The sequence below is a fragment of the Diceros bicornis genome, chromosome 6 (genome assembly GCF_020826845.1).
Source record: "Diceros bicornis minor isolate mBicDic1 chromosome 6, mDicBic1.mat.cur, whole genome shotgun sequence".
Lineage (NCBI taxonomy): Eukaryota > Metazoa > Chordata > Mammalia > Perissodactyla > Rhinocerotidae > Diceros > Diceros bicornis.
The window spans coordinates 41071231-41215409 of record NC_080745.1 but is presented as its reverse complement, the minus strand read 5'-3'; the positions used below and the strand labels follow the sequence as shown (position 1 = coordinate 41215409).

General features: G+C 38.4%; 1 long non-coding RNA gene across 4 annotated transcripts; it reads left to right on the top strand.

Moving 5' to 3' along the window:
* Positions 1-28470: 28470 nt before the first annotated feature.
* Positions 28471-139988, top strand: LOC131407173 (uncharacterized). Of its 4 annotated transcripts, XR_009220457.1 has the most exons (8): positions 28471-28644; positions 69591-69673; positions 91335-91413; positions 127007-127162; positions 128589-128669; positions 130000-130125; positions 135336-135415; positions 138500-139988. It is a non-coding gene; the product is annotated as an uncharacterized LOC131407173 (long non-coding RNA). The 4 variants fall into 4 exon arrangements; XR_009220456.1 differs by lacking the exon at positions 130000-130125; XR_009220459.1 differs by lacking the exons at positions 130000-130125; positions 138500-139988 and adding an exon at positions 135529-135581.
* Positions 139989-144179: the final 4191 nt, after the last annotated feature.

Below are 144179 nucleotides of genomic sequence, written 5' to 3'. Positions count from 1 at the left end.
TGGCAGGCAATAAAATTACCTTCTCAAGAAGGCCCCGTTAATAAGACAGTCCATCTTTTTAGATTGGTTTCAATTGTTTGAGGTCTCTCAATAGTTAAAATAGTCACTGGGTTGCTGGGCAAACCTTTGACAACAGGACACCTATAGAGTGCAAAGTGTGAATGAAAATACACTTTTTTTAGTCTATTTAAGCTGATTAGTTTCATTGGTTTGACCAGTAGTTCCAAACTCAGCTGAAATTAGAAGCTTTTAAAAAATGCAGTTACCATAGCCCCACCTGGGATGCATGGAATCAGATATTCTGAGGTTGGTGAGTTGGAATCTGCATCTAAAATCTTCCTGGGTGGTTTCGACGTAGTCTCTCAGTGGAAAGTTTGGGAACCACTGGATTAGAGTATGTGGCTAATGAAATCTGATCTGCTTACAGACTACTTTATTGATGAATAGAGAAATAGCAAGCAAACCAACATTCAAAAGCCCAGTAAAATGGTTCCCTATGTGTGAACTAACACCCATTACTACTAAAAGGGAAAGCCCTAGAAGAGCAAATATATAAATTTTTATCTGTGATTAATATTGACTATTAGTAGAAAAATGAGTACCTCTGAGCAGGACATTTTGGTTTAGTTCAAAATATTTATTGTTTGCAATTTGCCAGGCACTGTGCTAGTGTCTATAGAATATAAACATAGACTGATTTCTCTTTTTGTAGAGTTTACAATTCAATTGCTACTTTGAAAGAGGTCCAATTACTTTTTTGGAATATTATGGATGTCCTGAGGTTATGGGGTCAAGAACTTTTCTCTTCAGATCTAATAGGTCAGGTTGCGTTATTTGGTTGAGTGGAAGGAAGAAGGATCAAAACCACATTTGCTAACATAATTATGATAGACAATGTTGATCCTCATGGCCATGACCCCCTTTGTCTGCCTCCCACTCTAGAGCCTGGAAAAGCAGATGCCAATATCCCCTGCTGCTGGACATGGCCATGTGACCCACTTCTGGCCAATGAGAGATAAAGAGAGGTTTTCTGAAGGTTTCTGGGAAAGAGATTTCTCTTCTAGATCAAAAAGAAGTACACAAATTGCTCTACACTGCCTCCTGCTTCCTGCCTTTGAGGATATGTTACTTAAAGTTGGTGTGACCTCCTTGTTGCCATGGGGAAATATGAAGAGAGCCTCAAAGTCACCAACCCGGAGACCTGACACTGTTAAGCTTCTGAATCAGGGCCAAAAATCACTCACCTTCTCTGTAAGAAAAATGAATCTTATATTATTTAAGCCATTATTTGTTGTTTTTTTTTGTTACTTGCAGTCAAAAGAATTCCTAACAGATATGCAGGGCATGTTCCAACTGTTGGCTTTATTTTAACCTTCAAGCTTTTAGAAAAGAAGTTCTTAACTCCTTTTTCTGGCTCAGGATATGGAACAAGATAGCATTGTGGTAGAGTTTGTTTTTGCCTGCTCAATTTCCATTTCTCCTTCTTGGTGATATTACCCTGATTTCTCCTGGGGTGCCCTCTCTCACTCTCAGACCTTAGGGTTTAGTGGCACTGACCCTACCCCTGACAACAGAATTGAATATGAGTCTTGGGCTTAGCAAATCAGAGTTTTGCACCCCTGTGATATTGCGACTGGTTCAGGGATAGGACTAAGAAACAGAGAGAGTGAGATCATCCTAATGGCAGTAGTCAAACCCCTTGATTGGGAAATGCCTGAAGACTGGTCTAAATCCAGAAATTAATATATGAGAAAATATATTCTTTTTGGTGTGGGTAGTTTGAGTTACATTTCTGATACCAGCAACCAAAAGAGGACTGACTTCTAAAACCATGTCACCAGAGCCACAGCATTTTCATCATCATCTATGCTGGAATGTCCTAACAGAAGCTAGGTGGCTACAAATCAGGGATGCTATAAAGGGAATTCCAGTTCTGAGTAGGAAGTTAAAGTAAATTACTGCTAAAGTCTCTTTCAACTCTTGAGTTACATGATACTATAAACATCCTGTGTTTGTAGGGAGATTATGGCAGTGGGAGGAGCATGGTGCCTTAAGGGATAGTGAGCAATCTGCTTTTGCATAGTTCATGCTTGATAAATGCTAGATGAATGGAAAGGATTGTGGGGATTTGGGCATCACGGAAATAACACCAGACCGTTAGCCTAGAAACATCGATCCTGATTCCATTTCAGAACTGGGTCCCATTTTAAACTCTGGCTATCTAGATTGACCTGAGCAAGTCCTTAATTCATCAGTGACTCAGTAAACTTGTCTGTAAAATGGGAATATAATTTCATGGTTTGAAGGAAATCTTGGGAGAAGAAAATGTAGTGGCAGGGAAATAATGTTTATTGAGGATCTACTATGGGTCAAACTTTGTGGTAGATGCTTTATCTTTAATTATTTTGTTTAATTGTTAGAACAAAGTAAAGAACATGTTATCATCCCAATTTTTCAGATAAAGTAATGGAAACTTAGGCAGGTTAATTAAATTTACCAGAAGTTACCCAGCCTATGAATGGATGAGCTAGGCTTTAAATGTTTCTGAGGTCAAAGGCTGAGTTCGTATTTACCATGCCAGACTAGTTCACACTCCTTATTTTACAGACATGGTTAAGCCTGAACAACAAATGGATGACAAATCTGGTACTAGCCCTCCTGTTTCTAGGCTTCTATACACTCTGCTAATGATATCTGCACTGCCTGTCTCATTGGGATTATTGTTTGAAATCAGACAAGGGCTAGGAAAGTGATTTGAAGGGTGTAACGTGCTGTATAATTTCCTTTGGAACCCTGAGCTTGAAAGCTCTCAGGTCTCTTTCTCTCTTTTTTCTCTCTATCATTAGTCTTTGCTTCTCTCTGTGGGCTTTTTTCTTTCTTTCAGACTGGTTATCTCAATGAGACCGGCACTATAGCAGCCAGTAAATCCTGGGCTCATCTCTTCCCAACTTTCCACACAGAAGAATGGGCTTCAACAAATTTAGAGACTTATTTGTCTCAGATGACAAGGACTACAGATATAGGCAAGTCCTAGAGTTGACTCAGTAGCTCTCAGATGCCAGGGAAAGCATTTCAGTGATTCATTCCTAAATTTGCTTAAGCCAATGATAGTTTTTCTGTTACTTGAAGCTGAAATGGTGTTGCACCTGACTCAAGCCGATCAACTAAAGGACTATAGTAATTGGTCCAGGCATGGCCACTTGACCCAAGTCAGGTTAGACAGAGTCCTCTGGGATCTTGTGAAAGTGAGCTGGTAAGGAAAAAATTTTCCTCCATGTCACGTGGCTGCACTTAGCTGCAAGGGAGGTTGAGAAATGATTATTTAGCTTTCAGCCTCTAGAGTAGAAGATGTAGTAGACATTACCAGTGTCTGCTACTATCCAGTTCCCCACTACTTCCAGGAATACTTCCCTACTGCATGAAGTTAAGTGTGGTCACGTGGTTAGTTTTTCCCAACGTGGCACATACAGCATGCGTCACTTTCAGGCCAAAGCATTCAAGAGCCGTTGTGTGAGTCTCTGTGCTCCCTTCCACATCACAGCAAGCATGGAAACATATGTTACAATGGGCTTGCTGTAAGACCAAAGCAGCCTGGATCGCTGAGCCCTAGCATGGGGGACAGCTGCCATGGAGAGTTGCCTGGCTCTGAACTGAACTTGCACAGGTGGAAAATAAAGCTTTTTTATTTAAATCACTGTAAATTTGGGTTATTTGCTATCACAGCACAACTTACCTATCCTGACTAATATAGAAAGCAAGAGAAAGGAAAAGAGCATTGGAAATAGGTATTATGTGAACCAACTTACAGAGTCTGCCAAAGGTGGGTCATGAAGTTCTTAGTTAAACCGTGTGTTAGAGTGAAGTGCGGGTGAAGGAATGCATAGCGGAGACAGGACTACTGTGACATTGCTGTGAGCCTGGCTACTATATACTTGAGTGCACTACAATTGTCAAATGAATTTTCCTTTATATTCATCCAGAAACTATTAAACACCATTTCAGGTACTTTCTAAGGTCCTGAGGACATCATGATCAATAAGGTAGATATGGTCCTTGCTCCCACAGATTTTTCTCTCAGGAAGCTCAGCTATTGAATAATTAATTACAAGTGTGTTAAATATCTCAAAAAACAAAAGTGCTGTCGGAACTTATAACAGATGGATTAATGTAGGCTAGGGGAATGCTTTCTGCTTTCTGGAGGAAATGATATTTAAAATGAAATCTAACGAATGAGAGTGTATTAGCTAGTCTCATAGGTAGGACTGGGAGAATTCTGTAGGCAGAGAAAACAGTCAAGTCTCAGCCATGAGCTGAGAAACTTTATGTCGTATTCAGGAACTAAGGAAAGACCAGTAGGAAAAGAACATAGAAAACACAGAAAAAGGATACTTAAAGGCCATTTATAGTGGTTGATTCATTTGGATATTTTCCTCGCCTTCTTACTCATCTTTTGGGCTTCCTACTCCTGCGTCCTGTGTTCATTTTCCCCCTTTCTCTGGTAAATCTGTCAGAATCTATGTGCACACGCTTTTCCTTGTCTTGATTCCCAGAATGTATTCAGCCCTAGGCTGCTTGCCTGTGTCCTCATCGTAGCTCTTCCCTCTCTCGCTCCCTTTCCTCCCTTTATTGCCCTCTTTAGCTAGCACAATATTCTGCCCAGGTCTTTGAATGACACCCCTTTGGTGAATCCATCTAAAGATTCTCGTTTCTTTTAGAGAAATTCCAATCCACTAAAGTTTTACTCAGGGGGCCCTCTGGAGCATGCTGGGAATAGCACTTACTATTGTGCTGGTGAATGGCTGTGGGCTGTCCCTCTGTGTCTTGTTGGCTAGATCCCTTAATCCTTCCAACTTCACTCTGTTGAAATCCAATAGTCCTGTGGCTGTATTCTTTGAACCCTTTCTTACAGTGCCAAATTCAATAACATCACCTGGCAGAGCCAAACTGCCTCTGAGCTTGTTTGGGTTTCTTTCATTTCATAGCACATATTGCTTCTGTTTGATTTCTTGTGGAGAATTTAATATGGGCTGTAATCTGAATTTTGCAAAGAAAATTGACTGAATTCAAATTACTTGTGTGTAACAAATACCACCACTCTGCTAAATTGCTATTTACACCAGTAAATATAAACTCAGATGCCTTTGGTCAGGCTGAGTGCAATAATTTTAGAACCCTCACCTAATGCATAAACTAGAGAACTTAAATTGAAAACTGAAACTGGGAGGTGGATGAAACGAACTTTAAGAAGCAGCTGCTCAGACTCCCTCTAATTTCTAAGGAAGAATATGGTCAATAATATATTACTTGCATCTTCTACATAACGTTTCATGAATTGACTTGGCCAGTTGATTGACACATAATGGGCTTGCTGGAGAAGCTGTGGCACCCAACCCAGTCCATCATAGTCTCTATTTCACCAGGGGGTGGAGAGAATTTGATACCAGTTCAGAAAGAAAAATCCAGAGCCCAAATTTACTCTCCGAATAAAAGTACCATGTGGAAAATAGCATATAGAGGAGCCCCAGTCAAATTCTGTGTCTTGTTGTAAGTGATTTTAAGATGTAAGATCTAGTTTCAGCCAGGCAGTGCCTCAACCATTTGATAATATTCATATTATCAGAGAAGGTAAAGGAGAATTGTTCCTCTACTCACAACACTTCTGACATCAAATGTGTGAGTTTTCCACACTAAGAAATTTTCCAAGTTTCTGCAGACATCAACTGGGTGTCCTACAATTTAACTCAGTTCTGGCACTAACTACCTGGAGTTAGTGTCAGACCCCATAGGTTAAGGGTGCAGTACTAGAAGACCACCCCCTACTTCAGACACCAATCATAAGTAGTGGGTCCCTAGGTTACCTAACTTTTGTCTGACTTGGCTACAAATTGGGGGTTCTCACAACTCCCTCCTTGGGTTCAATAATTTGCTATAGTGGCTCACAGAACTCAGGGAAACACTTACTTATGTTTACCAGTTTAATATAAAGGATATTATAAAGGATATAGATGAACAGCCAGATGAATGGGTACACAGGGCAAGGTCCGGAAGTGTCCTGAGCACAGCAGCTTCTGCCTCTGTGGAGTTGGAATGCCCTACCCTCCTGGCATGTGGATGTATTTGCCAACCTAGAAGCTCTCTGAACCCCATAGTTTAGGGTTTTTTATGGAGGTTTCATCACGTAGGCATGATTGATTATTAACTCAATCTCCAGCCCCTCTCACCTCCCTGAAGGATGAGGGTGTGGTGGGGCTGAAAGTTCCAAGCTTCTAATCATGGCTTAGTCTTTCTGGTGACAGCCCCCATCTTGAAGCTATCCAGGATCTCACCAAGAGTCACCTCATTAGAACAAAAGATGCTCCTATCACCCAGGAAATTCCAAGGGATTTAGGAGCTCTGTGTGAGGAAATAAGGGCAGAGATCAAATACATATTTCTTATTGTGTCTCAGAAGGACATTCTGAGTTTTTCGTCATTTGGTCTAACTACCTAAAAAAGTCTCCCCTCTGTTTAGTCCAAGTTTCTTACTTTTTTTTTCTCTGTATCTTCTTTTTATTCTGACACTATAGTTTTCAAACTCCTTTTTTATTTATCTCCCAATGCTTCTCCACCTACTCTTTTTTTCTAATGAAGCCTCCAGTGTTCCAGTGCAGAATGCTCCGGCTGGAGTGGGGTTGAAGGTCCAGGAGCCCCTCTCATGCAGTACCCTCCCGTTTCTGTTCTTGCACTGGCTCCTAAAGGGCTCCATGGAACCCCTGGTGTCCAGGAAGCACATTTAAAAACCACACTGTTTTTTTGTGCGTGTGTGAGGAAGATTAGCCTTGAGGTAACATCCACTGCCAATCCTCCTCTTTTTGCTGAGGGAGATTGGCCCTGGGCTAACATCCCTGCCCATCTTCCTCTACTTTATACGGGATGCCGCCACAGCATGGCTTGACAAACAGTGCGACGATGCCCACCCGGGATCTGAACCTGCGAACCCGGGGCTGCCTGCTGAAGCGGAGCGCGGGAAATTAACCTGCTACACCACCGGGCTGGCCCCAAAACCACACTGTTTTTGCAGAAGAATATAAATGATTCAAGTATCCGTTGGCCAGGGGGAGCTTCCTTTCCCATAGTTTGGATAGATTGCTTGTTCTTTTGCTCCCATCTCTGGCTAGAGTGACAAAAATGTGTCTGGAACCCCATGGACAACATGTTCCAGTGACATTGGAACATTAGTTGGATCCCAGTTTTGTATCTTGCTCTTCAGGGGCTGGTCAAATACTCCTAAGACATGTTTACCAGGCAGAGCCAATGGCTGAGTAGCAGCTAAAACCTGACATATTCAAAACTAAAGGAAACTCAGGTAGGAAATGTCAAGGTATTGATTGAGTCTTGAAATACGTATGTATGTCTTATGTCTAAATTTTGAAAATAAAGTGAAGGAAATGAAAACAAAAATCTCCAAAAAACTCAATTTTTTCCCCCTGTATCAATCGGGGTCATTTTTACCTATGTGTTAAAGAATTCAAAATACTAGCAAATTTCTGAGTCTTCAAAATATGAACTGGATTCTTGTTGTGTATGATAACCGGACTCCTCCCCACTTAAAAAAATATGAATAAAAACTCTTCATAGTATATTAAATCCTATCCCATATTGGCTGGGGGGTACTGTATTAAAAGTGTGGGGAAATAATGCAGGACCACAGGTTTTATTTCTCTCTTGCTTTTTTCCTCCTCTCAAAACACAGCAGAGAAGATTGGAGGATGATATTAGGTGAGTAAGCTGTTCTTTTGAAACCTAAGATACCCCTGGGTATTTATTATCCAACTGTACCAGAACCTTGACATTGTGGTAACAAAGGTCTTTTGATTTTATAACTTCATTAGCTTAACACCTAATGAAGTGGATTAATATGTTTGGCAACTGTTGTGTTTTGTTAAGCACTAAACACAGAAGCATCAAAATCCTATTTAGCTTTATAAGTAATGGCATAGCCGTTCTTTTTCCCAGGCTGCAAGCCTATGATTATCTTCTAAATGTTCCATCTCAGAAAATATTCCGGTATGCTAACTTCTTGTTTTTATTTTTTTAAGTTTTCTTTTTTCGTGCTGGAGAGATTTTCGGCAGTCTCAGAAGGCTAATCAACTTTCTCTGCGTGAATGAGCTTAATCTTACATTTTAAATTTATTCCATTCTAGGAAAAACTGTGTTTCCTACCTACCTCACATTTGGAACTGTATGAAAGATTCAACCTTGCTTCCATGAAAAGTTTTTCTCAAGGTGAGTGTATTCAGTGAATTAAATAAGTTCATTTGAAGCAATAAAAACAAATTTGTATTTTGGTTCACTCATTCAGTAGTATTTAATGAACACCTATTTATTGAATGCCTGATCATGTGCTAAGTACAATGCAACCTTAAAACAAGGATATTTTATGGCAACAAATAGTTTACCCAAAATTTTCCTTTCCAACTATGCACATTTGTGTTGTGATTCACATAGGAGAGTGTTTAAGTGGAAGACCCAGTTAAATGGCTTAAGTCTTACTATTAATCTCAAATTATTGCAAGACATTGCCTTATTGTTTTGAATGTTTTCCCACTGTTTAAGTAAGAATCAGTTTATGTACCTGACTCCTAATGGTGGAGGATGAAGCAATCTGGCTATACAGGGACGATATTTGGCTGGTTTGCACTTAATTATTGGGATAGTTCACAGTTGTGTCTGTCTTGATGCATGAATTCCCCTGCCATATTGAATGTTACATATTTTGAATATCATCCCTGACTGTGTATCATTTTTTCTTATATCAGGAGAGGTATAAGATTTATTTGAAATGCTGCTGGGTCACTGTTAATATAAGGCAATCCTGTTTTTCAGGAAATTTCCTATTAATGGCAATTTAGAAGAATTTAGGGCAGCCATAATTTTTGAATATCCAGAAGAAGTATAAAATCTCACATTGAGAAAAAATAAATTGGAAAACCTCCCGCAGTACTATTTTCTTAGTCAGACCAGGTTGGTTTATTCTGCTTTGTCAGGAAAACCTCTCTCTTTATTTTCTCAGTCTTCCTTCTGCTCCTTTTCACCAGCTCTCCTCACTACTTTCGAGTGGGAAGGTCCCTGAACTTGAAAACAATAAAATTTGACTCTCTGGCCCTCAGATTCTTCATCTCTAGAACAGGTATGAATGTTACAGATATGAATTTTATAGACTGCATGGGTTTGCATAGACTATAATTTCATTTTCCAATTAAAAAAAGATTACTTTCCATTTCAAGGCCCCATACCGTGTGGTTGAGAAAATTTAGTCCTGTCACTTGGATACTTCAGTCTTTTTCTGTAATTTTTAGCTTATAAATAATGAATTAGGGTTTTAGCTCTCCGTCTCTTCTCCCTTGAATTGGGGTGGGGTGGGCGTGCCTATGTGCATTTAGGCATTATGAAGAGTCGGGGGAGAGTATAACTGCTGGCTTTTGGTGAAGTGTTAGCTCATCCTGTCTGTCCCTCGTCACTGGCCTCCAGACAACGCTCAATCAGACTTCCACAGCTTGGCCTGCCTCCACTCTGGTACTCAGTCCACTCTGGCATCTGTGCCCCCTTCCTTCTCATCTTGACGATGAAGTTTCTTTGGTTCCACTCACTCTCTTGGCCTCTTCTGTGGACACAGAAAGGTCTTGCCAAGCTACTGTGCATGGTTACAACTTAAGCTTTAGCTTTTTCCGCCATTATTGTATTATGGAAAATTTCTAACAAACCAAAAAATTAAAAGGATTTAATTCTGAAATTTTATGTACTTACCACTCAGATTTTATAATTAACATTTTACTATACTTGCTTTGTCAAATATCTATCCATTTCTCTATCCCTCTGTGGTAAGCAGAATATTAGCCCACCCAAAGATGTCCATGTCCTAATCCCTGGATCTGGTGAATATGTGACCGAACATGGCAAAAGGGACTTTGCAGATGTGATTTTGTTAAGGACATTGAGATGGGAAGATTATCCTATTATGCACCTGGGTTCATTTTAATCATAAGGATCCTTTAAAGAGTCAGAAAAGGCAATGTGACAGTGGAAGCAAAGTCAGAGATTGGAAGATGCTATACTACTGGCTTTGAAAATGAAGGAAGGGGCTATGAGCCAAGGATTGTGCGCAGCATTTAGAGGTTGAAAAAGGCAAGGGAATGGATTCTCTTCTGGAACCTCCAGAAGGAGCACAGCCCTGCCCAAATCTCGATTTTGCCCCAGTGACGTTCATTTTAGACTTCTAATCCCCAGTAAGATAATAAGTTTGTGTTTTTTTAAACCACTAAATTTCTTACAACAGCAATAAGAAACCAATACATCATCCATCCCTCCCTCTATCCATCTTTTTGAATTTTTTATACATTTGAAAGTAAGTTACAGACACCAGTACACTTCCCCTCCTGATACTTTAGCGTGCCAATCATCAATAAGAGTTCAATATATGTTGATCATTCTTTTTTCTTTTGAGATAAAGGCAACATCCAATGAAATGAACAAATGCTGAATGTACTTTTTCATGAGTTCCAAGAAATGCTTAAACCTGTGCAACCCAAACCCCAATGGAGATAGGGAATATAACCCTCACTCCAGGAAGTTTCTTTCCCCTGTTCCTTCCCAGTAAACTCTCCTTCCCCATCCCAAGTAACCATTGTTCTTACTCCTTGCCTCTTCTAGAACTTTATATAAATGAAACTATGTAGTACGTACTCCTTTGTGTAAGGCTTCTTTCTCTCAGCATGTTTTTGAGGTTCATCTATGTTCTTGCATGTATTGGTAGTTTGTTCCTTTTTATTACTGAGTTGTATTCCATTACACGAATATATCACATTTACTTATCCTTTCCCCAGTTGATGGACCTAGACTGTTTCCAAGTTTTGGTTAATATGAATACAGCTGATATGAGCATTCTTGTACAGGTCTTTTTGCAGACGTATGTCCTTATTTTCTTGGGTAAATACCTAGGAGGGAAATACTGGGCAAGTTTTGTTTAGTTTTATAAGAAACTTTTAGAACTTTTTCCCATGTGGTTGTACAATTTTACACTCAATTGCTCTATACCTTCTTCAATTTTTGATGTTGGCAGTCTTTTTAATTTTGGCTATTGTGTGGGGTGAATAGTCCCATCTCACAGTGATTTTAATTTGCATTTCCTTGATGACTAATGACATATGCCAGGCTTTGCCTAGTGAACCTAAAGAGCCTAGTTTCTTGTAAATCAAAAACTTTATTGTGAAACTCAAGTGGCTCTTATATCATTATACACGGAAAGAGTTATCTGGTACTATACAAAGTAATGATGAGGGTGAGGTCCTAGGGGATTCAGTCCTAGGTTAATAGGACAGAGTTCCTTCCTGCTGCAAATGTCCATTTTCCCTAGCTTACATGCTCATTGTGAGGAGCAAATGAGATGATGGTTAAAATATGAGCTGTTATTATGTCAATCTTACTAAAATGAGGACTAAGATTTCTTCTTTTTTCTTTTTGGAAACTATCCCTTAAACATATATCACTTTTTAATTTTGATTTAGGGATCATTTTGGTTACTCTAAATGGAGAAAGAAAGGAAAATAGTCAATGTAAGAGAGCACTAGAGAGTCAAAACTGTCAATATTTTTAAAGGTGCATTTGGAGAAGCCTGTCACAGCAGCTTACCTGAAGGACAGAATATTTGTTAGTGTGTTCTACAGCATGAATGTATTGTTTGGATGTGGGATGCCTGTATATTTATCAGAATCCTATAAGACCTCCAGTTTGAAAGGGATATACTAGTTTTAGATTTCAACCATTTAACTGAGACCCCATTCAAATTGGAATACATTTTTGTTATACCATCAGTACCGAACACATGGTTTCTTCTTCTCTCTCTTTTTTTTTTTTTTTTGTGAGGGAGATCAGCCCTGAGCTAACATCCGTGCTAATCCTCCTCTTTTTGCTGAGGAAGACCAGCCCTGAGCTAACATCCATTGCCAATCCTCCTCCTGTTTTTTCCCCTTTTTCTCCCCAAAGCCCCAGTAGATAGTTGTATGTCATAGTTGCACATCCTTCTAGTTGCTGTATGTGAGACGCGGGCTCAGCATGGCCGGAGAAGCGGTGCGTCGGTGCGAACCCGGGCCGCCAGTAGCAGAGTGTGCACGCTTAACCGCTAAGCCACGGGGCCGGCCCTCTTCTCCTTTTTTTATTCTCTTTGTATCTAGATATGTCATGAGCCTTCTGTACTACAGAAACTCAGCTCCAGGCAAAGTTTTACAGCACAAAGTGTCCACAAACCGATTCTATCTCCTGTCCAAGTGAAGAAAAATCTGATTTTTAGAGGAAAAAATATTTATATCTATCTCTGTGGAGGGAGAATAGCGCATGAGAAAGAAGAGAAAGATGTTATCTTCCTTTTTCTTTTCTGACCCCCTCCTGTTTTTTTGGCTCAGCTTCTCTTTGAACTCAACAGGGCTTTTTCCTTAAACAAGCAAACACTCCTGTATCCATAAGGCCAGCCTCCAGCTTCTCTGTTTAAAGAAATATATTTCACATGTTGAGGCCAGTATTGCAGTCTTTCCCAGAATGCTTAAAGAAAAGTGAACTGTGGATACCAGGAGAATTTCCACCATGATTTCAAATCGTTAGATCCCACTGCTCGGCCTTGAGGCCTATGGTCTCACCTCTTGGGTGGCAATTTGAAACGTTTTGGTTAACTTTATGAGTGTACTCCAAGAACGCCATGTAATGTGGGCCTATGCTACAGTTTAGCTTGTGAAATAAATTTCCTAGTTTTAGAGTCTTCTGTCACATTCTGAAAATCTCTTCTCAGCTAAAAAATTCCAACTTGTGATCAATAGTGCATTTCTTAACCTTTCCGTCTTGACTTATTCCTGTGTTGTGCATACTTAATTGGTTTGTGCGTGCATGTGTGTATGTGTGTGTGTGTGGTTGAGGGTGGGGAGGGTAGCAGCTGGGGAGATATATGCTTTTCTCTCTCAATTATTTCAGGCTATTAAAGATGATTGACTGAACCGTTTAAAAATTTCAAGAAGGGGAGACATTAAAAAACAAGGGAACTTGTGCTTAAACCAAATGATTAAAATTTCAAAGTTAGGGATGAATATCAATGCCAAATATTTTCCTTGCATTTTGAGAGCATTCTGCCAGACTGATGCATCGCATAGGAGTCTAGTTTTTCTGAAATGAAAAGCTTAATTGAAGCCAAATTAGAAATATCTAGATGTAAGACTTCTGGGAATTCAGTATTTTGGTTGTTAATTTAGAATCACAAAGAAAAGTTGTACAAATGGCTTACAGATACGTGTATGCAAGTTGATATACAAAATACCATGAGTGAATTTTTGAACTTAAAAATGTGTACATTCAAGTACTAGTTGTTCTATCATGTTTCGTATTTGTATGGAATGTGAAAAATATGTATTATCTAAAAGTACAGACAATGTATCCTATGTTTTCTGACATTGTTCCAATTTCAACTATTCAGTTTAGTCGTCCCAATAGGTAAACTAGTATTTATTGGATTATGACATAGGCAACATGTTGTGGTCAATTGGAAATTAGAAATAAAAAAAAAAAGAAAATAGGGGAAACAAATGTGCTTTCTGAGCTTTCAACCGTAAATGAAAACTAATGGATCAGAGCAGAGAGATACAGTCCCCTTACAGAAGAGCAATGGCTTTTGGCTGGAGAGACACTAGATTTTTATTTGACTGACACTATTAATGTGTAGTGAGAAACTGTTTATACTCATTATTGCAACTAATACGAGGCATTCTTTTCCTGTAAATCTATTTGCCTTCTGATTTGAGCTCCCATTTCTCCCAAATGGCAGAAATTTAATTTCAATCAGTTCAGGTGTCTACCTCCCTCTCCTTTCCCAGGGAGTCAGGGATAGGCCCAGGGCACCTTTGTTTGAGGACAGACCAGCATCTAATATCTCATGGATTAATGCTCTGACTCCTGTCTTGCCCATAGACTAGGCAACTTATCTAGTGTCTGGGACAGGAAATTTTACTCTTATAGTATGATATTCTTCCCAACCTATTGTCTTGGCAGGATTCTTTCCTCTCCTGCCAGAGCCTAAACTATTGAAACTCAAAAACAAGAAGACTCTTATTCTCTGGCCCTCTGCTCTGTCATCCCATCCTCAAAGGCTGTGAATGCCTAAGTTCCCCAGTGGGGAAATGTTTAAGGGATACTGGAGAAGGTCAGGGAAAAATTCACTTATTAACATTTCAAAATATCATCTTGCCATTCCTGTAAAGAACGTGTCAGTGGATTGGAATGGGGGTGGTGTGGAGATGGTGGGGAGGGCATCTGTGGAGGGACTGCATGGGAGAAAGACAAAGATCTAACTGACTCCCATGGGATCAATCTCTTGGTCCCTGAGCAGTTATATCTTTATTACAGTGACACAGGCAAGATTCTATTAGAACCTGCTGCTAATAACCATTTAAACCACAGAATTAACTCCCCCTGTTCTGGTTTTACTATTACAAGTAACCTTCAGACAACTTCGCTTTCCATATGCCTTACTTTCAGGGAGACAGTGAGCTGGTCAGAACTGTGGAAACAACTGCCCCTTCTGATGGACGTGGTTCTTATTTAAAATGAATACAGGGGCCGGCCCGTTGGTACAAACGGTTAAGTGTGCGCGCTCCGCTGTGGCAGCCCATGGCTCGCCGGTTCGGATCCCGGGCATGCCCCAATTCATTGCTTGTCAAGGCATGTTGTAGCAGTGTCCCATATAAAGTGGAGGAAGACGGGCACAGATGTTAGCCCAGAGCCAGTCTTCCTCAGCAAAAAGAGGAGTATTGGCAGATGTTAGCTCAGGGCTGATCTTCCTCTCAAAAATATTAAAAAAATAAATAAAATAAAATGAATACATTGGCTTTCTACTAATACAGTCATGTGCCACAGGATGATGTTTCGGTCAATGATGGACTGCAAACACGACAGTGGTCCCATAAGATTAGTACCAAATAGCCTAGGTATGTCGTAGGCTATACCAGTAAGTATACTCTATGATGTTCATACAGTGATGAAATCACCTAATGATGCATTTCTCTGAATATATCCCTGTTGTTAAGCGATGCATGACTGTATAGATTAAACCTTCCCTTGGCACTCATGTGTTTCACATTCTTGATTTCCTTTGTCAATGTTTGATCTTCCGGGCTAAAACGTGATTCAAGAGAAAGCCAGGAGCCTACACATGGATTCTTAGGGAGCACCAGGTGGAGGAAATACTTTAGACTGGCTACTGAATTGATTTCTTGTGCAAGTAAAGGTCAGTTCAGGGATTTTTAAAAAGTCTATATTTTGTGTGAGAGTCACCTTAGACCAACCTTCACTGGCTTTTGCTCCCACTTGCTCACTCAGGACTTTAGTCTCCCTGCTATCCTTCCTCCAAGGCTTCTGGAAATTTCTAGCTATCTCAAATGTATTTTTAAATCATCTAGTCAGTTACAACATGGCATATACCAAGCTGGTTCTCTTGCCAGGTACATTCACTAAATACATTGCTTGGCTCTTAATTTATACAAAACATGCTACTATTATTAATGCTAGCTAATGGTTATGTAGTGATTATTATATGCCAGGCAATGAGTTAAGCACTTATGCACTACAATTTATTTACTTCTCACAAAAACACTATGCTGTGGGTTGAATTGTGTTCTTCCAAGAGAGTATGTTGAAGTCCCAACCCTAGTACCTCAGAATGTGACCTTATTTGGAAATAGGGTCTTTACAGAAGCAAACAACTTAAAATGAAGTCATTAGGATGGGCCCGAATCCGATATGACTGGTATCCTTATAAAAAGGAAAAAGATATGCACAGAAGGAAGATAATGGGAAGACACACCGGGAGAATGCTGTATGAGGATAATGGCAGAGATTGGAGTGATGCATCTACAAGCCAAAGGTGGCCAGCAAACCACCAGAAGCTAGGAGAGAGGCATGGAACGGATTCTCCCTCACAGCCCTCAGAAGGAACCAACACTGCCAGCACCTTGATTTTGGACTTCTAGCCTGCAGAATTGTGAGACAATAAATTTCTGTTGTTTAGGCCATCCGGTTTTTGTTACTTTGTTACTTTGTTATGACAGTCCTAGGAAATTAATATACTCTATGAAGGAGGTACTATTAATTGCTCCCATTTTGCGGATAAGGAAAATGAGGCACAGAGGAATTGAGATTTACCCAGCTGGTAAGTGATAAATCCACACACTCTGACCCTAGTATCTATGCTTTTATCCATTATACCAAATTGCCTCTTGTCTCTTTTCTAGTTAAGGACATTTCCTTTCCTAGACTTTTCCACATCCTTTTCCCTGCCTTTGCCAGGCAAAACTGCACACATTACTTCCTCTGTAGTCTTCCACTGGGCAGCGTGGTTTCGCTTTACCCATAACTGCACTGTGGTCTGTTGTGTGGGCAGGAGAAAGCCTCCCTCTGAGCTGATTCCCACTCTGTTGGAGGCTTTCTAAAGCAGCACTGCCCCAGGCTCAGGTTTGGCAGAGTTTTTAGGGAAGTACCTCTTCAGGATGTTAGTTACAGTTCTTACTCCCAAGAATCTGGACATGAATCAGTGGGGAGAGGATATAGAACAAGGACAAATATGAGGACTGGCTCACATTAAACTCTTGATTTCTCCTCACCCTGTTGACTGAATCTGTAACTGAAACTATAACATGTATGTGTATGTCATACATGCACATGTGTACATGGAGAAAAATACACCCCAGGTTGTTGGATGAGAGATGTGCATGAGAGAGAGACAGGAAGAGCTAGCTATCCGTGATAAAGACACTTTGTTGGGGTATCAGCATGTCTATTTAAAATTATGGGTATGTACTCATGGTGGTATATATGAAGATAGTCACTAACATGTTAATGGTGATTATTGCAGGGTCATAGAATTTCAGGTGAATTTTTTTCCTTCTATATTTCTGTGGGATAAAGGGTAGTTATTGTTTTTCTCGTAGTAACAGTGGCTCCTCAAAAAGCACAGAAATGATAAAGATAGTATTGTTTCCTTTATATTGGATTCATAAATTGGCTTGACCACAAGATTTCTGAATCCCTCCCACTTTCTACCCGTAAAGTATGATTTTCTTTTTCTTTAAAATCATCTTGAAGATAAGAAGTGTGATGCACGGGACAAGTGCTTAGAAGAGATTTGAAGAGGGGATATTAAATGAATCAGCAGATAAAGAAAATGGAAACGATGGAAATGCTCTTAAAAAGTCACATGGTTAGGCTCTCTCCTGTCTCTTTCATTTGGACAGGCTGAATGACTCTGTGACATCGAGTAAGAAACCCTCTTCCCCCACCCATTCATTTGTGCTTGGCCATATGGATTATAATGACTAAGGCAATCTGTTCAGGAACCTCTGCCCGTGTTACTGGGCAACACACACCAGTCTTGCAGCAAATGAGTACTGGCAGGTTGTCATCAAAATAATAAGCCCATGGTCCAAAGGGAATAAAGTTGGTGCTCTTAATAAGCAGTTACAGTACTGTTTTGTACACTGAAACTTCCAATATCTAAAAACTACCATGTTGTCCATATTCCTCCACTTGTATGTAGAGTTAGAGCATCCCTCATACCTGTCTAGCTTTCAAGGTCAGTGAATTTTGTAGAATTCTTTGCCAAGTAGCTGCTGTGATAGGAATAAATTTATGTGAAAATGAACTCAGCCAGCTAGTTCCTGAACAAGATTTTTTTAATGGAATGTACTGACAGGAGAGAATAAAAGGCAAACATAAAGGGTGAATAATAACCTAATGAAAAGAACTATTTTTTTTCCTTCAGTGCAGGGGAAACAGTCATCTATTTTTTAAAGACAAACTTTCAAAAGTCAAAAAGGAAGGAAGATGGAACTTCAACTCCATTGAGATAGAGGAAATAAGTAAAGCATTTCCAAGGAAAAAAATTATCTGCATGGATGTAATAAACAGAAACAAACACTTGAATTGTTTTTTTTTTCCTCCCCAGATACAGGAGGGTATGAACAATGACGCAAAACAAATGTATAAGACAGGTCTAACTGAAATTTTCTTGAGTTATATTAAGTAACTCCTCCAAAATACCCATCTGCAAAAAAAATAAGTTTCTTAAAGATGCCAAGTTTTTAAGGAGGGGAAGTAATTGTGCTTCAGGTGGACCACAGGAGAGTGATAAAAGCCACCTATAACAGGCTGTAACAGTTCCTGCTCCATCTGATTTCCTCCAAAAACAAAAAAGGAGTGTGATGCTTTGGGATAATAAAAGCTCCATATGTCAAACTAGAAATTGCATTTAATCTGTTTCATTAAATTAAATTGTTTTTTTCTCAGAGCTGTCCAAGAATCTCTCTGATCCTTGTTTCAAAGTTCAAAATACTTCCCAAGATTTTGTGAACTGCCAGCCACTTATATCCCTGTGTCTCCTCTGCCTCCAGGCTTTTACTTCCCAACTGTCTGCATCTGCCTGCCTTATATATTCCCAGATGTGAAACTTAGCCCCTTCCTCACACACACACACACACACACACACACACACACACACACACACACCCCTACTCATGGATACAGCATGCTTTAGCAAGTGTGGTGGTGTTCATGAAGGTGGTGTTTGTGAGGTAGAAAATAGTAACTTCAAAGTAAACCTTAGGCACTCAGATTTTAAAATGCTTTTGACTATCCCCAACAAGTAAATTTCACCTGGTTTCTCACTCTGGTTTGTTGAGGTTTTGTTGCCCACTTTCTTCTCAGCCCAGCCTAGGAGTTCCCATTCATGGCTCACTCTCAGGAACTCCAAGTTCTTTTCACTCTTTTAGGTAGAGGCATTCAGTTGTCCTCAACTTCTATTCCTGACCCCTGCTGCTGGGCAATTTCACCTAAACTCAGTCCAATGAGCTACAGAAGAAAAGGACCTTTGATTTAATGCCTCTCAATTTAGAAAGTGGGAGTGGATGTACATCCAAAAGTAAAACATTTTCACTACACTTTCTTTTATTTTGCTATGTTTCACATCAATAACAATGAGAAATCCTTTCCTTACTCCCATGGCTTTTAAAGTAGGGAAACAGAACTTTGGATCCTCCCAATTCCACAGCCTCGAGGAGATGTAAACAGCCGTCTTCTCCCCTTTTCCATTTCCTTGGTAACACTGCTTGCAGCAGACATGTGGGATCTTGGGAATGGTTAGGGCTTTCGGCCAGGGTTGAGGGGTGGGGTGAATAAAAAGAGGTAATATGCAGAAAAGTAGGAATACTGGCCCATTCTCTATTATTTTGTAATATAAATCAATGCTTACTACATATTTCAATTGCTGATATTTATTGCTACCCTTAAAAATGAAAAGTAATTACTAGGAAAAATTATATTAAATTTACTTTTACTTTACTAATGTAATAGATTTGTTCTTTTGGAGCTAGCTAAACCCATCATCAGAGATATCATGCCTCTCTAACAATAAAAAAAATTTGGAGAAGCTAAAGAAAAGATGACAAAATGAAATATATTCTTACCATATGATCCAGCAATCACACTCCTTGGTATTTACCCAGAGGAGTTTTAAACATGTGCGCACAAAACATGTGCACATGGATGATTATAGCAGCTTTATTCATAATTGCCAAAAACTTGGAAGCAATCAAGATATCCTTCAGTAGGTGAATGGATAAATAAACTGTGGTACATCCAGAAGATGGAATATTATTCAGTGCTAAAAAGAAATGAGCTATAAAGCCATGAAAAGACATGGAGGAAACTTAAATGCATATTACTCAGTGAAAGAAGCCAATATGGGAAGAGTAGATATTGTATGATTCCAACTATATGACATTCTGGAAAAGGCAAAACTATAGAGACAACAAAAAGATCAGTGGTTTGCCAGGGGTAGAGGTGAAGGGCGGGAGATGAATAGGCAGAGCACGGAGGCTTTTTAGAGCAGTGAAAATAATCTGTATATTATAAGGATGGATAGATGTCATTATATATTTGTCCAAACTCATAGAATATACGACACCAAGAGTGAACCCTAAGGTAAATTATGGACTATGGGTGATTAAGATGTGTCAATATAAGTTTATTCTTGGTAAAAATGTACCATTCTGGTGAGTGATGTTGATAATGGAGGAGACTGTGCATGGTGGGTGGAGGGAGTATATGGGAAATCTCTGTATTTTCCTCTCAATTTTATTATAAACTGAAAAGTTCTCTAAAAAAAATAGAATCTTTAGAAAAAACTACAAGTATAATAGAATTATCATACCTAAAAAAAAAAAGGAAAGGAAGAGAGACATTTTAGATTTCTCTTTTTGGTTAGCAATGGGTCAAGTGAAAAGAAAATTACTAAAATACTTCACTAGAGAGGTTATTACAATGCACTTTATAACACATTGTCTATGACCGTTCTCTGTTAAAATTGTATCAGTAGGACAAGTCTCATGGGGATTTAACGGATATTTGTCCATTTTTTCCCCATTCCAAATAGGAAACAATTTCCTTAGCCTAAATTGCCTAGATTGATAGGTCTACTGTGAAAGTGCTTCCCTAATAAGGGAATAAGCATTCATATCCCAAAACTTGTATGCGCTGAACTTCCAGGAATTATCTTGCAGGCCACTCTTTTGGCAAGAGACTGTGTATTACTGTTTTTTGAATGTTTCCTTTTTCAAGCTTCAGTTTCCAAATATTTTTTGAGTAGGATGCCTGCTCAATTTTTGGACCTCAGCAATAAATTCCAATTCCAAAGCCTGGTCAGTTGAATGTCAATCTCTGATCCAACATTCAGTTTTCTAAAGTGGCCTTCCTTTGCTCTTTCAAGGGAAGCTAGGGCAGAAATTCATCCAGGTTATGCTACTAAATGGCCATCTTTGGGTTAATTGCTCCCAAACAAATAAAATAATACTCATAAAATTCTCTCCCTAAAATCTGTCAATTAGCATCATCCTCTTAGTGATATAATTTATTTCAAGATTTCCTAGGTTTATCCATCAGAAGTCACTGGGGTTAAAATACTCGATATATTTTATAAGAGAGTTCCCTTTTGAATTATTAAGGATTAAATCCTCACTGTTATGGTAGAGACTTTTCTCAAATATCTGGAGATCTTTGGCTTTCTGTTCATATTTAAGAGCCAAGCATTGAGACACTGGCTGGGAGTGCTGTGCACAGAAGGGTGGCTTGTCAACTGATAAACCTAATAATATCATCAGGATTGGGAAGGAGATTTATTGTTGTTTTTTTTTTTTTTTTAGTAGACAAGTGGTTTTTTATTTTTATTTTTTGGAGGGGACAAAATAAATCTATTCAATTCATACATTATCATCGAAGCACAGTTAGAGAATACAATTCTGTAAAAGGAGAATATATCAAATGAAAGTACTGCCACTAGAATGACCATTGTTAATATTTTAGGCTAAAGTAGAATATCTCTTAATTGACTTCTTAACTGAGGGTTCATTGAACCAGATTGTTGGTGCTCCCTATTTCTTTTGTGTTTTAATTGTAGTAAGAACATTTAACATGAGATCTACCCTCTTAACAAATTTTTAAGCGCACAATACAATATTATTAACTATAGGCACTATATTGTACAGCAGCTCCCTAGAACTCTTGCATAACTGAAATCATACCCATTGAACAACAACTCCCATTTCTCCCTCCTCCCAGCCCCTGGTAACCACCATTCTACTCTCTGCTTCTATGAGTTTGACTATTTTACATATCTCATATAAGTGGAATCATGCAGTATTTGTCTTTCCGTAACTGGCTTATTTCACTTGGCATAATGTCTTCCAGGTTCATCCATGTTGTTTCATATGGCAGGATATCCTTCATTCTTAAGGCTAAATATTTAATGTTCCGTTGTATGTATATACCACATTTTCTTTATCCATTCATTTGTTGATGGACATTTAGGTTGTTTCCATATCTTGGATATTGTGAATAATGCTGCAGTGAACATGGGAGTGCAGGTATCTCTGAGATCCTGATTTCAGTTATTTTGGATATATACTCAGAAGTGGGATTGCTGGATCATATGATAGTTCTATTTTTAGTTTTTTGAGGAATCACCATACTATTTTCCATAGTGACTGCACCATTTTACATTGCCACCAACAGTATACAAGGATTCTAATTTCGCTACATTCCTTGACAATGCTTGTTATTTTTTGATCTTTTGGGGTTTTTTTTTTGTTTATTGCAGTAACATTGGTTTATAACATTGTATAAATTTCAGGTGTACATCATTATACTTCTATTTCTGCATAGATTACATCATGTTCACCACCCAAATACTAATTACAACCCATCACCACACACATGTGCCGAATTATCCCTTTCGCCCTCCTCCCTCCTCCTTTCCCCTCTGGTAACCACCAATCCAATCTCTGTCTCTGTGTGTTTGTTTATTGTTGTTATTATCTACTACTTAATGAAGGAAATCATACGGTATTTGACCTTCTCCCTCTGACTTATTTCACTTTGCATAATGCCCTCAATGTCCATCCATGTTGTCACAAATGGCTGGATTTCATCGTTTCTTATGGCTGAGTAGTATTCCATTGTGTATATATACCACATCTTCTTTATCCATTCGTCCCTTGATGGGCACTTAGGTTGCTTCCAAGTCTTGGCTATTGTGAATAATGCTGCAACGAACACAGGGGTGCATATATCTTTATGCATTGGTGTTTTCAAGTTCTTTGGATAAATACCCAGCAGTGGAATAGCTGGATCATATGGTAGTTCTATCCTTAATTTTTTGAGGAATCTCCATACTGTTTTCCATAGTGGCTGCACCAGTTTGCACTCCTACCAGCAGTGTATGAGAGTTCCCTTCTCTCCACTTCCTCTCCAACACATGTTGTTTCCTGTCTTGTTAATTATAGCCAATATGACGGGCGTGAGGTGATATCTCATTGTAGTTTTGATGTGCATTTCCCTGATAGTTAATGATTTTGAACATTTTTCATGTGTCTATTGGCTATCTGTATATCTTCTTTGGAGAAATGTCTGTTCAGGTCTTTTGCCCATTTTTTAATTGGGTTGGTAGTTTTTTTGTTGTTGAGATGCATGAGTTCTTTATATATTTTGGAGATTAAGCCCTTATCAGATGTATGGTTTGCAAATATCTTCTCCCAATTGTTAAGGTTGCCTTTCATTTTGTTGATGGTTTCCTTTGCTGTGCAGAAGCTTTTTAGTTTGATGTAGTCCCATTTGTTTATTTTTTCTATTGTTTCTCTTGCCCGGTCAGACATGGTGCTTGAAAATATGTTGCTAAGACCGATGTCGAAGAGTGTACTGCCTATGTTTTCTTCTAGAAGTTTCATAGTTTCAGGTCTTACAGTCAAGTCTTTAATCCATTTGGAATTAATTTTTGTGTATGGTGTAAGGTAAGGGTCTACTTTCATTTTTTTGCTTGTGGCTATCCAGTTTTCCCAACACCATTTGTTGAAGAGACTTTCTTTTCTCCATTGTATGTTCTTGGCTCCTTTGTCAAAGATTAGCTGTCCATAGATGTGTGGGTTTATTTCTGGGCTTTCGATTCTATTCCATTGATCTGTGTGCCTGTTTTTGTGCCAGTACCATGCTGTTTTGGTTACTATGGCTTTGTAGTATATTTTGAAATCAGGGAGTGTGATACCTCCAGCTTTGTTCTTTTTTCTCAGGATTCCTTTAGCTATTCAGGGTCTTTTGTTGTTCCATATAAATTTTAGGATTCTTTGTTCTATTTCTGTGAAAAATGTTGTTGGAACTTTGATAGTGATTGCATTGAATCTATAGATTGCTTTAGGAAGTATGGACATCTTAACTATGTTAATTCTTCCAATCCAAGAGCATGGAATATCTTTCCATTTCTTTGTGTCTTCTTCAATTTCTTTCAGCAATGTTTTATAGTTTTCTGTGTACAGCTCTTTCACCTCTTTGGTTAAGTTTATTCGTAGGTATTTTATTCTTTTTGTTGCAATTGTAAATGGGATGGTATTCTTAATTTCTCTTTCTGCTACTTCGTTGTTAGTGTATAGAAATGCAACTGATTTTTGTATGTTGATTTTGTATCCTGCAACTTTACCATGTTCGTTTATTACTTCTAAAAGTTTTCTGGTGGATTCTTTAGGGTTTTCTATATATAAAATCATGTCACCTGCAAATAGTGACAGTTTCACTTCTTCCTTTCCAATTTGAATCCCTTTTATTTCTTTCTCTTGCCTGATTGCTCTGGCTAGGACTTCCAGTACTATGTTAAATAGGAGTGGTGACAGTGGGCGTCCTTGTCTGGTTCCTGTTCTTAGAGGGATAGTTTTTCACCATTGAGGATGATGTTAGCTGTGGGTTTCTCATATGTGGTCTTTATTATGTTGAGGTACTTTCCTTCTATACCCATTTTATTCAGAGTTTTTATCATAAATGGATGGTGTATCTTGTCAAATGCTTTCTCTGCATCTATTGAGATGATCATGTGATTTTTATTCTTCATTTTATTAATGTGGTGTATCACGTTGATTGATTTGCGAATGTTAAACCATCCCTGCGTACCTGGAATAAATGCCACTTGATCATGGTGTATAATCTTTTTCACGTATTGTTGTATGTGATTTGCTAGTATTTTGTTGAGGATTTTTGCATCAATGTTCATCAGTGATATTGGCCTGTAATTTTCTTTTTTTTGTGTTGTCTTTGTCTGGTTTTGGTATCAGGGTAATGTTGGCTTTGTAGAATGAGTTAGGGAGCTTCCCCCCCTCCTCAATTTTTTGGAAGAGTTTGAGAAGGATAGGTATTAAGTCTTCTTTGAATGTTTGGTAGAATTCACCAGGGAAGCTGTCTGGTCCTGGACTTTTATTTTTAGGGAGGTTTGTGATTACTGTTTCGATCTCCTTACTGGTGATTGGTCTAGTCAAATTCTCTACTTCTTCTTGATCCAGTTTTGGAAGGTTGTATGATTCTAAGAATTTATCCATTTCTTCTAGATTGTTGAATTGGTTGGCATTTCATAGTATTGTCTTATAATCTTTTGTATTTCTGAAGTGTCTGTTCTAATTTCTCCTCTTTCATTTCTGATTTTACTTATTTGTGCCTTCTCTCTTTTTTTCTTGGTGAGTCTAGCTAAAGGTTTGTCAATTTTGTTGATCTTTTCAAAGAACCAGCTCTTGGTTTTATTAATATTTTCTATTGTTTTTTTTGGTCTCTATTTCATTTATTTCTGCTCTGATTTTTATTATTTCCCTTCTTCTACTGATTTTGGGCTTTGTTTGTTCTTCTTTTTCCAGTTCCTTTAGGTGCATTGTTAGATTGTTTATTTGAGATTTTTCTTGTTTGTTGAGATAGGCCTGTATCGCTATAAACTTCCCTCTTAGAACTGCTTTTGCTGTATCCCATAAATTCTGGCATGTCGTATTTTCATTTTCATTTGTCTCCAGGTATTTTTTGATTTCTTCGATTTCTTTGTTGACCCAGTCGTTGTTCAGTAGCATTTTGTTTAATCTCCACGTATTTGTGGCTTTTCTGATGTTCTTCCTACGGTTGATTTCTAGTTTCATACCGTTGTGGTCAGAAAAGATGCTTGGTATTATTTTAATCTTCTTAAATTTATGGAGACTTGTTTTGTGGCCTAATATGTGATCAATCCTGGAAAACGTTCCATGTGCATTTGAAAAGAATGTGTATTCTTCGGTTTTTGGATGCAATGCTCTGTATATATCTACTAGGTCCATCCGTTTTAGTGTGTCATTTAAGTCCAATGTTTCCTTATTGATTTTCTGTTTGGATGATCTATCCGTTGGTGTAAGAGGAGTGTTAAAGTCCCCTACTATTATTGTGTTACTGTCTATTTCTGTTTTTATGTCTGTTAATAATTGCTTTATATATTTAGGTGCACCTACATTGGGTGCGTAGATATTTACAAGTGTTATATCCTCTTGTTGGATTGTTCCCTTGATCATTATGTAATGCCCTTCTTTGTTTCTTTTTACAGTTTTTGTTTTAAAGTCTATTTTGTCTGATATGAGTACTGCTACCCCAGCTTTCTTTTTTTTTTAATTTATTTTTTCCCCCAAAGCCCCAGTAGATAGTTGTATGTCACAGTTGCACATCCTTCTAGTTGCTGTATGTGGGACGCGGCCTCAGCATGGCCAGAGAAGCGGTGTGTCAGTGCACGCCCGGGATCCGAACCCGGGCTGCCAGCATCGGAGCGCACGCACTTAACCGCTAAGCCACCGGGCCGGCCCCCCAGCTTTCTTTTCATTGCCATTTGCGTGGAGTATCTTTTTCCATCCCTTCACTTTCAGTTTGTGAGTGTCTTTAGGTCTGAAGTGTGTCTCTTGTATGCACCATATTTATGGGTCTTGTTTTTTTATCCAATCAGCCACCCTATGCCTTTTAATTGGAGCATTTAGTCCATTGACGTTTAACGTAGCTATTGATAAGTATATACTTACTGCCATTTTTTAACTTTTTTTTTCTCAGTGTTTTAGTAGTCCTTCTCTGTTCCTTTCTTCTTCTATATAGAATTGATGATCTCTTTAGTTTGACCTCTGTCTGAAAGCTCTACTCTTTAACTCCCCTCCTCCCTCCCTTTATGTTTTTGATATCATATCTAACCTCTTTTTTGTGCATTTGTATCCATTACCCTCTTATCATGGAAATAGATAATTTTTCCTATTTGTGGTCTTCTCTTTTCCCCTTAAATCAGTCCCTTTAACATTTCTTGTAGCACTGGTTTCTTGGTGACAAACTCCTTTAATTTTTGGTTGTCTGGGAAATTATTGAGCTCTCCTTCCATTTTGAATGATAACCTTGCTGGGTAGAGTATTCTTGGCTGTAAGTTTTTTCCTTTTAGCACTTTAAATATATCATGCCACTCTCTTCTAGCCTGTAAGGTTTCTGCTGAGAAGTCAGCTGATAGCCTTATGGGATTTCCTTTGTACGTGACTTGACATTCTCTTGCGGCTTTTAGGATTCTCTCTTTATCTTTAATTCTGGGCATTTTGATTATGATGTGTCTTGGTGTGGGCCTCTTTGGGTTTATCTTGTTTGGGGCTGTCTGTGCTTCCTGTACCTGGATGTCTGTTTCCTTCCTTAGGTTAGGGAAGTTTTCATCTATTATTTCTTGAAATAGATTCTCTGCCCCTTTGTCTCGCTCTTCTCCTTCCGGGACACCTATAACACGGATGTTAGTGTGCTTGATGTTGTCCCAGAGGTCTCTTAGACTGTCCTCGCTCTTTTTAATTCTTTTCTCTTTTAGCCGTTCAGCTTGGGTAATTTCTTCTAGTCTTTCGTCCAGCTCACAGATCCATTCTTCTGTATCCTCTACTCTGCTTTTGAGTCCCTCTCGTGAATTTTTCATTTCCAGGATCATATTCTTCATTTCTGATTGGTGCTTTTTTATATCTTCCATTTCTTTGTTGACATTCTCACTGAGTTCATCTATTCTTCTCCCCAGATCAGTGAGCATCCTTAATACTCCTTGTTTGAACTCTCTGTCAGGTAGGTTGCTCATTTCTGTTTCACTTAATTCCTTTTCTGGGGTTTTGTCCTGTTCCCTTACTTGGAATGTATTCCTTTGCCTCCTCATTTTGCCTCTTTCCCTGTGCTTGTGTCTACGTATTAGGTAGGTTAGCTACATCTCCTGCTCTTGGATAGGTGACCTTATGTAAGTGATGGCTTAGGAGGCCTACAGTGTGCTTCCCTCAGTTCTCAATGTTCCAGGGGTGACCCTTATGTGGGCTACATATGTCCTTCTGTTATGGCCTGTTTGCTCTCCCTGTAGGCGCCCAGGGAGGCCGAGTTATGCTCCTGGCCAGCTGTTGTAATGCTCAGCTGCTTGTAGTTGTTGTGGGCCCTTCAGTCTCTTTATCAGGTGTGGGGAGCCACAGCAGAGTTGGCTGCAAGTTCTAATAGCACATTTATGTTGCAGTATTTCTTTTAAGTGAGTAGGCCCCCAGCGTGGCAGGTTGTTAGGCTCAGGGCCTTACAATTGCTATAAGCCTCCAGCCTTTAGGTCTCTTGTCAGCTCTCTGAGGATTGCAGCTGGGTGGGGCTGGCCTCAGGCATGGGAGCACCCAATTGTTTCAGGCTTTGGAAGGTGGGGCAAACCCCCTATGTGGGTCTTTGAGAAGCACAAGTCTTCTGCAGCTGACAAGCCCTGCCGCCCACAGGTCCACACACACACTCAACACAGTCCTGCCCTGTGTGCGCGCCCCGACATCCCCAAGCGGACCCAGTCTCTCCACGGCGGGAGCCCCACACACTCCGCCACTTCCCCACACTCTCCACCTGCTCCTTGTGCACGACCCGCCCCACCAAAGTCGGCTCAGTTGCCAGGTTGCAGAGAATCCAGTTACCAATCTATGCAGGCCCACAAGTTGCCTGAGGGCTTGTTGTTGGGTGGGGCCAGTCTCTAGGATGGGCCCCCTGCCCTGGCTGAGCTCCCTGCCCTGGCTGAGCTCCCTGCCCTGGCTGAGCTGGATTAAATCGGTGCTCTAGCGGGTGGGGCAGACCTGGGCTAGCAGGCCCCAGGGAGAACTCCAATGGCGTTTGTGTCAGCACGCCCACACCAGGCCACAACAATGGCCGCCGCCAATGTCCCAGTCCCTGGAGAGGTCTCACCTCTCACCGAGATGCACTCAGGGCCTATCAGGTGAGTGTCTTTTCACCAAAGCACTGTCCACCTTTCTTTCTGGTGATTTTAGGTTGCTTTCTGAAACGGGTGAGTTTGTGTGCGGGCCCTTTAAGAGCCAGTTTTAGTTTCTTTGTGAACCGGGTTTTCTGGGGGTGCTCCCCAATGTTTTAGTAGCAGGCAAAGTCAGATATTATGCTGCTCCTCTCGATTGTGCTGGGTCCACAAAATGCCCACAGTGGGGGCGCTCCCCGGCTCAGGGCCCCGCACCTCTAGGGAGGCTGCGTACCTGTGAGCTGCTCCCAGCCGCCGTGAGGCACTGCGGCTTGTGAAGGCGGCGTTTTTCCTCTCCAGAAGGGAGTTTCTGCCTCTTCTAACTCAGTTAGGATTGTCCGTTGTTGCAGGAGTTCCTCTCATCCAGTTTTCAGTTCTGTCTCAGGGGTAATTTTTCCACGAGTAGCTGTAAATTGGCTGTGTCGCAGGAGGAGCTGAGTTCAGCATCTGTCTACGCCGCCATCTTGACTTTCTCCTATTGTTTTTTGGGGGTACTCCCAGATGCCATTATCTATAGTTCTTTCCCTTGGGCTGTAGGCACCCCTGGAGAGGAATCTTCCAACTTCTTGCTGAAGGTTATGTGTTTGGCTGCCAGGATCCTCAAGGACCTGAGCTGGGAGAAAGTAGCTGGAGTTGGGTGCAGATGACGCAGGGTTTGGTTTGCAGACACTCAGGTAATCCCCTCTATTTCCAATGCAACTCCTCACTCCCAGCTTTCTTTGTGGCCTATGTCCCTTAGTTTAGAGCTCCAGGGCTTTTCTGATTCAACTTATCCTGAGATGAAAACTTCTGTCTCCACTAGACTGTGTGGACTCTGTAAGCGCTCCTTTTCCAGAAACATAAGGAAGCTAATTCTCTTTTGGATCTTTAATTCATTCTTAATTTGTCTCTTTATAGCTTCAACTCCTAGTTTAGATATACTGGGATTTGTGGGACACATGTATATTCCTTTATATCGTCCTTTTTTTCTTTACAGAATCCTTTGTAACCTGAATCATTTTTCATCTTATTCCATTCCCACTGAATTTTAGAGTCCACAAATTAATCAATTGTTAGTGTCTTAGTTTCCTTATCTATGAAATTGGACTTGATTGCTAAGGTTCTTGCTAAATCTGAAGTTCTGACGTGGTAGGCAGCAGGCTCAAAGGGCAGGCACTGGAGTCAGACACCCGGAGTCGCGTCACTGCTCCACCACTGTACAGTCAGGGTTCTCTGGGTGCAAACAGAGACCAACCGGGCTTCCTTAAGCATAAAAGAAAATTACAGGAAGGATAACGAGTAACACAATCTACGTTAAAGCTGGAAAGCCAGTCTCAGAGAGCGAGCAGAGAACCAAGGGAGGCCAGACAGGGAGCAAGTCAGCCAAAGTCATACTCCAGGAAAAACCTGAAGAGGAAGCTGCCTCTGGTGCCACTGCAACTCGATATTTGCCACCAGCACACTCTTGATGTCGCTGCCACTGCCACTGTGAATAATTTCTCAACTCTCCCTCCATCTTTGTGATTGGTTGTGCTGTGCCCTTAAGTCTCAAGGGATGGGGAGAGGACATTTATGTCCCTATTTGTATTTCTCAGGATTCTCCAGAGAAACAGAACCAACAAGATATTTTATTTCAAGGAATTGGCTCAAGTGATTGTGGGGACTGGGAAGTCTGAAATTTGCAGGGCAGGTGGCAGGCTGGAAATTCAGGTCAGAGTTGATGTTGCAGTCTTGAGTCCTAATTCCACAGGGCAGGCAGGAAGGCTGGAAACTCAGGGTTTCTATGCTGAAGTCGTGAGGCTGAATTCCTTCTTCTTTGGGAAATCTCAGTGTTTAAGGCCTCCAACCGATGAACAGTTTACCTACATTATGGAGAGTAATCTGCTTTAAAGTCTACTGATTAAAATGTCAATTACATCTAAAAAATACCTTCACAGTGACATGTAGACTAGTATTTGAACAACTGGGCACCACAGCCTAGTCAAGTTGACATGTAAATTTAACCATCACACCATTCAATGTCCACAACAGGATCCCCCTTCAAACATTTCCTTAGTTTAAGACACTGGGTAGCGAGATGACAAAAAAAAGGAAAAAAAAAAAAAGTTTACGGCTGCCCACTGCTCACTGTAGCCACTTTACTGTGTGATCTTGGACAAGGCTTCTCTCTGTGCTTCAGATTCCAATTCTATAAAATGGGGATAATAATAGTCACTACACATATGATTGTTGTGAAGGGTAAAAAAAAATATATAGGTAAAGCAGTTAGAGAAGTGCTTGGAACTAAGTGAGTGTTCAATAAAGAAAGGTTGTAATTTCTTGTCTAAACACTTCAATGGAGTATTTGCCACAGCTCATATACCCAGCTTCCCACAGAGTAGGGTCCTCGAGGAGGAAACACCTGAATCCATGGAGGGAGGTGTGGTTTGCATCCATAACCAGAGGCCTTTAGTTGGCATGTGCAAACAGTGATACTAATAGCTGTAATTTATTGAGCCCTCACTACCTGCCAGGTGCTATGCTGGATACTTTACATATATTTACTTGTATACTTTGATTCACACAATAATGCAGTGAGGTTTGTGATTCCGCATTTTATAAAGAGGACACTGAGATTTAGAAAAATATGTATCACACCTAGAATCACACAATTAGCTCGTTGCAGGGCCTGCATGAGAACTCAGGTTTTTCTTATTCTAAATCCTGCTCTCTCAGCTGCTGCTCTGTGCTGCCCCTACTTTAGTCCAGACAGAGGGGTCTTCTCCTTTCCTGGCTTTAGTTCCTCGAATGTTACCTTGGCTTCTTTGGCTTGGAAAATGAGAGTCTTGAGGTCTTCTCTAAACATCAGATTCAGGATGCTAAATCCCTGTGAGGAAGATCTTTGTCCTTTTTATTAGACATTAGGCTTTTTTGGTGGTAGCTCTGCTTCAGCTTTCCTTCTTTACAAAAGTGGTTAATGCAATTTTATTGAGTTTTTTAAGTCAACTCATGGATGTAGAAAAGAAGGAAAATAGGATTTTAAAAAAAATCAGCTTTCATACAATTTGAACAATTCAAAATTTAAAAAATTCCTTTCACATAAACTAAAGCTGTTTTAAACTACTTGAATAAATTTGGGGTACCATGGAAAGTATTATTCTATATTTAGAAAATTGTTAATTTTTGAATATTACTTAAAAATAGTTTTGAATGTTTGGTAGGTTGAACACTTCATAATATCTGTCACAGAAAAACGAAAGACAAAAATCACAGGCAAGCCTTTCGTTTGTGGACAACAACATCTAAGGGCTAAGTGTATCTGAACAACTTTAAAAATAGGAATTAAGCCCATTTTCCAGAAGCAATCTGAATCTTAAATATTTTGTTCTAGAAGTCAAAGCTACAACCAGTTGACATAGAGAGCAAAGCAATTCTTTGGATGATATAGAGTCAGACCTGTTTGTTCTTAAAATTTAATGTCCCTATAAACCACCTAGGGATGTTTTCAGAATGTAGTTCCTAATGCAGTAAGATTGAGGTGAGACCTGAGATTCATTCTGTGTTTCCAACAAGCTCCCAGGGGGTACCCACACTACTGTCAATGGGCCACACTTTTAGTAGCAAGGGCAGACTACCAATTTTGATAGTTGTCTGAACTGAGAAGCCAAACACCACTCAATAATCAGAGTACCTCATCATTTATTGTTGTTAGTCATTTATTTGTAGCCATTATGGTATTATACCTTTGGAAGCAAAAGTGAGCTATGGCTTTTAAGTTAACCAGAGACTGTTCCATCTAGATGTCTAGAGGTGAGGGAAGAGAAGGAAATTGACATCTATTGTTCATCTGAGATACTATTCGTATTACTTGACATGTGTCATTTCATTCCTATAGCAATTCATGTGATGCATACATAAGAGCCCCATTTTACGGATGAGGAAGTAAAGTTTCACAGAAAGTAAGTTGTCAAGGCCAGTAAGCAGTGGAATCAGGGTTTGAAGCTCCATCTGTCTGACTTGACAGCTCACGTCTCTTCCAGTGTACTATGCGCCAGTCACATCTGGATGGCTTTACTGCAATTGCTTTTTCTTTTGACATCATTGGCTATTCTTTATTTTTAAAGTTTTCTGAAAAAAAGAGAATCGAATCCAATTTAAAAAAATCTACACAAAATTGTTCGTTAAACTTCCCTCTTACATCCTGTTTTCCCATTTCATTCTGTATGTCAGAATTGTTCTCTACCCTGCAAAGGCCTTGATGCTTTGTGCTGAGCTGACTGATAAAGCGTTCTGATTTAAAAACCATCCCATTCCTCCCTCCACAAAGCCCCAATCTTTGATCTTCTCTCAGGAGCAATTTCCAATAGCCTTTTTTTCAAAGCTTGTAAATGTTTGGTATACAGTCCTAACCAGGGCCTCTCCCTCTACCCCAAATGAAAGGTTGGGACCTTGAATTCCCCATTGTCATTACTGCTCTATTGGAAGTCTTTAGTGTAGGATTTGGTGTTCTATAGTAAAGGGAAAATCAAATATAGCGAACCCCATGCTCTGGCTGTGTTTACACACTTGAAAACTAGGTGAGGTTTTGGCAATTACATAGTTTATTTGATCTATGCAGGTGAAACCAGATTATTTCAGCACTTTTAATGTGATTATTTTTGTTTGGCCCTCTTCACCCAGAAACACTGTTAGCATGATTCAAATTAATTGGATAAAAGCAGACTCATCATTTTACCCTGTGATACAAACTTGTAAAAATTCTGGCAGGCCATAATAAAGAGAAGAATGAACAAATTAGTTATCTAGGACTTTTGGAACTCTTTCTTACTGTTCAACTTTTCCTGAAAGGCAAGCCAAAATGTAAAATCAACAAGATTAGGGCTACTTGGGTTGTATATGGGGTAGAAATTTGGAATCTCGTCTTCTCATTCCTCATCTGGGCATGTTCTCTGAGATAGAACAGTACATTGGAATACGGAACACTGGAAAAAACATAGACTGTCGAGTCAGACAGAATGAAGTTCAAACCATGACGCCTAAAATATTCTCACAGCTCTGATTGATGAGTACTGGCTTAGGCCAGAGCATTACACACACTTTTATCTCAAGACTAATTCTTTATTTTTTTTAACTAAAATATGTGACCTTGAAAAATTATTAGTATCCATGAATAATTAATAATAATGTTTGAATATTTCTGTGAATATTTGAATTTCCTTAGCTTAGCATTTTATTCAGAGACCCAAATTCAGCCAATTCTACTTTCTAAAATAAGTTACAGGGTCTTGAATTAACAGAAATTTTAGAAGTGAAGTATAGAAAGATACATGAGTTTTGAATTTGTTGTTCTCGTTTGCTGAGGTCTCTATTCAGACTAGGTCTCTAGCTGTGGCATACACAATCTAGGAAACACATGCCAAATGACTAAATATGTGGCTCTCAAGATTGTCTGCATATCACAGTCCCCTGCAGAGCTACTACAGCCCAGACTTATTGAGGGGGAGAAAGGGCGTGGCCTGTGTGGCTGTCATTTTAGAAAAATCCAGAGTTGATTCTAATGCACAGTCAGGGCTGAGAATTGCTGAATAAAGCCACTGAAAATTGGTCCTTTTATTCTGATCATCTTTGTAATGGATTCAGGTTCTCAAAAAATTATGAACCTGGATCACTTTCATACAGATAGGTTCTAAATCAGAATGGACAGTGATAAGACACATGGTCCAGTTTTCCTGTTCTGAATACATATGATATAGGACTTACCCAATCTTCTTTAAATTTAATAACATTAAAAATGATAGCTATCATTTATTGAGCAACTATGTGTATGTATCTTCATCATCACCATCATCATCACATCACTTACACCCAAGTAAGTGCTTAACATTTACTAAGCACTTGCTAAGATGTTCACGTATATAATTTCTTCTAATTCTCACAAAATTCCATTCTGTAAGCATATTAAGCCCCCTTTTTACAGATGAGAAAACTGAGTTATAGAAAGTTCAAGGCTACTTGACTAAGGCTACACAGGTAATAAGTATAGAGTTCTGGCTCCATATCGCTGTACATATGTCATCTCTAACCTTTACAATAGCCCTACAGGATAGGTATTGAATGTGTACCCTCGTTTTACAAATGCATATAAGTAGCTAAGGCTTTACATAGTTAGGTAACCAATATTAAAAGCTGGAAAGCAACCTAAAGTCAAGCCAAAATAATATTTATTTATTGTGCATAGAAGAAGATCTTTTTCCCATCTCATGAGGGCTTGAAGAGCCACACCCAAATAGAATTCTTCCCAAACCAATGTTACCTTGGAAAGAAAAAGCTAGTAAACACTGTGAATTTAAAAGATTATATATACCAAAGTAATTGAAACACCTGCATACAGGCTTTGGGGATTACAGAGAAGATGAGCGTGGGAATCAGCCTATATCCTCTGCTTTAAATTTCACAGCCAACTTTATTTTAAATGTATAAGTATGTTAAACCATATAATTCCCTGGGTTATTTACATTCTAGTCAGGGTGACTATTGAAGTATAGTGTAATTACAAGGTACAATTTCCAAGCTGAATGAAATTGTTTGTTGTGTAATAGGTCTGTCTCAGACTGACCTCTGAAAATGCCCAAAACGAATACTTGTAAGTCTCGGTTACAGGTAAATCATATGCAACCTCCTGAATTAATATATAAAGTGAGAGGTGGTTTTTGATTTGGATAGAACATTTTCTTCTGCTATTTGTCAAACTCAGAGAAAATATTAGAATCAGAAGTACATTTTCCCTTTTGACTTTCTTTTCTATTTCTCAGCATAGTCTTAGAAATTGGCTGCTTTTCCATCACCTCCTGTGCTACATGAGGAGCAACACTTTGGGAAACAAGATGAAACATAGCTATCTGCTAATGTCCAATGTCTGTGAGATTTTATTGTCCGTGTGAGCAGAAAGCACTATCTCCCAGTTCTGCCTCAGTCAACACTAACATACCGTCCTCCTCCTCTGTGCCCTGTTCCAACATCCACCTAGCATTTCTTAGTTCAGCTTCATGAGTAGATTCACTGAGTGATGGGCAGGTGGCAGAGGTGTGTATGACAGTATTAGGTGTTACAGGCAAAATTTCAGCACAGGGTAGGTAATCACAGGAAAAAGCTAGCAATAGCAATGATGTTTCCATGTCCTCGTTGATGTTATTTTTCTCCCTGTATGAAATGAATTATTGCATGCAGTCAGTGCTTATCTGGCCCTTTTCCACGTGATCATCACTTTCTATAATATAAGTATATAATTTTATGCTGAAATGATGAGATCTTCACTTTTCCAAATTCATTTTCATTTTAACATCAATCTATAATTATATTTCTCTTTACCCCTTCATCATTTTATTCCAGCCTATAGAAAGGAAGGAGGAAGGTTTACCGTCTAAATTCCTAAAGCATTTATTCTGGTTATCTATTGCTTTATAGCAAACGATATCCATGATACTTATTCTGTCTCATTATTTTGTGGGTCAGGAATTTTGACAGAGTTCAGCTGGGTGAATTTTTTCTGCTCTATGTGATGTCCACTGGAGCTGCTGGTTTGATCTGGAGAGTCCAGGGTGGTTTCACTCACATGCCTGACATCTTGGCGGGATGGCTGGATGGCAGTTGTCAGCTGGGCTGCTCTCCCTCTCCGTTAGTCTCAGGGTCTCTCCATGTGGTCTTTCCAGTAGGGTAGCTGGACTTCTCACATGGCAGCTCAGGACTCCAAGAGACCAAGGTGGAAACTGCCAATTCTCTTAAAGGCTGGCTTAGAATCTTGCATAGCATCACTTCTGGCATATTCCATAAGTCAAAGCCATCAGAGAGCAGCCCAGATTCAAGAGTAGGGGAAATAGACTCCATTTACCGGTGGGAGGACTGTGAGAGAATTTGCAGACCACCATTAAAAATAAAACGCATACCACAAGTCCTCTAAAAACTCGGGAACATGATGAGGCAGAAAGGAAATCGGAGAAGATGAGCGCTTCAGGACTTCTTCCTCTAGGCTTAAAGACATCGTATTTTGAAAGGATACTAGAGATCACCTAGTTCTACTTCCCAATTTTACAGATGAGGGAATTGAGTGATAAAATTTAAGAGACTTGTTGAGCAAATGGAGTCAGTTATGTGGTGCTTGAACTTGGGGCTTCTGATTCCCAGTCCAGTGTTCCTCTACAGACTCACCTCAATACTTGTGTTCTGTTAGTTCGTCAGCAGACTTAACCTGCCCATTTCCACTTGTTCTTAATTAAAAGAGAAATTAATTTTGGTTTACTTTATGCGATACATTCTAGATTATAACAAAGACTAGGAAACAGGGTGAGTGCTCTTCTTGCACCTTAGGAACCATAGTCTTAGATGGAGTATGTATTAAGAGATAGGGAGGGGCCAGTCCAGTGGCTTAGTCGTTAAGTTCCCGTGGTCTACTTTGGAGGCCCGGGATTTGCAGGTTCAAAACCTGGGTGTGGACCAGCACACTGCTCGTCAAGCCATGCTATGGCGGCATCTCACATACAAAACAGAGGAAGATGGGCACAGATGTTAGCTCAGAGCCAATCTTCCTCAGCAAAAAGAGGAAGACTGGCAACAGATGTTAGCTCAGGGCCAATCTCCCTTACCACACACACACACACACACAAAAAAAAGAGGGACAGGAATCTTTGACCTGTAAACCCCGAGTTTAAATTCTCAGCTATGAAGGAAGTTCTCAAATTGTTTTTTTTTGAAGTTGTAATAAAATACACCTAACATAAAATTTACCATCTTTCCATTTTTAAGTGTGCAGTTTAACAGTGTTAAGTACATTTACATTGTTGTATAATCAATCTGCAGAACTCTTTTCATCTTGCAAAACTGAAACTCTACACTCATTAAACAACAATTCCACACTCCTTCTCTCCAACAATTTCCTCCCCCTTCCTCAGTTCCAAGCAACCACTCTTTTACTTTCTGCCTCTATGGATGGGACAACTCTAGATATCACATATAAGTGGAATCATACAGTATTTGTTTTGTTGTGACCGGCTTATTTCACTTTGCATAATGTCCTCAAGGTTCATCCATGTTGTAGCATGCGTCAGAATTTCTTTCCTTTTTAAGGCTGAATAATATTCTATTGTATGTACATACCACATTGCATTTATCCATTCATCCATTGATGGACACTTATGTTGCTCTCATCTTTTGGCAATTGTGAATAACGGGTGTACAATTTTCCTTTTGAGACCCTGCTTTCAATTCTTTTGGATATATGCCCAGAAATGGGACTGTTGGATCATATGGTAGTTCTATTATTAATTTTTTAGGAATTGCTATACTATTTTCCATAGTGGCTGCACCACTTTACATTCCCAATAAACGTTCCAATTTCTCCACATCTTCGCCATCACTTGTTATTTTCTTTCTCTCTCTCTTGCTCTCACACTCTCTCTCTTTCTAGAGTAGCCATGCTGGTGGGTGTGACGTGGTATTTCATTGTGGTTTTAATTTGCATTTCCGTAATGATTAGTGATGTTGAGCATCTTTTCATGTGCTTGTTGGTCATTTGTATATCTTTTTTGGAGAAATGTCTACTCAAGTTCTTTGCCCATTTTTTAACTGGGTTGTTTGTTTTTTTGTTGTTGTTGATGAGTTGTAGGAGATCTATATATATTCTGACATTAACCCCTTATCAGGTATATGATTTGCAAATATTTTCTCCCATTCTATAGTTTGCCTTCTTTTACTCTGTCAGTTCTGTCCTTTAAAGCACAGAACTTTTAAATTTGGTATAGTCCAATTTATCTATTTTTATTTTTGTTGCCTATACTTTTGGTATCATATCCAAGCAATCACTGCCAAATTCAATGTCATGAAGCTTTCTCCCTATGTTTTCTTCTAAGAGTTTAGCTCTTCATTTAGGTCTTTGATAGTTTTGAGTTAATTTTTGTTTATGGTATAAATAAGTGTTCAACTTCATTCTTTTGCGTGTGGAAATGTAGTTTTCCTATTTGTAGAAGAGACTGTCCTTTCTCCATTGACTGTTCTTGGCTCCCTTGTTGAAGATCATTTGACCATATATGTGAGGGTTTATTTCTGGGCTCTCTATTCTATTCCATTGCTTTACGTGTCTGTCTTTGTGGCAGTATCACACTGTTTTGACTGTAGGTTTGTAGTGAGTTTTGGAATCAGGAAGTGTGAGACCTCCAATTTTGTTCTTTTTCAAGATTGTTTTAATTATTTGGGATCCCTTGAGATTCCATATGAATTTTAAGATGGATTTTTCTATTTCTGCCAAAAACACTGTTGAGATTTTGACAGAGATTTCATTAAATCCATAGATCACTTTGGGTATTATTGATATCTTAAATATATTTAGTCTTCCTGAACACAGGATGTCTTTCCATTTATTTGTGCCAAATTCTTAACATAGACTATAAACAAAGAACAAAATTTGGAGACTACTGTATATAGGAAAGAAATTCAATGGTTTTTACTTTCTGCCTTAGTGAAAAGCATATTTGCAGCACTAACATTAAATGTCTGCTAACTTTATTCAGTGATTAAAACAAAAATATTGCATATTAAACTTTATTTTAAAAATATTTCCCATTAGAGAACAACGTTTGAAATGCATAAACATCTATTCCTGGCAAATGAGTATTATCTCTTTCCTTGTCATTTTCTGTGGTTCCAAAACTATCCATAAATGAATATTCTGAAACTTACCTTGATAAATGGTGTTCATAAATGGTGTTCCCTAGAATACTCCAAGCTCTTTGAAAATAAGAACAATATCCCTTTTATCTTAGCACTTTTCCCCTCTGTTCATTGAATATTTCTTGGTTACTGGAACCAAGGGGACAAATTAAATTAAGTGCCAACTACCTAATCATATCAGCAGTTTAACTCTTAGAAAACATTATTTAATTATCTTACTGGATCTTTCAAATCTATACGCAGTTCAAACAGAAGGGCTTAACGTTGTCTGAATCTCTGTTTCAGGAAAAAATTTCAGAATTTCTTCTTATTTTGGGGAGCACTAACAACTTATTATCATTCACCATTCCTGGCCTATAGTCTGAAGGCAAAGGAGTATTTGCATCAGCAATATTTCTTCTCATCTTTACTCAAGAATGATTGCTGCATGTTGCCCTTTGACCTTGAACGAGTTATTATTTTTTTAAGTGCCAAGATAGTTTACTTTACTTTTAAGTAATTTAAGTACACTTATAAGAAAGAAAATGATTTAAAGAGTTTTTTTCATGTAATCTTTCTAGGGAGATGCATGAACTCTTATGCGTTATTATGGATACAGATGATACCAGTACATTAAAAGACCAGGCAAACAGGAGGTTTCAGATGAAGAAAGATGAAGCTCTCTAACAAATGTCCTTGTACTTCATTGTAAATTAATAATAGAAAAAACAAAGAAAGAAACTCAACTTCTTCCATATTGGTTATATCCTAGAAATTCTTTGGAGACTAATTTTTTTTTTTGCTGCAATTGTGTTTCTCTTCTCTCATTGCATCATGCAGTGCAATCAGGAAAGCACATATAGAGGTTTTGAATCCCTTGTGGAAAGATCAACTTCTTCTCATACAAATGTGAGGAAGCACAACTGCTCTCTTAAGATTTTCAAGATGAAGGCATTTTGACGATTTTACCAGATAATCAATATAATACATAAATGGCACCAGTGAAGGGCTACTCTCCTTTCTGCTGCCTACAGATGCCCTATGTATGAATCTCAATTTTTCAGATACCTGCTGTTCAACTAGAAAAGGTTTTGCCATCTTCAAAGTGTCAAATGAAATATCTATTGGAAAATGTGTTGAAAACAATGTTATAGGATATTTTCACCTGCCTTTGTACACAAGTTGCTAAATCATATTATGATATTATCAACTTCAACAAGTACACAAAATGGCCCTAGCTAAGCTTTTATGCTAAATAAATGTGAAATACTTTTCATTTTAAATTTCATCCAGTAAATTATTACAAAATATGGGACTACAGAATAGTGGTATTTTCCTGATTTCTCTAATTTGCTCAGTTTTTCTCTGGGGCCACTCATATACTTCTAAGGAATGGCAGAACTTGGATTTCTAGTCCTTCTATAAACAATTAATGGGAAGGAATGTGGGATGAAGAGAAGCCAAAAGGAAGGATAGAGAAGTGGCTAATGAAATTAGGGACTTGTACTGGATGGAAGACAACTGAAGAACAGAGGCATGCTCACCACCTACAGAAAAACAGCTATTCTGCTGCTCAATCTGAAGGTCTATTTTACCAACAAAACCAATACTCTGAGCTCTTCCTTTAGTCTCTACGACTTATGGTATATACATTCACTTGCAGTAGAGGAAATGAGTCAAGTTCATGAAGGGTCTAGTACAGAGAGGCAAATTTGTTTTAATACAAGTTCTAGCCCTAATGACTTAATAGCAAGTCTGAAATATTGTGTTGAGAAGAATTTCGAAGTAATGTCAGACTCACTTTAAATGGGGACTGCAGCTGACTAACAATATCTGCACGAGTGAGGGAGGGTGGGGAGGTGGTATGCATGAAGGTATTTGTTATCTTTGGTTCAGGGTACACATTAGGAGTTTTAGTACCAAGGGAGAAAATATGCTGAAAGAGGTAAATCCATTGAGAGCATATATTTGATTTTGTTCTTTCCGGTAAAATTTAAATATTTCTCTCCTTAGCATGTTGCAAGACTAGCTAAGAATTTAGGGAGGTTGAAAAAAAATTTACTTATTTAGTTTTCAATCTTTGACATAAAAATTTTAAAAATGCACTTATTTATCCCTAAAAACCACTTGGTTTTATTTTCTTTCATAGAGATAGTAAAAAGCAACCCGTGGGGAAAAACATTTGGTACAGCCACCCTGTTCTATACATATTCACAAATCCATTCAGGACAAAGTATGTACTAGGAATGTTTTTACTTAGTTTCACTTTTTTTTTAAAGGACGAATCTTTATTTCCACATAATTAAGTCTAATGACTTTTAATTGCAATCTTCCTAAATATCAAAGAATTACCTGCACCTTGAAGGTTCTTGAACTTTTTCGAAATTATCCTTTTAAAAAGGATCATGGGGTGGCTGCTGGAAGGTTTTCTCTCGATTTACAACCCAGGCATAGATTTAAGGAGAGTGTAATTACCAGATACAATTCCTAAACGGAATTGAATTGCTTCCTGGGTGCCAAGCTTGTTGCAGGCTGACCTTCAATGGGAAAAAACAACACTGCAGCTCTGTGTCCTTGCTAGATTTCAGCAGGATCTGAATGTTTTTTTTTTTCTTCTTCTTCTGGGCACGAGACAAAGAAACTAGTGTTGCTCATCCTTTGATAACTTTCTTCTACTTGGAGGTCCTACTTCAGAGGACAAGAAATCCCAGTTATCATTGCTTTTCCTTAAAAACAAAACTTATTAAAAGAGCAATTCTGAAAGATTCACAATACATCACTAGTTCTGAAAATTGAACCAGTCCAACGGCCTCTAAATCAACCACCTACTTGCTTTTCTCTGAAGAAAACAAAAATCATTTATTGTCCATGAGGTCACGGTGGAGATTGACCATGGAAAAGCCTAAATCAGGACATAGAATCTCCTCTCCCAGGTTAGTTCATATTCCAGAAATAGTCAAGCCTAATTCCTCTACTTCATGCTACAAAATAAGATTTCCTCACTGACAGGGGCCACCCCCCCATCAATCATTATGTATAATAAGTGTCAGGTTGCTATGCCCTTTCTTTTTCTCTGGAAGTGGAGCATTTTTTTGTATTCAACATCCTAATTAGTCTTTGGAAAATTAGCTGGTGGGGTGAGTGGGCAGAAAAATTCTACCAAAATCTGTTCGCCAGTGGAATTTTTAGGCCAGCAGTTTTAGCTGCCTACATCCCCCCCCCACACACACGCATGCATGTACATGCACAAACACAATCCTCTTGATTCCTTCATATCATACAAAAGAGCCCAATAAAATGCAATGCCTACTAATATCCAGGCTTCTAATTGCTTTTCTGAGGCAGAAAATGAGGGCAGGTAAGGCATTTGTAGCAATCAGAATAGAGAATGCTAATTTACCTTTCCTTTCTTACTTGTAATCATCCCTGCATATCTCCTACTTATTCACCTCCTCTACCACCCTTGTATCCCCATATCCTCCCACACATATTTAATAAAAGTAATTGACCTTGTTCTTTGTGAATAATTATTTTTACTATCTTATACAAACACATAGACATACATACTCTTAAGAGGGTTTTTTTTTAACTTGCATTGTACATGACAAAATGTGAGGCATCTGACAGGCAGATGTGGCAGGTCCTCACCTGTGAGGATCATTTTTAAACAGATGGTGCAGTAGCAAATACAAAATCAGTTCAAATGCAGACATACAATATAATCCAGAAAACGTTCACAGATGTGGATTATGACAATCCTGATGACCCAGACCCATTGGTCAGTTGGTTCCAGTCAGAGTGAAATGATTTACCTTGTGACAATTAAAAAAAAAATTAGCAGCTTTGTATTTTGGGAATGAAAGGTGGCTCTTAAGATTAGAAAGGAGCCTCTTCTACAAACCCCGAATGCCTCATCCTTTCTGGCACTTGCATTGTTTTCTCCTGGCAGTGAGCTCCTCCTTGTTGACCTTTGTAACGGACCACTGAAGGCTCTTCACGGCCTGGCCTCTGTCCACTTTTCCCAGTCCCACCTCTCCCCACTTGGTCCTGAGCAGTCATGCTCCACTAGTGTTGATCCACTCTCCAAATGAGGTGCCTCTTTTCTTGCCTTCTTCCGGGCCTTCGCAGATGGAGTTTGCATCCTAGGATGTCTTTCCTGCCTCACTCAATTGGAAAATTCCTATTTATCCATCTAAATGCGCCTTGTGTGTTACCTCTTCTGTGAAGATTTTCCAGATACATTTATCACCCTACACTAGCGAGGCAGAGTAAAGAACTTCAGTCTCCCCATAATCCCCATCCCACGGTATTGAAATTGTCCTTACGCCCACCTCCTTCTCTACACGAGCTCTGAGAGGGAAGCAGCTGCTTCCTATCATCATCATTCCCGGCACCTAGAACAGTGTCTGGCAGATATTAGATCATTTGTAAACATTTGTGGAAAAAAGTTACAGATGATTTCATATCTGTGCTGAGATTTTGAGTTTCTTGTGGGTCAAGACCATGTTTTGTTTAATTCTCCTTCATATGAACCAGCAGAGTGACTTTTATGTAAGTACCTAATTACTGTTGCTGCATTTAGTTGTGAGGGAGGGGCAAAACATAGAAGCAGGAGTCCAGAGAATAGGATTCTAGTCCCTTCTCTGCCAACGATTCAATAGGCAAGTCGGGATAAGTAATATAACTTTTCTGAACATCAGTGTCCTTTTATGAAAAATGGAGAATGAGCACATATTTCCTATTTAAGTTACAGGCCTCATATGAGGATCAAACATTTTCTAGGTTGGCAAGTGCTTTGTGAAGCAAGAGGCAGTATAGTACCGTGAAGAATGAGATCACGCTCTGGAGTCAAACTGACTCCGTTTCTTCTTGGCTGTGTGACTTTGGGCACATTAATTAACATCTCGGAGCCTCTGTTCCCTCATCTGTAAAGTGGGGGTAATGAAAATATCTACGTCGGTTGCTGCGGAGGTCTGTGGAGGTTGCTGTGGAGTCTAAATAATTTGTGTAAAGCACTTAGTACAGTAACTATAATAGTAGGTCCTAACAATAGTAGTTTTTTAAATTATAGTTTAAGAATTTATATAAATACAAGATGTTACTAATACTCACTGATGAATTATTGTTCTTCCCTTTAAGACCAGTACAAGGAGAGCCTCCCAGATCTGGAAAAGAGTCTACCATGCTCTCTCTTCCCCTTTCATGGTCTCTCCTCCAGCCAGCTTTAGACTCTGTTGCCACAGCAAGACAGTCCACAGCAGATGACAGCAGATTCCCTTTCCAGAGCGGGGCAAACCATTGGACAACACAAGCCCCAGCTCTGCCCAGTTTTCTCCCCGAATTCTCAGAAATATCCCACTTAGAAGATGAGAGCCTGTGACATACAGGAAAAGTCTATTTAGACAATTCCCAGGAATGGTCTATTGCCTTTCAACTTGCCGTTGCTTGCCATTTCTGGTCCCAGACAACTGCTCTAGGCAGCTCTGACGTGTAACTTTTTAGGATTCTTTCCACTTTCCCCACGCTTGGAAACAGCTTTTTTTTTTTTAATTAATCCAAAGCAAAATTAATAAATCCTAATCACAAGACTTGAGGATAACATGAGGCAATTACAACAAGAAAACATGAAATTCACTAGTACAAAGGTCTATTTACTGTGAGTCTTCACAAGAGTCTCTATTAGCCATCTGTCTCCTAAACCCTGGCTCAGGAGAAAGGTCTCGCTTCTCTCCCTCAGATTGGAGACCCTTTGATCACATCCCCATTGCTCCTTGGAGTTTAGACTCCCATTTCCCCAGGATGAATTAGAACACAAACTTACATATCATCCGGAAATGCACTTATCTCCACCCACAGGGTAAGGTGTCCTGTGTCTGGCAATGCATTCTCCAAAACCTGAATCATTCAGTCTTAAAGACTGCAGCGTGTGGGACATTAGTCTAAATTTATATTTTGAAAAAAAAAAAAGCTCCGCAAATCACAATTCCACCAAATATACTCCTACTTTCTATCTCAGGGCAAAATACACGTCTGCATGCCGAAAATGCCTCACTCAAAGTTATCTGTCCTAAAGGAAACGGTGGGACTTAACCTAAGGTCACATTCTAGCTCACTTCTAGGAAGATGCTGCCTGTGAGCACTATATCTTCTCTGCCATTTGAAATAAAGTTTCAGAATCCATCTCCAGGAGCAAGACAAGGTACTGGGAGCTTTAAATGAGCAGCTTGTCCCTCCTTTGTTCCTCTAGGAGAGCAAAATTTTCCTATCAAGTACCAGGGACAATGTTAAGCAACTAAACCCGTCATCTAATTATGAGTAGAAAGACAAGCTCACTATCAATTATTTCCTTATTTATTTGTTCTTATTTGGAAATGATCTTAGATAGTCCTTAGATGAAAAAAAAAGCCTAGGAATGTTTTCAGACACACAGAATGTGACAGACAGTGCTTAAATACAGCCTTTTCTTTGTTATTCCGGGGAATTTTTTAAACAAGACACACTGGGAAGGCTGAAAATAATGAGGTCTGCCGATAAAAATGGTTGCTTCCCAAAGAAAGTCTTCACATACTGGGAGATAACCCTGATGCTAACTTTATCATCAGGGAAAGATGGAAAAATACTAGTGTAAGATGTTAATTGCCAGTAAAAGAAAATGAACTCTGGACCCAGGAGTGGGGGTGGTGGGAGGGGCTTGGATCCAAATCCCCGCTCTGCCATTTACCAGCTGTGGGAACTTGAGGACGTTCTTTAACCTGTCCTTGCCTAAATTACCTCCGCTCTACAATGCGGACCGGATAATGGAAGTAACTGCATCACAGGGTTGTGACGAGATTTAAGACAGAAGGTATACACAAAGATGGACATATATGCTGGCATAATGCCCAGCATGAACTCAATGCTCAATATGCCATAGCTATTGTTGACATCATTATTGCTGCTGCTGTGTTATTAGGATAAGAAGAATCTGGCCCAAAGGAAAAGAAACTTATTACTGTGACTAGTAAGATATTCTTTCTTTCCACAATCATTTCAAGTCCAGTTCCACTCAAATATCACATGAGTGGAGCATCCTGGAATGGGGTAAAAACAGTTTCCGCTTTGGAGGAACTTGCCTTTTTCCCAGAATGCTGGAAAACAAAACAAAATGAAGCAAAACAAAAACAGCAAGCCTTTTCCAAATCTTTTGAATTGGTTGATACCACCTTCTGGGTATCTTCTTTAAAATTCCGCTATGTGTTTTTTTATGCCCTGTGAAGTTCATATAAAATCAATATGTAGAAATCAGCTTTATGAGTATTGAATTTCTACAAAACATTTCTGTTTGGAATTCAAGTCTCACGAAGCACTGATCCATGCTTTTTATTACTATTAGAATAAATGAATGGGGTGCTTTATTATAATTGTTGAATAGTGGCTAAAAGACCATGAAAAATCCAAATAATCCAGCAACGGCTGTCTTCAAGTCCCCCGGGAAGCAGAGGGATGACTTGCTAAGAGCCTTTCAAGACCAACAGGTGCTAAGAAATTTGTTTTGACCCATTAAATTTATATTGGCTTCACAGTTTTCAAGACTCTCCTGCTGTCTGCCATTGCTGTTGTCTAAAAGCCGCAGGCTGGAAATGATTAAGTTTTCATGCATATGTTAAGTGGGTAGATGATTAAAATGAGAACAAACAAGACACTAGCTAGTTCCAATCTGGATCTTGCATTACTACTTGTTCAATGCTGTTTACGACCAGCATTCTTTCATTGATAAGAACAAACACCAGAGAAATAGGAGTAGAATTTTCCATCCTTGTGGAAGAGTCTTAGGGACTTGGAAAAGATGCCTACTCCAACCTACCCCAACTAGCTCTTTGGAAGTGAGGTCACAAAGGTATCTCCATCTATAGCTTCAGCATACCCCTCTAGTGCAACAATGACATCCTGATGGAGAAGGCTGCTGGAGAAATGAAGCTGCAGATGCAAAGTTGTAAATAAAGGCCAGCTTCCTGGAGTGGGCAATAAATTATAGCAGGGCTGTGTTAGGGAGGAGGTGGCATGAACAGGATAGACATTAAATTTAATATGGGTGTAAATGTTTGAATTTTTTTAACGGACTGTATAACTGGACTGCGTGCTCCCATTATGGTAGCCAATTGTGTCTGCATAAACCTCTGTCTTTACTGCTGAGTAACATTGCAAGAAGCAGCTGTTGGGGCCGTGGTGGCAGATGTCAGATGGCGGCCAAACACTTTCCAGGAAGCAGCACCTGATTTGGAAGAATCAAAAAAGAGGTTTCATCCACTGTTGAGAACCTTTAAGTTCACTATTTCTCCAAACACAAACTCTCATAGAAACAAAATTAAAAGGAGCTAGAGAAACTAGATAAGTGCATTTCTTTTCAATGACTGGGGCCTAATGTCCCTTAGGTGGGCACACAGATACATAATCAGTGATATGATGTTAAGTCCTGCAAAACAAAAATTTAAATAATTTTTGTTTTCAGTAAAACAATTTCCTTTTGTGCCCAAACTCTAATTGAGGATCCTTCATGAATTTCTTGATTTGGAAAATGCAATAATACCATCTGTCTTTGTCCTTTTGGGCTTCTATAAGGACATATCACAGATAAGGTAGTTTATAAACAACAGGAGTTTATTTCTCACAGTTCTGGAGGCTGGGAAGTTCAAGATCAAGGCACCGGTATGGTCGTGTTCTGGTCAGGGACCTCTCCCTGGTTCATAGCCTGTGCCTCCTCCCCGTGTCCTCACGTGGTGGAAGGGGCGAGGCCTCTCTCTGGAGCCTCTTTTATAACAGCACTATCCCATTCATGCTCCACTCTCACGACCTATTCACTTCCCAATAGTCCTACCTCCTAATACCATCACCTTTGGGGGTTAGGATTTCAACATATGAATTTGTGTGTGTGTGAGGGGGACACACTCAGACCATAGTGCTGTCTTTTCATCTGAGAGAGAATTCTGCATTTCACTGAAAGCTCATCCAAGATAAAATAAAGTTCAGAAATAGGAAAGATGAGAATTAACCAAATAGGGTGTTAATTTTAGAGAAGAAATAAATTCAAATGCCAGAGTGAAGAATAGAAATAAATACATTTTCAAATTGGCCATAGACAATATTTACTTAATTTAGTGCTGAGCTCAGAAATCATAGTTTGGTCAATGCTACCTCATTCTTAGCCTTTCAATTTGGATAGAATTGCCTATCCAGCCAATTCCAGAGGTGGAGGCTGGCTGCTTAAGCTGTTGGATGTATCTCATCTCCTAGCCACAGTGACAGGTGAAGAGACTCATTCAGATCAAACAGTTGCAAGAAAATGTTTGCTGGGAATTCTGGTAAAGGAGCTTTCTTTCCTCATCAATATCTCCTGCGAGAGATGCTCTTTCTCTGTAGGCTGTGGTCTGATCCTGTCAGGCCTCAAACTGTGCCTTGGATGGGAGCCAACTGTTAGGATAAAGCTGATTCACACGAGGACCCAAATCTGAGAGCAGGATATAATTTTTTTTTTTCTAGCTTAACCACCTACCTTGGTAATGGGGTCTGCCGTGTGACTAAACTTACTCGTTGTTATTTTGAGTGCTATTACTGTCACCCTCCCTAACTAGCTTTTTGAATAAATTCACTATTCATTTTTACGGAAAAAACACAGTTTTAAGAGCTTAATAAATTCTGCTCTACTTTATATACCACTTGATTCTGTAAAGCATTGCTGGATTCTCTAATCAATCCTCACAAGTTATTCATTAAAGCATCAAATTTACCCTTTTTTATATGACACGTGAGGAAATATAAAAGACTTATATACTTATGAAAGACTGGGCACTCAAGTCTTCACCCTGAAACACATGGGAAATCAATGGCTGAGAGGAGAAAACAGTTTTTCCCTTCAGTACTGTGTCTATATATTTCAGGACAAATCATATCATTCGGGAAGATCAAGTCATTGTAAAAACAAGCTATATCTGGTTAGATGGACTTCATAATAAAGGAAACGGTGTTCTTGGTTATTTACTATTCCTGGGCTCTATATTCTTTTAGAAAAACAAAATAATGAAATCCTTCAGTCCTTTCTAATTCCACCTTATGCCTTTATAGTCTAGCTCCTTTAATAATTCTAGTATATCCTATTACTGAGGAAATGACCAGAGAACACTCTGGAAATTAGTAGCTTGCTAACAATTAGTCAAACCAATGTTGAAACATCTTTATTCAGTTCTTTTATAGCTTTCATGCTCTTGTAGGCGTTTATAAATGGAAATAAATAGCTCCTTTCTTTTCCACAACATATTTACAAGCTTTGAAATATGAAGTCCAAATTTATATGCAAATTTTACATTTCAATTATGGTTTCATTAGATTTTCTAGCACTTGTTATTTGGAAAATAATTATAGATTTCTTTGTTACTTTGCCAAATTACTTTGAAATTGTATCATATAGTAAAAAAAAATCCAATAAGCTCACTTACATTCTTAAGCATCTCACTTGACTTTGAGCCATCTCATAAATCCACACTTTTTAGCATGCTCCTTTCCTAAAATTTTAAGAATTTTCAGTTGACATTATATCAAATACGTTTACTTATACATCTATTTTATATTTGATTTAAACATCACAAGCAAATGTTTAATTAACCTTTTTCAGATCAGAATGATTTAGGAAATTTGGAAATTTTAGTTAAAAACTTTAAACTCTCACTCATTACTAAGATTATTTTCATTTTCAGCAGGAAATATACCAGGGCACTGTTATATTGATGTATAAGACAAGTAGAAAGCCATTAAAAGAGTTTAAAAACTTTAGGACAATTTTATTTTTCTGAAGAGTGACAGAAATGTTTCTAAATGTTTCATCAGGATTTATATCAATATCAACAGCAATAAAAATAATTGCTTAACTTTTGAATTGAGGCAGAGTATTAATTAATATATTTGTAATAAAAATTAATTAATTAATATATGTGTAATAAAATAATTAATAAAAAGTATTAATTAATATATGTGTACCAAAAATTCAATATTTTTGGTTGTGGTGTTAAGCATTTAGATAAAGTACTTAGAGTGTGGAGTGAGACCCCCAAAACGCATGCACCTTCTGCAAGGTTCTAGTCATTTCTGGGAATACGTTCTAATAGGTGGCTATTTGAACTGAAGCTTTCTTCAACCAAGTGGGCAACATTAGCTTGGAGCTGGAGTTGACTGGTTGGGGCAATAGAGTCCCTGTGTTTAGCAGATGTTTGGGGAAAGATGGGCCAGAATACCTGGCTTTCTCTGTAGAGAGAACAGAGACCTCTAATGGGGAAAGTCTGTGTTTTTGCCATGTGGGATGCATTGTGATTTCTACACGCAAGCATCAAAAATTCAAATGAAAAAATAAAATACAAGAATATTAACTCAAGAAAGGATATTGATAACTCCAGTTCTGGTCAGGGTATGAGCAGAAGGCACATTATTGGAAGGAATCTGAATTGCTGTAATCTTTTAAAAAATTTAAAATGCATATATCCTTTGACCCAGGAGTCCAACTTTTAGTAATTTATTTTACAGCTATAATAGTAGGTAAGGACAAGAATGTTTGCTGCAGGAAATATCTGAGAAGATCTGAATGTCCAACTTGAGAAGAATGATTGAGTAAATTATCGGTTAGCAATATTAGGAACTACTATATTGATATTAAAAAGATTGCATTAAATCTCGGGGCCCCCCCAGTGACATAGCGGTTAAGTTCATGTGCTCCGCTTCCACTGCCTGGGTGTGAGGGTTTGGATCCCGGGCGCAGACCGACGCACCACTTGTCAAGCCATGCTATGGCGGCATCCTATATAAAGTAGAGGAAGATGGGCACAGATGTTAGCTGAGGGCCAATCTTCCTCAGCAAAAAAGAGGAGGATTGGCAACAGATGTTAGCTCAGGGCTAATCACCCTTACAAAAAAAAAAGAAAAAAAAAGTGAAAACAATAAACGGGCAGGCAGCTGAAGCTGTGTAAGAGGTCCCAGTTATAATTTTGTTTCGTATACATGTTAGTCTCCCAAGAACTCACGTGACTTTAAGTCCTTATAAGTATTACAAAGTGAAACAGGTTAGGGCTATATAATGACCAAAAAATGGAATTAATACATATGACTTTGGATGATTTCAGATGTCTGGACGTAACTCCACTTAGTTGAGATATTCAGGTAGTGGCTGAATACAAGATAATGTCCACCAGCCTGTGAAATCATGTAGTGTAAAAAGAGAAACCTGATCTGCTCTCTAGTAGTTTGAACTTTCAACTGGGCAGTATTGATGTGACCATACTAGTGAGGATGATTAACTGTATTATGATAAAAAAAATCTGTTATAGGTTGAATTATGTCCCTTCCAAAAAAAGATATGTTGAAGTCCTAATTTGCAGTACTTGAGAATGTTACCTTATTTGGAAATAGCGTCTTTGCAGATGTAATCAAGTTAAGATAAGGTCATTAGGGTTGGTCCTAACCTGGTGTGACTGGCGTCCTTATAAGAAGAGGGAAATTTGGACACAGAGAGAGACACAGGGACAACTTCATATGATGATGGAGGCGGAGATTGGAGTTATACAGCTGCAAGTCAAGGATTGCGGGTGATATCAGAGGTTGAGAAAGGCATGGAACAGATTCTCCACTACAGCCTTTGACAGAGAATGGCCCAGCCAACACCCTAATTTTGGACTTCTAGCCTCCAGAACTCTGGACCCAGTTTGTGGTACTTTGTTATGGCAGTCCTAGGAAACTAAAACAAAACCCAAATACATTGCTAGAGAGAAAAGGGGAAGAAAAAATTAGCATGAACAAGAAAAACCCATGTATTGCCAAAACTACATCACCAGTTATTCAAATATTACGCTTAATAATATTTCCAGAATAATGCTCAGGAGAAAGAGAGAGAGAGAAAGAAAGAGAAAGCTCCTTTGGAAAAATGGTGTCAACATTTACTTATTATACTGGATAATGTATTGAGAAGAATATTCAAAACTTCAATAACCTGTAGGTTTGCAAAAAACTTCAGCAAGAACCAAATCGATTGACAGTTTACAATTTTTTGATGTTTGATAATCAGCTTGCTTACGTCCAAATATTTTGATGTTATTTTCCTGAGCCAAAAATCTGGTCACTCTTTCCACAATGGGAAGGAAATTTTCTGTTTAAAGAGGGCAGCAAAGTGGTGAGGTACAGAATGGTGGGGAAAAAAATCCTGAGCGTGACTGTTGTTGAATGGGAGGAGAACGGGCTATCGGTGTAGTTTTAGAGAGAGACAAGATTTCCCTAAAAGTAACCATTGTTACTTCTTAAAAACATTAACTTTGTGTTTTAGTTACCAAAGCAGAAATGTATATATTCTATAATATTATTGTAATCTTCATCTACTCAAGATATTGTTGTTTTCTTGTTTGCTTGCTTGTTTGAGCACTTTAAAGTCAGGGCGATCTCTCTCTCTCGACACTACTTCTGAAACTTAAGTGCACTAATAAGTAATTTAGTAATGAAATGATCATAACTATATAAATAGGGGGTTGGGGGTAGGAGTGGCTTTTATGAGGCACACAACAGGAGGTTGAAGGCTGTACACCATGTGCAGACAACCACCTCATACTTTACGATCCACTCTCAGGGCTGACTGTAGAAAAGCCAGCCCCATGACAATAAGCACAAATGTCATATGGCAGTGGGAGTAAATTCTACAGAATGGAGGGAAATGTGCTACTTTGATGTTATCTGACAGGCCAACTCAGTCTTGAGGGCTCTGTCCTTATCCAGTTAGAGACTAAGATAGGCCGCCCACAAGGAATACATTTATAGTCTCCAATTCTGTGAATTAAAAATTGTTTGCACAGACTGTTGGATTTCTTCCAACTCATATTTCTCTCCAAAGTCACAAGTCACATAAGCATAGCTTCAGATTGCAAATGAACCCAAATAACTTAAAGAATATTTTAGGAGCACTACTACCTCTGTGAAAATAAACAGACAATTACAAAGATTTTTTGTGATGTGAATCGTGAGCTTAGAGGACCTAAGGAAAAAAATAGTCTGGAAAACAGACTCTGTTATCCCTTCAATCTTTAGCCATTGTCTATTTCCTTTGCTCTCTGCTGTCTTTAAATAATAGTTGATACTGTATTTTTTTGCTCATCATCTGCTCATGACTTAAATCTGGCTTTTGTTCCTATTGCTCAAATTAAATCTCTTTTTTGCTGGACTAAATGATTGCCTAGTTATTCAATCCTATGATCTTTTCCAGTCTTCATTTTCCTGACTTGCTAATACCATTTGGTACTATTCATTAACACTTTCTCAAATTTTCTGCTCTCTTAGCTCCCACAAATTGCACTAATCTCAGTCTCCTCCAGTCTTTCTCTGTCATTGGTATCTCTTCTTCTCCAGCTCTCAAATGTGCGGTCTCCCTAAGGTGGTCCTCAACTCTGGGATCTGCTAGAGACAGACGTGAGGTGGTAGAAGAGACTAGGTCTACAGTTAGAGGGGTTCAAATAATTCTGGCACTGAAACTTACAATTGCAGAGAGTGGGAGAACAAGAGAGCTAGACAGCGAGAGAGGCAGTGAGGAGAGAGAGGAATTTAAATAGTGTCCCTATTCCTTTCACCATTCCTCTCCATGAGCATATGCCCAGGAGTGTGGGAGCAGTGAATCTGTTATCCCTTTAGTTGGATGTGTGCCCAGTCATCTCTCACACTGTGAGTATCCTTCAGTGCTGAGTGTGCTCCCAGTGTTTAAATGGTCAGGAAGTATTTGTGTTTTTAAATTGAAATGTGGTCCTTAAACTTCTGGGGCAAGTTCCATCCGGGGTTCTATTAAAAAGACAGCAAATAGCTCTAAAGCTGGAGGAGATACTGGCTGGGCTGGACTCACTGAAGGCCAGTACTGTACTGTCTTAATGGAAGAGTTAAGGTCTCCCAAGGGTGTTTTTAACTCTACAAGATATTCATTGACTTTAACATTTAACCCCCTGCATAAGATGAAATCTTATGATCTTAAGTAATTTACTTAATGTCTCTGAAGCTTAACATGAAAATGCCCTTCCTGTGGATTGTAATCAGGTTACAATGCTCCCTTAAAACACTGCGAAACATCCCAATAACCCAGAGAAACATTTTTTTTTTGTAACCATCTATAGGTTTTGAACTTTAATATTTTGGTACAATTTTAAATTTACAGAAAAGTTTCAAGTATAATACAAAGAATTCTCATTTATCCCTTTGTCTAGGTTCTCTATTAACATTTTTCCATATTTGCTTTCTCTCTCTCTTATTTAATACATGTATAGATTACATGTATAATACATGTATATATGCACATATGCATGTATAACACACGCATGCATGTGTGTATATGTAGTATAATATATGTATAGATTACATGTATAGTATGGGCATGTGTGTCTTACTGCATATGTCTTCCCAATTCTGCACTCAGTTACTTCTCATTGGTATCCTGAAGTTGGTCATGGTGGGAGCATTTACATCACAGAAATAAGCAAATGCTACAAACCAGGATTTTAATTTATTTTTTTTCCAGAGAGCTGGTCTACCAATATTACCGTTGCCTTTAACTCTAAATATTTCATGCCCTTAAGAATCAGGACATTCTCTTACCTAACTTGAGTAAAAAGACCAACATAAGAAAATTTAACACTGATATAATGTGATTATGTAATCCAAGTCTATATTAAACTATACTGATGGTTCTAACAAAGTCCTTTATAGCTATTGCCCCTCTTTGGTCCAGGATCCAATCCAGGCTCATGCATTATATTTAGTTACCGTGTCTCTTTAGTTTTTTTAAGTTGGAATAGTGCCTCTTCCCTTCTTTGTCTTTATGACCTTGATATTTTTGAAGAGTATAGGCCAATTTCAGTTTGCCTGATGTTTTATGCTTTGCATGGCAGGATTATAATTTAAGGGACAATGTGTCCTCTGTGCATGATATTAGGAGGCAAATGGTGTTTGTCCCAATAATGGTATGTTAACTTTGATCACTTGGTTAAGGGAGTGTATACCTGGTTTCTTCACAGTAAAGTTAATTATGTTTCCTTTCATAATTAATCACTTAATTGTGGGGAAGAATTATCATCTTAAATTTGATAGAACATGAAATATTACAGTGCATGAAATAAGCAACATAAATTATGAAAGAAAGGTAAAGTTTTATTTGTTCTGAAACCATTCAAATGTTACAGATTGTTGTTGTTGTTAAAACAAAAAAAAATTAAACTACAAACTGGGAACAGCATGTCTGGGAGAGTTTTCATGTTGTAATCATGTTCTACTTGTGAGGTGTGTATGTGTGTGAAAGAGAAGAGAGAGGGAGACATCGTGGCATGGCGGGCAGGGGCTGGTTGTGCTATGCCTCCTCCCCACCATACTCCCAGTCTACTCTGAAGTTGCCGCTGCCAAGGCTGCAAGACAGTCTCTGAACTTCGATTACCTCATCTATAAACCTAGGATACCAGTTCTTCCTCCTAGGGAGAGTGGGGGGAGATGAAATTAGATAGTGATCGAAGCTAATGTTTGCTAAATGCTATGTATGTGCCAGGCGCTTGGCATACAGTAGGTCATTTAATCCTCCTATGAGAAAGATGCTATTATCATCCTCATTTTACAGACAAAAAAAGTGTAGGAAAGCTCTGAGATGAGAAAGGTTAAGTAACTTGCCCAAGTTAGCAAATGATAGACCAGAATTTAAATCTAAGGAGTCTGACTCCAGAGTCCACGTCCTTCCTTCTATGCTCTTGCCTGATTGTTGCCAAAATGTGAATTCTCTTCCATTAATTTCACTTTACACACTTGCTAAGTGTAGAATAGTAGAAAGTCATGTATCAGAGGTCAAGGGACAGGGATGGATTAAGACTTTTATAGGCTCATTTATCACATCCTACTGCCCTTTCCACCTCTCCAAAAAATAATTTTTGATATTTCTGCTTGCCTTTTTGTCTAGGATAGAGTTTCTCAGCCTTGAACTATTGACATTTCGGGCTAGATAATTCCTTCTTGTGGGGACTATCTTGTGCACTGTTGGATGTTCAGCAGCATCTCTGGCCTCTACCCACTAGATGCCAGTAGCACTCCCCCTGTAGCTGTGACAACCAAAAATGTCTGCGGAAATTGTGAAATGACCCCTGAGAGGGCAAAATCACCCCCAGTTGAGAACCACGGCCCTAGGGTATTGCTGGTCATGCTTGTTGGGTCACCTAGCATTGCTGACAGTTTAGTGGTTCTACCTTTGGTAGCTGTGTGATCCTAAGCAAGTCACAGCCACTCTGGGCCTAATTTCCTTTGCCATTAAATAAACTCTATTTTCCAAATCCAATATATATATCTCATGTGGACTAAAATGAGAGGACAATTCAAAAGTTTCTAGCTCTTCTTCTCCAGCTGTTTGAAAAGCAAACTATTATTGCTTATTTGAAATGTCCTGGGATTAGAGTCCAACCCTGAGGCTCTGCTCTAATCCTCACTCTCCATTGTGCCCTTCTTTAAGCCTCAGTTGTCACAGACTTAAGAGTACTGTCCTAAATCAGAAGTCACAAATGCAAATGTTGACAAGGCCAGGGAGCAGTGTGGAATATGGAATCAGCTTGTATAAGACAGTATGTACAGAAGCCCATAGAGAACCAAAAGTATAGGCCCTTACTAGAGCTTTCAAATCACATTTTTAGAACACAAAGGTTTATATGGTCTACATCTGGCCTGTGGACAGTGGGTTGGGGCCTCTGGACTAAAATGACCCCTAAGATCTCTTTCAGCTACAGAGTCACTTCTTTCTGCTAGTTGAAACTCTTTGGTACTTTCCTCTGTGAAGACCTTCTAAAGTTGTAGATATTCAATCTGAAAAGGTCCAGAAAGCCTACACATTTCTTTATAATTCAACACTCTAACAATTCTAGCAAGGATATTGAAAGCTAAAGCTAAATGTGTTTGTTTCATTGACCAATCAAATAGCTCTTGTTATAATCCCGTGCTTGGTGAGAGTGTTTTGTACCATCACTTAAAAGATGTCATTGAAAATACTTTCGTGTTCATTCATTCATTTATCCCATCGATAGATGTTCATGTAGCACCTATTCCTTGCTACTTTAACTGTGCTGGCTTAATGTTTTTCTACAGATTTGCTAGTACACGTGGAAGGAAAAAGATTTGTAGAATGTACAACTGAACAGCTGGTTTCTATTGTGTGCATACAGTTTCATTTTCCCAGTAAGCTCTCAGCATCATCAAGAACCAAGTACCAATGTTCATATTTGGCGAAAGGGGAGAAGAGGAGATATTTGTAGTACCCCTACACACGCCTTCACTAGAGAATGATTCCTGCCTGTGCCAAAGCGGGAACCCAAGAGTTAATTTCAGAAAGAACTTAAAATCTGATATGAGAAATTTCTCTCTATAAAAAGAACAATAACCCGAGGCAGGCAATTATCTGCTGAAATGAAAACAGAAAGAAAAGCCATAGGAAAACAGCTGAAACCTCAAAGAACAGAAATATTTATCAGTGATAATTTTAAAATAAAATACATAAAATTAATCCCAAGGTCCTCTAAGATTTTCTTTCAATTTATTGCTCTTTTTTGGCCAAAATTCTGCAAGCCTGAGTTGTGGGCAATTTTACTAGTGATGTAGAAAACAAAGGCCTGTCCTTTTTCCAGTTATCAGGGAAAATTGAAAGATATTCTTTATTGGAAGCCCAGATATATTTATTCTGATGCACACTGACTTTCTGGAATGGCTGCCCTTTCTGAATGCTAAAACATAAAGAGTAAAGGGATAAGAAAGCTATGACTAATCGTACATAATTGCTGTAAATTGGAGCTGCACACCAGGGTACAGGAATAATTACTTCTGGGGAGTTTATCGCCAGCAATTTGAAATCCAAGGGGACACCAATGAGGTGAATTTTCCGTGTACAAGCACAATGACTGGTAACCGGAGTTCAAGACCATTTGATGGCTACTGGGTAAAACCTGGGAGAGGGGAGAACACTGTTTCAATTGGGAATTTGTTGAACTGCAGCTATGGAAGGATCCTTAGAGATCATGTGATCCAATCTCTTCATAGTATAGAAAAGGAAACTAAGGCTTCTAGTGGTAAAATTATATGGACAGGTATAAAGCTTGGTCTCCCAACTCCTTCCCAGGGTTTTTGGTGCTTCTTCAGGTTGCTTCTTGGGATGGTCAGTTGCTTCTTCTCTTAAGATAGATTCACAGTTGGAATTCAGAACGTAGCTGGTTATTGACACCTATCTGTCATTCATAACACTAAGACTGATATTCGGCCCGAATCCTTTCTATGTCAGTCTTCTGATTGCTAATTCATGTGGCTGCACCCCTAACCAAAACATTCACTAGATGGACTGGATTTAAAATTTAATAAGGCAGACAGAAGGCTAAAGTTTACATTAAAGTGTGATTTTTCTGTCTTGGAAACATTTAGATCAAAGCCTTTAGAACTTCTGAAGATATTTATTTTACATTTTTCTATTTACTGAGTGTCTTGACATCTCCCAGACTGACCACGGGATTCAGTGAGGGCTGATGACATTTACTTTTTTTGTCTAATGTCTATGAACCAAAGGTGTTCCCCTGGGTGGTATTCAAAGCATCATAGCCCACTTGGTCTATCAGATTTTTTTTCATAATAAAGTTTATCAATAATATCCATAAAACAATATCTAGGACTCAAAACATGCTTATAAAAATGGGAAGTTTGCAGAATAATGTTAGATACGTTTTAGTCTATTAATATTAAAATTAAAATGTAGGAGCTCAGAAACAATTTTAAAATCATTTGGTTATTTATATTGAATCATTGGGTAATATGGAATGTTGAACATATTGGATAAACATATATTGAAATTTAATGTATACATTTGTTTGCTCTGTAGAGCAGAGCAAAACTCTGCCCAGTATTTTTGCGCCATCCACTCTCCTTCTGGCCCTCTATCAGACAATGCTACACTGCTACTCATAGGGATTTCACGGCCAATTTTTTGAAAGTGGGTGGCCAGGTCTTTCTTCCTAGTTAGTCTTAGTCTGGAAGCTTGGCTAAAATATATATATGTTTCCCATTGGTTCTGTTTCTCTGGAAAACCCTAATACAATATCCTACCTTATAACAGCCAAAATATAGCCATATAGCACCCACAGGACCAATAGTAACTCCTAGTGGCAATGCCTACTGCTAAGTACTATTTACATTGGTGGGACAAAGGAAAGGCAATCTATTTAATGAAAAGATAAAGAGTATTGAGAATAATGAATCATGCTATTATCAGAGCTAGGAAGAATTAAGCATCTTGAAGGATGTAAGTCTTTACATGTAGTATTACATTTAAAATGTGGTATTACACGGTGAATGACTAAATGGAGATCAAATGCTCAGCAATTCTGCTTCCCAAATTTTCAAATGCAGACACACACATCACTAGTGCCAAACTAAGGGTCAATATCTGGATTGATATTTTTATGGATGTATGTTTATAACTATCCTCTGATGATGCATAAAAAGCACATGTTACTAAAAGCTGTTCTGAGAGAAAAGTAAAAATATTAACTCATTTTTTAGAATTAAAGAGTTTTTCAATTGCCTTTCCAAAGTCACCTCTTGTTTTGTTGAAGTTATTAGTTATTCAACCAATGGTGCATTGTTCTAACTAACAGTGTTATTAGTATTCAACTCATGATGCAGGACCTTAAACAATTATTTGGGAGCAGCTTATTTCAGAGAAGCTACCTGAAACATGTCCACAGAGATGGAAAATCTTTTCCTGGCAGAGAACTCTATATTCCTGAATCCAAATCAAAAAGCGGCACCATTTGCCAGAATATAGCAAGATGCAAAGCAGGCGAGGAAAGGAAAACAGTTTTCATTAGTGCTCAAATTAGTTGCTAAATTTGATGCCGCTTGTGTTATGTGTTGTCTTTGCTGATTTGGATTCCTGCTGCTTGCTTAATAAGTTAAACTAGGATGGCAGAGGGGCACATACCTTTGGTCATTTGTCAGAATTAAAAAAAAAAAAGCAACACAACTGAGTGGTTAATTTGTTGCTATTTTGTCAAATCAATTAACTTGAAAAGAGTCCATTGTCAAGGAATGACCCGTTCGCCCATTTGAAGGTCGCCATATACAGCAGAGCAAGCGCAGCTTGGGTGGTACAGTTCCGCGGGTCATTTTATATTTAGCGCTGTAATTGGCTTTTCTTCTTTCCCCTTTATAAACCGTATGAAATTTGGGAACTCAGGCTGCTGACTCTTTTGCAGGGTGGTTTCATAGATCAGAAATTCCCCTCTTAGGAGTGAAAATATATCTGTGCTTGGCTCCTTACAGTTGATTACAGGGTCAGCCTTAGCCCTGGGGTAAGTTGGTGTCATTGAGGAGAAAAAACAAAGCTCCCTCTTCCAGGGATGAGGAAAGAACATGGTCTTTGTGGGATATTGTGTTGTTAAAAAAATTCTTGGAACCTCAGTTTCCTCCTCTTTAAAATGGGAGTAAAGATCCATAATTTTAGGGTCACTTGTGGATAAAATGAAACAAATAAAACAAGTGCTTTACATATAGTAGATGCTCATTAAAGACTAATGAGTATATCCAGATAATTATCATCCCCACTAACCTGTGGCCAGTCCTAGAAAGGATTATGTCTGATTGAAATGCCTCTGGGAAGTATTTTACATTAAGCCTGAGCAGTCATTTACTTGTCTATGTGAATTCACTTGTATGATCCTTTCAATTCGGCAGCAAAGAGGAGAACTTAGTGGCCTGAGGCGGAGTTCAGTGTTCGGCCACTGTGATAACACTTGTTGACAAGAAAGAACAGAGAATCGTGGGAGAGACAGAGACGGGCTGCAGGGGTTCACAGAAGCTGCCTTTGATTCAGGAGGCAGCAGGGCTGTCGCTGGGCAGCAGGAACCCACTTCTGTCAATGGGCTGAAACCGGGACAAGTCCAGAGACGCAGCCAGGGGATCAGGGATCACAGTGAGCAGAGGGTCAGATGGCTCTCAGTTTTGCGTGGATGCAAAATTGGAACCAGGTAAGTTGAGCTGCTAGTTGCCACAGTCTGGAGCTGGTCAGGGGTATTGAGAACCAGCTGCTTCACAGGCCATGACTTAAGAGGCAGCTGTTGCTCTTGGTCTTCAAAAGACTTCACCCTTGCAGTGGAGAACAACCTAAGCCACAAGGCCAGCTCACTGAGGTCCGGACTTATTACGAAGAGAAAGCGGAAGGCAGTGTTGCCTGTGAGGGGTGGGGCCTTACCCATCTGCTAAGTGGGAAGGCAGGTGCCTTGTGTAGAGAATTTTCACCCATCTCACAAATGGTGTAACACCAGCTTTGTCCATGAACTTGTTCTTACTCAGTTTCCAGAAAATAGATCCAGATTAAAATGTCATTTCCATCATATTCTATAAACTAGGAATCATTTGAATAATTCAGGTCAAATTAGCCATAATTTCATTCTTTGTTTACTCAAATTGAGGCTACTTCTCCATGTCTCCATTCACAAATTTAGGAATTGATTTAAGTTTTTCAGTTTCAATAACTGTTGGTTTTCAGACAATGATTTGATTAGTAAAGAATGTGATTTGATGCAGGGACCTCTGTAATGAGTGATGGGAGATGCTTGCAGTTGATACTCTTTTTGGCATCCATCTTACAGAAGGCTGGTCCACGTGGTGAGTCCAGATGTAAATCTACATTTGTTAATGATTAAAGGGGCAAAAAAAAAAAAAAAAAAGAACAAAAGCTGAAGGGAACAGATTGGTAATCTCAGATTACAAAATATCAGGCATTATTATAGCCTAAAATATGTGCTATATGTATGTACATATGTGTATGTATATATAATATATTACATATTTATGAGTATGTGATATGTATATATGTGTATGTATGTATATATAATATGTGTCTATATATGTGTGTCTGTCTGTCTGTATGTATATATAATATGCATCTATATATGTGAAAATATGTATATATAAAACAGTCTTTTTTATTGCAAGCTCCTTGTGGTCAAGACCTGCATCATCTTTTAGCGTTGAGTGTAGTGTTGGCACATAATCACCAATTAGCGAATGTTTGTAGAGTTAATTAATTACATTCTACTTTATAAGTAGTTAGTAGAAGTGAACACACAGACATAAAATGCTTACTATGTGCCAGGCACTCTTCTAAGTACTTTAAACATATTAATTTGTTTTAGTCTCACAAAAATGCTGCAAAGTAGGAAGTATTACTATCATCCATATTACAATTAAAGAAATTGAGGCACAGAGAGGTCAAGTAACTTGTTCAAGGTTGCGCAGCCAGTTGAAGGTAGACGTGGAGTTTCAGCCCAGGCAGTCTGGCTTTAGTGTCTGTTTTTAACTGTTATGCCATGATATAGAGATGCAGAAGTGGATGCTGTGGAGATGGTGAATTGGTCTGAAGGTGACTCCTGCAGTAGCCAAAGCCAATCAGCTTATGAGAATCCAAATGAATAAAAATACGTTTCTGGCTGTCTATTGTTTCCTCTTGTGAAAACACGTGGACGTCAGGTATGGTCCAATTTCAAATACAACCTATGGGTCAGACACAAAATTCACTTTAGGAACCTTGGGGTAACACTCCAAAAATTGGTAGTCAGCCTCCAGAACAGCTAAAACTGGGGTACAATGAGAGTTTGTGAGGCTGCTGGTACAAACTCACACGGCATGTATGAAAGGACACATGGCATGCTGGGCCCACTGCTAAGTGATCTATATGCATTGTGTCATTTAATCATCACCAAAAAATCTGGAAGTCAATGCCATTACCTTTGTTTTTCAGATGGGGAAACTGAGACTCAGAGAGGTTAAATAACTTGCTCAAGATCACAGAGTTAGTAAGTAACAGAGCCTGGGTTTAAATCCGGTTCTATCTGACTTTAAAGTCCAAGCTCTGAAACACTGTCACACATACACACTTGGAATTTATTTGGCACAGAGTTCCATCTGGTGCATTGCAATAAGTTTGGGAAGAAGTGGAATAGTAGCAGAGGAAAAGGAAGCAAAGTGTCGAGGTAGTCATTTTTGATGACAGGTGACACGTAGTAGAATTAGTTTTTGTTAAGATTCTAAATGACACTCGCGTCGTTTTTAGAGCAGCTAAAGAGAATGTGGCCGGAGGCAAGGGAGACTCTGTGATAGCTCCTTTTTGTAATGACTCACAGTTCTTATGCCCATGGAGCCAAGTCTTCTAGAACAAGTTCAGTGCTTTGGGACTCAGGAGGCTGATGGAGGGTAAGCAGTCTCAGCCCCCTTGCTCTCAGAAGCATCCCAACAAACTTTTGAATGTTTGAACTGGTGAATGTTAGTGAGAAAGGTTTAAATCTGGATCTGGGCACAATTCACTAAGGTTCTTTGACCCAAAAACAACTATCCAGAGAATTGTCCTAATCTTGCTTTCAGGCGGCGGTGTTGTCTATTTAGAGATTGAAAGGTCTTTTCCAGGCAAGGTTGTCCCAATCAACCTAATCTAGGAAGACACTTTGCCTAGGCAACTGAGGACCAAGCAGTTACCCCAAATTTATTCGCATTGAAAACAAAAGTTTAGGTATAATGGACTATTGAGAGAAATGTAAGATTAGGACATATCTATGATCTTTGCAGTGGACACCATTACAAAATATCACAGGGTGCTTTTCATAGATATGTCCTTTCTATTTAATTCCTACAGTGCTTTTCTAGGGTGTGTGTCAGGCACCGATTTTGGTGCTGAAAATATAACAATACTGTTGGGACTAAAACTCAGATAATAATTTAGAGTTTATAGTGCATTAGTATACATTATCTCATCGAGCATTGAACCAATTCTGAGAGGTTGAAAGAGTATGCGTGTTTCATCCTATTTTAAAAGTAAGGAAGGAATGACCTTCAAGTTGTTACCTGTGTTCCAGGTCTTGTCATCCCTCTTTTCAGTTTCCAAATTCGTAAAAATTTTGTGATAATGCCTCTTCTACCTACCTTATAGGATTATTGCACCATTTTAAATCAGGTGATTGATATAAAACTAGTTAATAAACATAAAATTAATATACAAATCCACCTCACTAATTAGAACTAAATACTTAAAATCACTGATTTTAAATCAATTTCACATTGCTTTTCATTTTGCCTTTTTTCCCCCACTGTGATAGAGTAGGCTGTACCAAAAGAATAGTTTTCCAAGTTCCACAGCTGTAAGTAGTAAAAAGTTATGGCCAAACCACAGTGTTTATATAGAGGTACTATCTGAGTGTCATGTTTCTCTTCATCTAAATATTTAATTGGCCAACCTGATTTAAGAGAAACCTAAAAAATGTGGGACTACATTATTGCACTAATCTCTTGTGTGGAAAATTATGATGGCTGTGTCTACACAGAACCAATGTCTAACATGTTTGAATAGGCAATTTTATCCCCCAACAATATACTAGATGCATAAACATTTATAATGAAAAATACGTATGCTTATCAGCCACGTGTGTTTACTCTAGAAACACTACAATTAGTGGATCCTACACTCTAGCCTCTGAAAAGTTTGTGGAATTCCTAAATGCAGCTTGGGGTTTTAAATTCTACACCTTCTTCTAGTTATCACTATATTTTAAAATTTCTGCCAAGCTTTTTGAAAGAGAAATGGAAACAATATATTTCTACTGCCTCATTTTCCATTTATGCCTCTGTGAATTACTACCTAGCTTTCCTCTCATTCATCCTCTTGCCAAAGCTGTTCATAAAATCTTAGGTGGTAAAGCCAATGGCCACTATTGAATTCTTGTACTTCCAATGTTGCTGCGGTATTTGACACAACTTATATGTCCTTTTGAAACTGTCTCTTCCCTTGGCATATGTGTTTCCTTTTTCTCTTGCGTTCTCTTCTTCTCTAGTTTAATCTCATTACTGAGCTCAACTTACTTGGCCTACCCTTTAAAAGTTGATGATGCAAGATACTCTATTCTTGACCTTTACTTTTCTCATTCTGGTCACATTCTTATCTATTCCTACACCTTCAATGATCACCTCTACACTTGTTTGACTCCAAAATGTCTACACCTCCTTATGTCTTTACCCTAGACCTCTCTCTTATGTTGCAGCCCTGTATAGTTGTTTACGGAAATTGTGTAGTTGATTACTGAAATTCTTCACATAAATATTTCATTCATTCATCCATATGTCTATCCATTTATTCATTTACTGTAGGTTTTTGTATGCCCCACAAACATCATAAACTAATGTGTCATAACCAAACTCTTCACATAGTGTCTGTTCCTCCTTTATTTTCTATCTGATGCTTGGAAATGTCATCTACCCAGTCACACAGGTTAAAAAAACCTGGTGATGCATTTGATCCATTAAGCTGGAATCTCTGGAAGGGGAGCCTTGTCTTGGTGGTCTTTAACTCTCCTCAGGTGTTTCTAATGTATATCCAGGGTTGGGAGATCTGCTGTAGATCCCTGCTTCACCGATTCTTGTGTACACAAGAATTACCTAGGGATCTTGTTAAACTGCAAATTCTGATTAAGTAGGTCTCAGTTGGGGCCTGAGGTTCTGCATTTCTCACAAGCTCCCAGGTGATGACAGATACTGTTTGTCTGTGGGCAAACTTTGAATATTAAGACTCTAGATGATTCTGTGATAATATCACCAGTCCATCTGCCCTCTCTTAGGCTTTTCTTGGTGGAATATGTGGAGCATTCCCAAGATGGGATGTGGGTTCTTTCACCCGTATTTCTAACAGAGCACCTTTTGTGTGAATTAGGTATTAGCTATGCCTTTGTCCTTTTTTGTTTCTGTACAGCGTATTCTAGTCCCTACTCCTGAATTAGACATATATCAGGCACTTTGACTACGGGATTGCAAGAGCTGCTTAGAGGACCAAGTCATTCCATACATAGAAAACCCTTCAGAATTTGCCTTTGTCTTCATCTCCAGCCCCAACCCATGCCTCTTGTCCTTTGAGCCCTACTCCCTTGTAAGCTGAACCATTTATATATCAATATATATACTATCAACTAGTAAGGTTTTGTGCTTTTATACACACTATCTCCCCTCCTGGAACACTTTCCTCTGTACCCTACTTAACTTTTAAATTGAAGCTCAGAGTTTGTTTTATTTTGAAGTAGAAGTTATTCCTATGTGTTGTCATAATGCCCTTTATTATCTCCATCAAAGCACACCCATGCTATTGCTTTGAAGTTTTCAGTTTACTTGACTATTTCTCCATTGACTGTGAATTCCCTTGGGACAGTACTCTATGGTATTAGTGCTTAACACAGTGCCTGGCACATTGAGGGATCCAATAACTTTCTGCTGAATTAATTGTGGCTGTTGTTGAAATTTAAGGATGATAAATGAGTTTACATAGCCATCAATTTATTTATTAAGCTCTGGAGCTTGATGCATCTCTAGATATTTTTCCTGCCATGATCTAGGTAGATTAGGCAGCAAAATTAGAGTAAATTAAGATTAAACATGGATAGAGCAATACAATGGGGTGGCTTCTGATTATTTATATTAGTTTATTCCTCGATTAGTTTATTCCTATAGATCATAAACTCAAACTTCCTTGCCCATTTCAATTCTCAAATATTTCGAGGTTCCCTGGTAGACAAAGTCTATAGCAAAAATATCATAGGAGATTTGGAGTTTTCTAAGAAAAGGGGCTTAAAATACACCACAAGGGCCCGCCCGTGGCTTAGCGGTTAAGTGCGCGCGCTCCACTGCTAGGGGCCCGGGTTTGGATCCTGGTGCGCACCCACGCACCGCTTCTCCGGCCATGCTGAGGCCACGTCCCAAGTATGGCAACTGGAAGGATGTGCAGCTGTGACATGCAACTGTCTGCTGGGGCTTTGGGGGGAAAAATAAATAAATAAAATCTTAAAAAAAAATAAAAAATAAAATACACCACAAGCTTTTATTTCAGTGATCATTTCTTTTAATCAACAGAACAGTAATCAATGTCTGCCTAGGGAATAAGAAATTGGTTCACTCATGATGGTCATTGGAGCCTCAGCTCCCGTCTTTATCCCAGTGTTGTTTTCAGTCAGGACATCTGGCACTTGACACCCAACCTGATCTTATTGAACTTGGCCTGGGTGCCTCATCACATTTCACACCCTGCAGGCCACCATTAGCCTGAATAATTAAGAGCTGGATAAGTCTTCCCCTTCTAAGACACTGTCACAAATTTGAAGGGTTTGGAAAGAATTTATGTAATTTGAATAACTTAGCAATATCTTTATTGAGATTGATCAGATGAGACTCTAAACAAGGATGCTTTTAAAACAAAAGATTCACAGGCAAGCAAGTTTTCAAAATAGTTTCTTTTAGAAAAATCTGCTAGCTAACCTTGTACCTAATCTTAATTTGTCTTATTCAAGAAATCTACAAATGAAATATATCAATTTTTAACTTCTATTCCCCTCCTTCACCATGAGCTATTGACAATATACTTACAGTCACTTAATATTGTCAAAATCAATACCTTCAAACAAAAGGGACTGTCTGTTACCTAAAAGCCTAAGGCAAAGGAAAGCTCCATTAAGAATGACACTTCATGTGTTTGGGTAAAATTTAATTGGCTTGGATAAAGCTGAAATCCATCTGATCTTTTGTTCATTTAAAAAATTGAACCACCTAATTGGTGACTTAGACATGGCTTTACAGTTTATCGAGTTCAGAAGGTAACACTAATTTTAAAATTTTATTTGAATGCAACCAACCAGTTTTCTAAATATACAAGAAAGTAAATGGTGCTGCATCACCTCACAGGTTCTACAAGTTGTTGTACCCTGGGCCAAAAATGCTATCCTCTATTGAGCCAATTCTTACCAGAAAATGGCTGTGAATATCCTCTTCTCTGTTATAAGCATAAACTCAGGAGGATAGAATCATTAGACATTTTTGTTAAAAGCTCTATTCCAGTTGAAGAACAATGCCTGGCTTATATCAGACACTCAATAAATGTTGGATGAATGAAAGCGATGGGAGTGCCTCCTAGTTCCCGCTCTGGGGCCCTGTGGAAGTGCCAGTTGTGGGTGAACTCTAAGAGCTTCAGCCTCCTACGTGGAACCAGTTCATTGATTTACAACTATGAAACAGAAAGAGCTCCATTTTCTTTTCTATCTAGGCTGGTAAAAAGCAAATTTAGAAGGAACTGCATTTTCAACTCACCACAATAGTGGTCCCCCCACCCCTTTTTTTTGCTTAATATTCATGGCTTCCACAAACCCATAGGGTAAAGTTCCAAATCATGCTGTAGCTGTCAAGTTCTTCCAGAATTTACCTGTATAACTCTCCAGCTGCATACTGCCCAACTCTTCCCCATGTGCTCAGTGGTCCTGCCATACAAATCTTTCATCCGCTAGAGTTTTCATTTCTCTGGATGTTCCATTTGGTTCTTTGAAAAATATCTTCCATTTCTTCCTCACTCTGTTCATGTTTTTTCTTTAAATACTTAGAACATATTTCTAATAGCTGTTTTAGCATCCTTGTCTGCCAATTCCATTATCTTTATTATTTTTGAGTCTGTTTCTACTGACTGATTTTTCTCCTGGTTGTGTGTTATATGTTCCAGCATCTTTGCACTTTTTGATTGGATGCTGTAGATTGCGAATTTTATGTTGTCGAGTGTCTAGATTTTGTTGTCTTCCTTTAAAGAGTTTTTGACTTTGTTTTGTTCTGTTAGACAGTTAAGTTACTTGTGGTCCAGTTTGACCCTTTTCAGGCTTTCTTTGAGCTTTTTCAGGACAGGTCTAGTGTAACCTTCACTCTAGGGATGGTTTAGCCCTATAGGTAGACCAGAAATATTGGTCTTCTTTCATTTCTTCAAGCGTATACTCTTTCTTGCCTCTGGGTTTGGCACATTCTGATCTCTCTGACTCTAAGTTAGCTTTGTCCTTTTATATGCCTCCATAATACTTTGAACTTTCCTTTTTGAAATTAAACATGTAATTACATATTTAATGAATGTCATTCCCTCTAGACTGTAAACTTCATGATAACAGAAGAAATAGGCAATGGACAGCTGTCATTTCACACCAAACAAATGAAACATATTTCAGGATTAGTGCAGAGATAATTTTCCTAATGAGGACTTGGTCAGTGAAAAGAAAGTCAGTCAGGTACCAACACACCTACCAGGATGAAGGTAATAGAGATGCCAATTATTTCCTTTGCTAATAATTCCTTTTTCTTTCCCACATTTTCTTCTGAAATTTCTGCTCCTATAGATTCTGCTGAATGAGCAGTCATTCATTTGATCCTATCCTTCTGGGCATGACTGGCCAGATTGGTGATGGACAAGTGTCATAAGGTAAGTCAATCATAGTCTTTATTTCAGATATAATAGTTAGGTTGTGTTTTCTTCCTTGAGGCAAAACTGCCCGCTCAGTGGGACTGAGCCATTGGGCAATAGGCTCAGTATGAATCTTGGCTGTCTGGCAAAACATTATGCCCAGAGAATATACTGATGTCAATGAGGCCCAGAATGAGCTAACAGCTAGGTGTAGTGGAGGCAAGCAGGCCAAGTATGTGAGCAGAAAATATGAAATTTTTGTGGTTAATATTAGGCAGCTTTTGGCATAAAGTACCATAAGGTACCACCTCCCCATTACAAAGGGAATAGTTCATGGGTAGACTTCAGTCCTCGTGGTGATTGGTTATATTAATTTCACAGGGCTGCCATAACAAATTACCACAAACATGATAGCTTAAAACAACAGAAATTTTTTCTTTCAGGGTTCTAGAAGCCAAAAGTCTGAAATGAAGGTGTTAGCAAGGATGGTTCCTTTTGGAGGCTCTGAGGAAGAATCTGCTCCATGTCTCTCTCCTAGCTTCTGGCTGCTGGCAGTCCTTGACTTTCCTCGTCTTGTAGATGCATCACTCCAATTTCCACCTCTCTCTTTACCTGGCCTTTCTCTCTGTATTTCACCTGTGTTTCAAATCTCCCTCTCCTTTCTCTTATAAGGACACCAGTCATTGGATTTAGGGTCCACTGTAAATCCAGAATGATCTCATCTTCAGATCCTTAATTACATCTACAAAGACACTGATTCCAAATAAGGTCACATTCACAGGTATGGGTGTTAGGACTTGAACATACCTTTTTTTTGGTCCATTATTCACTCTGCATTGGTAAAAGCAGGAACAAATCCTAGGTTACAAAAGCAAGGATCCAGATAAGGTGTCATAGCTCAGGCACAGACAAAAGGAGACAAGAGTCTAGTTGCAGAAATTCAAATTCAAGATCAGAATAGGGCCAGTAGTAAATGGAATGGAAGCTTAGTTACCGGTCTAGGAAGGCTCTTTCATGTGCCGTCAGATTAGAAATGCGCTTAGTCAAATAGCCTGAGATGTGGAAAATCCATCAGCTACAATAGCAGGAATGGTAGGTAAGCCATACTATTAATTCCTAAGTGGAATGATCTGGGACCTACAAACTCAGTAAAATAAAACAGACACAGAATTTTTAAAGGAATTAACAACCTAATTTGCTTACGATTTAGTTAGTAGTCTGCACAGAAATTCTAACTACCTCTTCAAGTTTCCTCCTTTGTGTATTCCACAAATAATTGTCCCCAAGTTAACATGAATTCTGACTTTCCCCTTTGCTCCAAACCCAAATATAGGAAAATGGATATATAGCTCTTCAATTAGTACCATTGTGGATTATGCAAGCAAAACTGGAAATATCTTGATTAAACTAAAAAATCTTCACTGATTTCCTTTTAAGCTTCCTTAGCATTTGAATTACTTTTAAAAAATCAAACTTTTTAGTACACAATTGTAAAAAATGTATATCACAAGTACCGTTAGTTCCTCATTTTCTCAGCAGACAGAAGTTTCCTGAACACTAAACTTCTTATTCCACTTTTAGGAGATTTCTTAAGCGATGATGTCCCACTTTTAAAGATATTTAAATATGCTCTAACATGTTCGGAAACATATGTCTTGTCATTCTAAATTGGGCCTTTTTTTCCTACTGTCTCCCAAAAATGGAAAAAAAAAGTTGATGACATTGAACAGCTTCATTTTTCTGCGAATGAGTAGTGCGGTTTGGAACAGACATGAGCATTAGCGATCATCTGAAGTTCAGGACTGGTGGGTCAGAAAAGCCTAATCAGTGTTGCAAAAATCACTTACTTCAGAAAATAATGACATTTTTCTGCCTTCCCATATCCAAATAGAGTGTAACTTGGCAAACCACAATCTGTTCAAATGACAGGCAGCTCTCTGTCCTTTAAGAGCAAATATGGCTCCTCAGCTCAGTAACGGTTCTCATTGGCTTGGCGTTTGATGACTCAAGGCCTTTAGAGTCAGCGTGCACGGAATGCAGTCAGGCCCAGGGTTGTGGCTAGGTTCTCCACTGCTGCGGAAAATGACCAGCCGTCCCTCCAGGTGGCTTAAAGAAACAGCCCTCTGATGACTCATCTGGAGGTTAACACTCCAATAAGTGCTACATCCGATTGAGTCGTTTGGCGTCATCCCTGGCCTTACGTCCACAAGAAGACAGAGGCTTTGAAACGCTGGCTTAACTGGCAGGAAATCAAAGGGTCACCTTCTCCCCTCCAGTCAGTTCACAAGAAAAGAACCAAAAAATGGCCACTTCACAGAATCCCTTGCATAGTGCTTGCATCTTTTTGATTTTTCTCTCTCACTAGATACTTTAGAAAGCTTTTGGAAAATGCATTTAATCTATTCCAAATGTCACAGCAACAAAGGTTTCTGCTCCATTGCTATAGCCATGCTTGGTCAGGCTTTAAAATTTCAATCTTTGTGGATTTTTTTTTTTACATCAACTGTGTAGCAGTGAATGAAAATTACTGGTGTTCAAGGCTGCAGATGAAACAGGACAGGCTGTTTCTCTGTGTGTATTAGGTTGCATAGAAATAGAGTTCCTATATTTTCTGAACTGAAAATCTGTTCTGTTATCTGACAAATATGAATGACCTCATAGGGACAATGGGACGGAATATTTGATATCAAGAATGTTATGGACAATCTGGGACATGTGGTTTCTGTACATATAAGGGCTTGACTTCATTCAAATTTAGTGAAAACAAAATGACTAATTGTGTGCGTTTAGGGTCATAGCCTGGGTAGACTGTTAGTGCGTATTACTGCTTGCTTTCCTTCTCATCAGTCTCTGTGTGATGTTAAGAGTATGTAATAAAAGGCAGCTTTCAAAGGCACCACATTTCCTTAGTCAACCATTAATAATGAGGAAACACAATGTCGGTTTGCTAATCAAATGTAATGAGCAGGTTAATGAAAAACACATTCCAAGTTCCCCTAAGTAATGATCTTACCTCTGTCTCTCAAGTCACCAGGGATGGTTTGACAAGCATGTGGTTTAGGGTACTCAGCGATATGAATTTAGTTAATTTGCTGGGTTTCCTTCCTGAGAAAACTATGCAAACAATACTCTTCATTTCAAATACGGGTCAGGTTTTTCAAAACCCCAATGTTATTACCATAGTGAGAAACACAAATTGAGAGAGAGAGTTGGCGAATACCCTTAGCCCATCAGACTGATGAGATAGCTAAAACACACTGAGGTTATGTGGTTAATCCATGCCAATTATTGGGTTAGAATAATCAGATCTGCCTGCTTTTAGTCAATTAACAATAACATTGACAATAATAATGATGTGTGCTAAATGCTTTTCATTAATTAGTACAATCAATTCTCACAGTAACCCTATGAACTAGATTATCATGTTATCCTCAAATTTAAGTCAACGAATCTGGGGCTCAGAGAGGTTAAGTAACTTCTTCATGGTCACACAACTAGTAAGGGCTGGAACCAGGATTTGAAGTTGAGCAGCTTGCACAGGTTCTCTGAGCCATTCTGGTCCTTTGGCAACCATTTCTTAACAACTCATATTACGACTGCAGATAATTATATCTTCTCTATACAAGATTTTTGTCATAGTCTTGATTCATTCTACAGCAAGCACTAGACTTTGCTTCCCATTTTACAAAGGGCTTTGCACACAGAAGGAGCTCAGTAAATGTTACCAGAATGAATTTAATTTTGTGACCCTGTTTTAGGACTTTACATTCCAATTGTGTGCTCAGAAAAATAGGGCAGACAGATACAAAGGGTGTGCATGGATTAGGTGAAGTCAAGGCTACTAATTTTGCTGTGAACCCTGGGATGAGAGTGTAGAGAACCTGCTGAGAAGTGCTAGTCTCAGAAAATGGGCAGGTCAGGAAACGTTCTCTGAATGTGAACCAGCAGAGCAGCGTTAGAGCTCTATATGGTCAAGAGAAAGGTCAAATGCCTTCAGTTACCACAAGTTTCCATAGCAGCAGGTGAGGTCAAGAGGACACAATAAACATTGTTCTTAGCTGTAAGAAATTTCTCAGTCCAAACAATCCTCTGAGAAAATTCAGAACCCAAACAATCTAATTGTGCTAGTTAAACTTGCCTTTAGTCAAAATTAGAAGTAAAAGCAGGTTAATTAGTTAATTTATTACCCTTTTTTTCCAGAGGCAGCAAATACATTTTTATCTTCACAACAACTCACTCCCAAAACCCACATGAGACTTTGAGATTCGTCAGCATCTCTGACATTTGTCAAGAAATATGAGCCTCAAATTTTGTCCATTAATCTCTTTCTGGATCTGAGGGCGTGTTACCCTGTGGCCTATTATGGATAAAATTTGCCCTATGTCAGTTGTTATAACTGGTCACTGAACTTGAGTTACAGTTTCTCGTTAGCCTAATGAAAAGACAACCTCTTTCTCTTAGAGATACAAAGTTAACCTTTAGTCATTTATTCACCAGAGCTTTGGTAAATTTCCTGTTCCAAGGGGATTTTGAAAAGTTGGTGTTGTAGCCCTTAGAAATGAAATTGGGCATGTCATAAACTCAGGGTGAGGAAAAATGACTTCCTCTTGGCATTTCAGTGACAAACTCGCTTTTCATCTGGCAAAGAGGTCCAGCGGGCTTGTCAATGGACTCTTTCTTAGAAGGTTCTCGTGTGAGCTTTGCTGCCCAGCCCAATTACAGTGTGACTATAAGAAAGTCTCTATTTCCCAGGGGACAGTAACTAGAAAAGCAGTACCTGTATTTTTTGAGCGAGAATCATGACAGCTGGCATGGTATTTAAGATGGTAATGGGATGGAATTTTTATATCAAGACAGTCTAGTAAAATCCACAAAGTTCAAGGACAAATGTTTATGTACTTTTCTTATACTATCACTAGCTAACATTACTGAAAGTTTACTATATACTAAACACAAACATATCTGATGCTTACAATAGCACTAGGAAGTAAAGCTATTATTATCATCCACATTTGGCTGATGGGGAAACTGAAATACAGGATGGTTAAAAATCTTCACTGACTTCACACAACCAGTAACTGGCCAAGTTAAGATTTGAACCCAAGAAGTTCAAATGGAGGGAATATACTCTTAACCATTACGTTGTATTGCTTGTACTAACTAGAAAACCAGGTTATGCAAACACAAGTTCCTCAAAAACAATGACAATGACAATGTCAACAGCAATAACTATAATTAACATTTATTTAGCGCTATAATATGCAAGGTACTTTTCTAATCTTGCTACACACATTTTTGTATTTAATCCCCTCAACAATTCTATGAGGTAGGTACTATTATTATTCCCATTTTACACATGGAAAAACCAAGGCACATGAAATATGAGTAACTTGCCTCATGTCAATCAGCACATAAGTGTTATGACTGGGATTGAAACCCAGGTAAGCCTAGGCATTCCAACCCAAGTTGGAAAAAACTCTTAATTTATATTTGTTAATGCTGAAGGAATATTTTGAAAAATGGATTCTAATTACTGGATTCTTAAATTCGATAAAAAAGAGTTTTCCTTACATTGATATTATATAATCCAAAATAACTCTAAAAAGCTTTCTTCTATAAATTAGGTATCCTCTGATATCAACCAAAATGGCTAAACACAAAAACTACATAAATAGAATCAAATTAGTTGTCCAAGAAAGATCAAGTGGGTCACTGGCTTTCTGGTCTCTCCCTTCTCTGATGACTGCTAATGAAGTTGTAAAAACATAACTGCAAAAAGAAGGAAGAAATATAGTGACCAATGTTCTACAACCCATGAGCATGTTCTCAAACAGGTGACAATGCTGATAAAATTACAACTTCATGCTTAATAGAATTTTGTTACATTTTTTTAAACATATTGATTGTTTCTACATAGTCTTTGTTACTTTCCTAGTTGGTTAGAGCCAAATATCAAATATATTGTCACTTATTTTGTGATTTACATTTCTATTAAGGAGAATCTATTTAAAACAGTTGTTGATCATGTCCTTGGTAGACACAAACCCAGGAAGTTATAGCTGTGTGTATGTGTGTTAATTTTCAAAGACATAATAACTATTGCTGCTCAAATACTCCTATCTTTAAAAAACAAAATTCATGAACATTGGTGCCAGCAAACATACTTGATAATCATCAAACATAACATATCAATCACTTCTCTCATTAATCACAGTATATGAACATTTCAGAGTTACACCAAATGCTAAATTAGAAGTTAATTATTGCTTTACAAATGGAATTGTACTAGATCTTGATTGTTTCAGACCTTAAGCTTCTTGATATGTCCACAAGTAGGCACTTTGTAACACATGGTCATACCTAACAACTTCTTCAGCATAAATAACCAGACCAATAATATTATACTATCTTCTGCATTCTCTTTCCAACTCTAATTTGAAGACAAACAAAGAAGTGCTGAATGCAATATTCAGGTTCAACTATTAAAATTCACTGGGTGACACTGTTACAGACTAAGCTAGGCATTAAGGAAATTGGTATGGCATTTAGGCAACTCTAGCATGCGGATCGTTACAGTAAAATTAAAGGATGCCAGAGATGTAAAGGACCCTTTATCAAATTCAACTTCCATTTGTAACTGATGAGGAAATTGAAGTCCAGAGAAATTCACCAACCAGCCCTAGATCACCCAGAGAGTAAATGGCAGAACCAGGACAGAACTCAGATCTATGGACTCAGTTTAAAGAATCTGCCTCAGTTTGAAGGATAGAAGACTCTGATTTTGAAAGTACCAGCTTTCCCTCAGGATTTAATCTTGTGTCTAATCAGTTCCTCTATCTTGGCTCATCAAGAGTGTAGCCAAGAAGCAAGCCCTACATATGGGCTTTCGCATACAACCTGGGGTATGTTGAGGCTGTGAATTAAGCATGATGTAGATGAAGAGTACAGAAATCAAATCATGAGAAAAACCTGGTACCTGTAGATTCTCCCCTCAACAGTATGACTTGAAGAAAGTTTTAAAATTTCTCTGGCTCTCACATTCTTATATTTCAGAGATTAAATTAAAATTAAATTTTACATGCAATTAGACTACTTTGACAACTAAAACACATTTTTTTGCCTTTGGCTAAAATTATAGTGATATTCAGGGAGATAACCTTGGCTTCCTCACATTATTAAAAAGTTCTGAATGGAAGCTGTATATAAAAATGAGAAAATAAATTATACAGCAAGAACGAGTCTAAGTATTCATCTCATTTTTTTCGTATTAATGGTAGAATATGGTGTTTTTATATGAGAAAATTTAAGCCCAGAAAGGTAAGAAAGTTGTTTGAAGTCTATTGCTATTAAGACACAGAGCAAGGATTCAAAATGGATTTTGCAGGACTCCAAAACCACATTGAACTGTCTTTCTGAGAGCAACAAAGCAAGACCAGTTGGCAAATAAAGGGACATAAAGAAATCACAATGTACAATGACTCACGAATACAAAACTCAGGGTCATCCAATGTTACTTAATGTGGGGTAAAACTCAATAGCCTTTGAGAATATCTTTGTAGCATAATAGGGCAGGATGATTGTTTTTCAAAATGATGGCCTTGAATCATAAGTGAAGAGTAAATTTGGGTCTATACATTCTATTTAAGAAGATCATAAAGTTCAAAATCAAACGTGTTAAATATAAGCTTATCAGGATAGCTCAATTATATAGAATGATTCATTTCCGGAAGGTTCTGAGTGGCAGGATACAACTAGTAGTTATTTCCATAAAAATATATCTGCTGTTTCTTTGGAGAGAAATTTAATGGACTGTATTCTTTTTTTCTTCAGGTGACAAGGTTAAATTTGAGGCTTAATCAATGGTCCAGTCATCCAAAATGCTACATCCTGCTTTTTCCTCCTATACCTATTCGCAGAGTTTATGAGCTGTGTTAGACCTTTAGAGTAGATGGCTCAGTTGAGCAGTTTGTCAGAGAAAAGTGGGTGTTGTGTTGTTTTTTCTTTAAGTTTAGGGGAATAATGGTCATTATTTAAAGTTAAGGATCAAGTTCCATCCAAATTGCCTAAATAATTTTTATTTTGTCACCCCCCAGATAATTTATTAGTGCATCTAAATGTGTTTGCTATAGTTTTCATTAGTACATTAAAAGAAAATGTGAAAACATCTTTCTAGAATGCTGATAAATTAGAGCCCTGCAGTTAGTTCTCATACAACCCCTGCTAAAAATAATAGAAGGTAAATTACAGTGCTCTTAGAATTTCATCCCAGTTGAAAATGGCAGCCTGTTTTGCCTCATGTCTATAAACCTGGTGGTATAATTTTAAATGTATCCAGCTAATTAGGCAATCTTATGTTTAAATCCTTCATACCCCTTTTATTACATTTGATAGTTTTTGAGAAAACAGCTGGAAATTTCTATCAATGAAAACAGCTTTTGTTTTATTATTATTAAAATTTTTTTTTCATCTCTGCATGCCAGTAGGATGTACTGCAAATCATTTTAAAGACTTATACAAGCTGGACATATTGAAATTAAAATAAAAGCAGAACCTTTTGCTTGCAGATTTAAAGTATTAAATATTAAAGTTGAACGAAGTTTGAACTGCTGTAGAAATTTCTTGCTAAGTCTTTAAAAGGGGACGAAGCAGCAGATTGTTTGGAGATTCAAAGTAAACCAAAGAAAGGGAAGGGAAAGAACTAATAAGAGTCAAGTGCCTAATATATACCAGGCATGTTCAAGATGTTTAATACATGGTGTCATGGAGTTCTCCCAATACACCTTGAGAAAATTATCATCCTTATTCAAAACACTATTGTTGTCAGCTTTGCTTTCATCATCTCATTCAATCTCATCTTGTTCCATTCTTCATTCACCTACTATACTCTTGGCATATCAGCCTCCTTTCGTTCCCTGGAACACTAGAAAATCTTCTCTTCACTGGAGACTTTGTACATATTGTTCCTTCTGCCTTTAACAGCCCTGCCCCGTCAACCACTACCTATAACCCCACTCTTCAAATTGCTAGTTCCTTTCATCTTTAAATTCTTGCACTATTTTATTTTGGGGACATAACAAAGACAGCCTGTAATACTGTGGCTTAGCAATATGGAATTTTATTTCTTTCTCATGTGAGAGCCCGAAGACAGATTGGTGTTTGTCGGAGGTGATCATTGAGAGGACGTGACTGCCAGTTGACCCATGAGCTGGACCTGGGCAACTGGAGGCTCCTCATCCCCTCCCCTCTCTTTGGAATGTATATTCTGCCCACTGTTCTCGCAGTGGGAGCTGTTTTCAAGGATACAGCCTTGAGAGAGCAATGTGTTGTTGAGACCGTCTGGATAGTGCATGTGACTGAACCCAGTTAAGGCCTTGATATAAACTTTTAAGATTCTGGTGGACTGGTGTGGAGATCTACTTGTTTGTGGACACCCAAGACAAGCCTCGTATGTAAGTTCCCTTGTTTATTAAAATTGCCACCTACCAATCTGGAGTGGCTTGCCTCCTTCTTTGGTCTTTCTTTGCCTTCTGTGTATGGGAGCCAGTTTGTGAAGTAACAGTAATCCAGGTTTGGTAAGCAGCTCAGCCATTCTCACATGTGACTTATATTCTGGGTCCAAGTCCCAGTGTGTGTCTCTCCCAACTAGCTGGCAGGGGGTAAAGATAAAGAGAGTACATGTCCAATTGTAGTGTTGCACTTAAAAATTTGTTAAGAGCATAGATCTCACGTTAAGTGTTCTGATAATAATAATAACATTATTATTAATAAAAGAACAATACCCAGAAATGTCACAAATTGCTTCTGTTCACATCCCATTGACCAGAATTTAGTCACTTAGCTGCCAAGGAAGCTGAGAAATAGAATATTTAACTGGGGAACCATGTCCCTAGTTAAGACCACATTAAAATGAAAAAGGAGACCAATTATTGGGGAGCAATTAATACTGTAGCGTAGGTTTTGGTTTAGATCTCATCTTTGCAGAAAATCCTTCTCTGACCACTCCATCTAAGTGAGTCTCGTATTATTTATATTCTTTTTTATCACTGAATCTTGTTGGTTTTCTTTCTAGCAGTTATAATCTTTTTATATTATATCCTTTATAGCAATTATAATTTTTTGACCTTACTTTTATGAGGTTATTTAAAGATTTCCATCTTTTTTTTAACTTTAAACTTCTTGAAAGTAGTACTGCGTTTGTTTTGTTTTCTGTTATATCCTTCATTCCTATATGCCTGGCACATTTGATGTATGAAAATCATACTTGGCATAATAAAGATTGTTGAATGAATAAATGGAAATCCAAACAAATCTCCAGACAGGTAACATCTCAAACCAGATGGATTTATTGACTGAAAATTTGAGTAATTCATAGAGGAGGCAACAAAATTAACTTCAAAAGGACCAGGCAATACCCCTAGTTCAGTGGTATCCGAAGTGTTGGTCAACTATCCACTAGTGGGTTACAAAATCCATTTACCAAGTCATAACCAGCATTAAAAATGGAAGAAATAGAATAGAAGCGAAGAGAACAGAATAGAAAAAAAATAGAGGACATTGTATATGGTTAGGGTAGGTATTGTTTCATAGAACTTTAATTTCAGTTATATGTTTGTGTATATCGAGTGTGTGTACATTCTGGGTCACAAGGTAAAATGTAATTATTCCTGTGAATGATGTAAAATAAAAGTTTGAAAGCCAAGGCCTAGCACACTTAAAAGAATAGGCTCAAAGGCAAGGCAGATAGGGGAGGAAAAAGTTGATCCTCATAGAACTTAATGTGACCTGCCTCACGGGCTAACAAAATGACATCAAATGGTGACTCATCTCTTCACCAATCCAGTGATTTTCAATTGCATCTTTTCCAGCAATGCACTATCAAAGTATGTTTCAAAGAAGAGAAGAGTGTGCGTTTCAAAGCATTGTTTCATCTTATCAATCATAGTGGGCTATTATCTTCAAGTATGAAAACTTCAAAAATAACTTTGAATTATAGTTCAACTTGAGAACATCTTTTTATTTTTGAAATTCAGATATACCTAGGGAACTCATGTACTTGCCCTGGTGTTTGGTCCTAGTTAATTGATCAGTGATCTTTTCTAATGTGCCTGCCTGTGAGGATCCCATGTTTTATTTAGAACAAAGTTTATTTGTCTCCTTTGAGCACTTTGCATGAATGCAATTTTGCTCTTTTTTGGCTTTCTATATTGCTAGTAGATTTTTTTCCCTTTCTCACTTCCTTTCTTCCTAGAGGAATTTGAAATGAAAGCAGTATTCACCTATTGACCTTATTAAGATTTCAGTCTTGTATTTTACTCCCCCTTTAAAATCAATACAGTATTTTTCATCAGGCTCCATCAATATTCACCTCAGACTTACCAACTCCCAAGCTCTTTATAAAAACGTGTTCAATGGACAATATCAGAGCCGGAAGTAAGAGTGATAGTTCTCTAAGCACATAGCTTATTCAGAACCCAACCTGCTGCTCTGCACATATAAACATCTTTTAAATCAGCTATGAATCATGTGTACCATGTGCAGGAAGCACAAAAAAAGTGAAAATGGCAAAAAATGTCTTCCTTCAAAATCAGGTTCATCTGGTATTGTGCTGAACAGGATTGACCTGCTGTAGTAACTGACTATTGGAATCCTGAAATATCTATCCAGGTACCTTGAAATGGACCTCTCTCTCCCACTCACTGACCTGCACCAGATGCGTAAGAAAACTACTCCCCCACTATTGGCAGGCCATCACTGGAATTCAGCCAGACCACTACTAATTTATATACTCTTCCTTGCTTTCAGATTTACTAGGTCTTCAGCCCTCTTTCCTTCTCAGTTTTGCTCAGAACTTCATCCAAAATTAGCAGGTAGTATTTATTTAGTGCTTACTGTGTTTGAGGCATTATGTTAAACCCTTTACTTGTATAATCTAATTTAATCCTCACAACAACCAAGTGAGGTAATTACCTAAATTAATTATCTTTTGCTGCATGGCAAATAGCCCTCAGACTTAATGGCTTGAGACAACAAAAATCATTTATTATCACTCATGGTTTCTGTGGCTCAGGAATTTAGAAGTTTCTTACCTATGAAATTCTAGTTTGAGTTCTCACATGAAGTTGCAGTCAATCTGTGCCTGAGGCTGGGGTCGTCTTGAAGTCTTCTTCGTACTCACATGTCTAGTGCCTGGACTTAGCACTGAGGCCGCTCAGGCATAGCTCTCCATCTTTACATGATCTCTTCACAGAGTCTCTCCAACGGTGCCTTTAGGATGGCTAGACTTCAAGATGTATGTCGAGAGAGAGAGAGAGAGAGAGAGAGAGAGAGAGAGAGAGAGAGCGCAAGCCAGACGAAAGCTGTTTTACTTTTTCAACTTTGTCTTGGAAGTCAGGCAGTGTCACTTTAGCTGCATTCAATATTTTTTAGATGCAAGTCACTAACATCAGTTTATATTCAAAAGGAAGGGGATTAGACTCTACCATTTTATGGAAAGAATGTCAGAGGATTTACAGACACCTCTTAAAACAACCACAGTCTGCCTTCTGGCCACAAATTCTTTGTATTCTTTCCACATCAAAATATACTCATCTCCTCTCAAGATCCCCAAGAAGTCTCATCTGTTATGGCTTTAGGCTCAACTTTGAGGTCTCAACTTTGAGATCATCCAAAACAGATCCAGGTACAGATGAGGCTTCTTATCTGGACATTCTTGCATACGGCTCTTCAAGTAGAGTTCCTCACCATCTGAAGACATGGGACCTCGAGAGAAAGTTGTCTTTCCTCCACACACAAAGCATATATTGATGGAGCAGCCATAGTAGAACTGCTACAGACCCTCCTGCTCAAAAAGAGGGCAAATACAATGCACACAGGACTCAGTGGTCTAAAATCCAGCTTATCTCATGTTGTCGGTTCTTCGATTAGAACTCAGTCCTCGTACCTGGGAATGACTGTCCACAACTTTTGGTTCTGTACTCTGAGACATATTTTTTCTTTTCCTCAAGAAATGGCTAGTATTTGCAGCTAAATAATATTCTCAGCCTGCTTCCTGCTCATGGTGATTTTGGGGTCCATAGATCTCTTCATTTTTTACTGCATCTATCCTGTTTATGTCAAATTGGCGGTGTTTCCATTGATATCGTTCTTTTAAAAACTTTATGGGCCTCCTATGAATCTTGTTGCATTCACTCCATTGGACAAACGCCACAGTCACAAATCTCATAGACATAAGCCTTGTCCACTTTGGGCTTCCTGTAAGGCAGCTGTAGGAAAATATACTCAAGATTATTAGAAACTCCATTGTTAATGAAGAGGATCTACAAAGCATGTTCTTAAGATCATTAGAGGGGCTTCTTTTTTTCTATTTGAGGCACCCATCTTAAATTTTCTGAAGTTCCAAAGTCACACACTTGGCTGCATCTTTAGATTATATTGTCCTGCAACATCCTGCAACTGATCTTTTCCCGAAAGTCATTTTGTAAGTTTAGCATCATTTTCCATCTGAGAGATTGAGACTAAGAAACAGTTTTATTTTCAAATCCAAAATGTCCTTGATCCCTTATATATATTTAATAGTTATTTCATACTTTACTATAGGCTGTACACACACACACACACACACACACACAGACAGACACACACACAAAGTCAGGTGGCAAATACTCTGCCTGGAAATCCTCTTAGCTGATCATCCACCTCAGTAGGTACATTTTCTATTGTTCACCTTACTGTAGGCAACAACGCTGCTAAATTCTCTATCACTACAAGACAACTGTCCATTTTCCTCCAACTTTCCATAACGTTTTCCTTAATTTCTTTTAAACTCGCATAAACAGCCTCTTCTTGGTTCACCAAGTTTTGGCTTAACAGCATCTCCAAGTTATTCCAGCTTCTTCCTCTATCTAGTCCCAAAGCCACAAATTTTAGATTTTATTATAGCAGCACTCCATCTTTGGAACCAAAACTCAGTGGCTTAAAATAATAATAATAATAATAATAATAATAATAATAATTTATTTTTGCCTGCTAATCTGCAATTTGGGCAAAGCTTAGTGGAGTAACACACTTTATCTCTACTCTGTCAGCCTGGGTGGCTTGAAAGCTGGAGCTGGAGTCGTCTGAGAGCTCACTCACTCACATGTTAAGCACCTGGGCTGGGAGGACTCCAGTGGCTGGGGCTGGGACAGCTGGGAGTCTTGCTTCCTTGCTCTGGCAGGCCTTAGGATATGCTACATGGGTCTCAGGCCAGGCTTCCTGGGCAAGTGAGGCTAGAGGCTATGCTCAGCAGTTGTGCAAGGCTACCAACTTATTTCCTTGCTCAGATAGAACATGTGATTTGCTGTACAGCTGCCCAGCATCTCAAGTCAGACTTCCTGGTTGAGAGGGGCTCAGCCATTGGGCAGTACTGATGACTTGCTTCCCTGTCCAGGTGTTTATCTAGAACGTGGTCCACAGCCAGGATGGCCTGCTGACTTTGGACCTAAACCAACTGCCAACTGTGTAGCCCAGCTAGAACTGCCAACCATGGAGCCTAGCAGACAGGGCCACTGGCTCAGCTCTGTGAATGAGCGGAGCCACTCTTTGGAATCTCTGCTGGGTGCTGAGGTCAGCAGAAATGCAGTCTGCCAAGCTCTACATGCTAGTCGCTGTGAGCCTTGCCCCCCACTTCTCCATCTCTAGCTGATTCCTCCAGCGATCCCTGTGGTGCATTATCTAAGTGGACCTTCCAGAAAGGATCCCAGAATACTAGGAAGCTAGATGTCCACCTTGGGCTGTCCTGTTCCCACTGGAGAAATTGTAGGCCCAGGGCTGGGGCTGCCAGTTGTGGTGAGGGGTGATGCAGTCAAAGTGAAACCACTGCTTTAATGCGGTTTTCTTGTTTTTTTTCTGGTCCAAGGTGGGTGCTTCAGCCTCAGCCCTGGCTTCTGGCGTCTTCACAAAGGTCTCTTGTCTATGGATATTTGCTTGTTTTTCTTTCTGGGAGGGGGAGTGAAGTCGGGAACCACCTGTTTCTCCATCTTGCTGACATCACTGTCTTATTTGCTTGTTTCTTTAAGATTAGTGGGGTATTTTTGTGTCTTGCTTAGAAGAGCTTTCTTACCCTGGGGCCATAAAATATTCTCCTATGATATTTTGTTAAAGAATTATAATTTCAACTTTTTCATTTATGTGGTTAATAAACATGAATTTTTTTTTGTGGGTAGTGTGAGAAAAGTCTAAAATTATTTTAAAAAACCATATCCCAGTTCACTACAATGACTATTGTCATAAACCAAGTGTCTAGTGAAGATATGTATCTGGGATTTTTATTCTGTTTCTCTGCACCATTATCTCAATGACTATAACATTATAATAAAATGTTGTATTTGGTACTTATGGCAAATTAACCCACCTTATTCCTTTTCAGGTGTGTCTTGGCTAATTTTTGTTTATTTCACTTCCATATAAATTTTAGAATCTGCTCATCAAGTTCTACAATCTTATCTGCTGATATTCTGATTGTGATTGTATTGATTCTATAAGTCAATTTGGAACATTCGACAATTTTACAATAATGAAACTTCCAATTCAGGAATACTTTATTTGTTGACCTTTTAAAATCTCTATCAACAAAGTTTTATGATTCTTCTCTATTAATCTCTTATACATGTATTTTGTTAGACTACTCCCAGACACATCTTTTTTTTGAGGAAAATTGGCCCTAAGCTAACATCCGTTGCCAATCTTCCTCTTTTTGCTTGAGGAATATTGTCCCTGAGCTAACATCTGTGCCGGTCTTCCTCTATTTTGTTTGTGGGATGTCGCCACAGCATGGCTTGATGAGTGATTTGTAGGTCCGTGCCCAGGGTCTGAACCCACAAACCTCAGGCCACCGAAGCAGAGCACAGGAATTTAACCACTATGCCACTGGGCTGGCCCTGATATATCATATTTTTGATGCTAGTATACTCTTTAAAATTTTCATTTTTTAATTATTGCTGATAGATAAAAATACAATTGATTTATATCCATTTGGTTTGATTTAGTATTATGTATTTATCTGCTGAGAAATCTTATATTCTCACTCATCACAAGCATGTGAATAGTTATAATTTCTGCTTTAGAGTCCCTATCTGATAATTCTAACATCTGGTTTACCTTGGGATTAGCATCTGCTGATTGAATTTTCTTCTGAGATCGGTTTATATTTTCTTGGATCATCATATGTCAAGCAATTTTGGTATATACAGTGGATATTTTGAATATTATGTTGTGGAGATTCTGGATTTTGTTGCATTGCTCTAAGACTATCAATGTTTTAGCAGGTGTTATGGGCTGAATTGTGTTCCTCCAAATTCATATGTTGAAGTCCTAATCCTCAGTACCCCAGAATGTGACTCTATTTGGTGATAGAGTCCTTAAGGAAGTAATTAAGTTAAAATAAGTCATTAGTGTGAGCTCTAATTCAGTATGTGTCCTCATAGGAATAGGAAATTTGGACATAGATATACATACAGAGGGAAGACCGTGTGAAGACACAGGAAAAAGATGAGTATCTATGAGCTAAGGAGAGAGGACTTAGGAGAAACCAGCCATGCCAATCCCTCAATTTTGGACTTCTAGGCTCCAGAATTGTGAGAAAATAGATTTCTATTGTTTAAGCCACCCATTCTGTAGCACTTTGTTACGGCAGCCCTAGCAAACTAATACAACAGAGAATTAACTTGGCTAAATTCAAACTGACAATTATCATGCCTATACTAGGTAGTAGCTCAGATCTTAATTCAATTCTGTAAGTTCTTAAGTCTTAGCTGTAAGACGCTTTCCATTTTCTCCATGAAGGAGTGCTTCAGGGGTCAGTTAAGAGATTTGGGAAGAATTTAAACACAAAATTTGGGGTTACCTGTCTATGGATTTCTCTTTTCTAGGTCCTCTCTCTCACTTTTTCGTGGTCCTGGGTTTCCTAGGCTTCTTTTCCCAGTTCCTCTGGTTAGAAAGATGGCAAGCCGTCTATTAGAGTTTTAGCTACCCTAAAGGAAAAATCACAAAAAGGGAACTTATTCCATGCTAATCTCTTGCTCCAATTTTTGCTTCTCTCCAACTCTGCCTGACTTTATTCCGTCTCTAGAGGCTTTAAGTCATTGGGTTTTGTATGTTGTCCTGAGTTTATAGCTCTTATTTACAGGAGGATCAGTTTGTTAGGCTCTCTCTTCCCTATATTGGAAATGGAATTTGCGTTGGTTTTTGAATGCTGATTTTGAATCTAATTGCCTTTCTAAATTCTCTTAGTAATCTCAAATAACTTATCTCTAAATTTAGGTAGGTTTTTTTCTTTTGGAAAAAATAGAAGCCAGAAGCTTATTGATAGTCAGGGTTCAAATGGTGAGAATGTTTTGACTTACCACATGTAACTGATCAAAAATAATTTTGCATTGGCTTATATGATTTTGCCAAAGGAACATTCTGACTTTTTCAACTTGTTTTCTACATCAAGATAACATAGTTTAGTCATAGATATTCAAAATGCTCACTCTTCTACATGGGTCTTAGGAAAAATAAGTTATTGAGAGATATTCCTTTTTACTTCCTATTTAGCAAACTTGGGAGAAAAAGACCAGTGAGATAGAGGTGCATGCGTGTGTGTGTTTGTGTGTTTCAATCATTAATAGTAAGTCCTGGTCATGGAGGAGGCTTATGTTTTGGTATTGTTTCCATTCCATTTGGATAGTTTTCTGAGATCTAACACTATTTCTTTACTTTCCTTAGGTCTGTAATAAAGGAAGTCCTTACCATTGGGCTCTAGATTAAGAGGAACATTTATTAACATACACTTTTTAAAGATATTCATCCTGAGGAGAAACATTGATGGATCCCTGGACATCTATTATGCGGAGTCCAGGGGTGCAAAAAGCATCAGGGCTGATATTATTCCCTCAAGCCCCTTTCTACCCTCTCAGATAGCTGAGATTACCACATATTCAGTATCAGGCAAGTTTGGATCTTTAATAACAAAAGTTGTCTGGCCAGTATAGGAAAGAGTTGTGAAGAAGGATTGTTCTATACCCAAGGCCGGATAATCACCAGTTTTTTCATCACGTACATAAGATTTAAGTCAAGCAGGGAAAGTCCAACTGCACTGATTTTGGTACCAAAAGCAATCCTAAGAGTTCTGTCACTTTGGCAATGAATGCCAAATGAAGATTTTCATCATATACACCTCAAGGTTGGATTTTTCTGGCACAAGAGTAGAAATCTTTTTGCCTTAGCTGAGAAGAATTCAAGAGGAAAGGTTTTTTTCATCCATCCAAAACCTTTGACCTCTATGCTTTGGAGAAATTGTCATCTAATGTTTAAAGTCATTCATTAAGACTTGAGAACAGAAAAATATCAGTTCAGAAGAGGGGATCCCTTTCAGATTTTCATCTTCAACTAGAATGTAAACTCTGTGTAGGACAGAGTATTTTCTATTTGTTGACTGTTGTATTTCAAATTTCTAGAACAAATATTTGTTGTATAAATTTGGACAAATCTGCCACATCATTTACAGTTGGGAAAATGTTTGAGCCAGATACTAGGCCAAACTCATACAGTGGAGTCACATAGCTCCCCAGATGGGATTTCAAAGCAGTTACTATGACTTTGAGTAGACGTCACTCAAGAGGGCATCTTAACACAGCCAGCAAGGAGAGTGTGTCAGAAACAAGTATAAGAGGGTTGAAAAAAGATCTGATAATAGAGGGAAAGAGATTTAATTCATTTTTATTGTTCTCACTTTCTGGTCTAGTTTAATCAATAACTTCATTGCAGTGAACAAATATCCTCGGATTTAAACACCTATTATGAGAATTAAAAAAATTATTCATCATATTTTCCCCCAGAAAATCAGTCCAAATCATTGAACTAGAGTTCGTAAAAGGGAATTTGCAATGATGGGGGGAAAAGGACAGGATTTACAATCAGAGAAAAAGTCTGCTGGGAGATAAGAGAATGGATACTTTGCTTTTCAAAATTTCTCTCAATATTTAAAAACGCTTTAAGTTACACGTATAGTATGAAAATAATTAAAAATTTAAAAATTCAAGTTTTACAGACCCATACAAAATATATTGTGGAGATTTATTTATTTTTTTGTGTGTGAGGAAGATCAGCCCTGAGCTAACATCCATGCCAATCCTCCTCTTTTTGCTGAGGAAGACTGGCCCTGGGCTAACATCCGTGCCCATCTTCCTCCACCTTATATGGGACGCGGCCTCAGCATGGCCTGACAAACAGTGTCGGTGCGCACCTGGGATCCGAACGTGGGCCACCAGCAGTGGAGCGCGTGCACTTAACCGCTACGCCACGGGGCTGGCCCCTTGTGGAGATTTTTTTTTCTCCTAGGCCACTCTTATTTTGGGGGGGCTGAGGATGATGCTGAGAGGGCCTGTTTTCAGTGTATATATTGAGCCATAGCAGGAACTGGGAGATTTTGGCTTCCATTTCTTGTCTTCCAAAGCACAATCACCAACTCAGCCAAGCAGAGTCAGTTGATTTTAAATGAAACGGGCCAGGGAATCACCTCAGTTATTCAGTGAAGGAAAAAACACAAATGGTGAGATATAAGGAAGAAGCTCAAGACAGGGCTATGACGAGGAGTTTGGGAACCAATGCTCATGTCACACTTTAAATCAACTTTTTTGTTGGGTCCATCTGCAGAAAGGCATCCATCTGATGCTTAGCTACGGGTTTTAACAAACTACATTTGCTGGGTTTAATTGCTTTGACTGTACTACCACAATGTAAATGCAGCAGGTTTTAAAATTGCTTATTCTTTAAGTTAATATTCTATATATTGATATGTAGAGCAAAGTCCAGTTGCCCAGCCCTGGTAGCAGCTCGGCCTCTGACTTTATCACAGAAGTGTGGTACATTAGAGTAGGGTAGTTTCCCAGAGTTAAAAGGGCTCATAGAATCTCTATTTTCAGCCAAGTCTAAAGATTTTTGCTTGATTTTTAAGGCACTTTACAATCTGACACCTTTTCCATCTCCACATTTACTATTCCTATAGTCTGATGACTATTTTCTGACTGTCCCAGGAATATGCTATGCTTAGTCCTGTTCTCGCTGTCTCTTCCACCTGAAATATCTTTTTCTACCCACCTGTTTCATCCCATCATTTTCCTCCTGTATCTGTACTATGGCATGTCATGTAGAAAGTTTAACAAATGAGGTACAGCTATGTGTCCTTGCTGGAAACATGATCAAAGTATCCCGTGAATAAAGACAGAATTGTAGTAGAAGTAAAATCTGATAGGTGCACATATAGTGAGAAAAAAAGACGAAGAGTTTAAACCATATTATTAATAGTAGTTATCTCTTTAGGAGTGTGATCTTGGGGAATAAATTTACCTTTTCTTATATTTATGTATTGTTTGAATTCTTTAAAGTATATGTATTACTTTTGTGATCAGAATAAAACCTTGTTAAAAAAAGAATTACAAAATTCTACTTCCTCCACAAATCCTTCCTTGAGAACTGCAATCCTTACTGACTTATCCTAAATTCCTGTCTAACTTGTACTATATACCTCTAAGACTTTATATAAAGTCTTCTGTTAATTCTTAGCTGTGTGTAGGTCTTGCTCCTTTCTTTAAGTTGCTCTTAGTCTTGCTTGGGACAGATGCATAATACTAATTCTGAACATTCTCAAATTCCTAGAAATGGGCTAAGCACATTGCAGGTTCTCAGAAAAACACATAAGGATTGAGTTAGTCACCAAGAGAACAGCATTGGGCTTGTAAAAATCAACATCTATTTATTCTGACTTCTTAGCTGGCATTGGCAGGACGCTCCCTAAGTGTAAGGGCAATGAGATATTACAGAAGAACTGCAAGGGTTGGGGAGAGATTGGAGGAAACAGCAAGGATGGATAGTCTCTAAGCTCTTGCTCAGCAGGAGTGGGTTTTCTATTGCCGAGAGAGGGTCACTGACACATGGCATTATTTATGACCACACCAACTAGGTGAGTGCAGCAGGAAGAATGTTTTGGGTTAGTAGGTATCTTTCTTCCCTCCACTGGTGCCAGGGAGGAAAGAGAAAGGTAACTTGTCTTGAGGAAAGTCCTGCTCTTCTTTGTCCAAATTCTGAGCCACTGTACATCCCACAAGCTCTCTGCCCCTTTAAATCTATAGACTTCCTTGCTTCATGTGAAGTATATATGCCCATAAACAAATTCCTACCCCTTTCTCCCAGCCTTGTCTTCCTACCTGGCTAATGTGGGGTCCAGTCTAGCTAGGATCTATAACTTTTGAGCTTAAATTCCATGGGTTACTTCCATCCAAAAATTCACTCATAGTAATTCTCTTTTTGGAGACCGGTAACCGCAGAGCCTGGGTGAAAGTTAGTATCACCATATACCAGGGACAAGTAAATGGCCTGGATAGACAGGTAATTTTGCACATTGACTGATAGGAGAAGAGATACTCAGTACGGACATGGGGGAATGTGAGGTCAGAGTTGAAAAGTCAGTTCAAGAACAGGCCAGGTTGAAAGCTTTGATCTCTCCCTAAAGGTTTCATGCATAGAAAGAGAGGCAGTGGCTATTTTAATGTCTACGTCTGATAGACATTCTCATCGCCTGATTGCTATTAAGCTATTTGTTTCTTGGAATTAGGAAGAACCTTTATTTTGTCCTGTGCTCTCAGAAGTCTTATTCCCCCAGGAACTTGGACAATATCTTTTTTTCCAGAGACAGAGCAGAGAGAACTCTCCTTTCACAAGATACCAGAGACTCCATAGATGTAAGTGTTGCTGTCTCAAAAATCTAAGATCTCTCTCTCTCTGTTTCATGTCTCTCCCTACACCCTGGCCTTGGTGTTGGTGTGATGAAATGTGGTCTTGCTAGCTCTTCCAAGTCTTCAGTCCTCCCACTTAGATCTCTTCCATTTGGACCCATTCAACCATCACTGAATTGGGTGAGAGTCCTCTGTGCAGCAAAATTTGTTGGGCAAGGATCTGACTGACCCAAGTATAAGACATTCTTCTCTTCTTCTTCTTTTTCTTCTTCTTCTCCTCCTCCTCCTTCTCCTTCTCTTCCTCCTCCTCCTCCCCCCTCCCCCTCCTTCTCCTTCTCCTTTCTTTCTTTTTTTCATGATTTCTTTGAGAGAATATCAGACCACCCCCTTCCCAGAGTAATGATTCTGTTTGACCTAGAGACCTTTAACCACTCCCAATGGGAGATGACATGGGAGGGAAGTATGGAGTGACAACTTGAGAATGGTCCTGTGCAGGCAAGGAGAAAAGAAAAAATATTTGAGGTTGAGTGGGTGTTTATGGGTTTCTTGATCATACTCAGGCTTTGAAAGCCTGAACTATCAGTATGGATAGGCAGGGCTGAGGAAATCAAAAGGATTTTAAGTAGGAATAAACAAGTGATAGAGTACCCAAGAAGGCCTCAGAGCTCTCTTTGCATCTTCTGTGAGCTGTTTTTACATGTTTCAAGCCAAGCCTGATCAACTTTCTCTTTGGATTTGGCCAGTTTATTGGCTCAGTTGGCACTGGTAAGTCTCCTGACAGTTGCAGAATCTCTTGTCAAAGGGTTGCAGGGATGGAGACTGGTATTTGATGAATTATTTTAGTTATCTTCAGCTTGGTTTATTGGCTCATGATTTGAGCTGTAGCTCAACAATTAGTTTAAGGAAAGATGAATCATTGTTGAATCATTGCTATGGAGAAATCTAGTTTCAGACTAACAATACCCTTCTCTTAGTTTTGAACCTTTAAAAGCCTTCAAAGAATGCCATGAAAGATTTCTCCAAGGTTTGTTGGTTTCTTGGGCTGATGTCTTGGGATATTTTGTATAATTGATCATATTTTTCTTAGCAAAAAAATAAATTCAACTTTCCCTATTTGAGCTTCTTCCCAAGTGAATCACAACTGACAGTATTGTCAGCTTTCTTACTTCCCACTGTGGATTTTATTGTTTTAGATTTTGCCTCCTCTTTAAAATATTTGACTTTTTTTTTGACATAAACTAGTTTTACTAGCAAATTTTATCCTGTTAAAAAAAATCACCTGTCTCTTTCTCACTTGCTTCTTGTTACTTCATGTGCTTAACATTGTGTTTCTGCTGTTTCTTTCTAGATTCTGGATAATTGAATCCCATTATCTCTATGATTTGCATTTTCCCTCAGTTTTTTGAGAAAAATAATGACTTAGGTGAGGTAAGGCCATCCGTCTGAATGAAATTCAAAACAAATTTTTTGAAAAAAATAATCAGCTATTTGGAAAGCTAAACTTAAAACTTTCAAATTAGATTTCCTGGTTTTAGAGGTGAGGTTATTTTCATTTCACAATTTTGAGCTAATCTTAGAATATTTAATAATGAGATCATTATCTGTGGAAACTCAAAATTTCTACTGTAGAGTTGTCACAAAACCCTGATGTTATCAAATAAAAATCTAAATTAAATTTTTTTGAAGTTCCTTCAAGATTGTCATTTCTCTATCCAACTTTATTAACTTGCAGTTTCAGTTATAGATATATTCAACTTTTGGTAATTTATCTTCTTGAGGGGCAGTAGTACTTCTTTGTGGCACACGTGGAATGTTCCTTGGTGAGCTGGAGAAGACTCTGACCTTGGAGTGAGGAGATGTGGGTTAAAGACCTGGCCTTATAATTTACTGGTAGATGGCAGAGCCCATTAGCATTCTTGGTTGTAAGCAACAGAAACTAACTCTGGCTAATTAATCTAAAAGTTTACTGAGTAATCTACAGAGTCAAAGTAAGAGTTGAACAATTAGGTCATGAGAAAGTAGTTTAGACGCTGGGAAGCTTCAGACATCTGGATAGCAGAAGTGAATGGACACTCTTTGTTAGGGCACTGCCAGTCATATGCTCAGATGCAACTACTTTCAATTCAAGTATTACTTAATTCAAGGTTTTGATTCCTAGGTGGTAGAATCTGATTGATTTCACTTGGTTTCACATGACCAAACACAGCAAAGGGTGGTGGCGATGGACCTTGATTTACAGTACTAAGACGACAAAGAGAAGGGAGGTACCGACACTAAAACATATGGGAAGAGATCCTGAGCAAGCAAAACAATAGATGTTCACTTCAGCCATGTACTAGCTGTGTAAACAAGAATAAATGAACACTTCTGAGGCTAGCTTATTTATTTTTTTCACTTGTCAAATGGAGAAAAACATTCTGTTCTGGCTTCTTCATGGAGATATTTGAGATATCTGTAAGTGAGCTATCTCATTAAATGAGATATCTTTAAATGATATCTAAATGTGAAAGCACACTGAAAATTAAAGAGAGTTCAGATATAGAAATATTTTAATTTCATGATGTTCCTTGCAGGGCATTATAAAATGTTTTTTAATAAAATCTAGCATTCTCACCAGTACTGCAATTTCTGGTTCAAAATATGATGACACTATGACTATAATGTGGCTCAAAATATGAATATAATAAAAGACTTCTGCACTTTTAAATGCCTAAAGTATTTAAAAGACATTATATCTCTTAGTTTCCAAAAAAAAAGTATATATTACATGTGGATTCATTTTGTCATCTTTTAGTTTCTGTTAACAGGCAAAGGGTAGTACATAAATAAGATTTTTTGTGTTTAAGTACATTTTATTTCATTAAAACATTAATAGAAAGAAGTGCATAAATCATAGGTATACAGTTCATTGAATTTTCTCAAGTGAACACACCCATATTAAGAACTAAAACTTATTAGCACCTAGAAAGTCCTATCTTTACCCTTTCGTAGTCACTATTCCAGATAACAACAATCTTGATTTTTATCACAATAGATTAATTTTGCCTATTCTTGAAGTTTATATAAATGGAAATACATCATGTTTACTTTTTTTTGGTGACTAGCTTATGCATCTCAACATTATGTTTGTGAGATTCATCCATAGTATTGCATGAATCAAATTCTCATTGCTATATAGTATTCCTCTATGGGACTCTCTTTGTTGGTGGGTGCTGAAGTCCAATTTCTGTTTTTATGTAGCCAAGACTGCAAAAACTCCACTCTGTTTTTCACCTATTTCTTCTTGGCTTTCTAGCCTCATGCCCTCTGTAAGTATTTAGCAAATATACTGAGGAAAAGCCCTGTTTGTTGGTCTTATTTCTTTGCATCTTCATTCTTTAGGAAATCTTGGCCTCTCCACCTCTGCCTAAATCAGCACTCCAATCTGCAATTTTTGTCTCCTTAGCTCTGAAAGGCTTCTGAATTCTCTGATTATTTCAATAGCAGTCACTCTTCTCTTTCTCAGCCCCTTCCTATAACCAAGAAAATATATATGCTACAGGAGAGAAGCTGGACGCAAAACGTCTGACTCATTTCACTGAATTTCCTTCTCTCCTGGATTTTGACCTCTGAAATTTTCATTTTCTCAGCAGCAATCCAATTTCTTTAAGAAATTTTTAAAATATTTTAGCTGAATTTTCATGTTGTTCTTAAAAGGAGTATAGGTCTGCTACATCTGGCATAATCAGAGGTAGAAATCAAAGCCCACTTTTTTCTTTACTATTTATTATTTTAATTGACTTACAATTTACATGCAGTAAAATGTACAATCTCAAGTGTACAGATCCACAGATTGATGGATCAACTTTTTACCATGTAACAGAGCACCATTATTTTATTTTATTGGTAGAATGCCTCAGTTCAGCTCCTGCAAACTCAAATTTTTATGGAAGCATATTTTTTGATTCATTAAGTTTATATAAATATAAAATATTATTATTCCTAGAAGCACATGAACTTGTTGGTCCTTGTCTTAAGGAGTTTGCAATATGGATGGAGAATTAAGGTTTATACAAAAATGTGAGTTTTTTGGAACTCACCTTATCTTACAGATTACACCACCCAGATGCCAACTTTCTTCTTTGGACAGGCAGGATAATTTAGTGGAAAAAGAAAAGGCTCAGGGAGTGAAACAGACCTTGGATTTTGTCTTATGCCTAGAATTTCAAAATGTTTATAGGCAAACCAACTAAACCCCGGTGACCCTTAGTTTTTCCATTTTACAATTTGTATGGTGTCTAGATTGTAGGATCATTGTGAGGATGAGATAATGTATATAAGGGTCTATCACAGCATCTGCCACACGCTAGTGATATATTAATATTAGTCACAACCCATTTTATTCTCTACTCAGGATTTTTCTCATCAGCTGATATCTATTACCTTGCTTCCTCTCCCTTTTTCTTTTCTTGACATGATTATATTTTCACAGATGGTTTGTATTCCCTTGTGATCTCATCCATGCTCACAGGCATGGAAGACACTAGCATATTATTGATTACTGATATTAGCCATCATTCTCTTCTCATCAATTACTGGCAGTTGCTTGGACACAATCTGTGTTACTCATGTATAAAAGTGGGCTGAGGGCAGATGGGTGCCCTTTGATTGAAAAGATTGCCTCCAGTCAGCAAGAACGGCGTCCTTTTTACAGAGTATTAATTCTCCATTTTCCTTCATCCTGAGCCTCAGAGGTTTTACACTAGGGCATCTGGCATCATTGCCTTTTTCTTTCTAGCTGGGGCTCTGATCAAACTTTCTCTGTCTGAGTTCACTCCTGGAGGGCTTGGGGGTTGTTGTAAGGCATGCATTTTTTAATTTGGTAAAAATTAAATCTCTTCGGTTAAATCTACTGTGAAATTAAAACCTTGACTCAAACCTGACATTCAATAGAATCCCTTTGAAAGTGTCCTGATTTTACGTGGACTCAAATGGCCATAATAGGCCTTAGGTCCCTTTCAAATTTTTCAGGCTCAGCTGCCTGATGGGAGATGCAAGATTGTTGCAAAAAGACAGAAGTACATTTCCAGGTGTGGAAAGAGCAGGCCAACGCAGATATTCAGAATAATGTGGGGATAGTCTCTCCTTATATCCGTGTTTTAGGGCCCTTTGCTAAGCAGCTTGTGTATTATTTGGTGACCAGATACTGAACTATGTGTACAATGATTTTGCTACCACTGGACCCTTTTCTGCTTAAAAGTATTACAGTTTTTTGATAGAATTTATAGTGGTGGCACTGAGCTCCTTTTAATTTCTTTCCTTTGGATGCAAGATCATCCATCTACAGAGTGTGAAATGCTAATTACTTTTGGTCTGATATTCTTGGCTTTCTCCAGGTATAGAAGTTTAGTATGTTTATGGAGACACTTAATTGGTATCACCTGATTAAGATGGCATTTTCCAGGTAATTTGTTTAAATAAACAGAAAGTTGTTTGATTTCCTGCCTTCATAAAATTAAACAAGGCTGAATTTTCAATTTTTGGTAACTTTAAGAAAATGTGTTTGTACTTTTTTAAAGGAACTGTTTTGTTAATTTTTTAGTTGGTAGATTATTTACATGTGGAATAAAAATCATACCTCAGTGGATCAAGACTTGTACCAGTATTTTGTCTGTATTTCTTATTCCTCTACAGGGTAGAGTTAGGAGCCTTGAGTCAATGTTTCTAGGATATTTTTTGAGACAAGGTTATCGTAAAAAAGTCAGTTTCTAGACTGTTTATTTTTTAAAAAAGAAGCATTTTATTTTAGAATACTTTGGGGTTTAAAGGAAAATTGTGAGGATAGTACACAGAGTTCCCATATACCCTGCATCCGGTTTCCCCCAGCATTTACATCCTACATTAATATGGCACACTGTCACAATTAATGAACAATATTGATACAATAATATTAACTAAAGTCCATATTTTATTCAGAATTCCTTAGTTTTTCCTTAATGTCGTTTATCGGTTCTGGATCCTATCTGGGACACCACATTACATTTAGTTGTCATTCTCCTTAGCTTCCTCTTGGCTGTGACAGTTTTACACCATTGACTTTTAGAGCTATAATTGTCTTCTTCCACTTTTAAGACATGACCCAACATTGTCTGTGGCCTTTCTTTTTTCTGGTGCTTGCATTTTAGCTTTCAGTTTAATATCTCTCTGTCTCTCTGTGTCTTTTTTGCTCCTCACCGCCCCCCCCCCCCCGCCTTTTCCCTTTCTCTGTACCTGTTTGTTCTTCTTATCCACTCACTTGAGATCTTCCATCTTGTGATTTCCACATTTTGTTTTCTCCTTAGCTCTGGCTTGATTTAATGTTTCCCTGCATTGAGCTTTTTCTAAGCTAAAGCCAAAGCTAAGAAATCTCTGCTGATATGTATATTTCTTGAGTAGACAGCTCCTTAATGCCTTTTCCTGATTTATCTGTTAATGTAGGATCCAGACAGTTATATATTTGCTGTATGACTTTGAATAATTAACTTCTTTGAATGGACATTTTCTCATAAAAATGATCTCTTAGAATCCCTGTGAGGAGTTAAAAGCTTGTGCTTCAACGCATATGGCAGTGCTTACTATGGTTTTCCTCCCTCCTCCATCCCTCCCTTCTCCTCTATAAGGTTGACTAATTGAACTAAAAGACAGTAACATGCTTGGAGTTAACACTTGCTTCTGACTGTTGACTTATGCTTTCCGTTGATGATAGAGTACTGTTTTTTTAGAATAGAGAAAGCTAACATATTCCTTTACATGTGGCAAAGAGCAAATGGACTAATTTAATTACTTTAAGGAAAACCAAAGAAGTGAAAACATCAACAGCATGGTTTCATAAGTATAAATACCAAATGTGTGCTGCCTGTTGTTTACCTGGAAACCCTTCTAAAATTATTGCCTTAAATTCGCTTAGCCTGGATCAGGGAGTCAGGCTCAGAAGAAATCAGACTACAAGAAACTGGAGTTTAATTAATATAGAGAAAAAGATTATACACTATTGCAGTGACAGAACCAGATAGAGAAAGATTTAATTGTTCTGATGCATTGTGGTCCATCTATACAATAGTATAAGGTCTATTTTAAAGGAGTTATAGCAAATGGAACCAACAATATCATTTTGGTTCTGTCTGTGAAAACCACTTCCAATTGAAGCAGATTTCTGTTCTAGAAAATGAGTAATTCATTTCTCCATCACTTTCATTTTGCATCCTCTGTCTCTGTCCAGTTGTGTTAATTCTACTCAAACCCTCCACTGGGCCATCTGCTCTCCTAACTTAAACCATCTCTTCCTCCCTCCTGAGAATCAGTGGAGAGGTTTCTAAATTTTTGCCACTTTACTTTGATACCATCCACTTCAAATGGCTCTCTGCCCCACCTGCCCTTTGAAAACCAATGTCTACTGCTGCCCTTTAGTTAGTTCACTTACATATCTCGCCTTAGGCTGGCGGCTGACACACGTGTTCTGATTTGATACAACTTAGGGTTGATCATCTCTTTCTATAAGAGCCACTTAATAATATAAGTACATCGATGGAGTACCATTACCTAGATATGATGTGGACATACTGCTACTGTGGTTAAAGTCTGTGGAGGGGAAAAGAAAAGAGGATAAGTTTATCTATTATGTTTCCCTCTTGGAGATTTCTTCTATATTTTGCCATCAGTATGCCCTCAACAAAATTCTGTCCACTACCTGTGATACAAACCACAATATCATTTCCCCTCTTGAAGTTTCCGCTCTCATTCTCCTTTCTTAGAAGAGAGACATTAACTTTCTGAATGAACATACTCACACAACATCTTGTTTTTCAAGTATCCCAGCATCTCTTCAAGGGTGTGAGATACTTCTCTTTAGGTAGTTCATTCAGAATATAAGTGAGCCCATCAGCAATTTCCTCATTCCCTGTTGTAACTGGGCTGAATCCTATCTTTAATTAGACATAGAGATAATGAAGGAATCTTTTTCATATAGTTTTTTAAACCTACATTTATGGTATTTAGAAGTTTATTTTGGGTTTAATTTTAGTTTTGTCTAAAAGTGGCTGACTCTGTTAATAGTTATAATAATAAATACCTTCCACTAATTGGGAATGTTATAGGTTGTGCATGCAACATCTAATTTAATCCTCACAATGAAGTGGATACTATCATGATCTTGATATAAATGAGAAAACTGAGGATCAAGTAGGTTAAATATGACTCAGGATTCTACAGCAGTAAGTTTGAGGATTTGAATTTGAAACTTTCTGAGTTATAGCTCCTTATTTTACACATTTCAAACTCTATCATCTCCATCTTGATCACCATTAGGCTCTAGAGTTCACGGAAGTTCTCTGCCCAGAGAAGAGCCTTCACTGATTCAATCCACTTGAGTGGATTGAATTTAAATGCCTTTGCTATCAGTGCCTTGTTGTCTCAAGAAGGAAGCAAAGAGAAAACTAAAAGGCCAATATTTAAGAGAACAGCAGACATTGGTAACTTTGGAAAACAGGAGAATTAGGCCAGATGAACTAAAAGGAGCTGGTTGAGCCTCTGAGCAACCAGCAAGGAAGTGCTAATGTGGCATTTAACACTTGTATTACAGGACAGGTGGCTCAAGTTCAGAAGCCTGGGTGTAGTCAGCCAAGAAAATGTTCAGAAACTGAACTTTATCACAGTTTTAAGTGACTGTGCTGTTTGTACTTGGTAGATACATTCTGTTACTCATTTCTTTATATTTGCATGATTTACGTATTTTAAAAGTGAATCTGTGTCATCTTTGGGTCTTTCTTTGTCCTTACAAATTAATGGTAAGTAGAACACTGTTTGTTTTGTTCTTTTCTCATGGGTTTTTGACACTGAGGAGATTTTAACTTCTGTGAAAGCGTAATAAGCTCTATGGACTGGTTTGGATGGCATCCTTCCATTCTCCCCCTTAATGAAAGTATGGTTTATGGTTTCTATAGCACTTCTGACAAAGAATCATCTGGTTTCTGTTTTAGAACCTCTATAGGTGGGATATTACAGGCAGCCTAGGCTCAAACAGATCTCGGCCTTCAACTCAGTTCCCTTATATGTACAACCTCTTTGGAAAGTTAGTTCCCCATATACAACATGTGGATAAAAATAATATATACTGCACAGGGATGTGTGTATGTAATGGGATAATATATGCAAGGCAACTCTCAAAACACTGGTACATAGCCATATTCAATCTATCTTAGCTCTGTTGCCTTTTAGTTGTTCGTTTGTATGTTGAATTTTAATCTTTCTTTCTTATCTTTTATCCACTGGTAAGCATTCTATCTGAGTTCACTTTAAAATAATGTACCTACAAATTTATAAGAGTGCTTTTGTTACTATATTGTGCTTCCTTTTGAATTTGCTTCTGCCCAGGGTTCTGACTTATAAACGGGTGATACTGTCATACTCTTGTCGATTGGCTTTACTTACCCTGGACGTTCCAGCAGTAGATTTGATAGATGAACGTGGTATATTTGTTTTGTTCAACTGTTTTGTCAGTGATAGAATTTTGCAGCAATTCACTTGCAATTTCCTTCAAGAGGACACAGAATCATTGACATTTAATTCCTAACTTTAAGCTCCTATTTCTCTGACTGATCAAGTGGATCCTATTAGAAAGTTGGAGCATCTCCAATTGTGTACTGCCACCGTACTAACGTTACGGAAGTTATAAGGATAGGTAAGATATGTGACCTATTCTTTTTGAGCTACCATGTGGTAGAGATATAAAATAAGAAAACTCAGTTCAGCATAAAATGTAATATGAAAAAGACAAAACATGTGCTACCAAGGTTTCCGAGGAAAGGAATGATATCTAGGATGAGAGAATGAAGAATGGATTCATGAAGGATGTGGTATTTTAGATGGGGTCTGAGAAGGGGCATGCAATGCTAAATTTCAGAGATATCAATTTTCAAATAATAACTTGACAGAAATGAAAAAAATTAACACATTATTATTAGAAAAGGTGTGAAGAAATAAATATTTCCCTTCATATACTATTGGCATAAGAGTACATTATTACTTTTGGAAAGTAATCTGGCTGTCTCATATTAGAGTTTAAATTGTGCATGCCATTTGACCCAGAAATTCATTTCTAGGAATAAGGTTGAAAAAAAAGTATTAAGTTATAAAGGTTGACATACAAAGATATTTATTTCAGCCTTATGTGTAATAGTTTAAAAAAGGGAATACACTGAATCTCACCTATGGGAATGGTAAAATAAATTAAGGACTATTTATATTGTAGAATATGAGGCTGTTACTAATATGAATGGACCAGATCTCTATACATTGACCTGAAAGTATTCTATGTAAATTATATGAGACAAGCTAGTTGCAGAACAATATGTATGTATATTATATAGATAATATAATCTCTTTATAAACCAAATTATTCATCAAATATACATCTTTTTGCATCTATTTTTTAAATATAAAAGAATGTTTATTTAATCATGAAAATAATTATAAAATTCATTGAAACAGCCAGTATTTATTAATAATTGTTGTGTATGTTATAGAAATGTGGAATATTGTGATGGGATATTATACTGCAATTAAAAATAATGCCTTCTAATAAAATAAATGTCATGGGGATGATGTACAGCATGCCAACTATAGTTAATAATATTGTATTGCACATTTGAAAGTTGCTAAGAGAGTAAATCTTAAAGTTCTCATTACAAGAAAAAAGATTCTGTGGCTGTATGTGGGACAGTTGTTGACTAGACTTATTGTGGTGATCATTTTGCAATGTATTCAAATGTCGAATCATTATGTTGTACACCTGAAACTAATATAATGTTGTATGTCATTTGTACCTCAATAAAACAAAATAATGTTTTCTATCTATTGAACTTAAAAGGTATTTTAAGTGATTAAATCTCCATTTTGTCAGAAAAAATGAATAGAAGAATACACAAAAGTAGAGCCCTGTATATTTCTGTATGTTTATATAAATTTAAGGAAAATGCAAATAGCTATTTGCCAAATAAATAAGACTGATTGCTTAAGGATGAACTTAGAAAAAGGAGAAAGATAACTTTTTGTTTTCACACATTTTATTTCCAGCTTTAGCTGTTCAAAATGCATTAATGTCTAATAAAAACAGAATGAAAACTTTGATTTTCAATTTAAAATAAATAATTAAATAAATAATCTGGCTGAGCTATCATGTAACCTTTAAAAATACTAATAATTATATGGGATGGGCATAGAATTTGCCCATGAAATTTGTTTCACTGATGGAATTCAAAATAGAAAGTTATGATCATGTTTAGGTTCTGCAGATTCAAACAATCTCAAAATAATTAATACTGGTTAAGATGAACCATTGAGTTTACACGTAAGCAAGTGCTTCCTGTTCAAATTGGTTGACTAAGTTCACGTATTTCCTCCTCTCTAGCTTTAGGCCCATAATTATACAAGTTCCCCCAGCTATCCAAAAGTAGAGTGTGCCTATGAAACCTTTGGTAAGCTAAAATGGTGTAAAGCAAAGCAGCAATGACCATTAATTTATATGGGAAACATTTTTGAATGTTCCCAGACCCCCAAAATAACCTACCAAATCATAACAAATAACACATAAAACCTAAAATAACACTAACATATAGTAAAAGTGGGAATGATATAATAAATACACAGCCTATATAAAGTAGAAATACTGTCTGTACAGTGTAGTTTCGCGTAACAGAATCTGGAAGACAGCGAGCACACTGGAAAGCTGAGAGGCCGTGGTGGTGAAGACAGGATGTTGGGCTGAGTTGTTGGAGGTTAGGGTGGTGAGAGGTACAGGAGACTGGGGTGTAGGAGAGAGAGGAAGATGGTCATCTATTAACATCTCATCCTGCTCTGAATCCATCAGGGCATGCAGGTCACTAGCATCTACACCTTCTACGTCTGCCTGACTCAATGCCCAGGGCCTAGGTTTGCTGTCTGCTGTTGCTGATGCGGTAGGCTTGATACGCAACAGTATGCTTGACTGCTAAGCCTCGTGAATGGCTTGCTGCAAACAAATGTTGAGCTCTATTTTCACTTTTCACCTTTTTTTGTAAAAGCGAAAATCCTCTTCGGATTTCTTTCAGTTAGCGAAAACAGGTACTAACGTATGTTTTTTGTAAAAGTGAAGTAGCAGAAAGCAAACTTTCAGACAGCAAGGGAAAGCTGCATATTTTTCATACTGAAAGACACTTTGAATGCTCAGAAAAATGAGCAATTCTGAAGTCTGAGAAGTCTCACTATTTGCCATCTGCTAGCTGGAGACCCAGGAAAGCCGGTAGTGTAATTCCAGTCTGAGTCCAAAGGCCTGAGAACCAGGGGAGCTGGTGGTGTAAATCCCAGTCCATGGGCAGGAGAAGACTGATGTCCCAGCTCAACAGGCAGGCAGGAATTTAAAAAAAGGTGCGTCTGTTTTTATATACGGTAAAGAGCTGTTATGGAAGAGAGCACAGTAAACTATTTCCTTAGAGTGGTAAAATTAGAAAAGGGAAGGGGAACTTGTTACAAAAGGAATATAATACCTTAGTGATTCAAATCACTGGCAATAAAAATATATATGTCACTTAGTGAGGAGGAAAAACAATGAGGAGGTTGCTGGTAGTCAAAGATGGTTTGGGCATCAGGAAGGAGAAATTGGCTATAGGTGCAACTCCTGGGAAGTAGCTCAGAGACCAGCAATCCAGTGGTGCAGGCCTGGTAATGTATGGGTGGATCAAAGTCTGTAGAGGCAGAAGAGACAGATTGAATGTGGCACCAACAGCTTGTATGTCCTTTGGTAGCTAATGGGCAGCAGGGGAAACTGTTTGAGCAGGGGAATTTCATGGCTCTAGCTGTATTTAGAGGAGCATTTTCCAGCCCTAGGTTCAGGGTGGATTGCACAGGGCAGAGCCTAGAAGCTGGGAGAGCCCTTAAGAAGCTATTTGCAATAGTTTAGGCAAGAGATAATGACCCACACTAGAGGAGGTGGCAGTGATTTGGAAAGAGAAAAATGAGAATCATATATTCGAGGGAGCTAGCACAGTAGATAGTGAGGGAGGGGGAGGAGGAGTAGTCAATGGTGATCGAGAGAACCATGATATCCTTGGGAGAAAGAGAGCAATCAGAAGGTGGTTTGGAGGGGCTGGCCCTGTGGCTTAGTGGTTAAGTGCTCACGCCCTGCTACTGGCCGCCCGGCTTCGGATCTGGGGTGTGCACCGGCGCTCCGCTTGTCTGGCCACGCTGAGGTGGCGTCCCACATATAGCAACTAGAAGGACGTGCAACTATGACTCTACTGGGGCTTTGGGGAGAAAAAGGGAAAAAAAAAAAAAAAGAAAGAGGATTGGCAATAGATGTTAGCTCAGGGCCGGTCTTCCTCAGCAAAAAGAGGAGGATTGGCATGGATGTTAGCTCAGGGCTGATCTTCCTCACAAAAAAAAAAAAAAAAGAAGGTGGTTTGGAAAATAAAGTGTGATTTATGGCAGAAAAAAGGAGGGGAGCTGTTATAGAATAAAAGAGACTTAAAATTCACAAGAATCCCTACCCATCCTCCTCCCAAAAAGGAAATGATATATGTGAGTATGAGTTGGCTCAGGTAGTGTCATTGATCAACTTTCTCCTCACTGCCCCTCCCCCCACAACCCCGCATCAAATCCATCACTAAGACTCTGGGCTGTGGTGATTTTGTTTTAGTCTCTCAATCTGTCCATACTACTCCGATGCCACTGCAACTGTCATGGTCCAAACTGCCATCATCTCCTGCCAGGCCTAGTACAACCATGTTACACTGATTTCCTTCCCTCTCTCTTGTTTCCATCTATTCTTCATATTGTAGCTTGAGTAAGTTTTATAAATGCAAATCTGGTTACATGACTTTCCTGCTTAAATTAACCTGGTAGAGAAAGACCCATATCCATCACATGACGAAGCAACCTTTCTATGATCTAATCCCTGCCCACCTCTCACTGGCTGGTCATCTTCCTGCCATAGCTGGCATTTCTGTTTCTTGAATGGGCTGTAGACGGTTCCCCTCAGAGACTTTTCATGTGTTGTTTCAATCTGGGGGATCCTTTTCCAAACACACACACAAGTTAACTCAGCTTCAGGAAAATTCTCCCCTGAGACCTCATTCTAGGTCATGGCCTCCTTGTGCTAGGCTTATTGTGTGTTTTTTTCATAGTATTTGTCACAATTTATAATTATATATATTTATGTAGGCCTATTTGTATTGGGCAGCCTCAGGAGGCTGTAAGCTCCCCGAGAGCAGGGGCAATGTCCTTTCTCCTTTCCCCTCAAGCTTGTCTTCTGCAGTCTGATAACATTTCCACTCTTCCTCCTGAGTACAAAGGGTTTCACTTATTGAGAATTTCCATCCTTGAATTTCCAGGCACAAAGAATCAATTGACTAAATTTTCAATCAATGTGCTAATGAGAGAGGGATCGCATAGATGTGTCCTATGTCAAGTGCAATAGTTCTCAATTCCAGCTGCCTATTAAATCCCATGGGGAGATTTTAAAAAGCACCCATGACCGTTTAGCACCCCCAGAGATTTTAATTTAATTGGTCTGGGTGGGGCCTGGACATGAGTTTTATTTAGAGTTCTTCAGATGATTTTAAGGGGCAGATAGAGTAGGAAACCACATTAGTGACTCCAGTGGTTGGGCTTTGAGAGCCAGTCACTGGGCCAGAGGGAGATGAGAGGAGACACGCCAAGCTTTTAAATAGGGCCGCTCTAATGCTAAACCAATATCGGCGTGGGAAATGATGAATTGTGCTTAAAAGGGCTGGTTAGTTTTATTTCTAAAGTATTTTGGCTTTTTTAGCCATAAACTCTGGCACAGCCTTCTAAATTCACATATAATTTTAAAAACTTTGAGAAACTATACCAGGATATTAAATGTAGTTTTTATTTTTTGCCCCAAAGCAAACACCACGTTGAAATTTTGGGAGGGAGCTTCAAGTTGTCACTTCTGTCTGCGAACATTCCACAGAAACTGAACCCCAAAGTTATTATCTTCCCCTGGGGATACACCAAGGCTGCTTCCACCTCCCTGCCTTACTCTTATGCCTGCTCATATACTGGAGGAATCTGGAGAAACTGCCTGAAAGCTCAACAGCTTTTATGTACAGAATAATACTTGAGCCCTTAATTTTTCTGAAAAAGAAAAATGAAAGTGAAATTTGATTGTGTTGAACATCATTCATGCCACATCCCTAAAGATATATCTTTACTGAATCCCTGTAAATAATAAATACGTTTACAAAACTAACTGATGTCAACCAGATAGAGAATGAAGAGAGATGAGGTATAGTAGGATGCTTTCACTAAAAATGAGGGTAAAACAACAGAGTATATGAGAAGACGAGTCAAGTAAAGGACCTATTTGGGAGAGCTCCAATAGGGATGGTTCTTTGACAAGCAGTGGAAAGATTATTCAGGGGGAGGAATGGCAGGCAATGCATATTGAAGAAGCAAAATAGATTGAGAAAGAAACAAGCACATTTGAGGCAGAAGGTTTAGAGAGCAGAGTAAATTTATGAAGTATATTAAAATTAGGAAGTGCCATGTGAAGCTTCTGCCTGAAATGAGTGGATTAACGAATGCGATCCATTATCCCACCTGGAGACAGCCTATAAAATTCCTTAGCCAGGGAAAATATGGTTTTAATCAGTCACACAAAACAACTTTCCTTATGTACCCAGTAATAAAAAGCTTTATCGAGATGACAAATGAGAAGGGTACAGTGTGTGTAACACTTTAGAATATTGGAAAACTTTTATGTGTCATTTACTAACTTGACTTATTTTTTCATAGATTCCCCATAGAAATGGAAATGTTTATGCTAAATTTCTAGATGAGAAAGATGCTACCTTATCCCAAGAGAGGGTTTTAGGATGTGGTGGACATAGCCTAGCCATAGCATTGTGTCTTAACTTTGCGGAGGTATATCTAGGAAGTTTTTCATGCTAAGCAAATTCCAACTTTCTTGAGGTCTCCATCACTTATGTTTGATGTTGAGGGTGGGCTCTGTGGTCTCCTGCTCCCTGAGGTGGAAAGGGGTGGCAGAGGAGGAAACTGAGAACAGAGCGTCTGCAAAGGAATATCAAGTAAAATCAGTACTGTCTTCTAATGTTTCCCAGTCTTCTGCTTACCCCGTCCTTCTATGATACAAATATTAAAGGTAAAACCAAATTAATAGAATGCTTGCTTTATCTGAAAAACAAAATTTCTATTTTGTTAGCCAGACTTTGAGAAACTTTTCTTCCACAGGGAAATTTTGTGTACACAGCTGCTTTGTGGTATTGAGAGGAAATAATTCTTGACAGACAAATATCAAGTATTTTGAGAGAAATCTGAAATTTAGGTTATTTTTCTGGACCAATGCCAGCCTCATTTGATTCTATAGCCAGATGAAGTTGGCTTTTAATAAAATACATGTGTTTAGGTGCCAAACCAAGCTGACAGCTACTGACATTCATTGATGTGACCCGTAAGCCTATTTTCTGATCTTCCTTTAATATCCACAGATAAATTTTGTGGTCTGGTCTTCATTTATGAGCTGAATGAGCTTATTTCTCTAGTATTTAAATTTTTTAAAAGTAACTTCTAATCATTGGTTCAAAATTAATCTCTAATAGGAGCTTTCCTTAATGGAGCAGAAAATAACGAGCTTTAGTCTTGGAATCAAGCACACCAAGGTTTGAGTGTACTTAACTGCTATACACAGCTAGCCAAATAGTCTTGTCCAGAATATTTAACTTCTCTGAGCCTAGGTTTCCTCATCTGTAGAATGGGATGGTGGTAATAGTGTCTACTTTTTAGGATTGTTGTAAGAATAAAATTAGATAATGCACAAAGATGCTAACCATAATGCCTGGTCTATAGTGACCATAACACATGTTAGTTATCTGTCATTGTTATTATCATCATCATTGTTATTTCTTTTTCTTTTTGCTGTGGAAGATTCATCCTGAGCTAACATCTGTCGCCAGTCTTCCTCTTTTTGCTTGAGGAAGGTTCGTCCTGAGCTAACATCTGTGCCAGTCTTCCTCTATTTTGTATGTGGGTTGCTGCCACATCATGGTAGACACTAGTGGTGTAGGTTCACACCCAGGAGCCAAACCTGGGAGCCGAAGGGAAGTGCTCCAAACTTAACCACTAGGCCACAAGGTCAGCCCTGTTGTCATTTCTTGACAAATCAAGTGCATATTCAGTATCTTTGTTATAACAGCATTTTTGTTTGTAGAGCGGGCCATTCTGTCACTGGAAGTAAAATAAACCATTTTGCTGCTCATGAACCTTTCCCCTTCTATATCAAGGTAAGACAAACCAGTAGGACAGTTTGAGGAATTGGCCTCATTTAGATTTCATCATTCCTGGTAAGAATGATTCAGTGTGCTACATTACTCATCAGCCACCCAAGGAACTGACACCATCAATAGTCACAATGACAGGTGCCTATCACAGTGGATACATTGTACTGAGGGCAGAGGTGAGGGAAGCACACAGCGCAGCTACTAAAGGTGTGGGCTTTGGCATCTGAGACACCAGATCTGTGTCCTGATGCTGCCCCTCACAGATGGTGTGATCTCTAGCAAGTCATTAAAGCTCTTTGATTTCAGTTTCAACATCTTAAGAGTGGAGATAATAGTAGAACTTATCCCATAAGGTTTTTGTGAGGATTTAAAGAGATATGGTGTAAAAGGTGTTTAGTAGAATGCCTGGCATATGCATGGTGCTTCAACCAAAGCAACAACAACAACAGCAACAACAATGATGATGGTCTAGGGGAGAGAGATGTGATGTCAGAGGAGCTGAGATTTGAATTATGCCTACAGGAATGGGTAGGATTGGAATGGTGTGGAAGAATAGACAGGGTGTCATATTCTGACTGGAGCTGGAATTTATAAAGTGAGAGAAAGGCAGGAGTAGAAGTTTCCGATAGAAGGTAATATCTTTATATTTAAGAAGACTTTGCATGCCAGGATTGGGGGGTAAACTTTAATCTTTAAGTTCAGTTTAAACTTTAACTGTAAGGGTCATCATTTCTGAACCACATATCCCGGTTTTCTGAATCAGTAAATTTCAGGTAGGGTATGGAGATCTGCATTTTTAACAAGGCCTCTGGAAGGTTCTATTGCAGATGGTTTACAGATCACAGTTTGAGGAACACTGCACTAAAAAATGGTGAATCATTGTAGGTAATCAAGAGGGGAGAGATCAGCTTGATAATAATTAACTCTGCGTCATAGGTGCTCTTAAAACTGTATCCTTGGCCTGGGGGACATATTAAAGAAGAGATATGGTACCTAATTACAAGAAATCCAAATGAAGACTATCCTGGAAAAATGTATATTTGTAGCAATAAGTACCAGCAAATAAGGTTTACCTAAGGGAGGAATTTGGATTTCAGGATTAAAGTTTTTACTTAAATGTTGTTACCAAAGTATAATGATGACCAATATGTGGTTTCTGATACCTCAAATAATTTGAACTCCAGTGGGTTGCTTAAGGACATAAATGTAAGGAGCAGTATCTAGATCTCGAATTAGAAGTTTTGGGCTTAAATTCCAGTTCAACCACTCACTAGCTCTAAATGCAGATAGCTGGCCTAATCCTCCATCTGCCTCAGCTTTTATAGGTGTCCCATGAGGGTAAGAATCCCTGCTTTGTGCAGGGGCAGGAGAGAAGCTGTGAAGAATAGGTGATGCTGTACTAAAATGTGATGGTATAGTTCCACATACATTTAAAATAATGAAATTCCTCCAAGTGCCTCGGAAAAGGAACAAAATGGGGTGAAGTCTTAAATGAAGAGAAAACCAAATCTGAGGGTGGGGGCAGGGAATCAGAAATGACTTCCTGGGGGTGGCAGCATTCGAGTGAGCCTTGGAGGATGGATCCCATGTAATGAGAGCTGATGGGAATGAGGGGGGGCATTTCAGTTGGTGGGGGAAACAGTGGGAACAAACGGCTGAAGCTCAGAAATGTAGGGGCTTTGAGGGTTGTTGGGGGTGAAGGCAGTTTCGGTTTAATGAAATATTCAGTAAAAGTAGTGAGAGATTTTGGAGGAAATAGATAAGGTGCTAAGATTCTAATTTTGATGAAAAATAAGGTACAATTCTGCTTTTATAACTCACACTTTGTTTATATTCCCTCCACTTTCATGATGTGTTTTGGCATGTAAAATTCCTCCTTTCAACCACATGTCATTCAAAATAGGGCCATTAATTTATTTGAGCATAGATGTTTCCTTGATACTATGAAAAATAAGTATACATTAGCAGTATATAATGTCACACCTAAGGTGACCAACTGTCCTAGTTTGCTTGGGTCTAAGGGGTTTCCTGGGACATGGGATTTTCAGGGCTAAAACTGGGACAGTCAGTTGCAGGCAAACTGGGATGGTTGGTCACCTTAACACTTACCTATAGCACATGCCCAAAAGTTCTATATTGGGTCCAGTTGGGGACTTGCTGTTGGAAAGCTGGCTTTGATTATGTAAGGCAGAGTTTAATTTTTGAAGTTTTTGAGTTTCAAGTCAAGGAAATTTTATTTAACTCTGTAGGAACCATGGTACCATCAAATGTTTTGAACTTGGAAGTGATATCATTACAGCTATGCACCAAAGAAGTGAGTCAGCAGCAGTGTATATGGTGGAATTGTAGTAAGAGAGAGAGAGAGCTCTCAGCAGTTAGAGTCTCCTGGAGAGGGCTACATGAGATAGTTACTGTACTATTGATATGTTCTGAGAGAGGTAAAGTGGTCTTTTTGGAGATGCCAAGAAAACAACTTGACTATGCTATTGTCCAATTGTCAAATTGGGTATTCAGTACAACAAGAGTTACACAGGCAAGAAGTAAGATGACTAATCTGGGTAGAGCATTTTGTGGAAGAAAATAGAGGAAGAGATAAACTTGACTTTTATGTTGGTAATGGAAATCAATTTTGCCTCTGTCTCTGCTACAAAATGAATGTTACTTTGGAAACATCTTGGTCACGAGTTAAAATAATTTTCCAATATCTTAGGTTGATTTTCCTCAGAAGCAGACCCTGAGGCAAGGATGTGAATGCCAGTACTTTATTAGGGATGTGATTCCAGGAGAAGAAGTGAGACAAAGAAGACAAAGAAGCCCAGAAGTGTTATTAAATAGGGCATTGCTGTGGGCATGTGGAGCTCGAAACCCTGAACATCATTATAGCACGTGCCTTAGAATTATCCCACATGAATGGCAAGGAATCTTTTTATTTAGCCTCCATTCACATCAGCTATAGACAGATAGATATACCCAGAAGCATTAACTCCACATAGCACCCAAGACACTTCACCGTTTCAGTGCATATTGGCCAGAAATCCAACTGCCACCACTTGCATCTCTTTGGCTGAGGCCTTCCTCTGCACATGTGGCTTGCTGGAAGTCCCAGGGATTGAGAGATTTTGCTCCTTCTAGAAACAGCCCACCTCTTGACCCCTCTGTGGGATAGCTCCAAGGCATATATCCTACCCCATTTCCCAGAGCTCTCCAGCAGAATTCAGTTCAAGTTACCCAAAGTGGTAATTTGCTTGATAATGCACCTTCCTAGGCTCCCTTCCATCCTCTGTCTCACTCCCCCGCTCTCTTACCTGTCCTTGGTAGGATCACCTCCAATATTAACTACCTGCGTTGGACTCTTTGCTCCAAGATCTATTCCTGGGAATCCCAAGCTAAGAGATACAATATTACTTTTCATTTTTTAATCTAAATGAAATATTAGTTTCTGAAACTGGTTATAGGCAGATAACATTTCATCCATTCGTAAAGAGAATTTTTAAATTGTTAAGGAGAGAAGCAACAATCATTTCCTAGGGATTGATTATCCCTATTGACTATACCCCAGTCAGGTATAGTCTGACTGGGGTAAGTTGAAACGTGCTGGACAACTTTGCATGGCATTGCTAAGCCCAGCCTCTACTATTTCATTTTAATGATGAGCAGATCCCAACTGGGGAAGTGGAAGAAGGAAACACACATTCAAATGTAAAAATGATGTCACAGTTTATAACAGGTAATTAATAGCAAGGCATCTCAATTCATTCTTATTTTATACAAAAAAATGTGAGTGTTTAAAACTAAAGATGAAGAATTTGCGCTTTAAAGAGAAATATGAAGCTCTGAAGGTTGTATAACTGCCTCATCACTCAGCTGCTTAATGACTATAGTTATGATTTCAAAAAGGAAATACATGTCCAATTATTTTACTGAATGTTAAAGAACGCAGTAGACTATACACACAAGAGTTTGTTTTTGGTGGAAAAATGTCAATGTGCAATGGAAAATAACAGAGTGTAGTCACTAGGCCCTCACTCTATGTTTTAATATTAATATGTTGCCATGTTTTTAGGACACATTGTTTCAAAAAATTAGTCTCAAGTTTCTATATTTTATGAGAAGATGATTTCATTAGCCATGGAATGTCTATTTTTGTTACTGCTAAGGGGAGCTTGAGAACTTCAAATCATAATTGAAATATTCCATTGATGTGGTTGCTTAGCAACAAACTTTTATATAAGCAGACTAATCATTTTGCTTAAAATTTTGTTACTTTAAACTTTTTAACTTGTTTTCAGCAGATCACCTTGCTGTAAAATGTGTTTTTCCCTCCATAACTTTAAATACATATTGTATCTGAGGAGTATGTTTCACAGATCATGGCCAAAATTTGATTTCCTTTGAACTATCACCATGGACCGGGTTGACCTGGGATCACTAGAATTAATGAAAATGTTGTGACTAGCAAGACTTTTTTTTTTTTTTTTAACTTCAAAAACAACCCAAATAATGCTAGGATTGTTAAGAACAGCAAATAACTGTGTTGTCAATTTGAAAGACAGGCCCTGAACCTCATGTGGGCTTTCTCTTCCAGCATCCTCCTCACCGTCTAAGACATTCCTCTCCCAATCACTGTCTCTGTCAGGAAAAAAACGACCCTCAAATACCCAGAGTACTAATAATTGTTTCCTTGGTAAATGGTTAACAATATAATAGCAGAGTTTTTAATTCCTTTTCTTATCAGGGTGTAACTGTTTTCCAGGTAGGTTTGCAAGAAGCCGTGGGCATAGTGGACAGCGTATGAGCTCTCGAGTCACATGGACTTCGGTTCAAGTCCTTGCTGCACTGTTTATTTATTTTTTGGGTGACTTTACCTAAATTACTTTATGCCTCTGAGCCTTAGCTTCCTCATTTACACAAAGGCATAGAAATACACCTTATAGAGCCTTGTGAAATTAGAGGTGATATACAATGAGGACCATCTCTAGATGTAGGTGCTCAAGGAGAGGCAGGAGTGAAAAGAGGGTGAAAAGTCATTCTGAGATCATCTAGTTCAAGCTCACGATAGATTGTTGTGCTATGGACCAAACAAGACAAATAGGTAAATCCACTGTTGTTATGTGTGCATTTGCTGGTCAATACATCTTTCCCCACAAATACATCCTGAGCTGTTACTCTCTGTTGGTTGCCATGGTGTGTTTGGGAGGATGCATTTTAGTGTAGGACAATTTCTTTGCTCTAAAGTCAGTATCTAGTTTTGAAGTGAAGAGAGAGATTAAAGAAGAAAATGAGCCAAAAATATGGTGTTGCATATAACGTGAAAAAAGGAAAGATGATGAACATTCCTAGAAATATTCACTCTCCTTGATCTAGACAGTATAATTTTAAATTTATTTAATGTATAGCCACTTGGATGCATGTAGTTGTACCCCTTAGGAAGTGTTTATTTGCACCAGATTATCACAAATTCTACTCACTTTACTCAATCCATACCATTAATTTGTCTCTTACAATACTCCGTTCAGTTCCATGGAAGTAAAATAGAATGACCACTGCTTAATCCCATTGACAGCTCTCTGCAAATATTCCCACTGTCCATTGCTGGGGTGGGAAAAGCTTGGTAGCAGATAACCTTGGTTCTATTCTCCTTCTGTCACTATCTAGGGCTCAGGCAAGCCAGTAATAACCCCCTTGGGCCTGATTTCCTTTTTGACCGAAAGGGAATGATAATACCCACAGTGATGAGGGTGAAAGTAAATGACACAATGTAACAAAAATGCTTAGCACAGGGATAGGTACAGAGGTGGCAATCAGTTACATCCCCCATCATATATTCATCATATAACAGAAATATGAAAACTTAATATATGCCAGGCATCATTTTGGCTTCAGAAATGATATGGAGAGTGTATATTCCATCCTTGACAAGACTGTATTTTAATAACTGAAGAACAACTTGTAAAAAGATAAATCATAATAAAAATAAGCACTATTTTCTTTGCAGAATCCCATGGGGACAGCAAGAAGAGAGCCACATACTCCATGGCACAGTTTAGACAGGGCTCAAGAAGGAGAGGACATTGGGACTGGATGTTAGAGGACAAACAGGAGCTTGCTATGCAAATAAAGGGATAAATGGGAAAGATTTGAACTCCAAAAGAGAAATACTAGTCTTTCATACTCCATATTTCAATATTTGAATGAAAACCTGTTCATTATATTTCAATAGATTGTCCTTGTGAAAGGACAAATGAGAGATTTAGTGTCAGCTTTTTAGCCCTAAAATCACACTCTTTTAGGCCTGGAACTCTATTCCAAGCATTGCTGGGATTTGATAGTGTTGTGTCAGGAGCATCACTTTTATCATCTCCAGGAAATTACAGTGTCAGAGCCATAGACTTAATGCAGCCAATGTCTCCAGAAGGTAAGAAATAATCAGCAAACCCATGAATTAGGCACTTGTTTTTTATCTTTCAATAATAATTTTTTCCAAGTCAGCTACTCTGCCTCATTTAAAGGCATTAATGCCCATAAGAAAATTAAACTACATTTAGTTTTCTCTAAACAGATACAAATTTCAGATATCTTTATCATATAGAGAGGCTCAGACTCCACCCACGCTCTTATGTGCTGACACAGGCTTAACAATTTTATTTAAGTTAACAGAAGGTTATTATCTACAATTATCTGTGGCTCTACCCCGACTTATGAATTTGCAAGGCACTGTTTTTTTTGTTTTTTTTTTTGTAAGGAAGATCAGTCCTGAGCTAACATCCATGCCAATCCTCCTCTTTTTGCTGAGGAAGACCAGTCCTAAGCTAACATCTATTGCCAATCCTCCTCCTTTTTTCCCCTTTTTCTCCCCAAAGCCCCGTAGATAGTTGTATGTCATAGTTGCACATCCTTTTAGTTGCTGTATGTGGGACGCGGCCTCAGCATGGGCGGACAAGCAGTGCGTTGGTGCGCGCCCGGGATCCGAACCCCAGGCCACCAGTAGCGGAGCACGAGCACTTAACCTCTAGGCCACGGGCCGGCTCCTGTTTCCTAATATTTACAACTGATTGCCAATCTTGGTGCTTTTCCTGTGTGTGGAGTAGCTGATCAGTGCAAACTATGACACTTTAATCATTGCTTTTGTGTTTAAGACGGTAATTATCTTCTTGGTTAAAGGTATCCCAATTCTTGTGCCCAAACTGATGTATTTAGTACTTTTAGTACTCACATACTTACATCAAAATACTACCCACATGGGGGCCGGCCCGGTGGCACAAGCGGTTAAGTGCGCGCGCTCCGCTGCGGTGGCCCGGGGTTCGCTGGTTCGGATCCCGGGCGCGCACCGACGCACTGCTTGGCAAGCCATGCTGTGGCGGCATCCCATATAAAGTGGAGGAAGATGGGCACAGATGTTAGCCCAGGGCCGTCTTCCTCAGCAAAAAAAAAAAAAAAGAGGAGGATTGGCGAGTGTTAGCACAGGGCTGATCTCCTCACAAAAAAAAAAAAAAAAAAAGTTTAAAGAAAAAAAAAATACTACCCACATGATGGTTTTCATGGAGAAGCTTTGGTTTAAGGTATAAATTTATCTCGTCCTAATATAGTTGTTACACAACGCAAATGTTTAAGATGGCTTTAAGTCTCATGCGTGGGTGGCCTTTGTGTCAAAGATGTTGCCCTTATGAGTTGGTTTGCTGCAGAGCTGGAATCAGAAGGGAGTGGAATATTTCACTTTGTTTGGAGACTTCCCCAGCTCTTGTGACAATGGCTGTGTAGGACAGCTCATTGATTCTCCACTTGCCAGCAGTCCTAAGACGATGTTTTAGAAAGAGGTTTCTTGGATGGAAATCATCAACACATATTCTACTATGCAGATCTATGGTGCAGAACTGCCCTCAATGACCCACTTTGCTGGAGTCCCATAGTTGGTATTCCACTAGATCACTTTGGCACTGTGCTCTGAAACGTGTAATTCTCATAGAAATCCTCTGATTTGAGACCCTTTCCTAGCTCTTTGCTAGTTGGTCCTTTGTTGTCATTTTTTAGTTGGTTCTGTTCCTATGTCATCTGGAAAACCTAAATTTCTGCCTGAAATAATGCTTAGTATTTGCAGAGGAAACTTCTTAACATCTTCACTATCCAAAAAAGTGGGGGAAATAATTTGCATTCTTCTCTAGCTGTTTCTTCTTCTCAATCTCAAATCATGGTCACCTTCACCTATGTCTGTCTATACCTCCACCCCGAGTGAAATTACTAATTTCCATAGCTATTCCTGGAAAGGTATATCCTGATATAAGACCTATAACAAGATAAACAAAGGTGATAACTAAAGTCAGGATGGCAAAATATAAGTAATTTTGTAAAAATTCTTTAACATTGTTATTATTTTTAATAAAAGAAACCAAAAAAGGAAAAAAAAAAAAAGAACAACAAAGCTTGTATCTGTTGTAATATGATAGAGTGGTTAAAGGCAGGGGATTTGAAGTCTGGTTCAAGATGGAATCCCAAATCAGCCCACTTTTTAGTCCTGTGACCTTGGGAATGCTACTTAACCTCTATGGTCCTCAATTTTATCATTTTCACAGGGTGGGCAGGGTGATAAATAAGATTAACACACTCACTGGCACAAATTAAATCTCCAACAAATTGTAGATATTTTTGTCGTTATAGTCCATAATCCCTCATTTGCAATTTTAAAATCCTAAAGGCTCTGAACATCAAAATATTTTTCATAAGTGTGGTGCTAAAACTTATTTGGAAAAAAATATTGACCTGAACAGATTTGAGGCTACTTATACTTTATTTTAGTGTTAACATTCATTTATTTTTCTGTGGAAATATTACTAATCTTGATTTTGGGGTACTGTGATAATACACAGATTACTTTTCTAAGATAAAAGAAGTTCTGAATTCTGAGATACATATGATCTCAAGAATTTCTAGGAAAGTCTAAAATATGGCATCACCACTTTTGTTTTTCAACTTCACTCAGAAGTTGCTTATTATTCATAATGGTTCCCAGGATGTCACAAAAATCACTGCTGTGGTTTGCTGAAGGTCAGGGTATTGCCTACATTGGCACATTCTCCTTTTCCAGAGATCCTGAGAGCATTTGAAATAAGGATGAGACCTCTTCTGCACTTTTACCGGCATCCTGTCATAAGGTTTTCATGCAAATCATTTAATAGAACAAAATAAAATTGTCATAAGTATGAAAAATGAATTGCTTTATGCTGCAAAAATTCTAATTTTTGAAAGTCCTTTGCTTCCCTATTGTACTTGAAAAGGCAGGGTATTTTCTGGTTTCCCTGTACATTGGTCTCTTTTGGAGAGTCTTACGAAGCAGAATCCTTGGACATGGGATTCAAGAGCTTTCGGCAGTCACAGGCAGCTGAGTATAACTTCAATTGCCCTTAGCTCATGGAGTTATTTAAAGAATGCCGTGAAAACACAATGCCTTTCTTTCTCTGGTTGCTGTTTTTTTTTTTTCTTTTCTCCCTCACCACCTTCTCTGGGTCTTTCCCTTTCATGTGTTTTGTTTCTGGTTTTGTGTATGGTCAAAAGGTTATTGTCTCCATTCATGTAACCCTGACAGGAAGATGTATTAGTTTAGTATTGCTGCATAACAAATTACTTCAAAATTTCATGGCTTAAAACAACAAACATAGTTGTTGTGTGGTTCTGACTCAGGCTCTCTCATGAGGTTGTAGTTAAGATGTCAAGTGGGTCTGTAGTCATCTGAAGGCTTGACTGAGGCTGGAGCATCTGCTTTCATGCTCCCTCGTGTGGCTGTTGGTCAGAGGTCTCAGTTCCTCTCCATATGGGCCTCTCTGAAAGTGCTCATTTGGGCTTCCTTACAGCATGGTGGCTGGATGAAAAGGGCAAGCATTCTGAGACAAAAGCCATAGTATCTTCTATAAGCTGTCATCAAAAGCCACACAGCACCGTGTCCATCACATTCTTTAGGTCAAGTCAGTTAAGGGGATGGGAAATAGACTCTATCTCTTAATGGGGAGTGGCAATATTCTGGAAGAGGATGTAGAAATATGGAAATATTGCTGTGGCAAAAGTTTTAGAAAACACTATCTGCTACACTGTGGTTTTCTAAATCATAGAGTACTTAAACCAGACGAAATCTATGGAGAGCCATTTAAGCCAGAACGAGGGGTAGAAAGAAAAGCTAGAGTAAAGGAAGGGCCACTCATCAACCTCTACAATGTAAAGGTAAATAACTAGGGCTTTCTTCTAGCTCCATTTTAGCTACCATCCTTGAATTTATTCCCATTTGACTAGGCTGGCTAGTGACATGATAATTTAAAGTCAAGAAATGTATCTTCCTATACGGTTTTTTAACTTATAACTTCCCTAATCTTATTTCCTAAGGAGATAATTAGAAGTTAGATGTTGAGATCATTATTCTTTATTACTCAGCCGGAAATTTACCTTAAAAAGTGATTTTTGCTGGGCTAAGTGCTGTTTGGAAATTACTGATATGAGATCACACCATATTCTTTTTCTCAAAACTCTGATTTTGAAATATAAGTGAAATAGAGGCCCATTACAGAAATAATGTTAATGCACTAGGAAATGCCAGAGGAGTAATATAAGACCCGCATCATAGAATTTTTTAGGTTGAGATATGCTATGTATATCTATGTATGTAAGGGATATTCTTTGACCTAGAGTGTGACTTAAATCTATCACAAATATGATTCTTTAAAAAAATTTATTGGGAGAAATAGTCCCTCTCTAATCTTACTCTTTTCCTCTCAAATTAGAGTGAAGTCTCTCTTAACCAATTCTGTTCAAAGATGAAAGGCTCTTCCTGGAGGTTATTGGGGTTCTGTGCCTTAAGTTTGCCTGATTAAGTGGAGAAAATTCTGTATGAAGAGGTCTTGTTGTTTATGTAGAGGACAAGACAAGTGAAGGACTAGGAAGAATCCATATCTCCACCACATTAATCAACCTGTCTAGTTAGGATGTCCATATTACTGGTGATTGATCCTGTCCTTGATTGGCAAAAGCTGCACTAACATTTCTTTATATGTTCTTTTCTATCCATCATACACTTCATTCAAAGCTCTCATTAACTTATGCTGTGCATATGTAATTTGCATTTATGTAAAGCATCTCAGAACAAGGTACACAGCCAACATAGTAACTACTTGAGTTTTAAGCTGTGCAGGAAAATGTGTAAAAGTATATGTTAAACTAGAGAAGAAAAGCAAATGGGAGGATGAAAGGGAAAATGCTTTCATACAGGAATATGAGAATTGTAGCCATTTAGAAACTTGCCAATTGTTTACAAAGGAATGCCTAAAAATTTGATAAAAAATGATCCTCCTGACAGGTTGATTACTTAGGGACTGAGAACAGTTGGACATCAGCTTCTGCGGCTTTTGTATAATTGCTCTGGCTGGTTATTGGAATGTTTCCCTGCTGCTGCCTGCTCTGTAAAGTCCATCTTCCTATTCCTGTCTTTCAGGGCCCCCAGTGACATGGACCCACTGTCAACCCTGTGACACTTGATCTCCACACACTTCCCGTTATGCACAGTCCTTTAGTCCCTTTCAGGATGGTTTTCTTGCTTTCTGTTTCATAGCCTATGCTGCATCCTTTAGCTCATGCTGTTCCCTCTTTGTGCCAGGAGTATTGCGACATTTGTTGAGTATAAACTGTGTTCCATGGCTGACAGGGATGGAAGGAACAGTCTCTGCTTTCAAGAAACTCAATGGTTGGAATAATAAGCTTCCGCTTGTGAAGATACAGGTATCTCAGTGTGGGTTATATAAGAGTCAGTTTAAAAAATATTAGTATACCCTGTTTTAATCAGATTGCTTACCATATAATAATGATGACAATAACCACATCTTATAATTTTATACCGCTTTTAGAATTTTAAAAGAAGACTTATTCCTACTATCTCATTTGGTTCTGTGGCAGCTCTTATTTTTATATTTTCCTTTCCATATTGTGGATTAATAAATTAAAACTCATAAAATATCCCACAAAATTGTAACCCAGGAAGTATTTTCTAGAGCTGGGACTAGAACCCATATGCCCTGATGGTTAGCTGCTTAGCTTCTCTTACCACTAAACCACACCTTTTCACTTAATGGTTAACTGAGATCAGTGCGCTGAATTAGAGGGAATTGGTACCGGATGAGGGAGAAAATAATTTTGGATCTTGGCACCATATTAGAGATTACAACAGTTCTGGGTAGAGGACTCTGTGTCGTTCATGACAGTGTGAGGACAATGGTATCTGGTGGTCCAGGGGTAAGGTACCAGCATCAACCTTATCTATTAAAAATGTTGCATAGGGTCAAGCCTGTGTTTCAAAGACAGGAATGGAAGCTTTCCCTTTCTACTTCCTTTTATTTTTTAATTTAACTATAAGGTTTCCTGCTCCTAGATCCCCAAACTCAAGGCCAACACTATTTGTAATTCAAATTTTCTTTTTACAAATGCGTTAAATAAACCTTTGTGGATCAATACAGGGGCACAACCACAGGTGTAATCTTAGTTCTATGTAACAATTTATTTTGAGTTCCCAAGGATCCATTCTCAAGTAGAATGTTCTCCCTCTCTTTCCTTTGCAAAGAAATTCTGTTCTCAATTCAGGGCCCAATTTACACATCATTCTAGGTGGACTTTTCTTTTTCTTTAGTTTGCTGATTGAATTCTTAACTTCTGATATTTTATCTCTTATTGTCTTTCTGCCCAGTAATAGAAAGATTTAGGGAAAAGAAATGATTATGGTGAGGTTATTAGTGTTTTCTACCAAATATTTCTGGTTTGTCTCTTGTACACGTTTTAGGATTGCACTTCTGTCCTCCTCTGAAGTTAGCTCTGGTCACGTGACTTGCCTTGGTCAGTTAAATAAGAAATAGTACAGTCTGGATAGAAGCCTTGAGAGCTGGTCTGGAATTTGCCATGTTATTTCCCTCTGTCAGGGTGACTTACAAGGTTGGTGGCTGCCTCATCTGCTTTCTTTGGCAATCTGCAATGGACGTGCAACGTGAAGGAGAAATAACTTTTGTTGCATTGAGCCTCTGAGATGTTGGAGTTATTTGTTACTGCAAAATAACTCAGTTTATCTGTCCTGTCTAAGTTGTCTAAATTGTAAAACCAACTAAAGAAACAGCTATAAAACTTAGTAGAAAACAAAACAAAACAAAAATCCCCTCCTAAAATGGTTCTGAGACTCAATTTCCATTATGTGAAGGGGTGATTTTCCCATACAGCACCAAGTAATTCTCCATACACCAGCTGGATGTCCTACAATTCAACTTTATTCTGAGACTCTCTAGCTGGAGATAGCATCAGATTCCACAGGTTGAGGGTTCAGTCCTGCAAGACTTCCCCCACTGCCTCCACTTCAGACGCCATTTGCAACCCCAGGTTATTACCTGCGCTTCTGACCAACTAACTATAGATCAGAGGTTCCAACAACCCCCGCCTTGGACTTCAGATGCCAATTGCAAGTCCAGGTTATTACCTGTACTTCTGACTGACTGGCTGTAGATCAGAGGTTCCAATGACCTCCTCCTTGGGTTCAGTTAATTTGCTAAAGCAGCTCACAGAACTCAGAGAAGCATTTTACTTACTAGATAACAGGTTTATTATAAAAGGATATAACTCAGGAACAACTAGATGGAAGAGATGCATAGGGCAAGGTGTTGGAAAGGAGTGAGGAGCTTCCATGCCGTCTCCAGGTGATACCAGCTCAACACAATGTTGACATAAAGGAAGCCATATTGTAGAAAAGAAACCATATTGTAACGTTGAATGAGCTCTGACTAACTAACCCAGCTAGGTATGCACCCTCCAGGAGATCTAACTGCTCTGCAGATTTTATGACCCCTGCTTGTACATGTACCTCCCAGCTGTCATAAGGTGATAACTTTGTTCTTTTGAGTTCCTTAGGAATGTGATGACCCCTGGACAGAGATTCCATCTGGTGTGGCCACTCCTAGTCAGTAACACCAGGGGGTCAACATTCCTAAACCTCCTCCCCTGTAACTCACTGGCCTATATAACTGATCAAGATTCTGTGCCCCCACGTAGATGGTTCTTTCAGACATTAGTCGGCCGTCTTCCCCCTTGCTAGCAAGCTGTAATAAAATGTTCTTTCTCTGTCACCATCTTGCTTCTTGATGATTGGCTTTTGTCTTGCGGAGAGCAGATCGTGCTCTTTGTGTGGTAACACAGGTGCACCATTCTCTCCATGTGTCCACATGTTCACGAACCTGGAAACTCTCTGAACCCTGTCCTTTTGAGTTTTTATGGAGGCTTCATTACATAATCATGAATGATTAAATCATTGGCCGTTGGTGATTGATTCAACCTCCAGCCCCTCTCCCCTCCCCAGAGGGGAGAGGGTTGGGGGTGTACTAAAAGTTCCAACCAACATGGTTGGTTCCCTTGGCACGCAGACCTCATCCTTAGGTTAGAAAGTAACCTCATCAACATAACAAAAGACACCTTTATCACTCTTGTCACAGGAAATTCCAAGAGTTTTAGGAGCTCTGTGCTAGAAGTGGGGTGGAAGACCAAATACACATTTCTTATTATAAATCACAGCATCACACCTCCACAAAAGCAACAACTGTAAAATTCACCTTGTTAATAAGAGCTGTAAAAACTTTCACTGTTAACCTCTTGGGATGAGAAGTAGTTCAATGCTCTATGGTCAGTTAAAGATAGACAGGTGAAAGGACTGCATTGACATGTTGTATATCAGTCATTGTGGCACAGATGTGAATGTTCCTTTAAAATAATAATGTGATGTTGCTTTATTTTGTTTTTTATTTAAAGATATTGGGTCCATTCACCAAACAAACTGCCCTTTCTAGACTCTTTTAAAATTGACTTCCTAGTGGGCTCTAATCTCTGTACTGTTACCCTGGGTGTGCTGATCTGGAGTGTAGACAGTACTGTCTACTCAGGGAGAACTACACTCAGGGATTCCTATAACCCTCAACTGCCCTCCCTTTTTTTTTGCTCTTACTTTCTGACCATGCAAACATAAAGACAGTGATTAGATTAAAGGAAGGAAATGTTGATTAATCACCACAGTTAGAATTCATGACTTCTACCTGAATATTAGCCATATCAAATTCCAGTGATTTAAAAGGAGAAAACTCTGTCATTGTCAATCATCAAATGTCAAAAGTCTAAAATTACTTGATGTTATGAGTTTTTCAGTTTAATGGGAATCCTTCACCTTCCCTTTAACCTCTATTTTGGGAAATAGCAAAAGAAGAAATTTCAAAATGAGGCGGCCTATATTTACATTGTAGCTTTGCCATTTTCTGGTTTTCTACTTTGGACAAATTATTTAAACTCTTTGAACTTCAGTTTTCTCATCTGTACATATAATACCCACTTCAAAAGGGGTAAGGCATTTAACACAGCAAAAACAGTGCCCACCACATAGCAGACATGAAAATGTCTGTTTTCTTTTTCTTTTCCTCAGCCCCAAATTTATTCTGTTATTATTTAGATTACACTTTAGAGTGAAAAAAAATTCTAGAAATTGTATTTTAAAAATATAATGGTTATTGACTTTAAATTGTTAATATATTTTATACTAATATATTTTTTCAGTTCCCTTAATATTTCCAAATTTTAGACTGTGCCTGTCTTTTGAGCAGAAGGGAAACAGCAAGCTTAATACCAAAGCAAATTAAACGCAAGTGGATAAATTGTTTTCAATGCAAAAATATAATCTAAGATAAATGCAAAAGCTTTCTTCCTGTAAGATCTCTTTGTCTTATAACAATTATTCATAAAGCTGTATGCAATACTGGCAGAGTAATGAGTCCATTTCTGTGGAAATATACTAATTTCTATTCAGCTTGCTGGTTCCCAGGGGAGTTATGAATTGCTTTCCTAGTTTGAACATGTAGTTCATGAATCTCAAGGAAAAAAATGTATAAGGAGTCAATAACTAACAGTTTGCCTTTAGATAGCTGGACAACTGTTAAAGCAGTTTGAAAAAAAAAAAACTAAAGAAATGAAGTAGAAAGAAATGAAAATTGAAATGCTTGTTATTTGTGGATATCGGTGAAATTCCTGCACTCTCTTAGTAACACATCTTTCCTAGGATGAAGATAAAAGTGCAGCGAGGGAGCTTGCAGTGGGAATCTGGACAACCACTGTGAAGCTGTTACTGAATATTCAGAGGCATAGCCCTTGTCGTCTCATGCTTTTATGGGAAGTAAATGGCAAGAGTAATTCAGAGGGAGCAAAAGGGAAATCCTACCAATTCTGGAGGACGATGTGCAGCCCCAGCGTTTATAAACAGCTGGCCATAGACAGGTTGCCCTTTGTAAAATCTGGTATTTGAATCCTGAAGAAGCACATTTTCTCTCCAGCGTCCCACAGGCCCAGTCACTCCCTGTCATCTTCCACATTGCTCCTGCACTCATTCACATTATTCGGCTCAAGAATGGGATATTTGAATTGAAATGCCATCTATTCCTCTTCTCTTCTATTAAAGTGGAGGAAGTGTCTCTCTTCCTATTGATGGCCGGCCTCTGCCCTCGTCTTCTGGATCCCATCTTCTCTTGGCCACTCAAGAACTTTCCTCCTGTAGTTACTCCCTCTTTCTCCTGCTTCACCAATCTCTCATCTTTCATTAAATTTTTCCATTCAGCATAAAAGCATATTCTGTGTCCTCTTGCCTCCATAAAAACAGAATGCCCAATTTTCCCTTGACCACTCATCTTGCTTCTGTCTCTATTTTATTTGGGTACTTAGTGTCCACTGCTGGATGCTGGGCAGCCTCTGCAAGGAAATTCTACAGATATTGGCATGAATAACACATGGGCACTAGTAAGACGTGCAATAAAGTTTATTATTCACACAATAAACAGCAAAAGGATTCCCCAAGGAGAAGGGCTCAGGTTTGGTCTGGAGTGAAGCAAGAGCAAAGCAGGGTGGGTGGCTTTAGCTTTTATTGATTTGGTGGGGGGTCTGGGGGATCCTGAGTGCTGGATGGGGGTTATGTGGTTTGAACTTCCCCATCAGCACCAAGGGAGGGAGCATGTGGGCTTTCTTATCCACTCCCCCAGATGTGGGGCAAGAGAGTCAGGGGAAGATTGGGGCAAAGAAGCTGTCAAAATATCAAAAATGGAATCTTTCTCTTTGTTGTACTCTCTTTCACTCTTCCCCTTCAATCTAAACCTTCTCCAGAAAGTCTCCATTTCTTCACCACCACTTACTTTTGAACTCCTTTCCAATTGGCCTTTAATTTCCACTACTTCACCAAAAAGATTCTTGTCAAAGTCACGTATGACCTCTACATCACCAAATCCAATAAACAGTTTTCTGTGCTCATCTTCCTAGATCACCTAGTAGTCTTTGACCCATCTGGCCACTTCACTCTCCTTCACACAGTCTCCTCTCTCTGTTTCTAGGACACCACACACCCCAGGTTTCCTCCTATCTCCCTGGTGGCTCTTCCCAGTCACCTTCATGTGATACCTCTCCTCTCTGACCTGAAAATATTAGGGACTGTGTCCTCCTTTCTCATTTACATTGACCCCAATGACATAGCAGATATCATGTCTTTCTATGGCTTTAAGTATCTATATGACAATGTGAGTTTATATCTCCGTATAGATACTTCATATGATTTCCAGGCTTAAAATCCAGGTTATTTGAAAGTTCTATTTGGACTTCTCATAGATGTCTGAAAGTTAGAACTCCCCAAGGGAAATTTGATTTCCCTTCCCAAATATGTTCCTCCTTTAATCTTCTATGTTTCACCAAATGATATCACCAAGCATCTGTGACTAAAGTCAGAAGTCCAAAATCATTATTTATTTCTTCCATTCCCTCACCTCCCACATGTACTCCATCAGCACATCTCATTGCTCTACCCCACCAAAACAGCTCATCCTTCTCATTCTGTCTATCTTTACTCTTAGCAAAGTAAGCCATCGCTTGCTCTAAGTCATCATCGCCTCTTCCCAGGTCTACTGTGGTAGCCTCCCAACTCATCTCCACATTTCCACTCCTTCTCCTCCAATCTAGCTTCCCAGAATAGTCAGAGTGATATTTAAGAAATAAATCAGATAACATCGTTCCCCTGATTAAAACCCTCCAATGGTTTACTGATGCACTCAGAGTAAATTCCGGACTCTTTATCATGCCACACCCAGTGCCCTCTGTATAGCTGACATGACTATGTGATTATTTTGTGGCATACCTATTCTAAGTGCTTTCCAGGAACTCATTTATTTAATCTTCACACCAACCCGGTGATCTAAATATTATTATTATTTCCATTTTTTTAGCAGAAGAAATGAACACGGAGATGTTAAAGAACCTGCCTAAGGGGACACAACTAGAAGATGGTGGAGCCATGATTCAAATCCAGGCCACCTGGCTCCAGAGCTCACCCTCTAACCACCACGTTCCTGCTTCTCGTGAGCAAAGGCATGTGCAAAGAGGTGAGAATGATTACTTAGTGAGGCAGGAAATGAGTGGTCATTCAACTACTCCTAAATTCACCCAGAGAAGCGAAGTCACTGCATCACAGGTTGGGACTAAGAAGCTTTGGCGTCTCTTGGCGGCACAGTTTTTCTGCTAGTGGTGGGTCTGGATTTAGCCTGAATGGTCTTGTCTTTCAACCCAAGCACACCATCAGCATGGGAACCTGTGGATTCTAGCCTGAAAGTTTTGTGCTGCTTGCAGATGGCATGGGGAGGACAGCAATGCCAAAATGAGACAGTGCATTGCAGTGTGCTACGTAATCGCCATGGGCACTTAGCAGGATTGAATCCATCTTCCTTGTCAAGATATAAAGTGCTACCATTGCCCCCAGCACCAATTTTTTGGCATACCTGCCATTTCCATAGGCCGTTCTGATAGGTCCTAAAATGGTAAGTCGCCAGAGTCAGGAAAACATTGACACTGAGTCCTGTTCTGTGCAGGACAAAGTGTGGGATACAGATTGAATGAGGCCCAGTTCTTGCCCTTAAGGCAAGAGGAAGAGACAGAAACTTTCAATAAATTGACCCAAATTGACCCAAAAACTGACCCAATGTCAGTATGTAAGAATGTTATTAAAAATGTGCAAAATGCTCTCAGAGCACAGAGGAGGGAGGGATTAATTCTCTCAGAGGTTTCATGGAGTAGGTGGTGGGCATTTATGAGTTCAACAAATACTTATTGAATGCATACTGTATTTTGGGCTGTGGACTGGATCTATCACCTGTTTCATGGAATTTGTTAATTTAAGTTAGATAAGAAAGAAGAGGTAATCTTTTGGCTGTTCTCAATTAATATTTATTTCCCAAGCCTGGGAAAATTTTGCCCAGTTTGGTAATTCTACTTGTTTACAACACCCACCCGTCTTGGTGGAGAAAGGCAGAAATGAGAAAGGAGGCAGCCAGCTCTTCTGCTCTATTTTGGAGAGAGATGTTCAGGAACAAACTGTTCTCGGTCATTAGGTACTGAGACTGTCAATACACATGTACTATTCTGGAAATTCATGCTGGAACATGAAATTGTCATTGTCACAGGAAAATAGTCCTGTATACAGGCTTGAAAACATTTTAAAAATAGTCCCTGTGGATGATTTCTGTTTTAGATTTTTCTTTTAAGTGACTAGCTTGTTTTTCTTCCAAACCCTTTCCGGTACAGTCCATAATTACCTAGTACCTTTGTGTAGTTGAGATGAGAAATATTTGCTATGCTATGCTTTTGAACTAGACATAGTAGTTATTCTGGGAAGAAGTCAGGGGACAAAAAAGGAAATAACAGCAAAGACAGTGGGATAAATGAAAAAAGCCAGCCAAAGCTGGTATGTGACACACTTAGAACACTGTTCAAATCAAGTTCCAAACCTTCAATAAATCTCTGGTTTTGTTGTAGGCTGCTGGATTTTGACGCGGGGGAGATGAGATGCGGGGAGAAAGTTTGTGGAGAAGAGTCCTATAAATGCTATTTTTGGAGGTAATCTCCTGGCCAGCACTGTTGCTTCAGTCCATCATTTCCAGGGCCACTTGTTCAGATATGAGAATCCCAGATCAATGATGTTGATTCGGTTTCCCTGGCTGGCATGAACTCCTCTTCCTCCCTCATTGGCCTGGAAAGTATGTGCTTGGACACACCGTTTGGTATAGTTCAGAAACTTTTCAGAAACCTAAACTCCCTGGATTATGCATTTGCCCTTCTGTATGTAAATGGATTTTACACCTTCCCCCAAATATCTGTGGGATGGTCAGGAATAAAAACACAACCAATAAAATATGACCTGCGAATTGGCTCAGAACACGTTGGATAAAAAAGAATCTAACTTTCAATCCTATTAGTCCTCTCACTAGCAATGTGAACTTGGAAAAGCTATTTAATGTTTCTAAGCCTCAGTTTCTTTATGTACACAATAAGATAAGTAAGACCTTACAGTGCTGAGATGATACAACAAGACACTCTATGTAGAGGAGTGTTTGGCACATGGTCAGGAGTTTGTTCAGCAGTGGGTGAAATGTAATGACAACTAGTCCCAGGTCAGAATCAATCCTAATCATTTCTACTGATGGCGCTAATTAGTCTCGATGAGTGGAGACAGGGGCACCATGTCATGCCACTCAGATCCCCCTTAAGGTATTAGGCACTCATTCCTAAGTGGCTGGAAGTGTTGGCTGCTGATGGCTCAACACTACACCCCTCTCTGAGAATTGCCCTCTGATGAAGGAGGCTGCCTTGCCTGGTGTTATGCCCCTCCCCAGGGGCAGACCACATCCAGTAACTGGCCACTGTTGGATAGTATGAAGGCTCAGACTTCTTGCCTCAATAAGAACACCTTTGGAGGACTTTCAAGCTTTAGAGCCTTTTGAATGATTGGATGAGGCCACTGTTGCAACTGCATCCCAGTTTGTTCACTCTCTCTGTTCAATCCTGCGACCCTTGCTCCCTCACAGTTGTTCCTGAGAATACATCTCATTAAATCTCTTGTATGCACATCTCAGTGTCTTAGGGTCTTTTTCATCAGGATTCCAAGGGACACAGGAGGCATCTCCATTTTCCCACACCACTCTGTGGCATCCTTCTTGAAGGAAAGTGTACACAGTTCCGTTAGTGGCGCTTCCCGGAGATGCCTGAGGGTCTCTGGTGTTAACAAGAGCCCACAGACTAGAGAACAGTTGATTGTTTTGTTGGTGGCATCAGAATGGTTCTTTCTTCTTTTCTCTGAAAATTCCAGGCTTCCCCAGGCTTGTCTGTATTTTCCATCCACAGTTTGGTTCTCCCCAGACTAATTCAGTGCTTTTCTTCCTCTGCCCAGGTGAGCAGGGCTAGGAGTTGAAGAGAAGATGGCTGCTCCTGACATCAATTCCACATGTTCTTTCATCCCGCTGTTCTTTAAGAGGAAGTGACAGACACTTTACTAGGACAGCATCAAGAAAACTGAGTGAGGAAATAGAAAGCGAGTCCCCAAAAGACTGCCTGTCTGTTGGGCTGTGATTTTGAAGTGGCTTGAGCATTACCTGGCAAGACCACCATAGGCTTTCGAACAAAACGAAGAAGCAGGCTCACATTTGTTAAAGCTATAACTAGCTTGAATCAATGCCAGAACGCCAAAGGTTAGCTAACTTTAGTCTATACTCAGGGCCTCTGGCCTCAGAAGATTTCCCTATTAGGTGAACAGTTTTAAATAAATCATGTAAACAAATCCTTGTTCAATGTCCACTTACCATGTGCAGGACACTGTTTTTGGCATGCTGAGGTTTGCAAAGGATGATTCCTGTCTTTGAGAAGGCTAGGGTTTGGCTGGAGTCATAAGAGATATTGCCCAAAAACTTCAGCCACATGACTTCAGATTTTCTGAAGACAATTCTAAAATCATGATTGCTTTCAAATTATAGGCCAGGCAGGCCACCATCACCATCTGCTATGACTGCCTTGCTACACAACCTTTATAAGGTGAGCAGATGTCTTAGTATTTTAACTGGCTCAGCTGAATATTCTCACCCACCATTTTTGACATTCTTGAACATCCAAATCTGTTTCTGAGACAATTGAGGACACGGTGACTGAAATGCTATAGTCAGTGTCTAGTTTGATAAAAACAATGTCCAGCCATGAAGAACCTTAAATGTCAGGGAGAAAAGTCTGGTTTCATATAGCAATATTTTCCCTTGGTAATCTGCCATACAAACTCTATCAGCAACTATGGGACTCTTAAATCTTTCCAAGTACAGAAAAGAGAAAAGTTGTTAAACTTGTGTCTATAGGGACATATAAACCATAAAAATCCAATCAACTAGAATTAAAAACTTCAGATTTTGTATAATTTATGTTGACATGAGCAATACTAAAAACATAAATTTATGAAAAGAAAAAACAGTAAATGAAGTCATCTTCACGCATGGGAAAGTCTCTTTAGCTTTCAGAATAGATAGTCTGCCTTTGGGAGCGTTCCCGACTGCACAGGAATGGATTATAAGTCTTGTTATGGAATTGAGGCCATCTTGATTAACCAACAAGAGGAATTTTCAAATGAAAAATATTTTATATTACAATTCTTGTAAAACATGTTGTTGCTGTTTGTTTTAAGCAGAATTTCTTCTTGTCAAATGAAATTTTATCTGAAATCCCAATTTATAAAACAGGTGAAAGTCATGCTTTAGTAAAATATAGTTCCTAAAATGCATTTAATAAAATACATTTAAATGCCCTAAGTAAAGCTTCTTTGATGAACATGAAAATTTAACTTAGCATCCAAATTTTTATTTATTTAATATTAGCTACACAATATAGAGAAAATTACCATTCACATAGATAAGTAGCTGAACATGACAGGTTTTTTTTTTTTTTTTTTGTAACATAACACCTTGCAATCACAGTATACTTTTCAAATAGAGATGAGAAGAGACATTATATTTGGTAGTTTGCCACTAAACAATTTAACTTGGCAACAAACATTAACATATTGGTTTCCTCTAATGCACCATAATTTGGGATTGGTGTATATATGTTTATATTTTTTTAAATTAGTTTGAAAAAATAAAAATAAAACTTGAATGAAATATTTCCAGACTTCTGAAACACCTCTTTCAAAAGTAGGAAAATCACTGTTATAGTGCATAATAAAAAAATCAAAACAGTGATACCTACCCTAGGGGATTAAATTAATGAACATATATAAAGTGTGAAGGTTAGATGTAAATTAGGCTTCATCAATAATAGTTCTTTTCTTTTCTTTTTTTAAAAATCCTGACTACTACTGACTTTCAAGGTCATCTAGGATCATTTATTGAAATTTATTTTCCTCATCCTTAAATTGAAAATAATATCTACCTAATAGGTTGTCATGAGAATAAAGGAGAGTAACATATGATATATCCTCCCTCCTTTTTTCTTTTTAATTGTAAATCATTATTAATATTATTATTTATCTAATTATAAACCCAGCTGACTGGTTGTACTATCCTTCCCTCTGCTCCCTACAGTGAGCAAGAACGCAGTTCATTTGTAATAAAGGTCTTCACAGAACCATCTCCAAGGGGAAACAGAGTATATCCCATTGTGTTTCCTGCCTTTTAGCCTGAACGTTTGTATCTAAATCATTAAAATTTAATTAAGTTAATAAAATTTGAATAAAATGAAGATTGGATGGCCTTGAAGGGGATGAACATTTATAAAAGGGCAATGTGGAACTCCAAGGCTGTGCTTATAGCTGCCTGCAGATCCTTTCCACCTACATGCCACACGGCTGTCTCTGTAAACTAACCCTTTTGCCTGAGACTCCCCAAGAGTTCTTTACTTACCACGGAAGCTAGAAGCCTGTCAGTTAAGTTTGACTTCCTTCTGTCACTCCCATATCAATCAATTGCTAAGCCCTGCCAATGTCCCTGCTTAACCATCCCAACAGCTACTACCTAGCTTAGGCTTTTATTATGTTCTTCCAGAATTAAACCAATAGCCTCCAAATCTGTGTTTTCCATCCTCTCTGAATCTGAAGAAGTCACTTTTTTCCTAAAAACACATAGATGACTCCGGATTGCCTATGGAGTGAAGTCCAAGCTTCCAGGATTTGGTCCCTGCATCTCTTCACTGCTCTCTATATCAAATTTACTCCTGCTCAACAGTGAATTGCTTTGTGGTTCTTGGTGTATACCAAATGGTGTCATTCCTATGTCCTTGGATTTCTTCCGTCTTTCATCTGTATAACCCCACTCAGGTACAAATTACTTCCAGGAAGACTTTTCTGAGTGCTATGTCTCTCCCTCCTCAGCCTCCTTCCAAATTAGTTTAGGTGCTCCTTCTCTGAGGTCCGATAGGTCCCTATTCATCTCTTATTATTGTACTTATGATAATACATTGTGGTTCTCTATTTAGGCATCTGTATTCTACTGTGAACTCCTGGAAGAAAAGGCACTGTGTCTATTAACTCAGTGTCTGGAATTCTTCTTGGTTCAGAGAGAAAAATGTGTTTTTCACACATGAAGTGAGTGAATGTATGGGTCACCGATAATCTCACTCTTCCTCTGTGAAATCACGAGTTAGTCAATAATGGATTGCATCTATTGGCACTTCAGGTTTATTGATTGCTTGCTTTTGAGCACAAGCTATTCAGTATTTCTTTTGCCCTAAGAGTTGTCTTTATAGGACCCCCAGAAAAAACATGTTTGGGTAATCACACCTCTCCTCTGGAGTACTGGGAAGTTTCTGTTTATTGGAACTAAATAATTATGGATGTTTGCATATGACATGTGCCACAGTGGGTGGCCCAGTTAGTGGGTGAAGCATAATGTTTAACTGATGGGGTTAGGCCTTGTATAATTTGACTTCCTCAGCCTGAATTTTATTGGCAATCTCGTGGGATGTCCAAGGCAGACTGTATTTTTATAGTCCTGACCATTTACTGAGCCCTTTAGAGGGCATGGAAGTGTACTAGTACAATTGTGGGAGCTGAGGGGAGAGTGGTAGTAAATTTATATGAAATAGAGATTTAAAAGCACTCTCTTACTCTCTTACCACGCTTTGGTGAATCTGGATAGTGTAAGTCCCCAATTAAACCATAATAGGAATATAAGTGAAGAGAAAAGGGCAAGAAATGATAACTCAGATCAACACGGAAATGGAAAGGTTTAGAACAGAATCATTACATTATCAAGTAAATAAATAAAACCCATGACTAAGAAGTGCTGTGCTCTCCATGGTTCAAGGAGGTAATTGGAACTAAACATGCTCTATTTCCTCTTTAGTACCTATGACTATCTAACACGTGCTGAAACTTACTTTTTATCTTGTTTATGTCTGTCTCCATCACTGCAGTGTAAGCTCCATGAGGGTAGGGGTTTTGGTCTGCATTGTTTGCTCCTGTATCCCCAATGTTTAGAACAGTGTGTTTGATCTGATAAGCACTCAATAAACATGGTATGAATGAATGAATTAATAGTTTAGTAGGATACATTATAGCCATGTCAAATACTACTGAACATGGCATTATGGAGAATAGTTAATCTCATGTTCTTTGAAATGCCTTTGGTGGTACTCCTCTCAAGTTAATTTATTTTCTATCTGGAATTTAAGGTAATTATTAAATTTAGATATTGATCAAGTATTTATTGAGCAGAAATACTGAACCATGCACTGTTTATCATTGGACTTTTAGATTCTCTTTATTTCAAGATCACCCTCAGCCTAGAATTAGTCTATCATATGTTATCATATCTCCATAGAAATAAGCATTCTCATTTTAAATATTGTAGCCAGGATTTGCATTAAACCATGAATTGAAAATATAATGGTGACCATTTACTAAACCTGAAATCAACCTACATTTTTTTGTTTTCTCAAGCCCTGAATAAATAGCCATCATACTCACATACACAAAAATCAAAAACACTTAGAAAGCAGTTTAACCAGAAACATCACAATATTCTCAATGGAGATGTTTAATTTATTGCAAGATTTTATTGGAGAAGAAACTTTTTAGTCAGGTATCAATACAGACCAACATCATTTAAAGTATTGATTTCCTTAAAATATATTTCCAGTAGAATTTACAGTATTTACTTATTGAACCGAACTTAATATATATCGACTATTCATGATTTTTAGGATTTAATAATGCTAAATAGATGATCTTAGTCAAATGTTTTACTTTTGCCACAAATTATGTCAGTATGCTGTTATTTTCAAGTCATGTATTATCTTTAAATAGGTTATATTTTTTTTCCTAAAAGATGATTTCCAATGATGCTCTATTTGTTACCACACAAACAATCTTTTAAGTTAAACATCTCTGTTATAAACCTAGCTTTGACAGTAATTAGCACTATACCTTTAGATCAATTGCTTTCTGGACCTCAGATTTCTTATCTGTTAAATGGTCTTTATAATTTCTTCTTTCACTAAAATTCTATGAGAAATTTCATAATTATTTGTGCAATTTGGAAATAAGCACAGAGGATAAAATAATTATATTCAATTTACCTTAAAATTCTTCAATGCACATTAAATACATCGTAATACTTTTTTTCCCTCTGATTAATCACTGATTACTGACTATAAAGTTGAATGCATTTGTATAATATGAATAAATGGTAGTTTGAGCCTTTCAAAAAGAGAAAAGAATGATCGTATATTTGATACATGGTTTTTTTCCTCCAGTTTTCATTTAGGAAGAAATGCTTTTGAAGGAAGAAAAAGTCTGATAGAATAATAACTTTGTGCTGGAGCAAATGGGCTCAGTAAGTATGCATCTGACTTCACAATTACGATATCTGAATTGTCTTGCTGCACAGAGAATAACACAAATTTTCCATTATTTCTACTTTTCTTTTGCCTACTTTTTAAAATTCAGATGTCCATTTTATGATGGAAGTTAATAGTCAACAATATTTATATACAGGACAGTAATTTTCCTTTCTTTTCAAAAACAAAGGTAAAGTATATTCAGTTTTTCTCCCTTTAAAGTTATGGAAATAAATTAATTTTCCCTTTGTTTTTTATAAAGTTGTACTGGACAAATACATACTGTAGTATATAAAAGTTACTATTGAGATATATGAAATAACATCAATACAAATAGGTTATAGTAAGTATGAAGACTGTGAGTGATGGTAATTTTAAGAATCTGTATACATTTGTTGTATTTCTTCAAAATTGAGTAATATAAATACATTTAATACATTATTTAAAAAATTGGAATAAGACAGTCCTACGTAGGGCCGGCCCTGTGGCTTATTGGTTGAGTGTACACGCTCTGCTGCTGGCGGCCCGGGGTTCGGATCCCGGGCGTGCACCGACGCACCGCTTCTCCCGCCATGCTGATGCCGTGTCCCACATACAGCAACTAGAAGGATGTGCAACTATGACGTACAACTATCTACTGGGGGGCTTTGGGGGAAAAAAAGGAGGAGGATTGGCAGTAGATGTTAGCTCAGAGCCGGTCTTCCTCAGCAAAAAGAGGAGGATTAGCACGGATGTTAGCTCAGGGCTGATCTTCCTCACAAAAAAAAAAAATAAATAAAAATAAGACAGTCCTACGTAAAGTAAAAACTGAAAGCTCTCCCATTGTGCTTGTCTTTTCACTCTCCTCCCTGGAAGGGATGTACTAATGACCTTTGGTTGCAAGTTTTTGAAAATGTGTCTTCGAGACCATTTTCTATTCATTTATATGTGTATAGTGACATACTTAGAAGTTTTAAAAATACATGGAAATTTCCTCTGTGTTGTTTTTATTCTTGGTTTTTTGCTTGATAATATATTGGAAATCTTTTTATAAGCAACTATTTATACGTTTCCATGGTTCTTTTACTGGATACATAGCAGTTCATTAAATGGAATTTATTTAGCTTCTAAATATAATTTTTTGGATTTTTTCCTTCCTCCTTCTTGATTTCATGAAACAAGGGAATTTTCATGATTTTTATTTCCTTCTTAATGAATAGACTTTATGATGTCCACGTAATGGGATTATTGATATTAAAGAGGACTGTGTAGGGGATACTGTGCACGAGCTGTTAGTTTTCACTAGTTGTGATTTTAGAAAGGTCTTATCTCTCAGTGAAGAAGAGTAGTAACACTTTATTTTTTAATTTTTTTTTGTGAGGAAGATCTGCCCTGAGCTAACACCTGCCAATCCTCCTCTTTTTGCTGAGGAAGACTGGCCCTGGGCTAACATCCATGCCCATCTTCCTCCACTTTATATGGGACGCCGCCACAGCATGGCTTGACAAGTGGTGCGTCGGTGCGCACCCGGGATCCGAACCTGCGAACCCTGGGCCGCTGCAGCAGAGTGCGCGCACTTAACTGCTTGCGCCACTGGGCCAGCCCCAGTAGTAACACTTTAAAGAGTTCATATTATCAGTAGTTGTTGAGTAGAGCACTACTGGCTTATTTGATAGCCTATCAAACCAGGCGAAAAAGCTTATTAAGTGTTTACCAGATTTGAAAGCCTATCAAATAATCATTGTATTTTCTAATTACGGTTAATAAATATTTATACTAAAAACTTTGGAAAATACAGAAAGCACATTGTAATCTCACCACCCAGACATAACTTTTGTTATCCTTTTTGTGCATTCTTTTTCGAGATTTTTTCCTCTGGGTATATATTAGGCTAGGTGTATTAGCCTGGTTTCTGAAACCAGACTGCCTGGTTTCAAATCCTAGTTCTGCCATTTGTAAGCTATGTGGTTCTAAGTTCAATCGCCATTCTAAACTTCAGTATCTTCATCTGTAAGATGGGAGGTGAATAGAACCTCCCTCCTAGAGTTGTGAGAATGTAATGAAATAAATACATGCAAAGCATTAAGCCTGGCATATAGTGTGTATTCAATAAATAAATTATTATTTAAACAATTTAGAACATATTGCACAAAATTAGGTACCTTCTTTACTCATTTAATATATTCTGAACATCTCCAGGTCATTAGTTAGTCTCCTTAATTATTATTTAATTTAAAAAAATGGTATTCCATCACATTATAATATGATGTATATTTCATATAACAATCCATTATTATCAGATGGTTAAATTAGTTAACAAAATTTACTCTGTTAAGAATAACAAACAAATTCATAATTTTTCTATTCTTATCTGATTTAAAAAATTGAATAGCTAAAGCTGATAATCCATGTCCAGTTTTAAGGCTTTTGATACTTGTTGCTAAATTGAACAATGGGGTTTGATGGATTTTAAAATCCCTATTTTAAAAATTCTTTCAGTGATTTTAAATTAAAAAAATTATATCTGTTCTTGATTTATTTTCTATTAGAAGAAAATCTTGGGTTACAGTATAAAGCAATAATAGTCATGGATTAAATATGTGGTATAAATGATGTAACACAAGAATTTATGCATCCAATAAATGTTGTTTTTCAAAATAATTACCTTGAAAAATAGGATACACACTTTTTATATTCATGGTTACATTTGCCAACATGTTTTTGAAGTTATTCTTTAGCAACTGCGTAAAGACACGAGTGTTTTTCGTATATTATGAAAATTATGGTAGATTATTATTATTTTCTATAACAAAATATAATTGAGCTTTATCTCAAATTTTTTATCAGAATTGACAAAATAAATTGTTTGCAACATTTTCTCTACTCAATATCCAACTTATTCCTTCATAACCAGAATCTTATATTTTTTCAGTTAGTGTGGCTATAACGTGTTCAGTCCTAGTAATAGATTATGGCTGGACCAAGCCAGGTCTCAGGATGTCTTACAACATGACATGGTCTTAAGAACCTGTTCTGTCAGTAAGACCTGACCAGAAGTCTACTCAAGGCATTTGCTAAGACTTGTGCTTTCCTGATTACAGGAGATGGTTGTAGCTGCCCAACCTGTCTTGTTCTTCTCTTTTTCCTGCTTTGAATGAAGCCAAGATGGTTGGAACTGCAAACCCATCTGTGACCAGAAGATCACCTCAACCTCATTGAGCTTTTGAGTTGACACCAACAACTGCCCACCTCCAAATTTCTTACTGTATGGGGGAAAAAAATCTTTTCTATTCTTCTAAGCTACTGATGGCTTTTCTCTTATGGCTTTTCTCTTATGTGATTCTCTATGTTTAGGAAGGCATTCCTAAAACATAAACCCTGCTACTTTTACAACTGCTTTTGAAACATATTTCTTTAGAGAGTTCATCAAAATTGACTGCTCTAGGAGTGTATATGACTTCATGAAAAAAAACAGATTGGTTTTTAAATGAGTATTTCAAAGAAATTGTACAATTTAGAGTTGGAAGGAACGTTAGAGATCATCTAATTCATAAGTTATTAATGGTGGATATTCATCAAAATTACCATTGGAACTTTAAAGAAATATACATATCTGGGCCTCATGCTCAGCCTCATTGTGGTTCAGTAGAGCTCAGATAGGGCCCAGGCATCTGTATTTTTTTTAACTATAGGGTGATTCTAACAGATGGCCAGAGATGAAAGTTACTGATCTATTTCTACTCCCCTCAAACAATGATCTGTGGACTAACCTGAGATGTGTGGACTAGAATTTTGCAGCCCACATAGGGGAAGTAACTTTTTGCAATTGTATTACTAGACAAACCCCAAATCCTGGTAAATAGGAAGAAAAGAGTTATTTTTAATTCAAGCTAACAATCAAGAAAATAAAAATATGAAGAATGGGATTTGATATAATTCTTTCCATTCTCTCATGCTTCCCTGAAAATTTCACCTTTAGTTCCACCGCTCACAATTGTTCCAATTTCCAGAGTCTGCTGAGTTTTAGTCCAATGATGCGGGTCTATCTTCTTTGAAAGATTAGGCCAAATTAATGAATGGCGGAAGCTTGGATTGGGCCGTTGGCTGAACATGGTGTTAGCTGTCACTGTGCCCTCCGCAACCCCTAACATCTCTACCTAGAGAAAGTGAATTTGCCACTGAAGCTGATTTGGGCATTGCTTGGTTGATTTGTATTTCAGTTATATGTACAATTACTTTAGAGATTCTTCCAGACCTCATCTGACAAGTCATTCAGGTTTTTATTTAATGTGAAGTCTCAAATAATTTAGATAATTTATTATTAATAAACAACTATTCTCCAAAATGAGCTCCAATAAGTTTTTAGATATAAGGTAAAGATTCAGAAATAGTTATTACTTCTGGGCCTGAAATAATAAGGAAACACTTTAAATATCAAATTATGCCTTATTAAAGATAAGTTGTACCACTCTCTTGAGCCCATTCAGCTCCAATTTAGCCATTTTCCATTTAAAACCAGGTTGTTCTTATTTTGTTAATTGGTAGCTCATCCTAGGAAATGTATTTTGTATGCATATATGTTCAAATACACAAACATACATAATATATATTATATATGGTTTGTGTGCATATATATACACACACATACAGCACATACATATATATATGTATGTATAGTGGGTAGGGTTATATACATGTATGTATATATATAATGTATACATATATAGTGTATAACAATATATATGAATATATCTGTATATATACATATATATACACACACACACACACATTTATTCTAAAGTACATTATATAGTCTCCTAGAAATGATAGAGAGAAATATTTTTGAAGACACTTCCTTCTTCCCCTATTCCATTTCCTAAAGCAGGATCGTGGGCTGCTTGTAAAAATTAAGGTATGCTTTAGGCAGTGCTAATTATGGAGAGTTCATCTTATGTAATTGGACCCTAATGGCTATGGTTACTCAGGGCCTTGGTTATGTTGTTTTTCTCATTTTACTCTAGGCAGCAATTGGCAGAGAAAACTTAGGCTCAGACTCCCCTCAGCTGTGTCAGTGTTAGAGCCATTGCAGAGCCAGTAGCCTGAGGCTAGGCAAAGATTGTGTCTGCTGGCCTCCCTTCAGTAGACGCCTAGTTGTGTGCCAAACCAGAAGCCTGCCCCTCAGGCCAAAGCTCCAGGACAAGAATATAGGCCTCTTTCACAGAAAAGCTAGAGGTGTGGTTCAGTCAGCTGTCTGTGCAGTGGCCTGGGGGTGGTAGTCTGCTAAGAACTTTCTCTCCTACTGTTACAGTCCTGTGGAACCCAGGATCGCAACCCACCCTGGCCTCAAGAGCCAGGCTATCAACGGGTGTCGCCCGGGCAGGAGCTGCATGAAAAAGGGGCACCAGACATGTGCAAAAGCTCCCTTCCAGGAGATACTGGTGCTCTGGAGTGCAGCACAGGGAGAGCTGGAAGATGGTGCCTTTAGTTGTAACCAGGCAGAGGGAGAGTGTATAGATGGCACATGGTGGTGCCAAAAAAAGAAACTCTAGGGTTAGGGGAAAAAAAAAAGAGATGTCACCTGCTGGCTAGACTTTGAAGATAGGCCTTCCAGAAAGGAAGCAGAGGGAGAGTGTGCAGATGTCTCTCACAAGAAAAAGGAAAAAGATGGTGCTCCAGGCTACAGCAAGGCAGAGAGAGAGCGCAAACATGGTGCCCGCCAGCCAGTAGGCATCTAGATGTAAGCTCAATAAGATGCTTGCCCCTAAGGGGATGCTTTAAGGTTAGTAACATGAAGTCTGGGTGCCTTTGGAGGGACTGCTTCTGCACTGAGCCCTGGGCCCAGTGAGTTGGGGCCCGGAGGCCTTTAAGAGCCATTTCTCAGATGGTTTTGTCTTGTGGGTCTCAGACATAAGCCCCATTGGTTTTCAAAGCTAGATGTTCTGAGGGCTCCTCTCTCAGGTGCAGGTCTTAAAACCTGGGGTACCTCGTGTGGGGTTCACACACTTTGCTCCTCAGGAAGAAGCTCCAGGTTTTGAGTTCCTGCTGGATTGTGGGTCGCTGTGCTGGGGGTGCGGTTTACGGTGAGATTGTGTCCCAGCCTCTCCTACTTGCTTTGATGTGGGCCTTCTCTCGTTTGTCCCCAGGCATAGGAGTTGCTCAGGCAGTTTTTAGATTTTTTTTCCAATGGAGTTATTCCATATGTAGCTGCAGATTTGGTGTGTCCATGGGAAAAGGTGAGCCCAGGATCCTCCTATGTCACCATCTTGAAACAGCTAAAAATCATAAATATTTTTAAAAGCATTGCCCTGGTTGTTGTGTGAAGCCTAGATTGGAAGGAGCCAAGAGTTGATGCAGGAAAACCAGTTAGGAAAGATAATTTTGGCTTGGACTAGGAGATGGAAAGAAAGGGACCAATTTGAAAACATTCAAGATCTATGCTTGAGAGGATTTACTCACAAACTGGATGTGAGGACAGTGGGAAAGAGAGGAATGAAGGATCTCTTCTAGATTTTTGGCTTGAGCATCTGGGGGTATGGTGATTCTATTTACTGAGATTTGGAGCTTTAGAGGAAGATAAGTAGCCTTTCCTGGCTTGGTCTTATTCCCCTTTTAAAATATTTTATAATAACCTTTGTTTTCCCCTTATATTATCTATTACAGACTGAAATTTTATTTTGGTGTCCTATTATTTAATTATTAGCTCTCTCCTTAAATAGGTTGTAGGCTTTATTTTATCTCCTTGGCTTAGAACATGGCCTGGCACATAGTAGACTCTTAAGAATTGTTGAGTGAATAAATGAGTGTGTTGCCATTGAGGCATGAAGTTGAGGAATCTCCAATAGGCTGTTGGACGTGGATGTGTCTGGAGGTAGTAAGAGAGAGTGGGCTGCAGATATTCAGCTTGAAGATGGTGGAATCACCAAGAGAGTATAGAGTGAGATGAGAAGAAAGTCAAGGAAAGGAGGCGGAAGTGGTCAATGAGACTAAGAAAAACCAAGTAAGCCATCTGGCTGGAAAATTATCCAGTTAGCCTAACACCTTGAAGCCAAAATAAGCTTTTCTTGCATAAACCCCACATAATCAAAGGTGATCACAATCTTCTATTATAGTTATCCTGACCAAAACTTCCTTTTAAATTTTAATTCACCTTTCTGTGAAATGTATAAAGCAGAAAGAAATGGATTGTTCAGTAAATGCATGGAAAACTTCAGGACTCAAAAACCATGTTTAATCTAAAAATTTGTGGACAAAATTAAAGTACGTTCTCCACTGAAGTTGAAGGTAACAAGAATCCATATATGTGTTGGCCATCTATGGAAATCTTTCCAAGAAAATTACCCTTCGAGGAATAGACTGTTAATATAGCTGATTGAGTCCAGGTTGCCTCCTCAAGCTTATCTGAAACTGCAATAAATTCCTAACGTAAGATATACTGGATCTAATTAATTGTAGCATGTTCTACACAAAGTAATGATGTAATGACAAACACTTTTTATGACCAATAAATCTATTGATAAAGAAGAGGCAGATAGTTATTTGACTGTTTTATCTATGGATGAGAGAAACCAACATAGATTTTCTGGTTATATCACAGAATATACTTGTGGCGGCGATGGGTGCACTAGGTACCACAGTTTGAGTCCACAGACCCTTTATTTTGTTTCTACAGCTACTACTATTACTACTACCACTAAGAATGACAACAATGATGAAAATGGTTCTGATGATGTTGGCTCCTGTTTTTGAGTGCTAAATGACTCTGCTAATCACTTAAAACTCACTATCTCATTTAATATTCACAACAAAAATATAAGTTGGCATGTTTTTTTTCCCCTGCTGTTCATATAAGAAAATAGAGGATTTGAGAAGTTAAGTACATTGCCCAAGATTGTGCAGCTAATGAGTGGTAGATGAGACTCCAGGCCAGATCTTTTTGACTATAAAGTCCATGCTCATAACCGTCATCAGCATTTCTGAGAGTTATTTTGTTTTCTTTGTTATTTGTTTAATGATCAGTCTAAAACTAAATCTATAAAAATGTCATGTAGAGGACTAGACCCAGGATTCAAAACCTACCGAAAGCATGGACAGTCTTCGAGGCCCACTCTGTAATAACCAGCCGCGCCTCCCCCTCGCAGCTTTAACCAGGCTGTCATCCATCCACTGGCTCCAGTTTGTCTAAGGTAAGCACCAGAGATCTCCTTCATGCTGCTTATGTGAATCTTTAAAATCCTATTATTGGTTTCTGAAGGCTTTCATCCATCACCCTCTTGTGATAAATCTCTAACAAGGCTTTTGTTCCCCCTTTCACTTTCAGATTCCCTCATCCTCAATAAATTTCTTCGTGAAGTCACAATTAATCTTGAGTAGCACATTAACCTTGTTCATATCAAAGTAACCCAGCAAGTTTTGCGGTTTTACATGTGATTAGAGATAGGTACCTCACACGCTGTGAGTCTCCTTTCGCCGTGGGCAGAAGGGTAAGGATGAGCTCTCTGATCTCTGCCCCCATTTATCTCTGTTCCCTGGCCAGGCGCGGGGATGCCTCTTGGCTTTTAGATAACTCTGCTGATCTGCCAGCGTTTTTCTCCCGTATCCACTTATCATCTGATAAAAGTCCCTTTGCATCATTCCATTTTCTTAAGTGCCATTGCTTGATAAATTAGTTTGAATTAAAAATTTAAGCCCTTCAAACTATAGGGGAAATTTAAACCTTTTATTTAATTGATGAAAAAAAAATGCTTTGCTTAATGTCTGAGTGGCTGGATTCCCCTTCAGAAA